Source organism: Glandiceps talaboti, chromosome 12 (genome assembly GCF_964340395.1).
Source record: "Glandiceps talaboti chromosome 12, keGlaTala1.1, whole genome shotgun sequence".
NCBI classification, from domain to species: domain Eukaryota; kingdom Metazoa; phylum Hemichordata; class Enteropneusta; family Spengelidae; genus Glandiceps; species Glandiceps talaboti.
The window spans coordinates 7,197,336-7,341,514 of NC_135560.1; the positions used below are offsets into that span (position 1 = coordinate 7,197,336).

Here is a 144,179-nt window from a genome sequence, read left to right on the forward strand (position 1 = left end):
ACTATACGCAGATAAGTTTCTACTCAATGTCCAGACATTCACATAAAACATTGTCGGAGCTCTGGCACAATCGACGGTCGATGCATGTCGTAGGTCTGCCGCAATCAACGGTCGATGCGTGTCATTCAGTTGTTTTACTTACAGTTACTACCTTTAATATCTCCTGGCATCTTACCAAAATACAGGGTACCGATTTGTTAGTGCACGCTCGTATTTTGAACGTGGAGACACGGTCTAAATCCTGGAGTATATTTTGTTGCGTTGTTTTGCGAGTAACTGTCCTTGGATGTGTTATTCAGGATCCAAAGGGTAGCACTGTGATGGTCATCTTCTTCAAATGTTGAAAATCACAAAAAAATACAACTGATTTTTTTGTGAGTGACTGTGTCATCAGAATTAGGTCACTTTTGCAAGTCATTCAGCAGTTGAAGACACAATTCAACCCAACTGCATCATAACCCGATTTGACCTCACATGACATGACATACAGTCAACACACATACATTCCGACTGTGTTTTTTTTTTCTCTCTCTTTCATCACAAGGACAATATCCAGGAAGATAATTCCAACACTACCTTATTCCTAATCCTCATCCCTGGCTTTTCCACTTGGAATGAAAATCCGGAGCATATTCAACATTGATTCCTTCGCTGTTAGCAGCCTTGATGGCAGCCCGCATTCTGACGGACAGTAGCTCGGGATCCATTAACTTGTAGTTGTAATTAATCAGTATGGTAACCATGCCTTTGGGGTCATAGTCAGAACTCTGGCTAGCAAAGTAGCGACAGCAATCTAATATGCGATATAAGCACCTGTGTGACAAAATAATATAAATATTAACTTGATGACATAACTTGAGTTAGGAGATTTGCCGGGACACCTGTTACGTAAACAGCTACACTGTACAGTCCATAATTTATCAAACATTGCCTCTAGACATCCAGGGTTTGAAATTTACATTTCAGAAAGTTTACCATGAAGACCATCTGTTTTAGTTTGTGCTGGTCCCACAAGTACAAATGAAAACTGACATCGGAGGTCCAAATGAAAATTCAGTGGTCACTGCAGTCAAGATCACGGCTAAATGTAATATTTTTTTCATTTTTCCATAAGTTTCATTCAAAGTGATACTATAAGTTTTGTTTTCCATTTAGACAATAATTATGTTGCTGAAATACTTACTGTCATATAATTTTGGCAATAATTGTATGAAATTCCTAAAAAATTGTTAAACAATTTTTTGGCTTTCTGGACGTTTTAAACACCTGACCATTTCAGCCTTAGAAGTTTCAGCACTACTTTGGATGCTTCGGCACCACAACTCAAGACGTTTTGGCACCACTATCCAAAATGTTTTGGCACCACTACCCAAGACAAATCGGCACTACTAATTAAATGTTGTGGTCTTTCTTTCACAAACTAACCTTAACCCTAACCCTAACCCTAAACCTAACCCTAACCCTAACCATCCTAGGTACAATGCTGAAAATGGTCAGGTGCTGAAATCACCAGTTACCGTTCTTCTAATATCCTGAAAGTTATCATTTCCACAACACAAAGGTGCATGTATTTTTCATCAACATTTACACCTACCAAACTTCTCTTTCTTCTCCTTTGATCTTCTTCCTATCCGTTCCCTTCCCAACTTCATTTTCTTTCTGTGCACGTATATACCTGAAATGAATCATCATTAAAGATAGTAACGTAGATATACAAATGTAGATACAGAAATACACACATACAAATTCTACATACACATCAAACTGAAGAGAATGTCCAATCAGTAATTATTTGCAGAAATCTGGAGAAGTATCAAAACTTGAATAATTTCTTCATCTTACCAATATTCCTGCACTTCAATGTGGCAAGTACATTTCTAGTCTGTTACCATGGTGACACCCCACCTCCACTCCCACATGCACATAAACATGAAATATGATACACATGGACTACTGAATGTTAACTTATCCATATTTAACATTAAAATCCAGGAACCTCCTTTCTCTAATACTGGATGCAATCTAACCGTTCCCAGAGGTGTAACAATGTTGGAGAAAGAATTCAATAATGAAAAGCTTAGAACACATTTGTTCCTCCGTCCTTCCCCTTTCCTTTCCCTCCCTCCCATCTTTCTCTTTTTGTCTCCCCTCCCTCCCCATCAGTTCTCACCCGAATCTCTCATAAACTGACCAACAGACATTCAAGTCAAACACTGCACTCATCGTTAATTTAGTTTTAATTTGTCATAGCCCTACAAACTGACAATTCTAAAGTTATCCCTTCGACTGAGAGTGTAGTGACAACGCAACAGCCTCCTAAATATGTCATCTTCGTCAAACGACATTGTGATTACACAAAATATTATCATCCTGAAATAGATCTATTCAGGTCAAAGAATACCCAGCCTACTGGAGAACATCACTGGTGCCAGCAAAAGCAATCTCTTGAAAGCGAGACGGAGCAAGCAAGGAGAAATGTAACGTACGGAAATTATCGTCTATTGTTTTCAGCAATCTAGAAATGATTCTGTTGGTAGGGCATCATTAGACTAACGAGATTCCGTAATTAGTGATTAGAGTCAAGAAATGAACGGGATGATGTCTAGCATTAATGAATCATTCATGAATTTACGACTGTATAATTTCATCACTGCTGGCATGCCTCATTAAATTCTAGGCATTTCCAATTATCATGACAATCATCTTCATTGTGTCCATCCACTGTGGACTCTTCATTTGCAAGTAATAAAGTAATGCCTGACTCTCGGGGAGAAACACAACTCCCCTTTGCAATGAGATGACTTCAAGCATTAATCAATTGATGAGACAATAATATAATTAATAATAATCGGATATCACCGGACATGTCATACAGGGATGAGATCACTCGGTTGCCTCGGGAATAACAACAATTAGATATGGAAGTGGACAACTCCGCCGGGAATGACTGGATCATTTGGCTTCGTCATCTGACATTAGCCTTCCATAGCATGAACTCTGCCTCTCCCTAAAGAACTTGCTTGCTATAGCTCATTGAGGTTTACAGGCGGTATGGCGTCTGCTGACTTTTAAAATACTGTGTTTAAACCAACAGCACACATGTATATACTTAATACGGTAGTTTTTTTTTCTGTTTTTATAATACTGTCTTTAGGAATGTTTAAAGTTATCAAAACATTTTTTTTAAAATGTATTTGAATAAATCATATGTGTATAGAGAGATTTATAATGCTAAAATTATTCATAAATATGGATGGCGATTACTAATTAATTGTGTTTTTAAATTCTGAAAAATTCACAGTTCTTCGTATTTCAAATGCCTCAGTTTAAGTTGGGGAAGGGGAGGCGGCAATAGTTGACCGAATGCCTGTAATAGTAACAGTACAGAATACATGGTAAAAGTTGTTGCTTAAAATGATACAGTGATCAAGGGCAATACTTGAGAGTTCTGGACGTTTGGATTTTTAAGATCGGACAAATCAAGAGATTTTGGAAAATGGTATCACTACTTATGTCGTCTGAAGCAAAAGATGTATCTCAAGTGACTACTTCTAAACCAATCAAAATCAATCAACTGGTTTGAATATTAAAACTTACCTGTTTCCTTTGTGGAACTCCTTCTCCAAAAACTTGATGGCATCACGGGCACCTTGATTTGCCTTTTTGATATAATCTAAAGTATCAATGACTGTAAAAAAAACAAACAAACAAACCAAGTCTTCAATAAGGACACAGTAGAAACAAGTCTCCAGTGATCACATAGTCCCCTACAGTGGGTATTTTTTAAGGATTAAAATCTGCATGTGAAAATCGGTTTTTTGGCAGAGCTATAAAAAAATGTTGGGCCAATACTAAAGAATGATCCCACGTAATCCTTATTAAGATAACACTAATGTGATGATCAGGGACTGAAACATGGCCCTTTATTAAAAATTTGAAATTTTTAAAATATGTAGAATTTGAGTCAGAAAGTTTATCAACGAGTACTAGACGCTTGTACACTGCTAGTACTAGACACTTGCGCACTAGTCTATATGACATCGATTGTAAATGCATCCTCTGCTGGCACCAATTTGGGGCTAACAAAATACACACCAGTTTTGATATTGAGAGTCAATTGGTGTACAATCGTTAAAAGAGCTTTGACACTTTGACAGCAATCTAGAAACAGCTGTTGGAGATATGACGTGGTGAACTTTGACCCGAGTACCTGGAAATCCTGTTTAAATCCTCGGTACAGCTTAGAAGCACATAGAAGAAAGCAGCTAAGCTTGTTATAAGGACATGATATCTTTTTATCCAGCAGAGCTCTTTGTGCACTGATACATCTATGTAACTTAATCTGAGCATTAAAAACCTTAGGAAAGATGGACCACAAGAAATGTCAGAGCAATTCATAAAGTAGTAATGCAGCAGACAGACTCTATACCCTGCAGTCATGGTTACCATATGTCCCTACATGCAGTATTCAAAAAGCTTGGTAGAAAGCGGTATTGTCCTACAGGGCCATTATCATTTCAGTCACCCCAATGCTATAAATATATTGTTTGGAACTTTTATGCTTCTTGGCAATGTAAGCGGACACTTTTCACCTTTGAATTACTAAAAGAAATGTATGCTTTCAAATTTCAAATTGACTGAAAGTGATTGTAGAAGAAAGATCAACTTTTTTTTTAGAAACAGTCGATTGGTGATCACATGACAACTTCTACGAAGCTCATTCATTTCGTGTTGTTTTGTAGCCAACTTTTCACAAACTTATTTACTCATTCAAAGTGCATTATGGTGGCAAACTACTTATTTAAGCCTCATGTTCTTGAAAGGCATGGCGTCATGACGATCAAATGGTTAACATGGCCGGCTTGGAAGATGCAGGTTGCAGGTTCAAGCCCAATCACTATCATTTGTTTTTCTGAATGGCTAAAGTCCTTGGGCAAGATTAGAACCACGATTGTGCCTCAGTCAACCAAGCTGTATAATTAGGCACCAGGTAGGACAGAGGTTGCAATGTGAATGCTTTAATCCTATGCACTTATAAAGGCTGCAATGGATTGTATGCTCCCCAGGGAGTTGAGGAAGTACAATTGGCAGTTGTGCCACTATAGGTCTGTGTCGGGGGGTAATTACTGTAAAGTACTTTGAGAACTATATGGAAAGTGTTATATGCAGTGATACAACAATCATTATATTGATATGTGTTACTGACCGAGTGAACAGATTTTACGATACTTCTTTCAAGTCCTATTCTTGAAAAACATCAAAAAATGAAAGTACACAGCAAACTTTTTCAAAATACTTCAAACTTTGTTTAATATGCTCCCTATTAAAAACTTGTGAATCTTTTGATCTGTAACTGGTTCCCAGAGATTAAATATACAATTTGAGATTAAAAGTGCATTTATGGAAGCAAGATTCCAGTACATTGTACTATACTGTAATGTAACTACCAAAAATTCACAAAGGAAATGTTTTATCACTATTAGTATTTACTACAGTTTAGAGTATAGGCAATCTTTGAACTTTCTCAGCTAAGGATACATCAATTAAATACTTTATTTGCTGTCCTTAAATTTCCCCAAAACCTACCAGGCAGACGGGGGAAAATATCAAACACAGAAAAAAACTGCAATGCTAGCATGTCATGTAAAATTCACTTTTTCTGTTGATTCATTTTTCTGTTTGTACCTAAATCTACTAGACTGGTGAAATATAAATGTCAAAATCCAAAGTTTGATTATCTTAAACAACTATTTAGACATATGTATAGTTGTTTGGACGATATTTGAAAGGTCTTTCCATTTACAATAGTATAAAATACGGCCATATGTGGGAATTTTGAGCAGAACGATATGTTTTTTTTTCTTCTAAATCTACCAACAAACCTACCCACACACACAGAGACGGCAAACAAAGAATTTAATTGATGACACCCATTAGAAGTATTAGAAAGAAATGCAAAGACAAAACAGGCTGGTTCAGAAAACAAAATAAAAGTAAAAGTCACTTTTTTTGGTTTCAATTACATCTTCAGATTTCAATATATAGACAAAGCTTAACAAGAAAAGAAACTTAAAGTCATGGATTTTGTATCATTTCAATATTTTATCTTCACATTTTGATTCAACGTTGAAACTTACAAGTTTGTCATAGACACATCACCATCCTTATAGAGAGGAAGTCCCTATTTCTAGTAGTGTATCAATTAGCATTAGATTACAAAATCTGTCAAAACATCCTCCCCTCAACCCCCCCCAAAAAAAAAAAAAAAAAAAAAAAAAAAAATTCTAGGACAATCCAAAAGAATGAATACGTATATTGCCTGACTACTATTTTCTTTGCTCTATATCAGATTCTTATGATGCCTGCATATACCAAATTAATACAAACCCGCTAAATGACACAACACTGTAGAGAAAGTATTATTTGGTTTCTGTCAAATTCTAAACTAAAATTACAAAGAGGAAATTGTCCACAAGAAATTCTACATGACCTACCAACTCTTGGTATAATGATGATGAACCTAGCACTGGCAGCCAACTGTCTTATGATGTAGAGATGGTTACTAAGAACTCTAGCATCAGGTACCAAGTAGGGTGACAAGTTAGATTGGTCCTTAGGTTCCAAACTTCCTTCTAGTTGTTTCACCTCCGACTGTAAAGGCGGGAAAAAGAAGCAGACTACAGTACAAGCAGACAATAAACTTAAACCAGAATTATCCAATGTGTTGGTTTCTGTGTGACATGGAGGAGGTGGTGGTGCTTACTGGACACGGTGGAATGTGACAAAAGGGGGCATGTCCCAACTGGGAGCAACTATTTTTAGAGCAGGGTAGACAGGGTATCAATTACCAGTAAAATGGCTTCTCCTTTGATATCTAGAATTGCTGGCATAACATAATCAAAACTGTATTGATTTGATGTGACATCTACTTCGATAGAGGGCTCCATGATGTCAAATTCTCAGATGAATGGTTTCTGACTACCAGCAGAATTTCAACCTGTGCTCACACTCAAGTTTTGCTGTCTTCAAATTAGTAAATCCCAATAATCGGAATGTTTTTATTTAAAATTAAAGCGTGTTTTGTTAAACTTGCAGTTTTTTGTGTACAAACATATATTACCCCTCTGGTAAAAAGAGCATTTTAAGCATTTTCATGCATCTCTCCGTTGTTCGTTTGTGATTGGTTGACAGCAATAATCTGTCTCTCCAAGTTAAAATTACACCTTAGCAAATACTAATGGTGAGACTAGGTGTCTCTGGTGAGGTTAAAGTAAGATAAACAGGTGTAAAAAACAAATTTATGAAGAGTTATCAACTATGGACAAAAGTACACACTGAGCACCAATTACAACTCTTCTCTATGGTATTGGCATATTTAACTGTGTGGATGTGTTTTTATAAAATAATTTACCTGTAGACGCAACTGTGCCATATCTCTCATCAACTGATTTCGACGGGCCTCTTCTTCAGCCTACAAGGTGAGAAAAGAAGATAAAACAAGTTATTCTTTTTTTGTCTCAAAACTATTTCAAATTCTTCAAGTCAATATATATATATATATATATATATATATATATACTCCAATACTAGATTTTCGGAAGTCATTTGTAATGTTGTTCCATTTTCTTTAAAAAAATACATTGGTTCATCACGTGACAAGTATTTCTTTAAATTTTTATTTTTTTTTTGCAAAGTTTCTTCTTTACAAAGTTTCTTTTTTTTTTCATCACTCAAATGGATATAACTGTTTGCTAAAATGACAGAGTAAAATTCCAGATTGTAAAGTTGTTATCACTTGAATATTCTCATTCTTGTGAAATGTGACTGAAGTTTGTATCATTCATCCAGTCACATCATTGTGTGAAATACATGTCAACAAACACCACTAAAAGCGAAAAAAAATGACAAAAGTCACCACTAAAAGGCACAAATTTGATGCACAATCATAAAGTTTCTGGTTTTAAGTCATTGTCACATTTTCCCACTCTACTTCAGACTACAAGTGGAAAAAATGGGGGAAAAAATGAATATTCTTCTCTGGTGTCTACATGGGTGTTAATGTGATAAAACGTCTAGCTGGCTTGAATGTTTCATGAAAACCAAATCCACCGACTAGGATGTCAAATCTAGGAAAAATAAGTCAGTCTTGTTTTTATCTAGGCTATCGCTACTGACTTCAATACTAACTTGTACATTCTAGTTTTATACCTGCACATTGAGAGTAAACTATACGAAGGTCCTTAAATCAGTAACACTGTGAATTGAAGCATTTTATTAGCCATCATTTGATAACAACAATTTCGTAATAGTTGAGGAGGCAAGTCCACAGTGACATCGCAGCAACTTTGATGAGGTGCAATGCCACCCCTGAGACATAGTCAAAAGTGCTCTTTTCCTCAGTGTTTTAATATCGCTCTGTGTACACACTCACGTATACATGTATATGATGAAATGGACCATTCCCAGTACAAGGACATAAACTAAGTTATTGCTAGTGGGAATGAGAGTACAACAACCATGTATAGATTAAGTCGGTGCAATACTTCAAAAGTAGATTGATGTGAAGGTAAAACTAAATTACTTGATGTATACATGCATGGAAGTGATGTATAAACGGTTTGTCATCAAGCACATCTTAATGTATGTATTTACAGTTACACCAAAATCTGTGAGGTGTGAGAAAAGAGAGAGAGAGAGAGAGAGAGAGAGAGAGAGAGAGAGAGAGAGAGAGAGAGTGTGTGTGTGTGTGTGAGTGTGTGTGTCTGCATGCATGCATGTAAGTAGGTGCATGCATATGACAGTACGTATGTACGTATGTACATATGTATGTATGTATGTATGTGCATGCATGTGTGTGTGTGTGTGTGTGTGTGTGTGTGTGAGTGAGTACATACCTCCATAATCCAAATTGCCATTTTTACATTTTGTCATATTTGTCTTGTTATTGTGCAATAAATGTTTTGAAAGATGCAATATTTACAAAGCTTCATTCGTTCAGCCATCGTCATAATCTCCTCATAAAAAAACTCCAGTAATTCTGACCTTATATTCCAGTCTACATTTTAACAAAACTATCTATTTACTTTAGATGGCAATTCCCACAATGCACCTGACTAATATAACTTCATCTCTTCAGACAAACCCCATTACCATGCATCTTCATTATGACCGGTATTAATGAAAATTTAGTGTTTTACAACAAGCTTAGCCTGCGAGCCAAATTTTTATCGGTAATTTAGAAATGCGCGAGGTCAATTCCATCCAACTCTGTTTTGACATGCGACTGAAACTGCGCCAATCTGTCGCATAAAATGATATTGAGAAATTACAGCAATAAACACAACAAATTCGTCTGAATATATCTTATCTATATACTCTAATTTTTTTCCCCTCAATTTTCGCTGTCTCTCAAAAGAGCTATAAAACTGAATAAAACATTTTGGGTATAATTCCCCGCAGGGAAATATAAGTAAGGAGAAAACCGCTTGCATCGTTTGCTATGATTTATATCTTTGTCTTTGTTAGACCGTCTCCATTACTATCGTGGTGATCTCGCCAATTTGGCATGCTTGGCGATCACATTAAGAGTACCTGAAAGGTCCACTGAGCTGAGCATGAATTTTACATCATGGCTAGCGAGGCGGCTTTGCTTTTTGCTTTATAACACTGATACATACAGACTCATTTTAATCTTCACGCATGGCTGCCTGTTTAATGGAGAGATTGTTCTCCATGTTAAACAACGTTGGCAATCTGCACAAGTAGATTCAAAATACTCCTACAGCATCTAACACCATACCTCATCTTTCACCCATAAAAAAAAGAAGCAAACTAATTTCTGACGTTTCGGCAAATCGGTACAGAATTTCAAAGTTCACAACATGAGATAAGAATTAGGTAAAATTAACAAACATGATGTTTTGTCTAGGAAGGGGGGGACTCCACTCGTTCTGAAGATTTCTATCTAGACGTGCCACAGCATGATGTATGCTATGTACTAAGTATACAACATCAAAGTTCTTGTTGTTCTCACAGAAGCTTCTCAATCTAGTCAAACACACACACACATGACATATCGTACAAGGTGAAAGGTTATGACCTCCTGACCTTCGTGAACCACCACTGATTAAATGATTCTACTATCGAAGTTTTTTTTCTTCATCAATTGTCATAGAATTCCTTGCTCCTTTTTCAAATTTATACAAATCCTCTCCAGTGGGTGGTCTCTACATGTCTCCCTCACACTATTGTATCCCTCACAAGATTTTTCTACACACGTCGTCTTGTACGAGAATACATATTCAACTTTTAATCAATGAATATTCATCAAATTTAAGGCAAACTTTTGATGGGTTGTGTTTTGTTTTTAGTTGAAAAATGCATGAAGTCAGGCAAAAGTAGTAAGACTTGCTAACATACACAACATTTAACCCAAAAAACACCTGGTGGTTACTATGACAACATGTCCACATTTTGACTTACTTAATTTTTGAAACTTTACAAAAACTGAAAATCTAACCTCATATTATTGTTTACTTGAATAGTAAGATGTTGACTGTCGTTACATTTTTTAAAGTGGCCATATGGATTAGAATTTAGTATTTATTTTGGAATTTTAATTTATAAAACAACTTTACTAGATTTTTCTACTTGAAAAAACATGTAATAACATATCAACTCCTCATTTGCAATTCAATAAATTGCAAAACATTAAAAAATATGCAAAATGTTTGTTATTATACATACAACAACAACAACAACAACATTTTTACACTTTTTGCATCTTTTGCAATTTATTGAGTTACAAACAAGGACTTAGTATATGTTATTTCAAATTGTTTTTTTTTCAAGTGGAAAAATCTAGTAAAGTTTTTTTATAAATTAAAATTCCAAAATAAATACTCATATGGCCACTTTAAGGTAGGATGTGCCTTGGGGATGAAATTCACTGAAAATCAAATTTCTTGAAATCTCTCTAACTTTGCCCTACGGAAGTTGGCGTCTTTCCTTTTGAAATCCATGTAATACAAGACATTTGGTACTCCATTGTCTTGTTACCAAGCAAATTGACAATCTTTAATATTCCCACAGAGTATTTTAAGCCATATTGGATTCTAAAATACACTAATTTTGACAATTGAATAATTTGACCATATTTGTCAAAAATTGGATATTTGATTCTAAAACGACTAAATTTTAATATCATTTTGACATCGATTTCAAAAATTCATACACAAATTCTTATTTGTTTTCTTAATTTTAACTGAGAATAAGTAGAAATTTCCTTGAACAAAGTAACAGCCAAGGTTGAAATAGTTTATTTCTGAGGCACATTTCAAGTTCAAAGTGATTTATTTCTATGTCAAGTATGATGGATAATAAATACTTAAGACTTTGGATTTACATGAAAATTTAAATAAATGAGAAAAAGTCAGAATCTTAATCCTTATTGAAGTTGTAACAAGTGATTTGTTGAAAAGTTGTCATAAAATATTGAACAGAATTAAAATATCTACCCAAATAATCACAAACATAGAGGTGAACATCACAATATTGAAACATGAACCACAACAATCAGAACGATTACAAACACAATGGTAAACATCTAAACATTAAAAGCCAAGGTTTGAATCCCAGGTTCTCGTATTAGTGTTATCTTATCAGTGGAGACTAAGGTCTAGATCAGATCATTTATTTGCTCACGACAACTTTTCCTACAATCGCTGACATCAGACCGTGGATGAACAGAATCTGCTACAAACAGGGAAAGTAAATAAATGAATTCGATTAATAACACTTGGAACAGCATGTAGGAAGTAGAGAGACTTGTATTACATTCCATCATTTGATAAGAACAGCTGTATGGCCTCTTTACATAATAGTTCACATTCACAAACAAATTTAAAGTTCCCCTGGTAATTCATGTACATGGCAAAGCAGCCATAAAACTGTTCTTATTAAAGCATGAACTGTAATACAAGTGTCTGCTATTCCCCCATGCTGTGCTAAGTATAATTAATCTAAGTCATTAATTTACTTTCCCTGGTTGTAACAGGTTCTGTTCGTACATGGTTTCATGTCAGTGGTTGTAACGGTTTGCCAGGCAACTATTTTCAACACGTGAAATGGTTCTTGAATGAACGCGAAATCAGCATGATTGCGTACATAGCGGTAAACATCAAAACAAAAACACAAACGTTGGCATGATTACATACACCGAAGCAAACATCATATCAATAACAAACACAAAAGTCAGTATCAAATAATCACACACACTAGTCAGCAGCCACATCATAACAAACACAGAGATCAACAGAGATCAAACTGAAGATTGCTGCCGATTCAAAACAATTCGAGTCCTGCAAGGAAAGAACATGCAAAGCGTAACCATTTTCTGCCTGAATTAGTTACCATTTTTATACTCTCAGCGTCTGTATTATAGATGACTTGAGAGTGACAGGAACAGACAGTCACCATCAATAATTGAGCTGAGACTTTCAATTTTTGAACAGATATTGTTAAGCTTATCTTTGCCCTGCTATCGAGAGCTGCTATCACTTACCAAGCGCTGCATTATACATGGAAACAATTCCCAACGCTGGAGATAGCATAAAAAACTAAACTCATTAAAACAAGAAAAGATTTCACTTTCAACTAAGTTATAAGATCGCAATCAATTTTTCATTGATATGATGTTTTGTATATAGAGTTGATGAGTAGAAGAATATCTACCTGAATTCCCCAAATCTTCTTGCACAATATTTAGGTTCATGAATGGGTAAGGTTAGACAGGTTTCACCTTTTGTGAAATTCTAAAACCCGGGGGCATCACTTTTTTTCCAGCAAGAACGAAGAAAGGACGCCTAAACATACCTCAAGAGTTTCTTTTTTTTTTAAATATCTCTGAGATATTAATGTTTAGTTTCCATTTTGATCATCAGGAAAAAATACGAAAAAGACTCATCTTTGACTACTTTCACACATTTCAGTAGGCTTTTTAAAGAAGTTTCCTTTTTTTACGACTCATTTCTGCCAATTCATGACTATCAAGAAAGAACGGCCCCCCTAAAAAAGTGTTTATAAAGCTGACATTTAAAACCTCAATATAATATTGACTAACATAGGTGGTTTCACTAGAGAACCGATATACTACCTAGGGTATTGTAATTTAGTCAGTTTCCCTATGGAGCATCATCAATTGCTAGATTTGTCACGTTCAAAAAATAAACAGTGTCAATGTAAAGTTGACTGTGAATATATTAGCAATGACGCATTGACAGTCTAACAATTCACATACTTCCAACCTTTTAATATGATACATTCCTGCTTACAAAATCTAATATATGTACCAACATCAATTTCAATGTAGGTATTCAATGGTATTTTCCACTCTGTATATTTTGTATAACATGTTTTTGGACTCATTAGAATGATTCAAAAGACCCTGACAACAAACAGCTTTTGTAATAACAGGCTTTTTTATTATTTTTATTTCTAATTTTTTTTTCTATTTTTTTTTTTTTTTTTTTGGGGGGGAGGGGTACATTTGTTCACACAACCTCAGCAGTTGGAAACAAAGTTTGAATATTCTATTAATTCATAAATGAACAATTTCTGACAATGACTGCATACCATTTTCAAACCCTACAGTACTGGCATTCAGAAACAATGACTGAATGAACAGTCACTGAGTCAGTCCAAGAAATCTAAATTTCTACCCACCGAGTCAAAAAATTTCTTGGAAGCAAATCCCCCATTTTCACTGACATCTTGCCAGCATTGTGAAGGGTGTACTACGGACAAGACATCAGCAAAAATTTGGGATTCTCTTCCTGACTCTGTGAGTTGAGTAGAAATTTTCATTACTACGTATGAACCCTGAGTCCATGAACAATCATTCATTCTTTAACATTTTCATATAAGGCTCCCAATCAGCTGTTTAAAATCACCAAAACAAAAACTTTTTAGTACGTTGAGAAATCAAGAGCTAAGTATAGGCAACGCCTATTCAATAGTAAAAATACTGAGAACGAAATCTGAACAACAAATGGGTCAAACATGTTTTCAAACGCTCCGTTAAAACATCACAGGGAAGTCACTTATCGGAAATGATACAATATTTGGCCGAATACATCGTCATAAATCACACCTCTTTTATGGCATCGTCCATGACGTTTGTCATTCGCAGTGTCGCAGAAGAAATAACAGCACTGGTTTGCAAGAATGGGCTGAATATGGCCTCCTTAAAATGAATAATCATCAAACGGACCACATTTCTAACATCAGCTGTATCACATTTATACTTTAGTTATACAGCATCATCATATTTCTAAAACTATCACATCCCCTCTTTTATACACCTGTCTCCCCTCTCCTGAAATTTGGAACAGTCCTTATTATTAATTGTTCATTGGCTATAGCTATTAGTTTATCCAAGCATGCAAATGAATCCCTATGAAAGAGATACAAAGCACTGTCCAATATCCAAATATATAAGAAGCCTCCTCCCCCATTTCACTATCTTAATATTAAACTGGCAGATTACACACTGGATCATTTGTGCATTTTTTCAGCTACCCTGGATTGAGAGAAGGGAAGGTGGACAAATTGCATGTTACAATTCTTCTGTACTGGCCATTAAACGTAATAACAGAAGTCGGCAGCCTTTACCTGACTAATATGAGTTGTTAAGATGTTTATCCAATTCTCAGGGGTAGTCAAGTGTGAAATAGAACTCCTGAAACCATGAAATGCAGTCAGCCATAGCAGCTACAAGCCTTCTCTAATTAGGCAAAGGCCTTCATACAGTCAACCTATAGATGACGCTGCTCAACACAAGTGATCATTGCCTGTAACAGCTAAAGGGGGGGGGGGGGGGGGGGGAGGGGCACTGCCTGCTGTACAGAGGGCAGGTGTTCATTGCCTGGTATATATACTAATGGGGAGGGCCAGTTCCTGTTATATACTGTGGTGGGTGTTGCATGCATAATACTACAATAAATTCAAAATTCTTTATATCTGAAAACCAACAGCATTCAGCAATGGAAATAATTTTCAATACCAAAATATAAATAAGACAACAACATAGAAACCTGTCTCGGCATCTTAAAATAATGGAAACATTGAAGAGTCCATCTATTATGCAAATCAGGTCATTTGCATAATGAATGTACATTAGTCTTAAAACCCATTTACTGTGTTTGCGATAGCATAAACCTACACATAAAACTAAACATTTTGACCTGTTGTCTCCTCATACAAATTACATTATTCCTGGAAAAATTCACTCTCAGTAGAAATTTCCAAGTCGTATCAATAACACATTATGAGCATCTGTTATATGCTGCATTAAAAATTGATAGTGACGGGGGTCGTAAAAAACCACCATCTACATTTATAGCTTTATGGCTTGAAAAAAATGAAAAGTTATTGCTCAAATAACATGCAGGACTTTTAATCTTGCATTTACGATCTTCAATTGGAAATCAAAATTAAATGCCAACTTTCATGAAAATGAAATATGGCCTTTAGTTTTATGTCAGAAAATGGGATAAAAGAGAAAATATTGCACGCAGAAGTAATCTATTTCAATGAACTGATAAACATTAAGCAAGGAAATAACACTTGGAGGAAATCAATGCGACAAAGCCATTTCTGTTTAATAGGTGCAAAGGAATGTAAACAGAAGGAAATGAAGGGAGTATTATATATCTTGTATTCAGAAAGGTGAAATGACAGTGTTGCTTTTATTTTTGACAGGATTGCTAATGAGTAATTACAGTCATATTGTGTTCACCTAGAATATTTTTCTTTACACATCACCTCATCAGAAAGTAACGATTATTCCTGTCAGACTTTTATTACAGTTAGCAAGTGTGTTGTGATGTTTGTCACAGAATTGACACAAATTCCAATTGTCAATTCTAAGTATAGCCTTTTCTTCATTTTCTGATGTTAGTTTAAAATTGTCACCTACGTCCTCTCCAGGGAAATGTCTGTTCTGTTATTTCATACAAAATCTGGGGCAAAACATTGTGGGAAATACAGAGTTTAGGAGCTTCACTTCTTGTGATACACTGGCCAAATAATGCTGAGGTGAGTTGTGAGAACAAAATGCAGCTCGTAACATTGTTATTTTTCTATAATGTTTCACTCCAGTGTACACATAGCCTCTTCAAGTTTGGCAATTTCCGTATGATGCAGGGTTGGTGAAAATGATTCTCGCTCTCCTAAGCATAAAGAAATTCAGCTTAAGTTAAAACCAGCCCTGCCTTTGTTCCCCTTTATACACTGCTTTTACTTTTCAATATTTCTATTATTAAAAGGTCACAATTTCCAGTTTTGTAACTTGAGAGACGATTCAAATAAAATTTACGACTGTATGGCTATTTTTGAAAGGTTTTTAGGTTATTTTCACTATATTTCTGTCTGAACTCTATACTGTAAATTTTAGTCAATTCGGACACAAAATTACCAAAATGATGGCAAAATATTTAGGTATATTTTCGGGCGAACTACATAAAAGTGTTGATATGTACAGCAGAATATGTAATGATGATAATGAAAGTTCATTATTGATCCCAAGAAGTGAAATTATAAAAATGTCAGCACTATACCGAAAATGGTGAAATTTGATAGATTCTACCGGTTTTCCGAGAAAAAAACAAAATGGGCTTAGGAGCAGAAAAACCTGACACAAAAACAAACATCTGACAAATTAACACAGCTTAGGAATTGATAAAGTAGTATCAGATGACCTGAAAAAAAATGGTATAATCATACAGTTTGTAGCATAACCTTACCGTGACGACGGCTAATGATGATAGAAGGGACTGTCATAGCATTTACAAAATCAATAATGTCAGAAGGTGTGTTCATCATGTTTGCACTCTCAAGGGACTAATGTCAACAATTAGCAAAGTGGGACAAAAACCCGAAGTATAAATATTTTAGTTAATTTTCTCTTCACATATTAAAAGGGGTAAAAAATAATGATGGCAAACATGTTCGGCATATAGAAGGCAGTAATTATATGTGAGCTGACTGCAACATGGATACGCTTTGTTAATGTTTGAGTGTGTCAATCATTGTAACAGCAGCACAATAGTACTTGTAAACCGATAGTGTATTACCGTAGTCATTAAAAGCATATACTTGTACAAACACATATCTTGATATAGAGTTTCGTTCCAACCATAATTAGTCATGTCTCAATATACACAATGTGCATCAATTTACAACTAATGCTAACAATACTGACAGCGGAAAATGCATTAAATTTTTTCTTGTGTCAAATATTGATATTATATTTATTTCAGAGGAAGTATACTTTTTCTCTGTACAACTCTGCTAATTGGTGTTCTTTGAAGGTTAAAACAGTCTACAAGTTGGGAGGGTCTTGAAGGTCTTCAAGTTTCTAAGTGATGACTTTGCTTATCAAAACATATACTGCTAGATTTCAAAACTGTTTAGTAGAGTCTAAACATACATCTTCACTGCTATCAGATTTAAATGTTAAAAGTGAACAGTAAACCCGACATTTTGTCATGTTTGTTGATGTTACTAGGACGATAGCAGCACAGACCACACAAATTTAGTCTAAACTTCAGTCTCCCTGTTAGCAGTGAGATCAAAGGTAAACAATTACTAGTAATTTATAGTCAGAACAGAATACATAAAGATACCTTAAATCTGTTTCTCTTTGATTCTAGAGTTTGTGTGGGACTTGTTCAAGAACTTAACAAGTTGACTGTACTCACAAGCATTAGATATCCTCTTTAATCAAACAGAAAGGAAGAGTTTCTTGCATGGAAACGTATAGACAAATTGATATAAACTGAAGATACTTCCTTACTTATAGCAATACCAGTGAGGTACTGATGATACTGAGATATACATACATGCATACATGCATACATACATACATACATACATGCATGCATGCATGCATGCATGCATGCACGCACGCACGCACGCACGCACGCACGCACGCACGCACACACACACACACACACACATACATACATACATAGCCAGTGAGAGACAGACAGACAGACAGACAGACAGAGAGAGACAGATAGACAGACAGACAAACAGACAGACAGACAGACAGACAGACAGACAGACATGACCAGACAGACAGACAGACAGACAGACAGACAGACATGGGTAGGTAGACAGATGGATGGCAGAGTAACACTAACAGACATGGGCGGAAAGACAGACAAACTAGGGCAAGATAGCATATTGGATATTGAATGTATATATGTCTACTGGCAGACTTCAGTGCTTTATTTGTACTAGCTTTGAATGAAATAATTTTTTTTTAAAAGATTGCAGATGGACATTCTGGAATGTATGTGGATAGAATTAGAGCTGCCACCCTGTAGCAAAAATATTCAGCCTCAATTTAGATGGATTACTATTCAATATCTGTAACAATATAGAATCATCTCAATGCATCTTAAGTTCCCATTACATCTACTTTCAAAGATGTTTTCCACATAAATCCTCTAGTATCATCTCATATAATTGAATATCCCATCTTAAATGTCACATGTTGTATTTGGTATTCTACTCATGTACTGTAGCACGTTACCATAGGCAGATTATTCCCCTTAAATATTCTCATTACTTGAGTATATCAAACAGAATCAACCTCTTGCCTAAAGCCTATAACACTGCTGGACTGAGACCACACCCCGTTACAAGGTGGCACATTAAGACGCAAGGTGTCGGGATATTTCTTTTCATTTGTCTAGCATGAATGTTATTTTCCTTTATAGATTACAATAAAAGGAGGAATTGATAAATAATAGCTTTGTGGATGCATATAAAAAATGCCAGATCAGTTGTATGACACTGTCCTGGAGGGAATATCAGCGAGAGAGAAAGAGAGAGAGAGGAATAGCTATCCGTCACATTCTTACAGGTTTAACAGCTCTATTGTTTGTTTTCAGTCAGTTGTTACAGTTACAACACAGAGCTGGGAGATATCCATCACATAGGGAAGCCTAACTGACGGCAAACCAAATGTCATTGAGTTAAGAAATGAAGGCAGGTGGTAGGAGGACTTAATGGTGTATGACCGTCACACAAAACACTGCTGATATGCCGGCGTAAATGAGAAAAGAGATATACACAGGAGTATTTCATGCATGGAATTTTTAAGCCGACAGCCTGGGGAAGCTGATGAGAAAAGATGTGAGGCGCCAACAATTGACAATGACAAAATGAGCTCAAAAAGGACTTGAAATATAATAAAAAAACCTACTGACTAGACTTGGTCATGCGTGTAAGAAAGTAACGACTGCTTGGGCTAATTACGGTGGCTGGTTGTTTTCGTTGCTTTGTGATTGCTCGTCTAAGTGTGACGTGTCACCGTAGAGTGGCTGCTTATAAAGTGATAGTAACATACTACCAAGCCAAAGTGGAGTTCACCTTAAATGCACCCAAAAGGGTTATGCACCAAAACACTCACCAAAACGAGCACTCCCTCCCCCTAAAAAAAAGATAAACAAACAACCGAATTTATCAAAACCCAAATTACAGAATAACTCTTCTAAGTGTACAGAATAGTATGACAGATGAGCTCCACTTAAAAAGGAGCGAAATCTTTGATACATTGTTGTAGTAAACAATAAACCTGTATCCAGTTAACACATCGGGTGAGACACAATATCTATTTTGTTATTTGTGTCTAAATTGCTGTACTCATATCTGATTGGTTGTTTCGGATCACATGTTCGATCAGCCATACTGAATATGATCTAAACATTCACAGTAGACATCAAAGAAGCCAGCTGATTGGCTAGGGCATTTGCATATATAAATATTTTTTACCCAATTCGCCTCGAGAAATAAACCACATCCTACTTTGTATACTGATGAAGACATCTTTATTATACCTACGAGTGAGTGCGTTAAACTTTACGTTTCAAAGAACGCAATCATTCCGGTGCTCTGTCGTCATAATTTTGGTAAATCCTATCCTTTATGTGGCTATTCCCCCCCCCCCCCTCCCTCGATTACATTACACCTATTCTTCAAATATCAACCTCATCAAGGGAAAATCTACAATTTTTATGCACACGATCACAGAAACCATTACAAATCTACCTCGTCAACGCATTTTTTCATGACAGGAATGTTTGCGGCTGATTGTTTAGCTCATATAAACTACTCTCATTGCTTTTTCAGTTCCTTTTACGGCCGACTATAAATCCCAGCCGTTAAAGTGAAACTCATTTAACATTTACACTGAAGATGCACACAAGACAAGAACGGTAAAAAGAGAGATAAGTAACGGTAATAAAAACTTGTTCTACAACAACTCCATTACTCATGCATCTTTTATACACCCCAGGGGCAACACAAAAAAAGGTGGCATTTTTATGGTCATAGTTAAGGAGCTTTGCTGACGGAAGAACAATGAACACAGACGATATCCCCTCTAATAGTGTTGTTCGTCTTTACCTGGATCAAACGAAGCCATAATGCCAGACACCTTCATTCAATTGATAAACAAACAAAAAAGAAATCAGATAGGATTTAGGCTGGGTACACTTCTCTAGTGACAATAAGAATGACTTATGGGATTACGTGCAAGATTTACAGGTATGAATCATTGCAGGACTACAACGGGATTGGAAGAAGATAACAATATTGTCTCAGGGAGGGAATTACTTTGTAAATCTATGAAAGGTACAGCATAATCGTGACTATGGGATCAAACAAGGCGCACCTAAATTGCTTCAAGCTATGGGTTTTTTTGATAAGCACTTTACTTTCATAGTTTTTTTTCCTTTATTTTGTTTGTGTTTTGTTTGTACTGGGTATTTTGCACTTGATTTCCATAGCATTAAGCTATATGTTTGTTATTTTTCTGTGTTTGTGATGGCCACTTTACTTCTGGACACTTTACTTTCAAAGCTGGATGTGTTTCATTGTTCTGTTGTTTTTTTCTTTGTTGTTTTTCTTTGTTTGTGATAGGCACTGTACGTCTATACCTTAAAGCGTTGTTCTTCTTCCTGGGCATTTTACTATCCAAGCTGGGACCTTTTCATTATTTTCTTTTCTGCAGGGTATTTCACTTCCACGGCCTGGGGCTGTGTCTTCCCTAGATGACAAAGTGTTCCTGGCTAGTAAAAGTTCATTTGTTTCACTTCATTATCATGTCATTTTAAAAGTGACTAATGCAAGGGGTATTGTGACATCCTAAGTGCTAGATGAACAAAACAAAAGTGGTTAGTGTTCTCCTGAGACTTCTTTCACAATATTAAGTAAACTTATTGCCCCTGGACCATAGCTGAGTGTTTTAATACCAATTTGCTGAGAAACTGAAGTGGCGTCACGTGTGAAGTTCACTTGTTTCATAGCGAATATTTTGAAACGAACTCAGGAGTCTGTTTCCTAGTGTAATGCAGAACATTCTGACAAACAAAATAAATACTAGCCAAAAAAGTAAATAAATTTACACTCAAGCCAAGAAGTGATATCAAGTATTCAAATAATATATGTAAAGTTCTGTTGTTATTATAAACAAAAAACATCAAGGAGAAAACTTATAATGAGGGCTATAACGTTCCAAAGAATGATTACAAGAGCTATAACGTTCCAAAGAATGATTACATATCACCATACTTGAAAGAATTCCAATCAGTGTGCCCTCTAAGCCAATTTGACGTGCCACTGATGCATACAATTTCTAGTGACGCACCAAAATTTGGTGTTCTCCTATCTCTTACTATGTGGTGACTCACAAGAAATGCCAGTTTTTCTCACTTTGACTCACAACAACAAAATTTGGCTATCATTAATAGGTACACTGATCCCAATGTTCATACATATGGTGAGAAAATATTCACGCTGGGTGTTGACAACATGTATTGGGTGAGAATATATTACATTGTAACACTGCATCTGAACAACGTGTTCTGGGTGAGAAAAAATCAACACTTGGTCTGGACAGCATGCACTGCTTTGTGAAAATATTCAAGCTGGGGCTGGACAACATACACTGCTGTTAGAAAATATTCACGTTGGGTTGGACAATATGTATTGGGTGAGAAAATATTACCACTGGGTCTGGACAGCATGCACAGGAGGGATAAAATAGTCAAGCTCAGGATGAACAACATGTATTGCGGTGAGACAATATTCAAGATAGCTGGGTCTGGACAACATACACGTACACTGCGATGAGAAAATATTACCACTGGGTCTGGACAGCATGCACAGTGGAGAGAAAATAATGAAACCCAGGATGGACAACATGTCAACATGTACTGCGGTGAGAAAATATTCAAGCTGGGACTGGGCAACGGCCGATGTGGTGAGAAAATATTCAAGCTGGGGCTGGACAAAAGGAATTAATAATAGTCTAGCCAACAACCTGCTGTTACTTCTTGACATGGTCTGTGGCTTTTACATTGTAGGGATATAATAGTGGTTCTACCTGACTGCCTGTCCAGCTGTCAGCCTCGATTATTTAGCAACACTGTGACTCACTGTACTTGTGCTTGGTTGCTAATGCATTCCTGTTTCTCTTTTATTACTAATATTTTCCCAATTATTCATTCCATTAATAAAAGTAATATGTTGACAGACAGAACCAGCTGTTGATCATGGCTTCACAGACCTATTTATGTCGCACACCTAGCGCTTGCATGAATATCTGATGAAGTATGAATAAATTATGCAAACACCCTACTTATGCAAATTCTTATTGTTATGCTAAAGTTGTTGATCATGGCTGAACAGACCCATTTCTACCACACATCTAGAGCTTGCATGAATATTTGAAGTATGAATAAATGAATAAATTAGGCTGATATCCTACTGTTATGCAAATTTATTATGCTGTATTTCATGTACATTGATAAAACTTTAGCCTTCCAGGATGAGTGAAGAAATGCATAAATTATGCTAATACCATATTTTATGCAAATTGGTTAATGCATTATGCTCTAATACTTTAATTAGTGCATGATGATATGTGAATATTAAATCATGGGGGGGGGGGGGGGGGTGTTACTCTCCCTTTTTTGTTTGCCAGGAAACTACCCAACTACTCAGCTTCTAAAAAAAAGGTTCTGAAAGGCTAGAAAATAGTCATTATCCAAGTTATTTTATAATGAAAATCAAAGTCACTGATTAATGATTTGAAAGTTTCTTATCATTCCATAACAGCATTGCTCAAACATAGTTTATTCAAATTTGTGATGAATATTTGAATGAATATACCAGTTTTGGTTCAGTTATCATTACACATGCAACAATATTCAGTACATCGTTGGCAATCCTTGTAATATTCATTTAACACAGAGTTGTTCAGTACGATAAAAGTAAAACAAAGAATTGTTCAGTACAATGTAATTAATATGTAGTATATTTCTTAGTTCAGAATTTTTGCTCTCGTTTTTATAATAAAAATGAAATATTCATTTCATTACATATTCTTCCAACCTAAGTTTTTTACGAAGATTAAGTAAAAATTGATGCAAGTAAAAAATGAGAGTTGGGAGAGAGTTATTTTTAGGTGAAATTTCACATGTTGATTATTTTCACAAATAACAATGTTGTAGTATCTTGTTTTAAACTCTTCATAAAATCAGAACATATATATATATATATATATATACATATATACATATATACATACATACATACATACATACATACATACATACATACATACATACATACATACATACATACATATATATACCTGGTAATAATTTTCAAGTTTGTGTTAAATTTAATACACATGAATATATAGCAATCAGCATGTATGTCTCTTTCTATCCTGAAATGCAAAATGTCGGACAACAGATGAGCTGCAAACCTGCGCTAGCACGTCATCAGGTGAGTAAAGAACAAAGAGATTGTGCTAAGCGACGGAGTCCATGGCTAGGTAGAATGTATGTCGTTTCCATTATCTTTTACGACACGAGACAAACCATCAGACGATAATTTACAACCTGTTAGGCAGACCTTTCCAAACCAATCGTAATGTTGTCTCCTCCTTGCTTCATTTGTTTTCTGCCTAAATCAATACAAGGGCATATCATATCACCAATGTCTCCTAATGCATTTCCTTCAAGTCCACCTTTCCACACAATTTACGTTTTTATTAGATCTATTCCCATCCTGAGTTATGTCCAATCACATCCTACGCGTCATCCCTTATAACTGTGATTTATACAATTATCTATACTTGCTATCCCCCTGATATTCCTGGCAGTCTTGACTAATTGCTTGCTCATGATCTTTTCTCCACTCGTCTCAGTTTCCCATTCTCATCGTTGTCACCTTATCTCTTCTCACTTTATCCTTTTAGCGCGATACTTTAAAGTGAGTTTATACGTACGTACATTCACGCTGACTGCTTCCCTAGTATAACTATTTAGTCTTCTTAGTGTTCCCTATCAAGCTTCAGCAATGGAGCTGTGCTGATGTGTAAAACTCACAGAACTGTTCTATACACTAATAGCCCTGAACTGTTCTCTTAGCCCACAGAATTGTCGTGGTCATAATACTTCAAACTATGTTGGTTTGGATGGCTTGAGAAAGCAAGACTATGAAAAGAGTCTGCGCTAATACATTCATTACCTAACTCAACTTTTATAACTCACTTCCAGCACATTTAACTGACTCTCTTCATATGCATGTCACTAACTCACTTCCATTACATTTCACTAACTCTCTTCCTTTCCTCCCTTCCACCTATTAACTCCTACCTCTTCACCTATGATGTGACTTGATCCTTTGCATCGAGCTGGTTAAACAACAATGCCCTCTACCCTACAGCTTGTTTAATTTCAAATCCAACCCTCCATAGAACCTAGAACTTGTCTGACTCAAACTATCACACCCTAACTCCCTCCAAACCATACAGCAACCCAACCCCCCTCATATCACAGCGAAACCCCTCTAAACCATCTCACAGCCAACACCCTCCTAAACCTATCACAGCCAACCCCTTCAATCCATCAAAGCCCTCCCAAAGTATCACAGCCCCCCCCCCCAAAAAAAAAAAACAAACCACAGCCAACCCCCTTCCAACCCTGTCACAGCCCAACCCCTTCCTAAATTTATCAACTCAACCCAAACCTGCTGCTGTCAAACATCCTCCGACCACCCCTCCTCCTGAACCTATCACGTCCAGTCCCCTTCCAACCTTATCATTATCCAAGTCTCCCCCCCCCCCAACTTGCCACAGCCCAACACTTCCATCTAATTCTAAACCTATGAATGACAACACTCTGCCTACTTAATCACAGCCAAACCTCCTCCACACACTATTTCACCCAATTCCAGCCAAAAAAAACCTTCAAAACTCAGTCACAGCGAAATCTCTTTAACTCTTTCAAATTCTAAACACCTCCGAATTTTATAAATTCAAGCCACCATTCAACTTAAAATCCCTTCCCACAAGTACATTTCCCTCCATGAGAAAGAAGTCAATACAGAAACAAGTACATGAGTCTCTTTTTAACACAGCGCAGATACAAGCCAGCCCCTAGCCTCTTTAATCAATCACACAGACTCAAAACTAACATCATGCAGGGCCTGGGCAGACTTTACGAGTCACTGGGGACTAAAATTTACCTGTAAAATCTCATGCTAAGACTGACAGTTACTTGTTAATAAGACGCAACTTCCTTTCTAATCAGCTACACTTTAGATGTAATATATCCTCACTTTGCCAAGGAAGCTTTTACGGCTAGGAAAATGACACCTTTCATTAAACTTTAATGCTTGTTCATTACTTTACTTACTAATGTTCTAGCCAGGTAATATCATGTAAGCCATTGAGAAACACGAACGGAATAAAAATGTGGTTGCTATGAACTCTCCAAGGAATACTGCAAATGGACGCTATTGATCGGATTGTGAAATATCTGATTTGTCAGCGCATAAGATCAGATGAGAAATGCATGGTTGGGTTGACATAAATCATCTTTTTTTTCCCCTTTATTTGGATCTTCTTTTTTTGTCGCCCATGAAATTTATTAGAAGATAGTGTATTAAGATGCGATATGAGATGCCAACACAATGGTGTGAAGTTATATTTTAGGATCAAATTGCTTTTTTTTTGATAAAGTGTTATTCACTACAGTAAGAGGATATTTGCCAGATTTCTGTACAGCAATATTTAGGTTGATCATTCATGGCATGTAAGATGGCTTATTAAAACAAGTCCACAGGGAACTCAAATGCATTTTCTTGGGTTCTGGTTTCTGTTACAATTTACCAATGACCTCAAGCCACATTCTTATGAGTAAGGCATGCAGAATTTTTTTTTTAGCATTTGTCAATATATAAATAGTTCAGTAATCATCAAGAACAATATTGAAGGAACGGTGAAAGAGTATTTTTTGCGGCACTTTTCCATTCTACAAATGATCAACCAATTACAAAGAATAACAGCTTACAGCTACCCTCATTATTAAAATCTTACATTAAACCACTATTTGTCTCTCTAAATGACATGATAATGTCTTTGTTTAGGAAGGATTTTTATTGTCCCCAGGAATGTAGACTATTAAAGAATCTCTATGTTCAATGTCACATCATTGTCTGAACTTCAAACAGATCTCTTGTTCACAGTGACAATAATGGAGCCAGACACTTTTGTGCCGAGGGACTCGATCAATCTCCACGGCATACCAAATTGAACTTTATGGGTGACACTTTCTAAAGGTGGCCAATAATAAAAACCTATCTGCCAATTACACACACACTGTGTACATATTAGTAAGTAGTTTAGGAGCATATAAGGAGCTGGGTTGGATTCTGTACCACTAAAAGGGACCTAATCTGACATGAAAAAAAAAGGGACTTGCCACAACTAATTACTGATTCGGCCGAATTCATGAATGTTGAAAATTTACAACGAGAATGGCTTGTGCTATGCTGTGACTTATTAAATATTGTCCCTATGACAGATTTGGTACTTATGAATTTCTAAGCTAGAGTAACCTCTTTTCTTATCAAATTACAAACAGTACCTGAGTTATCTGATTTTACTACCTTGAAATAATATTTTACTAATGTTGCAAAATTATTTGAATCAAACATAGATAATCTACCACCCGTTGGGGACAATTTCTGCATTTTCCTCATTTGTGAACCATTGATTTGTCTGTGTAGTATTGTTGACGAATACAACCAAAGAAAAAAGAAATTGTTAACTTGGAAACAACATGGCATACCTCAAAGAATTTCTATGTAATTTTCTTTTACGAAAGAAAACCGAAAATTAAGCATCTGAAAGACCTACATGAGTTCCTGTTTTGTTCTCTGTTACTTATACTTTGTATTCCCCTAAGGACAGACGCAGAACTGTAAGTTTAGCTGTAAACTGAGTCGAGTCCAAACAAGAGAGGGCTCCCTACTGTCTAATCAGCCTCAAGTAGTTTTCAACATGCCTCAAGTGAATGTCATTTATCGTGGTGAGGGCAGGCATTCTTCACATCTAGTTCATCCTGACAAGAACACCAGCAGTCATCCAAGCATATTATCTTCCGAAGATTAGTTGTAATTTACGTCCAGTTTTACTATTTGATCTATTGCCAAGAAGGGTCTCTAGTGCTTGTCTGGAATGTATCTGTGTATAATGGGCTTTAGGTCATCGATGGTTCACTTCAATCACCACCGTACCCTTGAGCAGGGCTGGCTTCTTAAATAGCAGCTATTCAATCTATTGTTAAGGAGTTGATTTCCTTCATTGGGTTCCAAGGCCGCTTCAAGTCACAGCTCCATGAACACAAACACTCGGGCAATTACACTGCAACTTCTTTCACTAGTGTGTACTGCTGAGAAGTATTGGAGTTAAAATAAATATTGGCTATGGGCTATTGTATATAGGTAGTTCTGAAACCACTCATTGTGTACAATCGCCTCTCCTATTTAGTCGGGTGAAATTCTAGACTCCTGCAGACATTGCCCTCCATCCGAACAACACCATTTAAGTCTAACCACTTCAATATGTTGATTTAGTACGCTCAGCTAAGCTTGGATGGTTAGCAGGCCCCTTCCTTGAACCAAAAGTAATGGGTCAGCGAGTATCTGCATGTGTGTGCCTTGTAGTATTTTCTGTAAACTGAGCCTCCGACCCGAAACCTTTAAGACATCTTGACCGCTTTCCGCAACGTCCTACTTCTTGTTACTAAAACCACAACTTTCCTCTTATTTTTCTAATTACAAGTATCAGGAACGTGTAAACAAAACATGAGCTAACAATGGACACAATCACAACAACAATTCTTGTGGGATTTCCACAGCCCAACAAAAGACCAAGCACACAGATCAATAGCACCTTTCTAGTCTACTATGTTTCACATCCATCATCAAAAGGGAAATTTGCCAAGATGTTTAACGACCACAGTCTGGACAGGGTAAACAAAGTCTTCTCCCCCTGAAGGCACATCGTAGAATTTACAACCTCTGACATTCCACTCATATCTATTATTGAAATGTAACTCCTACAAAAGAGAACTGGTACTCATGAGTATTGTATTCATAGAATTTTAGATTTCATCAGTGCTTGTTTTACAGCGTGAGACATAAGTTTCAGAAACACTTAGTAGGGGAAAGTGTAACTGACCCGATGTCGATAACTTTATGAGGCATTATAGTTTTACTGACTATTACTCACATACATGACACATTTGGAACATATTTCTGGATTGATAAATATCCTTAGAAGGAACCTCTTTGAGCTTGACTGCATTTGATCCAAGGACTGTTTTACATTTGTTTACATAGCAATCCTGCTTTACTGTAAGAAGATCACCTATTTGCTTAGTAATCAGATCTAGCAATGTGCAACTCCGTGAAATACACTCCCCATGTAGTTTCAAGTGTCTGTCTGAGCCCCCTGCAGGCACGAATGCCAGCCCCATCACGTGGGATGCCAAACGTTCTTCACTCTTCAGCCACTTGGGGAGGAGCATGATCTGAGTCCAGACATGTAGCAGCTGGGCTGTTAATGAGAACAGCTGTAGCTGTAACAGAATACCTGCTCTGTTGTTGTAACTCTGTACACAAACCCTAGAGTAGTATACTGAACTTATAGCTGCTAAAAAGTATCCGATAACAATTAGACATGCTTTAACACAGCCTCCACTGGATGGCTTGTCCACTTGAACTTTGAGGCCACCTCTGTGCCACTCACCAAACACCCCTGCTGGCAATTTCACCTGTCATCAACCTACAAGACATATCACAGTACTTAAAATTCTTTGGTCTACACGATGCTGACCATCAACATTTTATCTTGTCTACTTTTCCAGATGAAACTGAAACAATATATCACCACTTGGACATTTATTAGTATACACTACAGCTATTTCTCACAGACACCTCCTAACTGCAAAAAGCGACCATACATCACTGGCAGTTATTACAATCATGCCAGCAATCCACACAGCTATAAATTTAAACTTTCGCTGCCTGTTGGATCATGTAGCGCCCATACTTCATCTGCTAGGTCAAACAGACAATTGTTTTCTGATTAAGTTTCCATCTGAGTATTCCATATCACAATCTCTGATGGCTGCACAGAACTTAACTTGGGTTAAAGTATTTTTTTTTTAGATAGCAAATCAGTTTTGAAAATACTCATTATAGAAAGAGGAATGTTCATGAACAGAACCGTTCCACTTTACTTATTCTTCATGGAAGTTCCTCATGTCCACTAGGGCATGACTTTACCTGTGGGCAGTGGTAACTAACTACCTTGTCAATCTAGAAACTAAACACCTACCATGTTATTCATGATACTCTAACAAAAAAGCCTGTCACTCAAAGATCATCCATGTTGGCCAATACTTATATGATCTCCAATGTTTCTGTTCCTTTACTCTTCTCTGGTCTAAAAACCATATATTTTCTCTGTATTTAAAGCTCAAGTCACTCACTGTTCATACGTTCGTCAATACTCATGTTCCCTATATGTTCCGGTCACAATTTCGTCATTTTTCTCATGTCAACAGCCATACATAATCTCTGTAAACTAGTGTGACTGCAATCATCGTCGGAATTTTGACCAATCTTTTGTTATGCTAAGCAAGCATTAAGCTCCATCAAAGCATGACATTTCTGTAACAATGATTTTCACATGAACTGAAACCGAGAAAGAGAACCATTCATATGCAGTGACCATGCACACAACACATTCCCTTATATTCAACAGAAAAGTAGGAATAATCAGACCACAAATGGAAACATTTTTTGTTCAAACCACTTTAAAAGCTAAGACCTTGTAAGGAGTTAGTAAAACAAACTGAATGATTTTGATTGTGATAAGCAGTCTTTAATGTCACAGAACAAGGTGTAATTAGCATGACTAATCTAATCTTATCAGTATCTTCACTCGAGTATGATGTAGCGCAGATTTGTCAACTGGAAAATATAAGTTAAAAATGGTAAGCTCTCATTGGATGATTTCAATGCCTAATCCAGACACAACAAATCTGATTAGCTGATGCAAATGAGAGGTTCTGTCATATCAAATCTGGCTGGCTGATGCAAATGAGATGTTTGTCACAACAAATTCGGTTGGCTGATGCAAATGAGAGGTATTGTCATAACAAGTTTGGTTGGTTGATGCAAATGAGATACTATCACAACATATCTGGTTGGGTGATGCAAATGACAAATCATGCCAATCACTAGATTATTCCCAGCACACACGACAATGTAAAAGTTACTAAAAAGTTACAAGTTGCTCTATCCTCCTGCCCTCAAGTGGCTATACACAGTATAAGAAGCTGTAAATAGCGAGTTCAATGGTTATCAGTGAACCTTGACCATCAGGAAAGCAATGAACCATAAAGTGTATCCATTGATCTGAAAGAAGAGTATGTCACTCTGTAAACTGAGAATGGAAAGCCAACAGGAAACCTAGTGTCTAATCTTCAATTTAATCTGAGTCTCTGGACTGCAGGCTATCATGTGAAACTTAAGCAACAGATTTGGTTTTAGCACAAGGTTTACTTGACACCTTTCCTGCTTCATTGAACTTTCTCATAACATTGACTTACACCAGATTCAAAGCCTTTTGACGTCATTCAAAAATAGTATTTTAATGGGTGCGTCTCTTCAACGAAGAAACTTGTCTATATGCAACATTACAGGTGATTTCTTGAGGGATTTCATTTTACGGCATTTGGCATCATTTTGATATTAGGAACTATATCAAACTATATCACAGGTGTACGGATGGGGTTTCATTGTACCATCAGTGGATATTCAAATTCTGACCTTGCAAGATATCTTTTTAAGTTTATGATAACTTCGGGTGAAATAAATCAAAACTGTCCAATGTTCTTAATTTAAAAGTCATTCAGAAAATCTGTTGCAACTTAGTATTATGTTACCACAACAGCGAGAGATTGATATGGCGACTCTGATTTAGTTTATAGCATCGGATTACCAACTGTAAATAACTGACACCAGATTTGTGAGTTGTCACGATGTCTCCCGTTCTGGGCTTTGCATTCTGATCCTCAAAAATATGGAACTACTTAGGTTTTCACCACCAACAACTGCCACTAATCAAAGATGATGATTCATGGCTTGAGAATATAACTGGCCCCACTCAGCGTTACCACAAACACACAGGAATAACATTTGATATATTTGATCAGCCCAAGGGGAAAGTAACTGCTGACCATGCTGAAAGAGTTCTAACAGCTGTTTGTGTAGCGTCTAGCAAAATACCTAGAAAGAGAAACGTTATACCTCCACACCCATCATCTAACTATCCATATTAATTATGTTGACAAACTACAACTTCTAAATCTGTCATCGTTTGAAACAACATGAAATCAATTCTCCGGTGGGCTTGTTACTGATCCCCCTAAGTCTTCATCTACACTCTAATTTCACAGGACTGCCAGCTATAAACAAACTGGGACTGTGCCTGATGAGGGATGTATGACAGCTGTATAGTTTATACAAAAGGCTTGAGACATTGGCACCAACTCTAATACTATGCGGATAAAATCTGTGAAGTTTTCGATACTCCTAAATAACCCGATTTGTGGATCCAAGTCTATGCTAACTATTTAGCAATCAATCATGGTTGTGTACATAATGTCAAAATCTCTCCAAAACAGTTTTACTCGGTGAAACTGTTATGATAGCATTTAACTATTACAAACATTGTGTTATACTTTCGTATGATTTCTGCATTGAGATCTGTCAATTCAAAATGTCACAGAATACTTATCTTCACATGTGCATGGTTGGAATGACATACGAATGACATTTACCCGCTTGGATTCATTCCTCAAAACTTGCGTGATATTGCCAGAGAATTCACTTGAAACAAAATTCTTCAGAATTTACAGTAGTTTTGATATGGATCCTGACTTCACATGACACTCTTGACACTTTCACTTCCTTTGTACCTCCTGTGTGCTTGAAACTAAAGTATCCAGATGGGGTAATGATTGAAACGTTGAAAACAATGTGAGTTGTCAACTCCGAACTAAATGTAGACTGAGTTTAGCCAATCTGATATCCTGCACTATGTGGCAAACACAACCCTATGCAATCACCACACTTTGAATGTATGCCGTCTTGATTGATAGAACACTGAAACAAAGTGACCCAAGCAGAATATGGCTTCTAAGCTAACTAAATGAGCATTTGTTCCCATCAAATGAATGTGCGTGCATGTGATTGTACAAATGTGTGCAAGTACCTACTCGAGTCCACATTTGTGCATGCATACACACATTACAAATATGGGTGAGAGGGATAGCAACAGCTACAGGAACAGAAACAGAGACAGTTGCCATGCTAAATAAAGAAATTAGTATCAATTTTAATATCATTTACCAGATGAACGAAGATGTCTTCTATTGTCAAAGCCATGTGGAGACTAAATATATGTACCACATACAGTTCAAGTAAATTGTAATCACAGAAGGTCAGAACACATATTTGAGGATGGGCACTAGTGGGGCTTCCATGTAACTCTCCATACTGATCACAAGACCACCATCACTGTTTAATCAGAATTGACCACACATCCCTGTTGATGGTAACTTGAGACTTTGATACCCTAATTGCTAATTAATTAATTATCAATTAACACCTCATTTAACTCTGTATGATAAAATGATATGCTAATTGGTCTAATTGGTTTGTGTCTACATACAGTAAAACACAAATGTCTATGTCTCTTCACTCTTTATCACAACATATGTGGGGTATCTATTGATTGCACTTTCATTACATATTTTATCGAACATCAATCATATTTAAATCGTAATTTGATAAGTCAAACAGACATCTATTATGATGATCTATGAAATATTACATTTGCCATAATCCCATTATCAAATAAAAAATAGAAAAAAAGATGAACAGTTATAAAATTCTTCGAGTTTTCAATGTACTGAGATAGACAGAATTATTTTGGTACAATCAAGCTAACAGCACACAGAAAGATACACCCCCATTATACGAGCTATTTCTGTTACACTTTATATGTATTCATATTGTATCGTCAAATTATCAGAAAGGTTATCATTCAAACTATATCAATGAACATATATTGAATTTCAAAGTAAACAAAATCTTGCCAGATACATTGCAAATTATTTGAAGCACAAAAAATGTATTCCAGATTTTGCAATCTGCAGAGGTCAAAAGTCAGGGTCCTAACCAAATACAGTATAATGATCATGATGTGAACACTCCCACCCAATATAAAACAAGGAATTACAAACATAAAAACAATCTTAAGACCATAAGAACATAAACCTTATGTAACAGATTAGCATAATTGTTACTATGGCAACACTGACTGCCAGTTTTTATTTTTTTATTTAAAAAAAAAGAGAACTGAAAACTAAAAAGGTAAATGATTGGCACAAATACAAGCTATTTCTACTTCCCTCACGCTGCCGTCACCGATTCAAGTTTCGCACATACCAGGCTACGGGAGAGAATTTAATAGGAAAGTAAAAAAGAAACACAAACAACTGGACTGATTTAATACCTCCAAAAGCCCTTAGGAGGTGGGTATCTCATAACTGTTTGAGTTTCCAACAGTTCAGTTATTTACACTATCCAAATATTTATTCTCACATGTGCACTGACTGTTTATTTGGGCTAGGGCTGTGTAACATATTATCCTTGCCTAGCAGTTGGTATAAGAGATAAATAAACACATGGCTGCTTTACCTTGGACTGAAACAATGTGAACACTTTTGATGGTTTCAATCTGTGGTTTACTTCAAACAAGTCATTTGGACAGAGAAAAATAAACACTGTTTATGTATTTATGGACTATGTTCTATGAACCTGAATCACATCACCTGTTAGACAAACAAATAAAGTCACTCAGAGGGGTTTTTTTTCTCTTAGTCTTTCAACTGTTTACCAGTTCTTAGATTGACAGATTTGAATGATATTGAGCATTTTTAGCCAGTACACTTTTCATGGTCACTGTCGCTAGCTACTGTTCAAACATGGTTCGATAGCCTGTGGTGTTAACCACAGCAAGTTTCTGGGCTGAACTTGAAATGCATTCTGGGACAGAGAATTTTGAAAGTATTGTTTCTCTAACTTCTGCCTGACTTTGTCTAGTCCCTATACAGTATCGTTATGATTTACACCTCCTTTAGAGACCACATTAGCATCCGGACTATTATGTCTGACCAGGCAGTCTACTGCCTGGTTTGTGACTCTGAAGTGGTTGTTCTTTAATATCAACATCCTAAACCAGATGAGCATGTATACTTTTGCCATCACTGGTTCTCACTACATTTTTATAGTTCCTGTAGTTAAAGAAGTAGCACTGTGTTATAACAAAGTTTACTTCTTTGTGGAAAGTGTTACATGAACTTTGAGTTTTAGGTGAAGAGTGTTAACTTTATAAAGTCCTGGTTTTTAGTGACTCATCAAAACATCTAGGAAGTCTAATGGTTGGATTTGCGACTCTCAAATGGTTAATCCAGAAAGGAAAGCAGATGAATCAATTACGTGAACAGAAATCAGTGGTTTTTCTAGACTGTAAGATATGTCATGTTGCCCATCGTGTGGCACGAATATTGTATCTTACAGACTATGTTTTTTCCGAACTATGGAATAACCTCAAGTATGTTGAAATGCAGACTTTGGATAAGTTCAGAATAAAGCTGTTAGCGATCCGCTAGCTGGCGCCAATCCAGCACCATGGACAGGCTAGTTAACGGATCGCTAACGGCTTTTATCATGAACACACCCTGATATACTTCAGATGTACCACTCTGTATAAATAGAGTTCAGTGGGTTTTTTCAGTGACTCATTGGAGGCGTACCTGACTTATCAACGTACCATGATCTCATATATATTTCATTAATTGGACAATTAAGAGGAACCAGTCCTACTTGGCAGACACCCACCACAAACATTCACAGTGTATAGCCGGAAACCAGGGCAACCAATGAAAATGTACATAAACTGAGGTACAAATTCCATTACCCTATTTTACCCACAATTTAAGTTTATACAATAAAAATTGGCCAAGTGTAGGATGGCTTGAACTCTGGCCTTTGGAGCAAAAGGCAAGCTAATCTAACCATCTACCTTACTAGTAATAAATAATATGTTATGAGCTGACCACTTGACCAACATGTCATGGATCAAAGAACACTACAGCCGATTCAATCGTTGAGGAATTTGACATCTGACAAAAATATTAATGTCCCATAGGTCAAAATGGATTTGACATACAATGCTATCAATAAAACCAACAGATGAGCAACTTTGGCAGCGTTGATTTAGTTATCAGGTTTGCTCTCGGTGATACAAAAACTTCAACTATTCTTATGCAGAACGACCTTACTATACAATTTGTATTCTGGAATCTATTAATATAAAGTAGAGGAAAGTCAAAGTCTTAATCCCTCATTCATAAAAATATGAATTTTAATAAAAATCTGGAACTTTACTTTTTGTTATTCTGACTTGAAAGTTTTGGTCATGTTGGAATGCTTTCATGCACACATAGAGAGCAAAAAAATTTATAATCATTCTGCAATGCAAGAATTTGTAAGATCTAAATTATCACTTTCCAGGCCTGGCCCTCAGTGGCACTGCAAGTATTCGAAAGCGACAATCTAGTGGTCTCACAGGAACAAGCTCCCTCTGGTGGTGCACATGGGAAATGTCATTGAGAATCTTGAGCACTACAGCTATGACAGCAAATTTCGGTTTGAACATATGCATACAGGGGTGAAAAATGATTTAAAAAAAAAAAAATTTTGTAAACTTGATTAAATTCAATTCTAATACCCGAAGATGGCCTTTTATAGTTTTAGAAAAAGGAAAAATAAATTTCATTTCGATATTCTTCCCTCATCATTAGATTTTTAGTTTTTTCTCTGACAATGGCAAGTATGAGAAATGTCAGTGTCTGGCCTCATTCACATTTCAACTACTCAAGAATGCATAATGCTGATCAAGATTTATGACAAGTTAGTGAATAAATGAAATTACTGCACGGCACATAAAGAGATGACAGATATCGAATTCTTACACAACTGGAAACAAAACAAATATTAGATAAAACATCCCCCAGTGATTTGATATCTATGAATATTAAGAAAAATGAGAAAAAATTTTTAAAACATTATTATTCTGGTCAACTTTGTTTTCTGTTTTCATAATGCTTCCCATAAGACCGATCTCTGAGTACTGTGTACCTAATAATGTTCAAACCCCAAAGGGTCAACAATCAATCAACTGAGGAATGTTTTTTTCTGATGTTGTTGAAATATTTTCTATTGTGCGAGACACTAGAGTACTTCAATATGGAAGCTCATTTGCCTGTAGTATTCATTAGTTCTGTAGACAGTTCTGATTAACGTTTGTGTACAAACAAAATTAATTTGACATTAATGTGACAAAGCAACAAAGCAAACCTAATATCTCCTAAATAAATGATTTACTAAAGGTGTCAAATATCTTTTGAAATACTAAAGCCTTTATAGGAATACCTAGCACAACTTGGGAACACCTGTGACAATCATGTGTGCTGAAGAGAAAAAAGCGTGATGTCTGAAAAGGGGGTCAGAATGGGACGGGGTAAAACACTTTACTTTGTGCACAAGGCACGTGATTGATTCTCCGAAATATGTGCAAATACTTGAGCTACGCTGAAATACTACAAAGAGCACTCCATGGAAATTTACTCCTCTCTCAGGTGATATACGAGATAGCAAATACGAAGCCTACTTTTCAACAAGCAGTCTAAATGGTACTCTAGTCTTAACAACACACAGGCATTAAGACGAGGGCCTTCTCAGTGTTATGAGAGCAGACTCAAAGCCTGTGTACAGTTGTTCAGACTGATGTTGATCCTCCTGGCCCAACGATTCAGGAAGCTTTAGTCCCTGCCTTTTAATGCAGGCCATTGTGTACTAAGCCAACACAGGCAACTCTGTTTGACTTGACACAAGAGCTAGACAGCTGGGCCCTTCAGTCAACATGCCCAAAGGCCTTGTACAAATAAGTAAGTGGCTGATTGAGGCTGACAGTTTGTGTAACTTGTCACTAGTTGGTGATTGAAGTGTTTGATGTGTAAATATACTTCTCTCTGTTAGATTAGTGATTACTCATTAAACTGCATTGTGAAGCCCCACCCATTCACACCGAGATAAGTACCTTAGTTGCTAAAACATTTAGATTTCAACTAGCTGGCAAGTGTCCACCTAGCACTTTGAAAGCCCTGTAATTTACAATTAAATTCAAACCGAAAGGTACATCATAAAATACAATGCTATTCCTCATAGCTTTTATTAGCCATCGAATATATCTTATTTAGTAGTCAGTTTCTAGAACCTGGTACAGGTGGAACTGAAACAAGTCTGTTTGTTTGCTTACAAAACATATCTGAAGCTTTTGGCTATGACGTCATGGCTTGTTTTTAAACTGTTTACACATATACCTAGTTATCGGGTGTCTATGAATGGAATCCCTTGTCTCCACCCTGTGAAATATTATATGAATTTATCTGATGTTGAATATAAATAATCTTGCTTTGTCATGTTTGGTTTGTTTAAACCTACTTGGATGTGTGTACTCAACATGTACTAAATCTCTGTGTTTTTGTTGTTTCAATTAATATCAAATTTGGAAGAAATCAAAATATTACATATAGCTAAAATGATGTAGGCTTTGTGTTTCACCCATCGAACATTAAGTTTTTGACACAGAGCAAGATATATTTCAACTCTAGACTAACAATAACAGAGCCACAATGTAAACACAGCAGGATCCTTTGCGGCCCAATCACATTGAACACTGATAAGCATTTCTATTCTTTCACAGTGCAGTAGAAACCTATGTAATTGTTTCTTTTTGCATCAGAAGTTGTCTGAGGGTGTGTATTTAAATGTCATGTCACATGAGTGAAACACCAAGCCTACATCATTTTAGCTGTAACATCTGTCTCACTGATAGCATTCATCTCTGGAATAGCTTTAGTGTCCAACCTATCCTGTTAGGGACCTATGTGACATGTGGTGTATGGTTCAAGACTATCTCTGCAACTACACGCCCAGTATATTTTCTCTCGACCTCAATGTATTTCCTTCCATATCCCCTGACCATAATTTTGGACAAATATTTGATTTCCTTGTCATAACAACTAACCACACAGACCACAATACCTATCCAGGAATCCACAGCATCCTGTTTTAAACATTGAAACTTGACGAGAGTTTTAGAATAAATATAGAATCCACATGATTCCCACCATCTCAGGAAAAACCCAAAGTATTCAAAGGAAATGGTACTGAGAATCAAACAAATTATGTTTTTTTATAGTTTTATTTAACACAGTAAGGTGTTCACATACAGACATAAGACCGTTACTTTAGAGCAAAATGAAAGACAAAGGCAGCATAACAGAGTTGCTAACTTGTGTTAAACTTTGATGGCATTCACGACCTTCTTATATACACAGTATATCCTACTTCATATACATAGATTCCAACCTGATTGGAAATCATAAGTCCTGTCATATATTTTCCTTCAGGCTTGTACATATATATACAATCCTCAAATAACTGTTAGGACTTGTTTTAGCAGTAGCACTCAAACAAGCAATAGCTTTTTGATATAAGTGTACACAGGCTTACTCTCATCCACAGTTCCTTAGCAACCAGGTGATTAGACACTCACAGCATGCCTTGAGTTCCTTGGCAACCGGTGATACCACAATCCTCAGCCTTGTTTGCTGTCCAAACACAGCCTTGTCACTCAAAGCCATTTATGAAATGTGTGTAAATAAACACCTTATCTAGAGATGTGAGAAGAGAGCAAAGTATCCTCTCTGAAAACACCAAAACCATTAAGCCATGTGTGTTAATTTTAGGTGGACTTAGCCATTGGCAAACACTGAACAATGAGATGGCCATCTATCTGCTTGGTCAATATTGATACAAGGTACTCTTCAAGGTGGGCTGACACCCATGCTCCATTGTGTTACCAGGAATTTCATGGCAACTATACACTTTAGGGTAGTTGTGATAAAAATGAGCCCTTATCAGCAGTGTTTATCTTTAATTAAGAACGGATTATCTGCTTGATATCTGTACTTGTCAGGAATGGTCAATGAAAATAGCTGAGTGTATGTACACTGTGACTTGTGGAGTGTTTGAACAGTCTGCATCTACATGTCCAATCTTTCTCACACTGTGTACTTTGCCTGTGTTTACTACTGTTGGTAATTTCATTGGATTGAAGTTTGATAAGGCTGTATTACAGATTGCACCACCTGCTCCTCTTTCAAAGTGAGATAATCAATAGAGCGATGACTAATGCTATTATTCTCCCTTGGCGCCTTTTCCCCTCCCCCTTCCCCTCCCCTCCCCTTACAAATGCCATTCAACGACTTTTTGACACCCCATCCCACAATCCAGAGAAAGTACTAATGCTATTATTTCCCCTTCACCACCTCCCTCCTTCCAATATAATTCAACTTTTTGACAACCCCCTAGGTGTCTAATGCTGCTATCTCCCCTCTTTTTGCTCCTCCTCTCTCCACCTCCCCTTACTAATATCACTGAACTTTTTGACACCCCTCTCAAGACAATCAAGAGAGATAACTAATGCTACAATTCCTCTTCTCTCTTCCACCTTCCCTTACCAATGTCATTCGACTTTTCAACTACCCCTCCCCAGTTACGCACAGCTTTATTTTTAACCATAAACCCTATTCCTACAGCATTTCCATGTTTAAACCCTGATTTCTTTGTATTTTCCTGTAGTTGTGTGGTAGTTGTTATCTCCGACAACAATGTTGGGTGAAGGTTATGTTTTCACTTCTGTTTGTTTGTCCGTTTATAATAGAAGGACACCTTAAATTTTTGAATTAATTTTGATGAAAGTTAGTAGAAAGATTGACTATGAGTCAAGGACCATCTGATTAGATTTGGTAGAGATATTATTCCAACTCTGGATTTTAGAGAGGCGAAGCAATAACATTTCTTAGCATTAGTTATCAAGCACCTAGCCTTGAGGGCACCCTCAGGCATCCATTGTTGATTCAAATTACTCTAGAGGTCAGTTCAGTTCAGACTGAATCAAAACCAGTTTCTGTCCCTACTAATTTCATATTAAACTATGGATTTGAGTCACATACCTATTCTTACATACTCATATTTTGAATTGAGTATCATTATTGATGTGGCGGTAGCTCAGATATGTTAGGGGAAGAGGGAGGGGGGAGGGAGAAAGAGGAGCAACAAGGGAGGAAATGAGCATTGGACATCTCTGTTGATTGTCTCACTGGGGTAGGAAGGGGGAGTTATCAAAAAGTTGAACATGGTAGTTCAGATATAAAGAAGATGTAGGTAGTGGTGGTATGGCCTGTAACCATCATGACAAGTCAGGTGTTTCTACTGGAAGACAGGTGAGCATTTATTTCACGCCAGTAGTGGAGGTGGTGGTGGTGGTGGTGGTGGTGGTAACAGTGGTAGTGGTAATGGCAATAGCTGGGTGGTGGTGATTGTGGTAGCTGTGGAGGTGGTGTCAGAATTTGTGGTGGTAGGTGTTGTGGTGATCATGATGGTGATGATGATGATGACTGTGGTGGTGGCAGCGGTGGTGGTAGGGGTTGTGGTGATGGTTGTGGTGATTGCGGTAGTGTCCACAATTATGGTGGTAGGGGTTGTGGTGGTAGTGATTACAATGATGGTAGTAATGGTGGTGACTGTAGTGATGGTGTTTACAGTAGTGGAGACTGCAATGAATTGAAAGTAGTGGGGATGGTACTACAGGTAGCAGAGGTGGTAGTAGTGCTAGTGGTGTCTGGATAATACTACTACTCAGTAGTAAACTTCCCTTTGAACACCTATGTAACAGCTGTATAAAGTTGAACAGTTCTGCTTTAATCAACTTCTGTGGTATACAACATGACCTGTATCTTTTCTGTTTTCAAATCCACTTGATACAGTTAGCATGTATTATCAGCTAGTAAATCAGCTGATATCACGACTAACTGATTGTATATGTGTAAAACGGCACGTACACTGACCCTAAACACCACACATCACAAGTACGTACACATGGTGAAGTGCTATCAGGTCATTTGTATCTACTAAATGACTCTACCTCGGTCTCAAACTAAACAAAAATTGCTGATTACGAACCCATATCAATTATATGTCCCCCACTATAAAAACAATTCATCTTTACACGAATAGTTTGCATCAGACAATCTATGTGTTGTTTGGTTGGAGTTGTTTTGGTCATATGCATGGTTGTGGCTATTAATTATACCAGGCACGAGCCCAAAATATGGAATATATATATTTTGGTCGTTCTACGTCACAACAACGTGTGTCTACATCACTGGCTCTGCTGTGTTCAAAATGTGAGTCAAAACATTCAATATTGCTATTACTGATATTACTGGCGCTGTTATTTTATTCTCCAATATTTTCCTTAGTCAGTCAGATAATACTCTTGACCTAAGGGGTCTTTGTCACTACTCATCTAGTGACTCGTGACAAATGCCCCTTTAGGTCACTCATATTTTGCTTGCCTGAATGAAGTAAAATATTGGGGAATAACTTCTAATTGCTGTCAACAAATCTAAGTGGTCCTTGTACACGATATCAATAAATTTATCCATACAATGTCTGTCTGATTGTACCTTTTGATGTTCCAAAAGCCCTACACCAAATTACCTTCACAACACTGTCCATACAAATATTGAAATAGTGTTTATTGATTGTCATTTTTACTGTCAAACTTGAATATTCTCTAATATCACACAAATTTATGTTTATGAAATTGTCCACTTCAATAAACAGCTGATTACAATGTTTTCTGTTTTAATAGAAGTCCTAAATTTAGAGGTGATGATGTAGTTGTTGGCAGAAAAGAAAGAAAAGAAAATACTGATTGACTGATTGATTGATTGAATGACTGACTGACTGACTGATTGATTGATTGATTGATTGATAGACTGAATGACTGACTGACTGACTGACTGACTGATCGATTGATTGATTGATTGATTAATTGATCGATTGAATGACTGACTGACTGACTGACTGACTGACTGATTGATTGATTGATTGATTGATTGATTGATAGACTGAATGAATGACTGACTGACCGACTGACTGGTTGATTGATTAATTAATTGATAGATTGAATGACTGATTGATTGATTGATTGATTGACTGACTGACTGATTGATTGATTGACCGACTGACTGGTTGATTGATTAATTAATTGATAGATTGAATGACTGATTGATTGATTTGATTGATTGATTGACTGACTGACTGATTGATTGACTGACTGACTGATTGATTGATTGATTGATTGACTGACTGACTGACTGACTGATCGATTGATTAATTGATTGATTGATTAATTGATCGATTGAATGACTGACTGACTGACTGACTGACTGATTGATTGATTGATTGATTGATAGATTGAATGAATGACTGACTGACTGACTGATTGATTGATTGATTAATTGATAGATTGAATGACTGACTGACTGACTGACTGACTGATTGATTGATTGATTGATTGATTAATTGATAGATTGAATGACTGACTGACTGACTGATTGATTGATTGATTGATTGATAGATTGAATGAATGACTGACTGACTGACTGATTGATTGATTGATTAATTGATAGATTGAATGACTGATTGATTGATTGATTGACCGACTGACTGGTTGATTGATTAATTAATTGATAGATTGAATGACTGATTGATTGATTGATTGATTGACTGACTGACTGATTGATTGACTGACTGACTGACTGATTGATTGATTGATTGATTGATTGACTGACTGACTGACTGACTGACTGATTGATTGATTGATTGAATGACTGACTGACTGACTGACTGACTAACTAACTGATTGACTGGTTGATTGATTAATTGATAGATTGAATGACTGATTGATTGATTGATTGATTGATTGACTGACTGACTGACTAACTGATTGATTGATTAATTGATAGATTGATTGACTGACTGACTGATTGAGTGATTGATATATTGATTGATTGATTGATTGATTTTATGCTTCTCTCTTCCATCCTCTTCACCCTTAAAGTGAACCCATCCTTCTTTCATATATTTACTGATCAATTTCTATTCTGTCTATTCTCAACAATTTTTAACTGTCCAGCACTTCTGAACTTTAACCTCACGCTGAACACGACACTTTATTACTGATTAATTGCTTTTTCATGCACCATCCTTCTTTCACAACTGTTAATAATATTGCTGAATTTCTGATATTTCTATCAAATCTACAAGTCTCTTCAGCAATACTTCCTCCTTCACTCTGTGGATTCTTCCACCATCCCGTGGGAATCCGATCATCTCACTTACACATCTACGATAGTCTCGCATTCTAGGTTGGACAAGTATGCTAAAAGGTTACTAAGGTGAACTGAATTTCTGAGCTAAGTATAACACTGCCTTATCCTTATCTTTCAAATCATTTGTCAAATAATCACACAAAAACTGGGTGTATGCATGTATGTAATGTGTGTCTAGTGGGCCGAGGGCCAAAGCTAGTAGGAGAGAGAACCACTTGTTGAAAGGTGGTGTACCAATGTGACACAAAACAATCATTATATCTTTTGACAGAGCTAAGCCTGACTTCTGACCTATTAAAGCAGGCACTGATACCATAATATCACCCGTTCTGTACATGAGCTCTCCAACTTGTCACCGGGATGACGGATACACACTTCAAGTCAAGTGTTTACAGCACTGTGCAAATCACCTCCGAGGCCACATTGACCAATAATTCTTTCAATGCCTTTTAGTGCATTGAAATGTCATGTTGTGATATTGATAAGAGATATAATGTGCTCTTTAAACTACTTCCCTATACAAAGACCAGGAATCTACTCAGCATTGGTACAAGAGTACAGCTCCACAAGTACCACTCTGTCCTGACATAAAGTACAGCATCACACAAACACCGATCGGTCCTTCTAGAAAGTACAATTCCACAAGTACACACCGACCAATCCTTGTCGCAGCTCCCTGAATACTGAAGTAGTGGTGATGACCAAAAACAACAACAAGAACACATCAGTCCACAATCACAGTATTTTAGTTATTTCAAATCAAATTCACACACACCTTGTGTGTTTACCGACACTTCAAAACGGGAAATACTTGGTTGTGAATTAAACAGGTGTTGGCTCCTTCAGTAAGGACAATCCACAATCAAGTTACTGTTCTCATTCCTACCTACTGTAGATAACAACAAAACTGACTACATACAGCATTTTTACTGTTCTCATTGTTATCTACTATAGATAGCAACAAAACTGACTACATACAGCATTTTTACTGTTCTCATTGTTATCTACTGTAGATGGCAACAAACTGACTACATACAGCATTTTTACTGTTCTCATTGTTATCTACTATAGATAGCAACAAAACTGACTACATACAGCATTTTTACTGTTCTCATTGTTATCTACTATAGATAGCAACAAACTGACTACATACAGCATTTTTACTGTTCTCATTGTTATCTACTATAGATAGCAACAAAACTGACTACATACAGCATTTTTACTGTTCTCATTGTTATCTACTATAGATAGCAACAAAACTGACTACATACAGCATTTTTACTGTTCTCATTGTTATCTACTGTAGATGGCAACAAAACTGGCTACATACAGCATTTTTACTGTTCTCATTGTTATCTACTGTAGATGGCAACAAAACTGACTACATACAGCATTTTTACTGTTCTCATTGTTATCTAGTGTAGATGGCAACAAAACTGACTCCATACAGCATTTTTACTGTTCTCATTGTTATCTACTATAGATAGCAACAAAACTGACTACATACAGCATTTTTACTGTTCTCATTGTTATCTACTGTAGATAGCAACAAACTGACTACATACAGCATTTTTACTGTTCTCATTGTTATCTACTATAGATAGCAACAAAACTGACTCCATACAGCATTTTTACTGTTCTCATTGTTATCTACTATAGATAGCAACAAAACTGACTACATACAGCATTTTTACTGTTCTCATTGTTATCTACTATAGATAGCAACAAACTGACTACATACAGCATTTTTACTGTTCTCATTGTTATCTACTGTAGATAGCAACAAATTGACTACATACAGCATTTTTACTGTTCTCATTGTTATCTACTGTAGATGGCAACAAACTGACTATATACAGCATTTTTACTGTTCTCATTGTTATCTACTATAGATAGCAACAAACTGACTACATACAGCATTTTTACTGTTCTCATTGTTATCTACTATAGATAGCAACAAACTGACTACATACAGCATTTTTTACTGTTCTCCCTGCTATCTACTATAGATTATAGATAGCAACAAACTGGCTACATACAGCATTTTTACTGTTCTCACTATCTACTATAGACAGCAACAAACTGACTACATACAGCATTTTGGCAGATATGAACTGATATGAAACACTACAGTATTTGTGACTTCATCTGATAATCTTAGTCTGGATGCCACCGTGGTATCAAATCATCTCTAACCAAAGACAGATCTTAAGATTTGATGAAGGATAGCACTAAACTACTGATAATTAGATATCATTGCCAAATATTTGTCTTCATTCAGCCAAGGGAACTACAAGTGGACTAACTCAAGTCAAAGACATGAAGTGACAAAACCCTTGGGTCACAAGTATTTTCCAGCTGCATGCAGGAAAATATTGGAGAATAATACAATCATACCCATGCAAGCTTCGTGACTATGACTCAAATTTCAAGCACCACTGAACAAATAAAGTAGACTTGCTTTGGTGTGACGTCGAATAACCCGGGTACAAATCCCATATTCTTAGTTCAACTTGGCTAGCATATGGCAATGGAGTTAGTGATATTGAAATACATACTCTTATAGTAATTGAGAATACAAACAGTTTGAATTTTGACTAGTTTCACATAAAAGTCAAGTGAGTATTTGAAAATAAAAATTTCGAAAGTTTTTCTGTACCAGTTTTGTAATTCTCACAACTTCTAACTGGGTGACCACGACAGGGTAGGATATTCTAATTTGTTGGATATACAACACAATGATTAAAACATCCACATTTCCTTATCATGAATACGACAATGATACGGCTATGACAGTTATTAACGTATTACGATTATATGTTACAATCATGACGTCATGGCAAATACACAATTTGAAATGATATAAGGTCTAACTAGGTAGATAAGATAGGACTTATCAATGCTGTAGGCTGGCCATGGACAATATCAGATAACATTCACACGTTTCGTAACAATGTCATTTTTTTTTTGCTATTTCATCATCTCTGCTGCTGATCGGAACCTTGGCTGAAAGATAAGTTATGTGTAGTAATTTACATCTCACCTTGCATTTCTGTGACAAATAGCAGTAAATGAGACTTACAGATTCTAGCTACACTGTCACACATTCTAGATTTCACTCACATTCTAGGCTAAATTGTCAGATTCTTTGCTACACTGTCACAGATTCTAGCTACACTGTCATACATTCTAGGCTACACTCAGATTCTAGCTACACTGTCGCACATTTTAGGCTACACTGTCACACATTCTAGACTACACTGTCACACATTCTAGACTACACTGTCACATATTCTAGACCACAATAATGCTTCACTGTTGAACCTACTAGGCTCCACTGTCATAGATTCCAAACTACACTGTCACACATTCTAGGCTATACTGTTATGCATTGTACACTCCACTGTCACACATTCTAGGCTACACTGTTATACATTGTATGTTTACACTGTCACACATTCTAGGCTACACTGTCACACATTCTAGGCTACACTGTGACACACTCTAGGCTACACTGTTACAGACTCCAAGCTACACTGTCATACATTCTAGGCTACACTGTCACAGACTCTAGGCTACACTGTTATACATTGTATGTTACACTGTCACACATTCTCTAGGCTACACTGTCACATACTCTAGGCTACACTGTGTTTCGAGTAAATTACAAATAGCAGTAAATTTTCATTCACACATTTGAGTCTATACACAATGTAACACAAATAATATATTTGCTGTATTAAATTACAGTATTAAAGTTTTATGTAATGTACTTGAAGTCACCAAGTTCTAACTATATTTTCATTGCACTGCTACATTAAATGCTTCTTAATTTCAAGGCTGCAAATTTTGCACTCAATTTCCCAAGACACCTTTCGAATATAACCACCACTACTATACAGTTCTTTCACCTTGATAAGTTATACATATTACACACTTTTCACTGCAAACACTAGTACAAACCTAAACATGTACATATTTGTACAAGTGACAGTAAGCACACAATGGAACAGTTGGATGGTTTGTGTAATAGTTACTCTGTTTGCTGACGGCATGTGATTATAGCTAAGTCGTATTTGCAATTAATCATATATGGATAATCGGTGATTGCCTAGGTAATGCCAGGTGAGATAAAAAATGGATAGCTAGGTGGCACACACAATAATCTCTCCATGGTAACTGTGGCGACAATCTGTCACAGATTGCTCTATCATCCCATTTCTGACAAAATAAGGACCAGATTCCATAATCTCCATCCGTCCTACATACTATTACTGAATAAGCCGAAAGGAAAATAGACTTTTTGAGGCTCAAACATTCAAACTAAATTCCATGAACTTTAGACAACCTTTACGATGATGCCTATCTTGATTAATAAATGTTTTGCTGAGATCAAGTCAGATAAGAGTTTCCTTGTATGCATACACTATGCATACAAGGACAGTGCTGATAAAACTAACAATAGTGACAAACTGTGTATGTATGTATGTATGTATGTATGTATGTATGTATGTATGTATGTATGTATGTATGTATGTATGTATGTATGTATGTATGTATGTATGTATGTATGTATGTATGTATGTATGTATGTATGTATGTATGTATGTATGTCAAGTTGTGTCTCACGTGACTGACAAAAAAACACAGTGTATTTAAAACTGCTTTTCAACACCATGGCATGTCTGTGTCGGTCCACAAGAACTGACATGACACCTGTCTTAAAAAACAACATCACAAGTCTATCAAAGGTGACAACTTATGGCAGGTTGCAGATATCTGTTGAAACTGTTGAGTGTTAAATTAACCTGATCATTTTAAAGATAGGCTGAGATGTGTGGTGTCAGCCAAGTCTTGTGACATACAAACAAGTATGACAGAATTGATGTGCGTGTACAGAGGTAATGGAGTGGAACAAACACTCATTATTCAAACATTTTAGTGTGTATCACAAAAATATATGATACCATGCACAAGCTAAGTTGAACAAAAAAATAGGGAATTTATATTCTGGTCGTTCTACGTCGCGACGTGCGTCTATGTCATGACAATGCGAATATACATCACTGGTCCTGCTGTGTTCAAAATATGAGTCAAAACGTTCAAAATTGCCAGTACTTTCCCCGATTTTTCTTTGATATTACTGGTGCTGGTATATTTATGTTATTCTCCAATATTTTTCTTCATTCAGCCGGAAAATACTCCTGACCTTAGGGGGTTTATCACTACTCATCTTGCAATTCGTAGTGACAAAGCCCACTTTGGTCATTCATAGTTTCCTTGGCTGAAGGAAGAAAAATGTCAGGGAATAACATCTAATTGTGTAATATTACACTTACAGGGGATTAAATATGGATTAGCTAAAGGAGGGGCTAACAAGTGTCTTCTGGGAGTAATACTAGTCTTTACAGGGGGGATGTGTGTGTGTGAGTATGTGTGTATGTGCATGTACAACTTTTGAATATACCAAAACTGACATTTTTTGGGCAAGCATAGAACCATGGAGGTGAAAAGGACCTTAGTGGCAGAACTGAATGGAAAATAAGATTATGTGAGGGGTCTAAACTCCATGTATTACCATCCCTGGGCCCAGTGTCCCCAAAGTGTACATTCATATCATATGTTGAAATATGAAATATTTAACCATATCTTTTCTTTGAGTGTATTGTATGGGGGGGGGGGGGGGGGGGGGGGTGTTAGTTGAAAATGTTTACAAAAATTTCATACATAATACTCTACTTGTCAAAACATTTCTCCTTATCTGCCAATAATCCCTTTTCTACCAAAATCACACACTACCTGTGTGTTTTTGAGATGTCTGGCTGGAGGTTATCTTATCAGCAGTATGAACACAATGTTTAGTTTAGTTTCAAATCACTATAAATTCATCTCTTATAAGTTTATCAGTACACAACCCTAAATGACTGATAAAGAGTGCACCAAGGAGGGGTCAAAGGTTACGGCAATACTGCAACTGATATCACCAGGTAGGTATGTACACAAGATAGTAATCATGGACCAAAGCATTTTACCATAGGTGTGTAGTGAAAATGATGGGGAGGGGCGATACAGTTTTTATTTTTTTTCGTACCAAAAAGTGGTTCTTTTAATAAAATGCAAGATCAACTGTACAGTAAGTGATTACTAGCAAAGCACACACCTTTCTGTTATACTGTAATTTGCAGAAAGGTAGAGTAACAAAGTTTTCAGGGGTAAGAGAACCCAGAAAACCAAAGTGGGAATCTGGTTAACTTCGCTATAGACATTGTACTAGTACAGTATTAGTGTAGTGGGAAACCACAGTAAAATACATTATATATGGGGAACAAAGCTAGAATTTAACTACCTACCACCCTTACCAAAAACATTGGTTTTTCAAAATTTGTGTTCAGTTGCCTGGAAATATATCGAAGGTGTGTATGTCCTAGTCTGTGCGGTACGCCGTGACGAGCCGCCCTCAAACATCGGCCAACCCCCAACACGCCGGTGAGGGAGAAACATCATGACGTATCTTACAGTCTATGTATGTCCTAAATTAACCCAGAGACTTGGTCATTTGGTTTGACAATGTCATTCACCAAAACAGTATACTACTACCCACAGTGTTTGAGATGAATGACTTTTCATTCAATTTTGAAACTTTTTCAGTCAGAGAAGCTGCTCAGCTGTTTGAAGATAAAGTAATGTTGATGTACTATGACAGCAATAATATCCCCTCCCCCTCCTCTCCTACCACAGTTGGATATACACTCAACTTACACACAATTTGAACCACATATCACTCGCCTTTCAACTCATGCTATATATCATAAATTCTACACAAATCTTCTGTATACCTGAGACAACTAAAATATCCGCATGAATAAAAATTGATGGCATGGAGACAAATACTCTCAATATCAGCCTGCTGGTCTAATAACCTGCTGCATAGTTACAATACGTATAGTCTGAATGCCAACATGGTCTCTAACTAAACCACTGAGGTGTAAATCGTAATAATACCGTACAGGGACTAGACTACAATGTGTATGAAAATTGCACTTTTTCATGACCCAACCTACTTTATTATAAAAAAAAAGCCTTTGTGTATATTTTTACCCTTTCATATTGCAATCACGATTTTCCTACATGATTGATGTCAATCTACCAATATGTTGCACAAATAAGTAATTTAATACATTATTAAAAATCATCTGGATGTTGCTTTTATTTGCCATACAAGCCCATACTGAGTGTGTGTACTTATAGTATTCACCTGGTACACACTTAGTATGGGCTACTACTGACAAAACATTCATTAGAAAAACAATCTAAATATCACGACTTGAAACACCTGGAATTATGTGTTTCACAAATCTGTAAGATAGAGACATTTTTGTTCCATGCTCAGCCAGCACTCACATGTCTATATTGTTCACTCCGTTGTCAAACTAACAAGATGTGACATCATCTTCTAATCTAGATAAACACTGGCATAACACTCTTCTAGTTAAGCCTTCATGTCGACTGTGCCATGAACTGAGTACAAAATAACCCTATTAGGCTACCCAACCCCCACCTAGCTTTCCACCCTAAACCTTTTTTTTTACATACTCGAGAAAAAAATAATAAAAGCGCAAAAATTGTGAAGTCTCACGAGAAATAGTGGATGCAGAAACTGCTGCTATTGACTTACAAAGACACTCTAAAACTGTTCTTCCAATCTGTAATAGCTTTACATCTGATAGGATGAAATAAACAACACAGAGACCATTTGAAAAACAATGGAAAACCTGACCTAGACACTCACACGTGAAAAAAAATTAATAAAAAAAAAAAAAAAAATCTACCTACCACACCTATTCTAAAATTGAGTATAACCGGAACCACACAATTTTTTTTATTAAGCCTTATGACATTTCCACAATATAAATTTTGATTGTCCATGATCCTAATGTCAACAACAAGAATTTCTAGATATACTCAAACAAATTATGTCACTGAATGTCTATATGCATAAATGCATGTGACAGATATCGTAAATACAAATGACATAAATTTGCATAAGTAATAAAGTAGATATTAGTATAGCCTAGAATCCATTTGTGTAGGGATTTTGGGTTCTTCCCTTTTCCCTACCACCCCTGGCTTTTTCCTGGAATGGTGGTATATTCAAACCTAAAATCAGATTTCACCCCCCCCCCCCCCCCACATTGAATATGGTAATCACGTTTGCATTGTACAACCCTCTGAGTTTGTTCTAATGTGATGCTTTTCCGCAAGTTTGTGAGTTGACAAAGGTGTTCAAATATTTGATGAAAACAGTGTATCATTATAATCTTTCCCCCAGAAGAAATAATTTCGGAGTCAAGAACAACAGGTTGATGATCATGGCTCTGTTGTTGCTTATAGGACGGTAATCGTGACTGAAATTTCTACATCCGACAAGTGGGCAATGAATGTAATAATTATGTTTTTGTCTGTTTATGGACACCCACGCTAGTTGACTCAGCACTTGGTAAAATTACATGATACATACTCATCATTAACAATCGACACTTTGTTCTTTTTCACCTTTGGAATATCAGCCTATTTGCTGTTTTATCTTCCTGTCGAATTATAAAGAAACCTGGCATGTTTTATATTTTAACAATTTGACCCCACCCTCCTTACGTTGGCATATCTGTACATTAGTTCATGTATCTCTGCACGTATGTACTGTACTCTCCTCTGACAAGTCAGGTCACAACAATGGTATCTACTCTACCCACAGGTGTTTGTCACATCATTAGGCAAATAGACTGCTGAGAATACACATCCCTCTACTTTTGTGGAGTGAATAATGGGGTTTGCGATAAGCTTATACTAGTAGTACACGAGTCCTATGACATTGTCTCAACAGTAATCAGGGTGGCCCTCTAGAACGGTTGTCAACCAATGAAATATTGTTCTTAAGTATACAATGCCAGCAACAAGGGTCTTGTGATGAGAATACCTCTGTACACCAACACTAAAGGTATAAACCATATGTACCTCAAGTACCCTGTGTGTGTAAACATCTGTACATTTCTGCGTTGTCTGTTGTTCTTATCGAAAAATGCGATACTATTTCAAAATGCTCGCATCACCCCTCACCTTTTGAATATTACAAAAGTCTCAATCAAAATTCACAAAATATCATCCACGGAGTATTCATATTTTGCTTCCAACCTTCAAAAAACAGTCAATTTTTGTTTACTTGACAGTCTGTTGATTCTATGTCTGAACTAAGAATCTGTGGTCAAGGAAATTCAATATTTGATGAGTGTGTTAGTTTAAACTAGTAATGAACACACACATATCTGCTATACAGAGTCAACCTTATCTTGATACAAACATATGGTCAAATTGTTCAAAGCCTGTACTCTGTTAAGTGTCAATATTTGGACAAGACTTGATGGCAAAGTGAAATAAAAACACAGACATAGCAAATATTTCCCATATTTTTAATCAAATTTGTTATCAGATTTTTAATGGCTGCCTTTTATTTACATGTACGGATGTATGTTCTAACTGTTTTTTTTTTTTGTGTGTGTTATGTGGATTGTTATTCATTTTAGTATATTTGTGACATGCCGATTAATTTTAATATTCTGGGCATTCATCATTATAGTAATGTCCTACATTATACAATTCTGTTGTTTTAAATGTATATCAAACACTTGATCATCGACCACAACATTGATCCTCCTGATGAACATTAATGCTCATGAAGTCATTGCCGACCAGCACTCCATTAAGAGTGGGGGAGGACCCTAGGACACTTCCTTTTATAATATAAACACTGGCAAGGGCAACAGAAATTCAGTGCAAGTTCAGATACTGACTTTTGTGTCTTTGTCAACATTTTTAGCTACACTAACAATCACTAGTCCACAACACCGATACAATGACGCCGAGAGTTCAAAAGCATCAATTTTCAACCAGCTTTTAAATTCCATTCCTATAACATCACCAACAGCCACAGCACTGAGCAATACCTAGTAGTAATATACCCCTGACAATGCTGATGAGATGTCGGCAAAAATTTAGTATTCACTTTCAATTTTTTTTTTAACTCTGCGAGTAGAAATTTTCGTGAGTATTTAAGTATGTACCCAGAGACCATGAACAGTCATCCTCGCAACAAAATTATCATCAAGGAATGGAAATTTCTCCTCAGAGTCAAATTAATAATAGAGCAAACGCAAGCTTTTTGCCTTTATACTTCTTCAATGTAATATTATGTCTGTTGACAGTAAAACAGGATTCATGAAAACAACAATATATATGCAATATCCGAGGCTAAGACTGACACCCATTATCATAAAATTTATCTTACATCCCTGTGTAGGTAAAAGCCATCATTATCTATATTTACATGGCATATATTTGGTTATCGAGATAACAACAGACAAGAGGTAAGATCTTCAGAGCAATAAAATCCATCAGACATTTTTATCTCTGGCCATCAGTTCATCTAGTTTCTATAAAAAGCACCGATGTATGTAACTTATTTGTAGTGATAACACAGTAAGGGTATATTTTATAACTTGCTTTTAATACATGACGCAATTATGCCATAAATAGCACTGTAGTGTACAGGTAGTGTTTTACATGTTGTACACTGTGGTTAGTTTTAAGAATTAGGATAACTAACAGACAAGGAATGACCTGACGATAATAACAGACTCGATTACTTCATGCATGTACTGGTAGGTGAATCCCAGAATAGAACACAAACATGTACAAACCATAACACCAAAGTAAAGCATTTTCTGTGTGTACCACAATTGTTTATAACAGCATCCATATCAAGTGTAAGCGTGTACTGTTTCATTTGCTAATTGACCGCATTACAAAGGCCACATGCTAGGCTTGTAAATAAACCAATTGAAACTGTATACTTTAGCACTTGATATGAATACCATAAAGGAGTGTAGCACATAGAGAAAGAGCTTTACTTCAGTGTTACTCATTGTATACTAGCACTAATATGTTATACTCCATTATATTTCAGTGAAAAAAATATTAGTTTCATAAAGACTGTATCACTTAGAGTCAAAAAGACAATGTACTCAAAGTAGATATACATATATAATTCAAGTGTCACAAATCTAGTGTCTCACTATCTGTGCTAGTCCTTTTATACATGTATGTCCTTCCAGTGCCACAAGTCCCCTCTGTCTGTCTGTCTCATTACCCATGTATGTCCTTGTCTGTCCTACCAGTATCACATGTCCCCTCTGTTGGCATCTCACTATCTGTGTCTGTCTGTCTGTCTGTCTGTCTGTCTGTCTGTCTGTCCTTTCAGTGTCATAAGTCCCCCCTGTCAGTATCTCACCATCTCTGTATGTCCCTATCAATCTTCCTCCATTGTCAAGTCCCTTCTATGTGTCTCACAACCTGTGTATGTTCCTGTGTCTGTCCTTCCAGTGTCAAAAATATTGTCAACGTCTCACAATATCAGTCTGTCTTTCCAATGTCACAAGTGCTCCCTGTCAGTGTCTCACTATCTGTATGTACCTGTCTCTCTATCCTTCCAGTGTCACAAGTCCCCTGTCACTGTCAGTGTGTCACTATCTGTGTATGTCCTTAGTTGTCACTCTTGAGTCACAAGACCCCTCCCCTAACTAATTATGTCATTATATAGCTGTACATGTCTCATTCTGTCTGTCCTTCCAGTGTCACAAGTTCCCACTATCAATATATCAAAGTACAGGTTATCGTATGACCTGCGACACATCCAGCTTAGGTCATGTTAAAAACATCACACCATAGGAGACAGATAACACATAAAAGCAAGTTACAGACTTATTATCATTTTCATTTCCTGTTCAAAATTTATTTTCCAAATCAGAGTTAAAGATCCAAAGTCCCTGCTGGACATAATCAACCAAGACTGAAGAAAAGTGAAAAGTACTGCAAATCAATCCTGGAACTAACCCAAATATAAAAGACTTTTTCTCTGTTCCATTCATATCCAAAATACATTTTAATTTTCTACACTTTCTTGTGAAAATATTTTCAGTTTAATCTAAAAAACATTTTTCACCTGTTATACCAAATACATATATGTATGAAGGCAAACAACAGAGGAACTGATACTGCACATAATTATTTCATGAACAGAAACAAAATAAACTAAATCTTAAAATAGTGTATGAAACAATGGATCGTATTATTCTTTTATTGAGTCATTAATATCTCAACGATAACCCTGTTCTAATAAAACCTGAGAAATTACAAAAAGGAATGATTAATTTATGTATATTTAATTTGTAATTTTCGTTTCTCTAATTTACACGCTACTTCAAAAAATGTGTTTGCTACTATATATCAGAGATGAATTGAGTCCACCGTGGACACTTAAAAATGTCACGGCTAGCTAATACATCGCAGCGCTTTGTTTTATAGCGATATACAGGCCAAATATTTTGAACTCTGTGATAACAACACAATGTGTCTGCTATTTATTGTTATTTAAAGATTGAGAAATATTGATCGAGGGTTAGCGAAATGATTTATTGGCAAGCATGTTGAAACCAGAGTGTGGGTTTTTCGTACTAACAGGTACAAGGTAGAGGCGTAATCCCGATAGATTATTGTTTGATGTTGTGCTTATGACATATGTTAAGCCACTGAAATAAATCCAGGTGAAATGATAGGTTTAGAGAGATTACTTAATCTCAATATTGGAGTCAAACAGAATGAGGTCGACATAAAATGGAAATTGAGACATGTATGTTTCAAAAGAACAGAACTAAAAATAGCTATGGAGGTTACTTTTAGCGTGTTGGCCAACCTGTCCTAGTCTACAGACTTGGCTACCTGACTCGGCATACTGGCTTGACAGGTGAATTGATATTTTTAAAGTCAAATAGCCAAAGTTTCTGGCTTAATCTCTCTGGTATGGTTTTGAAATCAAGCATTGTCCCAGACTAATGTTTGATACGATTCAACTATCTGATAATATCATTTAACAGTCATTCCAAAAAACATCTGATGTAAATAAGAGTAAGTTTTTCCATGTTTATATTTTGTTTACAACATAATGCAATCATGCTATGTTTTCAAAACATGATTTTTTTGGGTGGTGATTAGAGGAAGGATTATCACAAAGTAGAATCCCCAAAAATGATTACAATTTCCCAAATATATGAAAAAAAAGTTAAGGTCAGCAGTGAAATACTAGATGGGGGTCGGGTAACTGGAACCATACAAATTTTTTTCTAGGCCTGAACAATAAATTCTGTGTGAAAATTCATTGTTTCACCTGTTGAATATTATACTTGCTGGACCTTTAATTTTCATTGAAAAGAGAACTTAGCTGTTTAATCTGGACCAACTTTCCACTGATTACAGAGGGTATACATGGTAACTACGAGTACAATGTACTTTCCTAGGGGTTGTATCAGTGAGGTCAAATAAACACAGGCGAAAATTATCAGAATAAATTCCGTGTGAAAATTTATTGTGTGGAATTCTAATTTTCAAGAGATCAACTTTCATCGAAAAAGAGAAATTGGTTATTTTGTCTGTATGTAACTTCCACTGATTATTAAAAGAAGGTATGCCTTGATAACTATGAGTCCTAAGTACTTTCACCAGGTTTTGTTTCTGCGGCAAAATACACACAAGTGAAAACAGTGACCACAAACGAAACCTTAGTATTTCACAATACCTTACAAGTCTAGGTGAAAGGTTTTAATTCTACTCAACACACTGATTTCATCATCACTCCCCATTTTTCAAGTACCAACGATAAATCACTCACTTCACATACTATTCACATCACTCCACAACGTATCTAGACTTTTCAGGAAAACAAAATAACAATGTACTTTATCGCCACAACACCCTGTATGGTCTGCACTCATGGGTCATACATGTTTATTACTGATATAAAAGCTATTGTAAATACAGCAGCACCGATAATTGAAGGACGAAGCACTCCACAGGACAGTGATTGATTCTAGTACATATAATTCTGAAGTATTTCCTATCAAAGCTAACATCAGTAAATAGCAATTAATCATTTAATCTTGATGAGTAATGACTAGTCAATTTCCTCCTAAATGTCACCAGTCCTCTACTTGTAAAGTTATATAATGTTTTCATTTCTGAAACGTGCCATTCTGAAATTAATAACAGTAATAAATAAACCATGTCCGTTTCATATTTGTTGATTATTAATATGTTAATTTCATTCCTCTGTTTTTAAAACGGGTCACCAGTATGTAATTTTAATCAGTGATAAATAGACATTATATACTGTAATTTTATATTTGTTAAATCATGATCATCGGACTTTCACTCCTGGGTTTTAAAACAGGTTCATATACAACTGTGGGCATCAGACCGTGGATGAATGGAACCTGTTACATACTGGGAAACTAAACAACTGAATTGGATTAATAACACTTGACACAGCATGTTGGAAGTACAGCCTTGTATTACATTCCATCATTTGATAAGAGCAGCTGTATGACCACTTTATATAGTAGTTCATGTTCACAAACAAATTTCCAGTTCCTCTGACATTTCATGTACACATAAAGAGGACATAAAATTGTTCTTATCAAACCATGGTGTGTAATACAAGTCTCTGCTGTTCCAATATGGTAGATGTGTCAAACCTTGTAGCATATACATCCAGCGCTAGCTGAGCCAAGTGTTATTAATCCAATTCATTTGTTTACTTTAATATTTGTAACAGGTTCTTTCCATGGTCTGATGTCGTTCATCCACAGTCTGCTGTTGGCAGTTTTATTTTTTACCAACAATAAATAGTCACTGTTGGATCTCATACGTTTGTCATTAACTAGAAAATAACCCCGCGCATATGCCATAACCACAACTCAAATAGAGAGACCGAGTCAAATCACTTCATATAAGTAGAGTTCGACATCATTAACAGCAAAGAACCCCGAAAAATTTCATGTAGAACTCTTTTGTGAACAAAACTTCGCTAATATTTTCTTAATCAACTCAGCTAAATTGGAAAATACCAATGGACAAAACTCTCTCTTAGATGTCAATTTCACCTCTCTGTTCTGAGAACAGGTAGGCTTTAATTCTTAACTGGAAATAGACATATGATTTCATATTTATTGTCATTAATCATCAATTTCACACCAGCTTGTATTAGTAATAGTACTTATAATCTTAATCAGTAATAAATCTATCCTCTTCAGGTATCAGATATTGTTAGAATGTCAATTTCACCCCTATGGTATTATAATCTCTTATTTAAATTTGTAATCAGTATTAAATGGATAATTTCATATTTGTTCATCAGTATTATGTCAGTTTAACCTTATGTTACAGCATTAAATGGATAATTTCATATTTGCTCATCAGTATTATGTCAATCTCACGTTATGTTAATTTTTAATCAGTATTAAATGGATAATTTCATATTGTTTATCAGTATTATGTCAGTTTCACTTTATGTTACAGCATTAAATGGATAATTTCATATTTGTTCATCAGTATTATGTCAGTTTCACCTTATTTAAATTTCTAATCAGCATTAAATGGATAATTTCATATTGTTTATCAGTAATATGTCAATTTCACCCTATGCTAATTTTCAATCAGCATTAAATGTATAATTTCATATTTGTTTATCAGTAATATGTCAGTTTCACCTTATGTATTTTAAACAGGTCTTTGTAATTTTGATATGATTTCATATTTGTTAACTCATCAACGTCAATTTCATACTAGTGTTAATACATCACCACTAAAATGACTAGTCCTTGTAATATTAATCATCAATAAATCTATCATTTTGATATTTTTTTACCATTAAAATGATGTCAATTCATGTAATTTTAATATGATCCATATTTTTTTATCATTAATATCAATTTCATACCACCGATATTATAATAAAATTCGTAATTTTAATGAGAAATGAATCTATAATGTTGATATTTGTTTATCATTAATATCAATTTCATGCCAGTGTTAAAGTGGCCATATGGATGAGGATTGGGTATTTATTTTGAATTTTGAGTTTATAATACAAATTTTATCATGGCTTCTTTCTTGAAAAATCAAAGTGAAACAACATATGCCAGGTCCTTGTTTGTAACTCAATAAATTTGAAAAGGCTGATAAACATGTCTAAATGTTTTGTTACTGTATATAGAAATAACAAACTTTTTACATGTTTTTTTTTTAGCTTTTTGCAATGTAATGAGTTTCAAAAACACACTTTGTCAATGTTGATTCACACTGATTTCAAGTACAAAGCAGCCATGATAAAAAATGTTTCATAAATTCAAAATCCAAAATAAATACCTATATAGCCACTTTAATATATGAATTTTACACCAACCACATTTAGTAAAAGTCAGTGTAATTTTAATCAGCAATAAATATCCCCCAAATATAATATTTATTAATTATTAAAATGTCAATTTCACTCCTCTGTTGTTACAACAGGTCCCTGTAATTTAAATCAGCAATACATAGACATACAAATTCATATTTGTTTATAATTAATGTCAATTTCATACAAATTCATATTTGTTTATAATTAATGTCAATTTCATACCAATCATATTTGTAAAAGTCAATGTAATTTTAATCAGCAGTAAATAAGCCCTATATTTAATATTTGTTGATTATAAAAATGTCAATTTCACTCCTCTGTTTTAAGAAGTCGCTTGCAATATTAATCGCCAATAAATGGACATATAACTATACATTTGTCTATTATTAATGTCAATTTCTTATGTCATATCAAGAAAAATCATTGCAATTTTAATCAGTGATAAATCTATCCTGTTGCTTTTACATTTGTTGATTATTAATATGTCAATTTCTCACACTAGTGATATTTCATTAGCACAGGTTCTTGCAATGTTATCTTATATTAGACAACCGTATAGTAGTTCACTTACTTGATCACTGTAATATTTATGGACTAATATGACAGTTAAGATATAAATTCACACACTTTATATTCCAATAAATTATCTACAAGCACAAAAACTTCAGTGTTTGTGTTATGGGCATCAAGTGGATAAAATTTCCTTGCGGTCTCTAGTCAAAGACTTATTTTTCCAAGGTTTCACACCAACCAGCTTAGTAAAAGTCCTTGTAATTTTAATCAGCAATAAATATGCCCTATATTGAATACCACGGTTCCCTACCAATGTTTTCATTGGGTAATAAGTAAGTAAATATCTACCTAAATTCCCCAGGTATTGATCTCAGATAATACAACGGAATCTTTTCAATGCAATCTTAAAACGTCTCTTTTTAAGCAGAACTACAGGGTGTGAGTTTGTGCAACTTTTAGTCTTTATAATTTTTGTCATTTTAGTCGCATTGTTTCAAGTAATTGTCATTTTTTTTGTTTACTTTGTAATGTTTACCATTTTAGCCATGGAAATTGTTGTAATTATTAATGTCGTTTTAGCTTCATAAACTTTGTAGCATTTCATTTAGCTACTTAAATGGTTGTAATTTTTATTGTCCTTGTCATTGTCATTGTATCCATTATGTACATTTTTAGCAATGTAAAGAGTATTGAGACATAGTATAGTGCACTTTTTAAGAAATCAAATTAATTTTTTTTTTACAGACATCATGATACATGGTACATGTAATGAAATGTATACAAGTGTTCTACATTTCTCCCCTCTCTGTAACTATGGTTCCCAAACATTACAGCAGACATACTAAGGCCCTCTACATTTTTTTTGGGGGGGGGGGGGGTGTGATAAAATAAAAATGACATCAACAAAACTCAATAACATTATGAGAACTTTCCTACACATGTAAAAATATCTTCTCCCTGAAATATTTGGGGGTAACATGAAAAAAGGAAAATGATACCCAACTGATAACATTGACACAGAAAATACCAAAGTATACTGCATATACTGTTACATACTGTCTTACATATGGCATTTTATGGATAGTTAACATATATTGAGCAGATTAATAGCCCTCTCAGACACTGCAGTATTAAACCTGTTTTATGTGGTTATTTATAGGGTGGATTCCTTCAGATTTCATTGATATTGATTGATTTCATTAAAAAATTCATAAAAACACATCATGGCTATCAGCATTACTTGGACAGTTACAAATGACATTAAATAAATAAATAAATAACTGAATTTATAAAGTTAATGATAAATTAATTCAGTTTGTCTACACTCGCTATTATAAATGGGGGGGGGGGGTAATTTGGGAGGGGGTGAAATTTAAGGGGCACAAGTTGAGTTTTTAAGTTTTAGGGAGTGATTTTTCCTGTTTATTTTAAAGGTACTCACAGTATTCTACTTACTGATGTATACTTATCCATCACTTGCAACTGACTGAACCCAAACCTTGTATTAAGATGTAGCTTAGAAATGACCCAATGACATAAATTTATGATACGTATGAAAAAAGTTGAGGAAAATCCATATCGTGAATAAACTATTCTAACAATGCTACAAGACAACTGTAATAATATCATAGAAGGCCTGCATCAACTGTTATTATTACACTAGAACAGTACAATCGAGGTTTTGTGTAAGTATTTTCGCTTGAATTAAAAGGTTATAAACTCAGCTTGTCTTACTTTAAGTAGTGAGAAACTTATTCACATGTGTGACATTTATATTTCCGCACACGATACTTCCATAAATTTGAAGATGTAACTTCAGCCTACCATTGCATGCTTTTGAGTTTTTATTACTGTTTAAAACAGTAAAACTATACACAGAAACTGACCAACGGATATTGTGGTCAAAGTGACGAGTGTTGTTTCATTCACCACTAAAACTCTTCAGAAAACCTGCCAGTGCCACTGTAATCACGCCAGCAGGTCCATAAAGTCTTAACATATTACAGTTTTTCAAGGGTGTGTCCAATAAAACTGAGAAATGATCGACACAGCTGTACTTTGTGCTTTAACAAGCACATAAAAAAGAACTAAATCATCTAATATAAGTGAATACTTGGGGGCTTGGGTTATTTCCCGTGAGATTTCACTGCACATTTACGGAATGATTTGATACTGCAATTGATACTGGTATTTACAACAGAGGTCGGGTGTATTCGGCCATTGCCATTCTGTAATCAAACTCTGTGAATGTACACTATCAATTCCTCTGGGGGCTGGTAATTTGTATGATTAGTTTGCTCAGCTTGGGTTTTTTTTATGGTGGTCTGCTTTCACTTTTATGGCTCGAAGTTTACGGTCTGTAAAGTCTGGAAAGACCGTAACAAAACATACAACAGCAATAATGAGGTATGGTTTATATTGGGTCACAACAGTTTACTAGCTTCATGGCCAGTTTATGGCACTTCCCCTTGAAGGTAACAGAGACTGTCTACTGGTATAGCGCCCTCTACAGGATATTCATATAGGCTGAGGTCAATTATGAGTCTAGAAACTAGGTCATCACAAGAAGTGTTCACTAACGGTCCCACAATATGCTGCCCTCACAGTCACAACAAATATATTCTCTTGTTTGTTACTACAGACTTTAGAATTTTCACTGCAATCACTTATATGGAGTCCGTCCTGATGTAAGAAAGCATGCCTGTTTCTTCTTTCTTCTCTTTAACTTCCCAGCCTGCAGTCAACTTGTCAACTTTCAAACACAAAAGTAGACAAAGTCAACCCAAAAACTGATACAATCCCCACTTCGTAAACGCTACGAAGGAGAAAATTGAACAACTCAAAGAAATCACACATGATGATGTGTCATTTCAGAGGGAGTGCACACAATAAAATTCACACTCACCATTTTCATCTGAGCCATGGCTAGGTCTGCTAAGTTGGCCGATTCTTGCTCTGTCACCACCCCATCCGATGTAGCTTGAGATGGTCCAAGAAAGAGGCTCTTCTCTTGATCATAGCATATGTTGACAGAGGTTAGGTTAGCTAGGTGGTGACCAAACTGACGTAAGCAACACAGACGGATGAGTGTCTGAAGAAGAAATTAAATAAATTTTGGCACCTGGACAAGAAAGACACGGATCATCTAAATATGATAGTTTCTATAACATGAGTAGCAAATACGCTTTTCTATGCAGAGAACATAGCTGATAGAGAGAGATGGAGAGAAATAGAATCAAGTCTTACGAAAATGCAGTTTTTGAGAAAGCAATTCACAGTAATACAAAGAAAGTGCATACTTCATGGCCATACATTCAAGATGGGGGTGGGGGTGGGGTGGGGTGGGGTTGGGGGCTTGCACATTTCCTAAGTACTGGATTGAAGACACTCACCTCATCTTGGTATCCTAGTACAAGCTGTCCACCACTGTTTCTGAGTATCTCTCAGTGGTGGTAGGGGTAGTGTGGGGTGGGTATTTGCATGTTTCCTACTGGAATTGAACACACTCACCTCATCTTGGTATCCTAGTACAACCTGTTCACCATAGTTCAACTCCCAGTGTTTCTGCGTATCTCTCAGTGGTGGTAGGGGTGGTGTGGGGGTGGGTATTTGCATATTTCCTACTGGAATTGAACACACTCACCTCATCTTGGTATCCTAGTACAACCCGTTCACCATAGTTCGACTCCCAGTGTTTCTGAGTATCTCTCAGTGGTGGTAGGGGTGGTGTGGGGGTGGGTATTTGCATATTTCCTACTGGAATTGAACACACTCACCTTATCTTGGTATCCTAGTACAACCTGTTCATCATTGTTTCTAAGTATCTCTCAGTGGTGGTGGGTATTTGCATGTTTCCTGGAATTGAACACACTCACCTCATCTTCGTATCCAAGTACAACCTGTTCACCATAGTTGGACCCCCAGTGTTTCTGAGTATCTCTCAGTGGTGGTAGGGGTGGGGGTTTACACGTTTCCTACTGGAATTGAACACACTCACCTCATCTTCGTATCCAAGTACAACCTGTTCACCATAGTTGGACCCCCAGTGTTTCTGAGTATCTCTCAGTGGTGGTAGGGGTGGGGGTTTACACGTTTCCTACTGGAATTGAACACACTCACCTCATCTTCGTATCCAAGTACAACCTGTTCACCATAGTTGGACCCCCAGTGTTTCTGAGTATCTCTCAGTGGTGGTAGGGGTGGGGGGTGTACACGTTTCCTACTGGAATTTAACACACTCACCTCATCTTCGTATCCGAGTACAACCTGTTCACCATAGTTCGACCCCCAGTGTTTCTGAGTATCTCTCAGTGGTGGTAGGGGTGGGGGTGTACACGTTTCCGACTGGAATTGAACACACTCACCTCATCTTCGTATCCGAGTACAACCTGTTCACCATAGTTGGACCCCCAGTGTTTCTGAGTATCTCTCAGTGGTGGTAGGGGTGGGGGGGTGTACACGTTTCTGACTGGAATTGAACACACTCACCTCATCTTCGTATCCGAGTACAACCTGTTCACCATAGTTGGACCCCCAGTGTTTCTGAGTATCTCTCAGTGGTGGTAGGGGTGGGGGGTGTACACGTTTCCTACTGGAATTGAACACACTCACCTCATCTTCGTATCCAAGTACAACCTGTTCACCATAGTTGGACCCCCAGTGTTTCTGAGTATCTCTCAGTGGTGGTAGGGGTGGGGGGTGTACACGTTTCGTACTGGAATTGAACACACTCACCTCACCTTCGTATCCGAGTACACCCACTTCACCATAGTTCGACCCCCAGTGTTTCTGACTATCTTTCAGTGTTGGTAGGGGTGGGGGGTGTACACGTTTCCTACTGGAATTGAACACACTGACCTCATCTTCGTATCCAAGTACAACCTGTTCACCATAGTTGGACCCCCAGTGTTTCTGAGTATCTCTCAGTGGTGGTAGGGGTGGGGGGTGTACACGTTTCCGACTGGAATTGAACACACTCACCTCATCTTCGTATCCAAGTACAACCTGTTCACCATAGTTGGACCCCCAGTGTTTCTGAGTATCTCTCAGTGGTGGTAGGGGTGGGGGGTGTACACGTTTCCTACTGGAATTGAACACACTCACCTCATCTTCATATCCGAGTACAACCTGTTCACCATAGTTGGACCCCCAGTGTTTCTGAGTATCTCTCAGTGGTGGTAGGGGTGGGGGGTGTACACGTTTCCAACTGGAATTGAACACACTCACCTCATCTTCGTATCCAAGTACAACCTGTTCACCATAGTTGGACCCCCAGTGTTTCTGAGTATCTCTCAGTGGTGGTAGGGGCGGGGGGTGTACACGTTTCCGACTGGAATTGAACACACTCACCTCATCTTCGTATCCAAGTACAACCTGTTCACCATAGTTGGACCCCCAGTGTTTCTGAGTATCTCTCAGTGGTGGTAGTTTGTATAATGCATAGTCCTCTGTCAGTGGTACAGTCTGATGCCAATCATTGTACTGTATAGAGCTGTTGATGATGCTTAGAGCCTCTGAAGAATGACAAATATCTGTGAGGAGTACAGAGAAAGCGTGAAGGTGGTGAAAACGAACCCGACTGTGATGTGAAAGTCAACAAAATCTGTCATTTACAGTATTTTCGGCAACAATCTTCACAGAACGTTGTTCTTATGATTAGCAAGACTGACAACAATTGAGGTGTTTTGTGAGAAGAACATGTTTCCAGCAAATTTAAAACCCTGATGTCCCCCAGACAAGAATAAATCTCTACATGGTATACGATGAAATGTACGCATTTAACCTAAGGCCAAGTGACAAACTCGTATTCAAATATCAAATATTATCATATTGGAGTAAAAACTGTGCAAATAAAGTTGAACATCTTACCATCTTTATTAATCAGTGTCTCTTCAGGCAAATGATTTAGAAACACACACAACCTGGACCAAAGTGACTGTGAACTCTGTACACAAGAATAACAAAGTGTGGCTTTAACTTTAAAGCTGCACTAGCTGTAACTAGAACATTTCTGTTCATTTCTTGTCAGATATAATGACTTACTTGTAATATTATACATCCTGAACAGTATTGAATCACCTGTGGGTAAATATATTTCTGTAGCTGTACACATAATATGGTGCAGTAAATCCAACCAAACAGAATTTGGGTCCACATCGTAAAATCAGCACCCAAATGTGATCACAATGTTAACTTGTTACTGTACTACTTGTGGATAAAACCAACCTCTAATTACCATGTACAATGTCTAATAATTGGTATTTTAACAATTTCAGTGAATATATCTTTGATTGTTTGATCGAAAAAATAATACTCAAGTTATAGCTAGAGCTGCTTTTATAAACTATTCATAACCCTGCTTGACATTTAATGGGCTAAGCCAATCCCTGTCTGTGTAAATATAAACATTTTTTCCATGCTTTTCCCACCTTGAAATCATAATATACACAACAACAGGCTATGATGTGAACCCAATGAATCTATTTCTCCTTATGTCTACTATAAGCACACAAAATATGACTCCCCAATAAGATATGATATGTTTATCAACACTGTCCAAAACAATGAATGAGGAAGAAGAATAGAATACAGTACTAATAATGTTGGTTCTTATATAGCGCTTTCCCACTTTGTGCTGAAAGCACTTTACAATTATTATCCCTGGCACGGATCTTTATCGGCACAACGGCCCTTTATACTTCCTAAACTCCCTAGGGAGCATACAATCCACTGCAGCCTCTGCAAGCACATAGGATAAAAACATTCACATTGCAACCTCTATCCTACCAAGTCCCCCAATTATACAGCAGGGTGGACTGGGGTACAATCATGGTCCAAATCTTGTCCATAGTATTGGAAATGTAATTGTACAATGTACAAATCAACCTATCCGTGATATCCAATAGACATACAACATGTAAGTTTCAATTAGTAAAGGATACACAAGGAGGTACATGAGAGCTGAATTGTATAACCTACTAATACCATGGCTACTTTTGTGGTGATGACTTGATGGTATTCATTATACAACTGCACACCCATCTCTGCTTAACATATACACTCACATACACTCAAAGTTCAAACCTGGTCTAATTGATCAGTTGCCTGGGGCAACATGGTATTAGCAAGAATACACGTCACTACTTCTTACCTGGGCACATGTTTCAATAACGTAAGGGTTAGCCATCAGCCAGTCAGCAAAGACTTTGACCGACAGCATAATACCTTGTTGCGTTAGCACCTCTACTACTCTATACACAGAATCTTGTTTGCCTTCGGTTCCATCCACGCCTTCTTCAGTTTCTGTCTCCTTGTCAGCATCTAGAAACATCACATAAATCAGTCACAACTCCATACTAATAAGTTACAGGTTATGTACAGGTACTTACAGGTTCTCTTCTGATGGTAGGCCTTGTTGGGCCTCTAATGTCAGCTCTATTTGATTCTGTCTAAGAGTAGGTTTATCTCCATAAAAATCATTTCATTTTCTATCATCACTTCTACAGATAATATTCATTAAACCACATTATGCACATCTCAAATTGTATGCATTCGAACAGAAAATACTGGAATTATCATCTGGTTATCACCAAAATGCATGTTAAGTTCTCTGGTCAAAAACGTTCAGGATCACATTATTTTACACACAGTATACTTGCACAAGTTTAACTATATGATTCTCCAATATTTGTCTTCAAATAAATGCATGTTACTGTAACAGGCATACTTGATAGAGTGCAGAACTGACATATTTACCAGAGATTACTTGCACAGATGTGCGCACATCCTATTGGTATTTTCACAGCAGTGTAATACCAAAAACATTATTGCATACCTGCATGCAAATGAGGAAATACTCATTCGTTCTACACAAAATGCGCATGATCGGATAGTGTCATTTTAACAGATATTTGTTGTTTCAGATAAGCATATATAATAATAACAGAACCCAATGCTGTGCGAGTGCAAGTGTCGATACTCAGGGGTATTTGCACTCATGCTAGCAGTGTTTTCTGCTGCACTTTCATGAGCATACTGCCGCAGAGAACACTGCAAGCACTTGTGCAATACCCCCGAATATGGCACACTTGCACTCACATGTTATGGGGTACTGTCATACAGTTAATTCAAAGTGATGAACCATAGGTGACACTACAGTATATTCCTCTATTATATTCATACATCATGTCTATTAGAACATGCCACAGCGTTAGCCAAATTGAATTTATGCAAACAAAAAATACAGAATTTATATCCTGGTCATTCTATATCATGACAATGCATGTCTATGTCATTAGTTGTGCGGTTCTTGAAATGTGATTCATTTTCACTTTCATGTCATTTTCCACATTTTTTTCAGAAATTAAACTTACAACACAGGTATTATTATATTATTCCCCAAGATTTTTCATCAGCTGGCTCAATTAAGGGTTTTGTCACTTCTCATCTTTGATTTGATGTAAAAGGTCCCCTTATATGCCATTTGTATAATTATCGACTAAATGCAAACAAATATTTGGGAACAATATCTAAAATACCATTCATCATGGACAGCCAATGAATCACTTACCATGATTTTCTCTTTCCTGTTGATTTGTGTCTTCACTGATAACTTTACTACTGGCATCTTCCATACTTTCCTCATCACCAGCTTTACTATTCCCATCCCTCTGACGTTCTTCTTGGGCTCTATCCATGGCATAAGCTTCGAAAGTCGGAGCTAGTCTGATATTGCGCCTGAGAAAACTGGAGCTGGGATTCTGAGAAAATAGCTGATTTGACATATCTTTCAAATTGTTTGTTAAAGATGCATTGTTACTGACTTTTCCTCTTTGTGTATCGGTTGATGACTGGGCAGGAGAGGCACCGGATTTCCCACTATCGGAAGTACTAAATCCCGGAGCCAATTCCTGACTTTCCATCAACGAGTCATCTTCACTGTCGGAATCAGACGCAAGAATGCCATCGCTTGATATGTCACTGTCAGAATCACTAAAATCAGAAGGACTGCTAGCAGAGTGTTCACCTTCGCTAAGATCTACGTCGTCTTCACTACCGTTTCCACGTCTACGTCTTCGCAGTTTGTGAACGGCTCTAGTTCTAGTTTTCTTCTTTTTATTATTTCTCCCTCTACTGTTACTAAACGCAGCATCTTGGCTTTGTCCTGGAGTTATCGTTCCAGTGCTCTGGGGTGTCAGGTGTTCTTCCACCTCATTTTCACTTTCTTTATCACTTCCAGACTCATCAGCTTGTGCTAAAAATGATGAAATCAAACAAACAAACAAACAAACAAACAAAAATGTTACAAAATAATACCATGAACAAACACAAATATATACATGCACATTACTTTTTTTTCAAACTGAAGCATGACTTGGACCCTGAAATGTAAAGTTGCTGGCAGTGCACCCTCTGAGCAAATTTGATGCACCACTGACATACAGCAATTTACAGCAATTTGTTGTGATACACAAAAATTTAGTATTATTCCGATATTCCTTACTATGTAGAGACAACACTCATATAAGAAAACACAACTTTCATCATTTTGACTCTTAGGCCTAAAAAAAAATAATAGTTTGGTTCCAGTTACCCGACCCCACCTAGTTTTTCACTGCCGACCCTAAACTTTTATTTACGTATTTGAGAAAAATAAATAAATCACAAAAATTGTGAAGTCTCACAAGAAATAGTGGATGCGGAAACTGACATCAACTTAAAAAGACAATATAAAACTGTTCTTCCAATCTGTAATGGCTGTACATCTGATAGGAAGAAATAAATAACACAGAGACCATTTGGAAAACAATGGAAAACCTGAATTAGACACTCACACATGAAAAGAAAATATAATAAAATAAAATACAAAATCTATCTACCCCACCTATTCTAAAATTGAGTGTAACCGGAACCACATATTTTTTTTTATTAGGCCTTAATATCAGAAACTGCTATCATGTATTAGGAGGTATACTCCCCGCTGTCTGACAGGAAATATTTCAATGAACACTGCTGTAATATATCACAAGACAAAAAAGACAATAAAGTCTTCACACCTGTATCCTGGAACTGGCTCTCAATCACAGAGTTGGGATGGTGTACTTCATAGAGTGCCGTCTCAATGCGGGAATTCAAGTGATTTAGGAGATGAGAAAACAACGCTAGAGTGAAAGCAATGGAGGCAGACACCTGTTCAGAACCTGTCAAAAAGATAATATATGTGTTGTTTGTTAGCAATGAGGAGGAATTTCACTACTGAATGTAAAAAATGTTAAATGGCGGCATTAACACAAGTATTAATATTAATATTAAGAGTATCATGGGATCAATGATTCATGAATTATATTATGAGGTATTGATTCAACAGTATTTCAAAATTTCATAGAGTACATCATATCATGGGAGGTCTGTCTATTCCTGATTCTGTATATATTACCAAGTTGGGACATTTTCAACCAATGCTGATTTCCAATGATGAAGTATTGGATCGACAGGCAACGGTTTGGTTTACGTTTCGGAAACCCAGTGATAAAATGTGAAAATCCTATTTGGTAAATCATGCACAAATTGTACATTATTTTCATTTTGGTGGAAACTACAATAAAATGAGTGGAGATCTCTGGTAGATTTCACCTACTTAATGCTGGGTATGGATATATTGACATTAAATTGTAAGTATCTGAAACTGCATCTTCAAATATAAAACTTGTGGTTATCATTTCCAATCAATGGAAAACTCTAGCATATAACACAAAGCCACTTTTGTAATCAGCAAGTTTTTAGTTAAAGAATAAATTTACTATTTTTATTTCACTTCTGTCATGTGAAATGATTCCTTGGTGTAACACCTCCTTGTGGCTGTGGATTTTTGTGTGTTGAAACATGTAAGAGAAAATGTTTTGAGTACAAATTTCTCTGTAATTATGCATGACAAAGAGAAATAGGACAGATCTCGATATAATGGCACAGTTTTCTACACTGGAATTCCACGGATATGCCACATATTAATATACCCTTTTAATACTCAAAATCATATTTGCACTATATCTGAGATTTTCACTAATATTAATTTCAATATTTTCAAAGATGATTTGACCAATGTGTTTAGTTGTGACGAATATATATGTAACAGCATTGGGACTAGATACAAGTCTTAGAAATAAATTAACTTGATGCGCAGAGTATTATGTATGCAAAACAGAAATGACAATGATCGTTATAGTAAATAATATACACAAAGAAAACAAAGAAACGAAACGAAAATTCACTTATTCATTTCTTTCATAAGATAAATACACAATGAGAGAAACTGTAGACTTTCGTGGAAGACGTGCAAATTTCCTACCAACACTGATTTTATCAATACTTATAGTACATAGAAGTCATAAACCATTTTTGTCATTTGATCACATGGTTATCATATGCTAGGTCACATGGTTTTAAATGCTTGTCACATGATCATCACATGTCTGATCCCACTGCACTTTCTCCTACCTGTTTCTTGCAGTCTATAAATGGTAATCAAACACATGACAACAATCTTGAAGACCATATCATCAGGAATGAACTGATCCTTGTCATCTTCTGCACCCCTCACTGGTGGGAGAATGGGCTGTTCTCCATTGGCGTGGGTGTAATACATACATAGATTGAAATCATGCAACACTCTCTGACATACTTCACCAGTCTCTGTAGTACTTGTTTTAGAGTCTGGTTGTAAGATGTCCAACAGGTACATGAATTCGATCAGGAATTTCTTAATGTCTTTTGGCCTGTCGAAATCAAAAGGTATATGATTATGTATACATGTTTATCACATAAATACGTGCATATCTTCTACTGTGTGACGTCAAACAGGGGTGATTTCAGAGCATATCACCCCTGTTCTACCGAACTATTTTTTCTCCATACTGTTGAAGTGTTCGTGTCAATCCCACGTTTCGATCAAGTTTATCGTAATAATTATGTGCTTTCAAAACGTAAATGCATACATTACGTTAGTAACGTTACATATATCCTTGGATGGCATGAGTTTGATACATAGAAGTCCTTTTATTTGTATTTGATACAATTTATTCTATTTAAAAATCACGTAGATTATCGATGTCACAGCCGGAAAGCTTCCGATTTTCCGTCGAGCTCAGATCTCCGAACTTACACAACCCGAGAAAATATGATTAAAATGACGGCACAAAATTCTACTTACGTTTTAAACTAAATTCGATATTACATGTACATGGCAAGGTTATAACCGATAATTTTGGTTGAGAAACCACACAACAGTATGAGCGATACCGTACAATGGTAAGCTTGACCTCGCGACAGGTCACGCGATTATGTAATTTGCATAGCCGACGGGCGATTTTTTTAAATACGCGATGAAGAGTATAGTGCGATGAAATGATGTAGTATTCGTAAAATACGATTTAAAATTTCAGAAAAATACGGGGAAATACTTAATTATGTGATAAATATATAATTCCATGAAATCAATGTTAGTTTTACGTCATAATGCTCCTCGTATGATTCCGCGGACTACAAATTCTCGCCTACCGGCTCGAATTTGTATTAGTCCGCGGAATCATACTCGGAGCATTATGACGTAAAACTAACATTGATTTCATGGGATTATATATAAATATTGCATACACACATACGTATGGAACATACACATAACTTAACTATCAGCAACACATTGCTTCTTTGGTACGGTTTAGATGTTAATTTTCATTGGCTCTGTTTGATACAACCATATTGAAACCAATATGAAAGTACACATTCTAAACTTTAAAGACAACAAGATCACAATTTCTTGCTACAGTTTGTCTAAATGCAATAAACCATTTAAACATACTGCAACTAGACACAGACACGCGGGCGCCAATGTTTTGATGTCTGCATTTGATGTCTGCATGGTGGTACATTAGTTCATTTCATTTAGACAAAATATCACAAGAAACTATTCATTCAGTCTTGCTACGTTAAAGTGTAGCATGTACAGTTTTCCTTATCAGTTTCTGCATGGTTGTATCAAACAGAGCCAATGAACGGTAACTTGAAGCTGACAATAGCTTGAGATAACAAGTCTCTGGGCTATGGATACCTTTAATCAAGAAAGTATACACTCATACATTGAACATATGTGTCATAACACAGCCCTTCATCAGGAAACACTTAGGCATAGTTTATGTTTGCACTTATACATATTCTACTATAGGGGTGGGGAAATCTTTAGGTCTGGGGATGTGGGGGGGGGGGGGGGCTGTTGGTGGTGGTGGCATTCAGAACAAGAATGTTTTTGCATATGTCCATGTTTTAGTAAGTTTCAGGAACCTTGTTTACAGTAAACAGGTGTAGTGGTGGTGGGTGGCAGGGCTTGAAATTAACAGTAGTCCTGTGTCTACTGACTACCAATTCTCATCATGGGGCTACCATAATTTGCAGCTAGTAGCCTGCTCAGGCTAAAACTGTTTATGAAATGATTTAAAGGATGGGAGATTTATGGACATAAGAATTTTAATATCACACATATTGTTAATAGAGAAACTCTGTTTTCAAGTTCAGGAATATAGGACAACTTGTCTCCATCCTTGGGCTACCACTTTCTGAAATCGGTGGTCCATTAGGACTACCAAAGAAAAAAGTTAAATTTGAGTCCTGGGTGGGGGTTGGCGGGTTCTGGCAAAACTGAGATACTTATATATGATAACTTGGAAACTCACAAAATAATTCAGATTCAGCCATTGATACTTACGTAACTTATTGTCAATTATAGTTAGTCTACTTTTCAAACTCAATTGTACTAAATTATTGTGTGTTCCTATATTTGAATCAAAGTTGTTCTTTCCTTTAAAATTCATTCAAATATCAAGTCTTTCTTTATTCCAATAACAGAACATACATGTACCTCCGTTTATCCCCGGAGGAGAGTTTAGAAATACATGAATAAAGGTCATGTCAGCCAAAAACACAAAACAGTTGAGATATAAAAATATACCGGTATAAAGACTACAATGCAAAACAAAAAGAAAATCAAATACTCTCCCTGATCCTGAAACAATTTATTATCAATTTTGCAGTCGTCACTCCAATAGTTTTATCTATACTTGACACAATGAACTTAGTCGCGTCATCCTTATCCATAAAATCAGAGTAAATAGTGGATATGTTTAAAAGAAACTATGTCTTTGATGACTGTACCTAGTACAATTAAGCAAAATATGAACTTCAAACTCCAGACTTTAAATTTTATTACGTTGAATTTTTATACGTCTTTATACATCTGAATAGAGTTTTCATTTTCTTTTAAACTTGAGTGTGTTTAATGGTACATTCCTATGCTTTAGAGTGAAGTTTTTTTACTTGAGTGTGTTTAATGGTACATTCCTATGCTTTAGAGTGAAGTTTTTTTATTTCATTAATCTTGAGTGTGTTAAATTCTTATACATATTTTTATACCTTTGCATACAATGTGTTGTCATGACTGCCAACGTTAGCATACTCACCTTTGAAGGTCTGGGGGCAAGTCTCTTGGGTCCACTTCTGGTAATTCTTTGTAGCGTTTTCTATTCTTTTCAAAGAGTCTTTTCAGGTTGGCAAGAGCTCCTTCAAATGGGGTCAAGGCCACAAGACTAGAAACGGGGAAAACAGTTACCATGACTTTTGGTAAGATAAATAGTCAAAGCTGATAAAAATTATGCACAACGACAATACTGACATATCCTTTCAATTTTTTAATGTACTTTCAAGTATCTTTCTCTAGGCTACATATTTCATAGCAAGACAACTGCTTGAGTTATGTCATTCTTTGGTTTGCATTCAACAGATGCAACTATACAAACACCCTTTGTGCAGTCAGCTGTTAATCACAGTCACAAAGGGAGGTCAGGAGGGGCAAGGTACACCCCTTTCTCTTGCGACAGAAACTTTTGACATAATATTACACAAACACAATAGAATTGTGGAGTCATGATGGTCGAATGGTTAGAGTGGCCAGCTTGGAAGGTGCAGGTTCCAGGTTCGAGCCCTGTCGCTGTCATTTGTTTCTGAATGGCTAAAGTCCTGGGGCAAGATTTGAACCATGATGGTGCCTTAGTCAAACCAGCTGTACAATTGGGGACCTGGTAGGATAGAGCATAGACCCTCCACTGGAAGGACTATGGATAGAAGTTGCAATGTGAATGCTTTTTAAATCCTATGTACTTATTGAGAAAGTATAAAGGGCTGTTGTGTCACTATAGATCCGTGCCATGGGTAATAAATGTAAAGCACTTTAAAAGCGCTTTGAGCACAGAGTGGGAAAGAGAAATATGAAAACCAACATTAGTGTCATTATTTTTATAATTTCAAGACTCTTTTTCAGTCAAAATCTGCAAATAATAGAGATCAAATCTGACCAATTATGACTGTAATATTAACAAACACTGTGCACAACAGTTTTGTTGACCATAAAAGTAGTAGAATGGACGTAAGTGATATGGAAATGAATCAATAAAAAAATAATTAAAATTATAAATAATTAATAACTTAAAAGCTAAAATAATTAAAATTAATAATTAAATGATTCGTTAATGAATCAACCATTAATCAATTATGGTTAATAATTAATAATTGATTATTAATCAGTAACTAATCATTGATTATTTATTTATTTATTAATTATTAAGTATTGGTCAATTATTGATTAATAATCAATTATTTATCATGAATAATTAATGAATATATATATATATATATATTATTGTCATTATATCATGACATCATCGTACACAAAAAATGGCCAGCTACATGTCTACACATCTACTAGGGGCTTTTTGTTGCTAATTTTAATACAGAATGGTTGTTGGGGTGAACTTAATTTCTAATGTTACAAAAGACATTCTGAATTCTTGAATTCTCTGTTGCTGCTATAGAATTGTACCTCACACTAGAGGGTCAAAATAGAACAAGAACGTTGACTTATTCTCAGGACCTGCAATGACATTTTACCTCATGCTAGAGGGTCAAAATAGAACAAGAAGGTTGACTTATTCTCAGTACCTGCAATAACATTTTACCTCATGCTAGAGGGTCAAAATAGAACAAGAAGGTTGACTTATTCTCAGTACCTGCAATAGCATTTTACCTCATGCTAGATGGCCAAAATAGAACAAGAAGGTTGACTTATTCTCAGGACCTGCAATAACATTTTACCTCATGCTAGAGGGTCAAAATAGAACAAGAAGGTTGACATACTCTCAGTACCTGCAATAACATTTTACCTCATGCTAGAGGGTCAAAATAGAACAAGAAGGTTGATTTATTCGACATGCGCTGTTATAGTTAGGTATTTGCACCACATGGCGCGAAACTTATGGTGGTGACCAAGAATTGACGGATCATTACTTTAGGATGTGCCATGGTGGTCAAAAAATTAGATGAGCAAATTCTATTTCAGGTTAATGATGAGAGAGTAAGTGGTTTACTTTGTTGGGAAAAAATCATTATTAGATTTAAAGGGAACCAACAAAAGACTCTTAAAAACCTGGAGGGGTAAAGAGGTTGATTTTGTTCTAGCTGCTTCAGTTGATGTCGAATGAGTAACTAATTGCACTCTCACAACATTACGTCACATGATTACTATGAATATAAGAGAATAAAATTATTCAAATTAGTCATGAACTGACCTCTATACACTGGGAGAGGGGATTCTGGGTATGGTGCCCGATGACCTATGGTTATGTCACCACCATTGCCCCTTATCTATCAATCTGTTTCTACCTAATTGACATGTAAGGTAGAAACAACAGATACAGAGACTGATGGTCTTGTGACATCAGAATTAAGTAATTCTTGGTATCTGCAATAGCATTTTACCTCAAGCTAGTGGGTCAAAATAGAACGAGAAGGTCAACTTCTTTTCACGCGTGCCTATAGTAATGCATGTGAAGCGCATGGAGCAGAAGTTATGGTGTCGACCAAGAAGACGAATGTTCATTATTTTTATGATACACCTTTGCAGAAATATTATGTTTCAGATACCGAGAATTGGGCACCATATCCAGAATCCCTACCCCAGTGTACAGCAGGTCAGTTCATAGCTAATTCAAATTATTTTATTACTCATGACTTTAGGGAAGCTGCACGATGCAGCAGTTGTGAAAGTGACATTTCATGACTTACTGACATCAACTAAATACAAAGTCAGTCTCACCTTAATTTCCCCTTAAAAGCAAGATGGTTACATTAAAAAAAAAAAACAATTTGGCAGAAATGTCCTACGTCGAGGTAGAAGACTTTCACGTTTTACCTACCATCTCATATAGTGATAAGCCGCATCACAATTCTGATGTCTCGTACCAGACAACGTGCCCAGCTGATTGTGTGGCATGCCAAAATCTGAATTCCATGCAATGGCTTGGTGATAGTAACGCTGAGCTAGAGTTGTACTTCTGTAGCCATCAAGGTCTTGTTGATATCGAGCTACAGGTCACAACATGTATATCATATTATTAAACATGTATCAGTGATTACTTGCATAGGTAAGGTACACACATACTAATGATATTTATACTGCCAACGTTACTGCATACCTCAATTGTTCCATATACACAAAACCATGAGAATACTCAGTTATATTTTTACGAAATTTGTTGTTTCCAATACACTCATATAATAAAACAGAACACCATGCTACATGAGTGCCAGTATTTTTACTCATACTTGCCATGGTTTATGCTGCACTTTCACTCACTTCACTCATAAAATACAAGTACACAGAACACAGCAAGCAATCTTACATAGATATGTATACCCTCTGGAGTATGCCACACTGGAATTCACACACCATGGGGTTCCATTACATTATTTCACCATCACTCAAGATATTAATATGTCACTACACATTACTAGAATTACACAGGCATCACAGAGAGTCATCTACAATTAAGAGACTTGTCTTGCATGGGTCCGATACATTTTTGATGAGTAGAAAGTTATGGAGAGTACAGCAAACTTAGATTTAGTGGTATGTGAAGAGTATCGCAAAACTTACCTAAATCCCCGAGGTATATTAAACAATGATGGCAAGCATTTTCAGCCCATAACCTGGCGTGCTGTTCATACAGTTTCTTTCCGGTCTCCTTCTTGTCTGTAAGCATAAAAAATCATCACATCAATTTTTTAGTCCAATTTGACAAGCCACAAGACAAATATAATCACACTCTCTCTGTTATCATGAAACGAGACACAGATTTGTCAGTGTATCACAGTTTGGCATAATACATCGGATAATTGCATGCTACATATTAATAAATATTTTACCTGAATGTGTTTGGGTGTCAGGCACTGCTATCAAGTCCATGATACCCCTGACGTCCACATCAAACTCTGTCTGTATTCTACTAATGAGATGGTGATAGTAGCCAATTCCTGATGACAAGTGAGTTCGATACGCACACTGTATAGCACTCCCTGGCCTCATATGCTGCACAAAACAAAGACATATATGAAAATTAACAAACCAACCAATACAACATTCTGAAACACACTGAATGAAGCAGTTGATGGTCAGCATATAAATCATAGCAAAAATTATGAGCTTGATGGTAAGACTTCAAGGATACCTCACCTCTGACCTCTGACATTTTATGACATGCATCGAAGTTTCATACCATTAATGAAACAAGCTAAAAACAAACTTTTACCATTCGTTTTAGTTAGGTTGTATGGTTTGGTTTGGTTTGCAAAAAAAGTTTTTCTTGGCAAGAACAAGTGAAGTGTTCAAATAAAGTATTTTCTAATTCCATACTCTACATTTTTTTAGGACAACAGATCAATCTGTATCAGTGGTTTCACAGTGCAGTGTACATTAATCGTGTTACCATATCAGTATGTTTCTCAAGATAACATTACTTTCATAATCATCTATATATCTATCTATAAATATCTTTGTCAATTTCAAATACCTGTTGATTTCCATACCCTATGTTAATTTCACATACAGATCAATTTCAATATTCTTATGTTAATTTCATGTACATATCGATTTCCATTCTTTATATTAATTTTGTATGCACGTATCAATTTCCTTACTTAAATTTATATCAATTTCACATGCATATGTTGATTTCCATACCCTATGTTAATTTCACATACACGTCAATTTCCATATTCTTATGTTAATTTCATGTACATATCAAGCGTGTACATATGCAAGTATCAATTTCCATACTTTAGTTTTATGTTAATTTCACATACATCTGTTGATTCCTTACCTTCATATACATCTATCAATGTCACAGACATCCTTGGATTTCCTTACATTACATTAATTTCATACACACCTTGATTTCATAACGGTCAATTTCACATACATCTGTCAATTTCATAACTTTCACATACCTCTATAAACACCCATGGACTTCCATACATTGTGTTAATTTCATGATACATGTTATCATATCAGTTTCCTAAATTCATCAATTTCACATACATCTGCAGTAATTTCATATAGATGTGTCTATTTGCTTATTTACTCTGTTTTACTTACTTTCTTACTCTGTTTTATGATCTGGATGACATCATAGAACACTTTTCTCCACAGCAGTTCCTCAGCCTTCCTCCCATAGTTCTCTGGGTTCAGAAACATCATTTTCTCACATAGCTCCTTCAACCTGGGTATATCAAAATATACATTTAATTCACTAGGCACAGTTTGTGGAGACAATAACACGAACAACTGTTTCAGTGATAGAAAAAAGAAACCTGAGATCAAAATATGATTAGATGTATAGCTACTTTTTGGGACATGTGGAAGATCTTAAACAGTATGCAGAAATGTACCTTACAAGTCAATCAAGAAGTAATGAAATTAATCAAAATGGTGAAAATATGAAGAAAGTTGACAGTTCCATAAAATATTCATTGGCAAATCCAATTCACTACATCAAATGACATCAAAAAGTAAATTCTCTACATTTATTTTTTTCAATAAAACTCTTCATTGAATATCTGAGGTATATTTTGGGGGTACTTCCTAGTATAAAGATACTTTTGGAAAACATAAAAAACATGCAGAATTAAACTGATGTGTATTATCAATATTTCTGTGTCTTCAAAGGCCAGCCCACTTTGGATTAGGATTGAAATGCTGACGTGTGAAAAACATTTTGTTTTTGTTTTTTGTCAGAGCTGTAGAAAGAGTTGGTCCAGACCAAAAGAATGATACCATGTAATTCAACATAGCCCTTTAAGTAACTGGATAATATCACTGAACAAAAATATTAACATACTATCTGTATTTTCAACTTAATTATGAAAAGACAAAAATACATATTTTTTGTATTTACAATTCACACACTTCAGCTCTTCAGTGTTTTCACTATTATGGTGAGTTAAATCAATCAGTTCCAAATACATTTTACCAGAGTTGCAAACCAATACCCACCAGAAAGTACTGTAGGTAACTACCTGTGGCCACTACAGTAGTGTACATATTCAGGGTTGTCCATCTGTTTTTATGCTAAAGGATATAACAAAACTAAATTCTACTGAACCTCTTATTTTCAACACAAGGACATTCAGGTATATACATGTACATTTGCCAAAACACATGTCAGTCCTCCAAAACACTTCTCAACGTTACATGTTTGAAATATCAACTTCAAGTGCAGTCAATCTCTCTTGCTAGCTAGATGAACAAAGCTCTGTGAACATTGTTGCCAAAAATTATGCCATATATCTCATTTTGTTGACTTTCACTGCGGCTGGGTTTATTTTACCACTGTTACACAGGTCATGTATACGGAACAACCTGGCCATGACACCATTCCATAGTCCAGAAAACCAGGACTGACTTTCAAAGTTATGGGAATCAATGTAAAATTTTACTAATTTTCCCTTCGTTGTTTTGAAAGTTCTAATGTAGCACATTAATAGTGAAAATGCTCGATGTTGTGTGATTATTTACCTGTTTCGAGCGGCAATGATATCTGACTGGAAAACATCTCGATAAGTGATCTTTCCCTTTCCTCCACCTTCAAGCCTTTTTATGGAATCCAAAATAGACCTAAAACAAAATAATATTAACCATCAAACCTCGACAATAACATTTGCAAAAGAAATATCAAAAGTAAATATGTAACAAGCCACCACCCTCTTTTCTTTTGGAGGATTTTTGTTCTATGATTTATAGTCAGTAAAATATCTTTAGAATCAAATCAGAGACAGTTTTGGACTGCTGAAGTCTTCAAGTTCAACTCTTGGAACAAAAGTCTTGGTCAAGGGTAAACTTACAAGTTACATCCTACAAACACAAACGAAGTACTCGTAACTTCAAAGTCAAGGTCAAATACCTTTGTCAACATGGTCTCGTAGGAAATTAGTCCATAAAATAAAACTTGGTGAAGCAATTCATAACTTTTATACACTGAAAATGCATTTACTCGATGTTATATTGTCTTTCAACTGATGATATGTATCACTGACTCCGATGAGCTGTAGTGTATGCGTTGGGAAAATCTCGACGGCTTCGCACCAAAAATCATTCATGTCACCTTTTTTGCCATTGTCACATTTTAGTTCAATGTGCATGTACTAAATATAAAAACAATTCAACAAAAATCGTGGAAATATGACACATATAAATTGATAAGAGAGTGAATTTCATGAAAGAGTTTGAAAGAAAATAGCGGAATTGAACAAAACCATCCGTTTGTTCACCTAGTCGAGTGTCAGACTACACAGTCAACTGGGTCTAAAATGAAAAAAAAAGGTAAACATACCGATAGGTCCGTTTTGTTAGCTGCAATTTCTCCACATCTGCTTTGACAGGTGGCTTCAGTTCACTTTTGCTCATTCTTTGTGTCTTGAGTTTCAAGACTGTCACATTTTGGATTGAATGAAACCGTTGTTTAACGAAACTTATAGTTTCTTCCAATCTCACAACCCCAGCCTTCTAGAATCGGCCGCCATCTTGCTCTGACGGTAGGTCACGCATATTCCATAACAGAGTCTGTGATTGGCTACAAGAAACAGCGTTACCCAATAAAAGCCGAGTTCTCATTGTCGCAGTGATTTATTGACCTCAGTCGAACCGAAAAGAAGAAATAACACGTGTAGCGCCCTCTGGACATAGCACCTAACTTTTTGTAGATGTTGCCAACAAAATTGTATGATCAAACATCAATATAAATATCACACCACATAGATTGAATTAAAAAGGAGCTTTGTGTTTTAAAATTCGCATTTTAACCAATTTTACAGCGTAACTATTCTTTTGAGTGGCGTTATTCTCACCGTATACAATATATATTAAAAGTTTACTGAGTACTTAAGTTTATCGCATAGAGTGAAACATATGTTTTTTTTTTTTGTATTATATTATTTTTATTGATAATTTTGTATAATTATTCGTTTACACATCACTTGGTTTCAGATATAGATATTGTAATCATTTACCCTCTCTATCATTACCAGTCTACTTACTACAGTGTATCCAGAATGAAACATATTTTGGAAAACGGATTCTAAATATCCGATCGCGATAATGTGTTGTCATCAACGAATCTTTATTCACCCATATAGCCTATCATTAGATTTGAACGGCTATAGCTACTATATTCCTCTACCCTAACCATTTAATCATTTATATATTTTGTATTGAGAATGGAGAGAAAATTCAAAAAATCAAAATCATTATTTCAGTTTTGATAGCGGAATAGTTGTAGTAGTGAAAGTGGTTCAAATCGTACAGGTAGCTAGGCTATCACCCATATCGCAAATTTCTGAAGGGTGAGAGGCTAAGAACTAGTTACAATACTAATAGCATGAAAGTATTATGTGACTTGTTGGAATAAACGTCCAATATAATGAAAAACAGACAGACAGACAGACAGACAGACAGACAGACAGACAGACAGACAGACAGACAGACAGACAGACAGACAGACAGACAGACAGACAGACAGACAGACAGACAGACAGACAGACAGACAGACAGAATCTCCCTTAGATACGTTTTACATGCACTTCCCCAGACATCAAGGCCAGAAGCAATGCACGTGCGGTAAAGCGTACATTGTTGATATCATTGTACAGTGCAATGAGCCATACTTCAAAACGTCTTGATATCCAAGGACCCTGTTTAATACTTCCTCCATTTCAATTCCATCCCACTTTACATAGACTGATATACTTGGTAACAGCTGAGACTATTTTCACAATATTTAGTCCTTTTTTTTAAAAAATTCTTTGTCATCTAAATTAAGGTAATGGTAGTCATTTATTGTCACTTTTACCCCAGGCCATCACAGAAATGAGTGACATTTATATCTCTAAATTTGTGAAAGGGAAAATATTGTCAAGGTCAGACAGCCTTACTGTATGAAGTCCTATTGGGGAACACTATTTGTATCATTCTATACATTGTATTGATAACATTCATTTCACTGTCAGCAATATGTAACACCTTCCCTTTTATTGTCTGTGAGCCATCCGCACGTACAATACCAAGACTCGTGATTATCCAATACTAATTATATATCACTTCCTGGATGCGGTGAGAAAGCGAGAGATTGTGTGTTACATACATGTAACAAGGTTTTGAGACCTAGAAGTACAAAATCATTCAATGCACATCATTCTCGCGAACCAGAGCTGTTATTTCGTCCGCAACACAGCACTGCAAAATAACGAACCTTTTCGCGGTGCGTCTAGATCTTGGACGGCGCCGTAAAAGAGGCTGTGGTTTACGACGAGATGGTGCACATCTACTATTGTATTAGGGGTTGAAATGTCTGTCTGTCTGTCTGTCTGTCTGTCTGTCTGTATGTATGTATGTATGTATGTATGTATGTATGTATGTATGTATGTATGTATGTATGTATGTATGTATGTATGTAGAAATGCATATGGAACTTATAAATCAGTCCGTATAAATAGATGTAAAATCCGACGTTTCGAATAAGGTTTGTATGTATGTATTGTATGTATGTATGTATGTATGTATGTATGTATGTATGTATGTATGTATGTATGTATGTATGTATGTATGTGTATGTATGTATGTGTGTATGTATGTATGTGTGTGTGTGTGTGTGGTGTCTCTGTGTCTGTATCACCATTTTCTATAAAACGACTGGCTCAATTCAAAAAAAATTTTGTAGACGTTTTTCGTAGGGTAATGGCAAGAACTGATTAGGTTTTCATAAACATCCCATGACTATTAATGAGTAATTACGTAATTAAAAAGAAAGAAATTGTTTCTGGTCAGGAAATGTTGTCTAAAGTGGTGCGTGCGATGATGCGATTTTTTTTACATTCTCAAGATATGTTACTCAATCTACTATTCATTGCAGTTACTATTCTTTTTATTTAGTACTTTACAGCAAGTGTGTATTTGGGGCAGATGACATAGCTTGTTCCCGATTAGTTCTGCAGTTGTCTTCACTGAAGTGGCAATTAATGTAGGGAGAGTTACTATTGTGTTTTCCCTTTCATCTGCAGACTGAATTGGCCGGACAATCATGAAAAAAAAATTGACATTGGAAGGGGGGGGGGTATTTAAGTGATGCGCGCTGACAAGAAAAGGACAACGCTAACCTGTCTGAAAACACACAAAAATATTCAGGATTTATAGATAATCATTTCCTATGAATTTGAATTGGGCATAAATAATGTGTAGATGGGCATCACTGCTTCAATATGTTGCCGATCAGAATTTTTTTTAATTGACTTGCGCGCGCAAACTATCACCACAAAGTCCCAGGTTGAATGACTTCGGGTTTATCACGGTTGCCATTGATTGGGTTCTTGTATGAGTGCAATTCTTCAATTATGTTTATTTGTTTTGTAACTTTCTAAGTGAGCCGTAGGAAGATGGTCGAAAAAAGAAACACAGTATAAGTTAAAACAAACAAACAAACATACATACATACATACATACATACATACATACATACATACATACATACATACATACATACATGCATACATACATACATACATGCATACATACATACATACATACATACATACATACATACATACATACATACGTACGTACATACATACATACATACATGCATGCATACATACATACATACATACATACATACATACATACATACATACATACATGCATACATACATACATACATACATACATACATACATACATACATACATACATACATACATATAAAAAAAAGTTCTTTATGTAATTTAAAATGTATTTTATGAAACAAAAATACCTATCTTTCATTGTTTTAATAGTTCCAATTCCAAGTCGTCAGAATCATCAATTTCCTAAGATATATTCTTGAAGGATAGTTGCTATTACGCTGCTAAGTTTACGTATAGTACTTTCTTTCAGTGATACTTACACCGACGGTTACTTACACCATTTCAATCGTATATATGTATTTACTGCATGTTATTGCAACTACATATTGCAATATCAATGAAATGTAATACAAATCTAAATGTTAAAACTTTACCTGTTGATTTTCCTCTTCTGAGACTGATTTTCCTGAAGACAAGGCAGGTGATATAATTCCGCTTCTCCAGAACGTTTTGGAAATACCTAATACACTGTTCAGTTTGTTTTTTCTACCAACAAGAAACGTTTAGAAACTGTTCTAGATGCTAATGACATCACCCAAACGAGGAACAATAACAAATCAGTACAGTTTTGTAACGTGATGTAGGTCTGTCTAGTTAGGTGAGTTACTATAATTATGATTACCGTCGGTCATATTGAAATAATTGGACCACACATGTTTGGCAAGTGAGACCTTTCATATTGAATGCAATATAGGCAATTAGTAATTTACTGTCAGTGGAATCACTTCATGACATATGTTCTCATAATATCACCTTCGTTATTATTATAATGATGAGTCATCACAACAGATAGATAGCACAATACAGTGTTGATCTTGTAAACAACGTGTAGAAATTGGGTGCACGGTTTAGGATACAAAGATGGATGGATAAACGGACGTTTGGACGGACGGATGGCAGCATCACCTCGTAAACCACAGCCTCATTTACAGCACTGTCCAAGACGCACATTTCGCAGTATCGCGGAAGAAATAACAGCTAGATAGATAGATAGATAGATAGATAGATAGATAGATAGATAGATAGATAGATAGATAGATAGATAGATAGATAGATAGATAGATAGATAGATAGATAGATAGATAGATAGATAGATAGATAGATAGATAGATAGAGAGAGGCAGGCAGGCAGGCAGGCAGGCAGGCAGGCAGGCAGGCAGACAGACAGACAGACAGACAGACAGACAGACAGACAGACAGACAGACAGACAGACAGACAGACAGACAGACAGACAGACAGACAAACAAACAAACAAAACAAACAGTAACACTGTATAATACGTGAAAATAGCAAACATTACGAAATCAAATATTGATCAAGTGTCATGTCTTTGTAATCTAAGTTGTGATAATGACTTTATATAAGAAAAAATAGCTCTTGAAATGTGGTAGTAGTTTATCGTGAACAAAAATACCAATTTGATAGTCAAACTGTTCGTAGATATGGTGTACACACAGTTTTTTGAATAAAGGAGCAGTGAGTGTAGCAAACTCAAACTTAAGCTTACTACCCGAAATGATTCAAACACTTCTGTTTTCACAAGTAGAATCTCCCTTAGATACGTTTTACATGCACTTCCCCAGACATCAAGGCCAGAAGCAATGCACGTGCGGGAAAGCGTAGTACATTGTTGATATAACCATACTTCAAAACGTCTTGATATCCAAGGACCCTGTTACTTCCTCCATTTCAATTCCATCCCACTTTACATAGACTGATATACTTGGTAACAGCTGAGACTCTTTTCACAATATTTAGTCCTTTTTTTAAAAAAAATTCTTTGTCATCTAAATTAAGGTGATGGTAATCATTTATTGTCACTTTTACCTCAGGCCATCACAGAAATGAGTGACATTTATATCTCTAAACTTGTGAAAGGGAAAATATTGTCGAAGGTCAGACAGCCTTACTGCATCAAGTCCTATTGGGGAACACTATTTGTATCATTGTATTGATAACATTCATTTCACTGTCAGCAATCTGTAACACCTTCCTTTTTATTGTCTGTGAGCCATCCGCACGTACAATACCAAGACTCGTGATTATCCAATACTAATTATATATCACTTCCTGGATGCGGTGAGAAAGCGAGAGATTGTGTGTTATATACATGTAACAAGGTTTTGAGACCGAGAAGTACAAAATCCTTCAATGCACATCATTCTCGCGAACCAGAGCTGTTATTTCGTCCGCGACACTGCACTGCAAAACTTGATAACGAACCTTTTCGCGGTGCGTCTAGATCTTGGACGGCGCCGTAAAAGAGGGTGTGGTTTACGACGAGATGGTGCACATAAAATTTACCTTTCGTAAGGAAGGTATTGTATTAGGGGTTGAAATGTCTGTCTGTCTGTCTGTCTGTCTGTCTGTCTGTCTGTCTGTATGTATGTATGTATGTAGAAATGCACATGGAACTTATAAATCAGTCCGTATAAATAGATGTAAAATCCGACGTTTCGAATAAGGTATGTATGTATGTATGTATGTATGTATGTATGTATGTATGTATGTATGTATGTATGTATGTATGTATGTTTGTTTGTTTTAACTTATACTGTGTTTCTTTTTTCGACCATCTTTTTTTTTTTTTTTTTTTTTTTTTTTTTTTTTTTTTTTTTTTTTTTTTTTTTTAATAAATTTTTGTGCTGGGAATTCCTCCCAGCGATTTTCTGTCATGCAGACAAATACAAACAAACAAACACAAATGCTACAGAGATCCATTCGGGTTTGGGACTACGTGACAGGGCTATACTGCACGCTCTATATCACGTTGCTGTGGAACTGTCAAGGCTTTCCCAGTCAGTCCACAGGCTATCCCAGAGTCACCCAGGCCCGGCAAACATAGCACCTGCGGGCTCCGTGTGAGTAATCGTCCCCGACTTTTCGAGTCATTACTCCAGGAGTCCCCCCAAATTCGCACTCGTCTTGTGAGTGAGACACGGCTGAGTGATACAGCCTACCCATCGAGTCTGTAGAACACTCACCCTGGGTTTGGGTCGGTCACAGAAAATCCCCTGTTTCCAGTGGGATTCGAACCCGTGACCTCCCGACTGCTAATCCTGTGCGCTAACCACTATGCTACAGGGAGCCGGTGTCATCTTCCTACGGCTCACTTAGAAAGTTACAAAACAAATAAACATAATTGAAGAATTGCACTCATACAAGAACCCTATCAATCAGTAGTAGTAGTAGTAGTAGTAGTAGTAGTAGCAGCAGCAGCAGCAGCAGTAGTAGTAGTAGTAGTAGTAGAGGTGGTGGTGGTGGTGGTGGTGGTGGTATGTTTATTAGAGTGACATGTAATCACATAACGTAATAGTAACAAAAACAAGTCAAAACAAGGAATTACCCAGCCCAACGGGCTAATACACAAGACACAACAGTCAGTGTGCAATATATACAGGTAACACTGTTGAAATATGTAATAAATGTACGTCATCTGCTTCGTTTCTGTTGCTTCTATTACAAACTATTTTATTCAAAGGTATGGCTGGGGTCAAAATTTACGGCAGGGGGGCCATGGAGAAATTTGGGGGCATGAAAAAAAATTAAGGGTTCAAAGGGAGGGGGGGGGCATGAAAATTCTGATGGTCTGAAAGGGGGGCGCCCTCGCAATACTCAGTTTGCTCATGATTTGAACCAAATTAAACCTTAGGAGCGGTCATTAAAATATTTCTCGCGGCTTCGGCGCAATAACTCCCAAAACCTATATTCTATTATGAGTTGGGTGACAGCCATACGAATGTATTTGTGTATGCTACCCCCCCCCCCTCTCTCTCTCTCTCTCTCTCTCTCTCTCTCTCTCTCTCTCTCTCTCTCTCTCTCTCTCTCTCTCTCTCTCTCTCTCTCTCTCTCTCTCTCTCTCTCTCTCTCTCTCTCTCTCCCTCCCTCCCTCCCTCTCTCTCTCTCTCTCTCTCTCTCTCTCTCTCTCTCTCTCTCTCTCTCTCTCTCTCTCTCTCTCTCTCTCTCTCTCTCTCTCTCTCTCTCTCTCTCTCTCTGGCCAAAAAACACGGTTTTGTTAGAGACATTTACGAATGATCTACTAGTTAAAGTAGAAAATACTCTTCAGGAAATCTGTTTGTTTTTATTTCGTTTGTTATTATCAAAGACTGTATTTTAATCAAGTGACAAACTCTGTTACTATGACAACAAACCACAATATTTCCTGTATATTATGATAAGCAATGAGTGGCATTTTCGAATGTTCAGTGAAAAACATGTCAATTTAGACAAACTATTCACAGTCAATGTTTTCAGTTTCTTTGGAGACCAACTTTAGGCCTAAAAAAATAAATTGTTTCATTCCGGTTACCCGACCCCACCTAGTTTTTCACTGCCGACCCTAAACTTTTTTTTACGAATTCGAGGAAAAAAATAGTAAAATCGCGAAAATTGCAATGTATCGCAAGAAATAGTGGATGCGGAAACTGACATCAGTTTAAAAAGACAATATAAAACTGTTCTTCCAATCTGTAATGGTTGTACATTCTACATGTAAAATTGAGCGTAATCGGAACCACACATTTTTTTTGTTAGGCCTCAGCCTCACTAGGGTATCGCACTCTTTTGGCATGCGCGCGTTAATGTAATTATTCATCATTCATTTTCGAACTATGTCAAATTATTCTAATAAGGTATCTGTAATAAACTATATGGAAGAATTAGCGATCGGACTGGAGTGGCTCTTGACATGAACTAGTTTTGAACTTTATTTATAGGATGGAACTAATGGAAACTGCCAAAAACTATAGTCTAAGGCCTGAGCGTATTCGTTTCAATGGACCCGGAAACCGCCGCCAGTTCCATGTAATGTAGATGCCCAGTTAAAATCACCGTTCCAACGCAGGAGGGCGCATACTGTATCGCTTATCAGAAAAGCGGTACCGAGCAGTATGCCAATAACTGACATTTCATGTGTGAAGACACTGCATGTAGTAGTGCAATTAACTGCAAAGACTTTTTTCATAAATATACTCTTTTATCGTTTGTAAGCATTTTCAAATCCTGATTTTTTTCTCAATCAGACAACTAAACTATTAGCTTAGTTACTGAAAATTGTGACAATAACAATAATTTGACATCATACATGTTAATTTGGGGGTCGATTTTATCCAGTAGTAGTACATTAAGAGATTAAAATCGTGATCACAATTCGAAGCTAATTTTTGGGTGCGGACCTAAAAATCAATATGATTTTATTTATTTACCACGTTGTGTGTACAGCTTCACAAATACATTAACCCAGGGGTGACTCAATACTATTCAGGGTGTACGATATTACAAGTAGAAGTCATTATATCTTACAAAATATTTTCAAAATAGTTTTTCTATTTCCAATATATGTCAGGGAATGAATTCTGGAAGTTGCACTTTCTAAACTTGTTGAATAGAGATATGTACAGAAATTAGCGGTGATTGTGATCAAACTGATAATGAATCTTTACAAAGGGAAAAGCGATTGAAATGAGAGAGAGAGAGAGAGAGAGAGAGAGAGAGAGAGAGAGAGAAAGAGAGAGAGAGATAGAATGACATGCATGTACAGACAGACAGACAGACACACACACACACACAAACAAACAAACAAACAGACAGACAGACAGACAGACAGAGACAGAGAGTAAGTCAGACAAATAAACCAACCAACAAACAAATTAACAAACAGTTTATCAAGCGTTTAAATTAAAGAAACACTTATAAGTTACGTAACAATACTTTGAAATGTTTTGTGTTCCCCGTGAAGAGCATGATGTATAGCCCATCTATCGAAAAGTCACATTTTCAGATCGAGTACCAGGTGTTTGAGCTTGAAGATGCATCTTAACTATCATATGTCTTCTAGAACTTCAAGCAGCAAAACGTGCGCCACAATCTAAGTGGAATAAGCTTTGATTGAGTAGGTGTTGGTGTCAAGAGTCCTTCGATTTCAGATGAGACACCTTGAAGATAATGGTCATATCACTGGTTGTTACTTCTAAAAAGTACCTCGGGTACATAATGTCTTCGACAGGGGATGACGAATTAGATATGCGGAGTCAGCTCAAGTCGTTTTATGCTAGGGCAAATTTTATTGTTCGTAAATTTAGTCATTGCTCCAAGAAGGTGAAATGTACACTTTTTAGAAGTTTTTTATACAATGTATATTGTTTAAATGTTTGGTGTAACTATAGTACTAGGATGATGCATACTTTAAAAGTGGCATATAATAACACAATGCGATTAGTATTTGACCTAAGAGGTGCAGTCAGCATTAGTAATATCTGTGTATCCAGTGATATTTTGAATTTTTCATCGCTCCACCGAAAGTTGCTGTATACGTTTAACAGACGTATTGTTGAGAGCCACAATACTTTAATTCGAATCTGCATAGACTCTGATGCATACTTTCATTCAAACTTTTGGAGAAAGTATAGGATTGTCATGTATAGTACAAGATAGTTGCTAGTTTAACATTATTTCATCTGTCTCTTTCTTGGTGTCTGTATGTTTTTTATATTTTTTATGGGACATCTTGGTGGCCTGAATTAATGAAATAATAATAATATGTAAGAATTAGCCCGGAAGGTTACAGAAATCAGCCTACTTTCAAAGTCGAACACACTGAGAATGCACATATCACCTTCTTTCCTTCCTTTTGTAGCTTGTTCAGCTATGTGAAATTTCTTGTCTATGACTTCTTTTAAGTTTACCATTATAACGTGAGAGCGAGCGAGCGAGCGAGCGAGCGAGCGAGAGAGAGAGAGAGAGAGAGAGAGAGAGAGAGAGAGAGAGAGAGAGAGAGAGAGAGAGAGAGAGAGAGAGAGAGAGAGAGAGAGAGAGAGAGAGAGGAGCGAGCGAGCTAGAGAAAAAGGAGAGAAAGAAAGAGCGAGAGAGCGAGAGAAGAGAAAATATAAAAATTTGATGACGCGAGATTTCAATCATCACCAAGTAATAAATAAATCAAAATCACGACTTTACCAGTCTAAATCACATGTACACTCACATATAAAAAACACACACGTTTAAATATTTAGTTGTTTTAATGAACCCATTCGTTTTTATTTTTACATATCTGGAGATTTTTACGGTCCATCACGACCGCCATATAAACTCCGGGACTTCATACTCGAGATGGATGTATTGTCTATGTAATTCCGAATCGGTACAGTTTAGTATTCGTCGCCTTCTTCCTCTTCCCCTTGGTCTATCGAATCAACGCCAACTTCTTCGTAATCTTTCTCCAAAGCTGCCAAATCTTCACGAGCCTCGGAGAACTCGCCTTCTTCCATACCTTCACCGACATACCAATGGACGAAAGCACGCTTGGCATACATCAAGTCGAACTTGTGGTCAAGACGAGCCCAGGCCTCAGCTATGGCAGTGGTGTTGCTCAACATGCAGACAGCGCGCTGTACTTTAGCCAAGTCACCGCCTGGTACAGCGGTTGGTGGTTGGTAGTTGATACCGACCTTGAAACCGGTTGGACACCAGTCGACGAACTGGATGGTACGTTTGGTCTTGATGGTGGCAATTGAAGCGTTGACGTCTTTGGGTACAACGTCACCACGGTACAGCATACAACAGGCCATATACTTGCCGTGACGTGGGTCACATTTTACCATCTGGTTGGCTGGCTCAAAGCAGGCATTGGTGATTTCAGCAACTGTAAGTTGTTCGTGATAGGCTTTCTCGGCAGAGATGATTGGTGCATATGTAGCCAAGGGGAAATGAATACGTGGGTATGGTACCAAGTTGGTCTGGAACTCGGTCAAGTCGACGTTCAGGGCACCATCGAAACGCAGGGATGCAGTGATGGAGGAGACGATCTGGCCAATCAGACGGTTCAAGTTGGTGTAAGTTGGACGTTCAATGTCGAGGTTACGGCGACAGATATCGTAGATAGCTTCGTTGTCAACCATGAAAGCACAGTCTGAGTGTTCCAGTGTGGTATGGGTGGTCAAGATGGAGTTGTATGGTTCGACTACAGCGGTGGAGACCTGAGGAGCTGGATAGATGGCGAATTCGAGTTTGGACTTTTTACCATAGTCAACAGACAGACGTTCCATCAAGAGGGAAGTGAAACCAGAACCAGTACCACCGCCGAAGCTATGGAAGATGAGGAAACCTTGGAGACCAGTACATTGATCAGCCAGTTTACGGATTCTGTCCAACACCATGTCGATAAGTTCTTTGCCCACGGTGTAGTGACCACGTGCGTAGTTGTTGGCGGCATCTTCCTTACCAGTGATCAACTGCTCTGGGTGAAATAGTTGACGGTAGGTACCGGTACGGACTTCGTCTGTTTTTGATGACAAAAGTAAGTTCATTAGTAAAAGGGAGATGGAAATATATTTTACATTTAAGTGTAATATTATTAGCTTACATATCACGTGTTTAGAGAACTTTGAAAGTCATTATACATTCAATATCAGGATTATTCGAGAGTCGGGGTCGAACAGAGTCAAAAAACACACGCACCGTATTTCCGTAGCAGTTCCAGGTTGTTAATTACCATAAATTGGAGATGATAATTCTGAACTCAAGAATGAGCTAAATATTTCACAATTGTCGTTGAATTGTGTACTCGGACGTTAACTCCTTGTATTCAGGCAAATCTCCCCCGGTGTAGTTTTTTTAAAAACATTTTAAAATTATTTATCGAGTTTCTGAATGCCCATTTTCATTTGACTTTACTACTGTGAACTTGAGACAAAAACTTAACACATACCGACTACAGTTGGTTCCAAATCTACAAACACGGCACGTGGTACGTGTTTGCCAGCTCCAGTCTCACTGAAGAAGGTGTTGAAGGAATCGTCACCACCACCAATGGTCTTGTCACTTGGCATCTGACCATCAGGCTGGATACCGTGCTCCAAACAGTACAACTCCCAACAGGCATTGCCCATTTGGACACCAGCCTGACCCACATGGATTGATATACATTCACGCTGTGAAAAGACATCAAAGAAAAATGGTGAACTGTATGGCGCATGGTGCATTTGATCATATACATATAATTTTGTTTATATAAACACAAATATATATCTAGGACCAGCATTTCATCTAATTGGACAAATGTTGCAAGTTCATCGTGCAAAAGTATCTTAAGTTGCCCCCCACCCCACCCCCCACCCCCACACACATATACACATATACACGTATTGGTATTGTAATAACACGATATACATTTTCGACAATTGTCTCGGTATGCATTTCCTTTGATTTCTCATTTTAAAGTGGTCTGTTTGGGTGATAGCGATAAGGAGTATCTTTTAATTTCACTCTATTATCCTTCACAACATCATCAACAAAATCGAATTGTCACTTTCTATTGCTGTCTGTAGAGTTGTCTGTAGGGTTGTGTTTTAATTAGTACAATACGGTCAAACGTTCTTATAGCTGCAACAATTGTAGCGTTTGTCGTGATTGTGAGGGCTTTTTGTGCCATTTTTTCGTTCCGACGTTTAATCCGAATCAAACGCTACAATTCCTGTAACGCAAACGCAAATAGACGAGATCACGTTGAAAACGTGAGGGAGATGTCAGCGTACTGCTGGTTTGAAAATGTTGCATGCATTGCATGCTTTATTTGCCGATTTTGACGATATTGGGATACCTCTGACCACTTCTTGGGTTTTGAAGGCTCCGTAATTAACGTTGGCGTATAACGTAATTGATGTTGGCGTTTCCTAATAGGAAATGTCCGATTTTTGCCAGGTAAGGCGTAATTTAGCAGAAAAATCCGCCCAACTTTGCGATTCAGATCTGAATCGGTTCCGTCTATTTACGTTGGAGGAATAGTAGCGTTTGATTTGGGCTAAACGTCAGAACGAAAAAGGGCACAAAACAGACGAAAAAGCCCACAAAATCACATTAAACAATTATTGCAGCTAACGTTCTTAAATTTCAACGAAATAGGTTCACATTATAAAATCACGAACGCCAGAAACACTCGAACAGCATCGCTAGCTTTAATGGCAAATAGACAAAAACAATTCGAAATGTACATAAATGTACATATTTCAGTCGTGTTAGGGAGTTAGGACCCAGCATGGATAGGAATATTCAAAATTTGATTCGTTAGTGGTCTGAAGATCCTCTAATATAAACTTTTTACCCACGAGTGGAGACGGAACTTATCCCCCCCCCCCTCCGACAAATATACGGAAGACCCCCGATATAGTGAATGATTTCGAGAAAATGTTAACAGAAATGAGAACATTCCAGAACATATGTATTGGATCATACAGCTATGTCATGTCGTTCGGATATGGAGAAGTGTGTGGACATTCAAAATACGCGTAATACATGAAGGTAGCACTGTGCGGGGGGGGGGGGGGGTTCGTGGTCAAGCGAGGGTGACTTTGATATTAAACGAAGAACAGACAGAGTTCATACTATCGTACAAACATGACTCCATCTCCTCATGACACACATTCTCATTGTTACCTGAACTACTTTCTCAACAGTTTCAATGGCATCTGTAGTTTTTAACTGTGTATAGAAATTTGCATATTTGCCTTTGTTATTTAAAGTTTTAGGAGATTGGTCGTACAACACGATTATATGCGATGCGGGATGGAAAGTACGGATAATGGTGTGCGAGGCGGAAAGGAATGTGACAAACAAGAACATGGTCCATGGGTATGTCGCAAAAAGTAGTTTTTTTGCGCGCCACGTGGGTAAAATTGCAAAGCGGACAAATCTTAACGTTTTTCTTATGGCGTTTGGCTTGAAAACAAGCACATCATGATGTCTTGACCCAATTTTACAGGACTTTACCACGAGCTGAACCTTTCACCAACATATTTTAAGTGTAATTCGAGAAAAGGTCACTCCCTTTTCTTTAAAATTCTTTCATAAAATGAAGAACGTTTGAAGACAATGGGATTCAAAACATAGAGCTCAATCCAACCAGGAAAATTCTGGTATAAAGACTAGCCCCAATGTATATATGTTATGTACCATAGCTTGTTATAGAAGTCAGATAACTAAGATGTTACCACGTGTCATTTTAGAGGTCAGAACAAAATGAAGACATTTAGGGTTAGAGTAGCTCTGGATTTATACGTCTTACAAGACGTGTCGAAACCCCGCAGCGTATAAATCCAGAGCTAGGGTTAGAGATGTTAGAATACAGGATATAAAGTTGATAAAATATACGAAGTTGGCGGTCAAAGACAGTTGTATACTTGACTAATGTAAACATGGTACTTACCATTGTCGATGATTTGTGGAATGGGCAAATACAAAATTAGTGGTCTCACAAAGACTGTAACGGGTCTCTGGTGAGAATGGCGCATTTTGAGATGGAATCCTGTTTATATAGCCACTGACATCTGCATCACCATACAAATGGCTCGTTCCACTTTGAAAACGGGTGAACCCAAGTGTCGGTAGTTATCAGGGTGTTCTCGTCTATAATTTGATGTACCAGGAGACCCTATGAAAAGTCTTTTGTAGTTGAATCTGTGCAAGTGAAAGTTGCTTTCGGACGATAAAATTCACCCTCACACGAATTTTACAACCTTTTAGATCTGCGTGATTACAGGCATCCCCTCGAAGAGCATCTCTCTAGAACCAAGTTACCCACCCTCTGTTGAGTTACAGTACAATATGACCGTACCACGCTACAGGTGCCATCTTTTGGAGAACTTTTCTCGATCGGTCGAAAAAAAACCCTCTTGTCTTCTATTAAGTATTGTGTTGCGTGTTTATCATCGCATCACCCTAACCACGAAATAACTTAATGTAAGGTCACGAAACCATAATTTATTTTGAACAAGTGTCCCGATATATGCATGTCTGTTGGGCCATAGACGTATCACTGATACTTCCATAGTTCCAACCACAACAAAGTCTTGATATTAAAGATGTACACATCACATTCACTTATGAATACTTGTTTCCGGCACAGTTACAGCGGGCCTGTAGCAGGTCTAAGGGACGATCTTATTCTGAACGTTCTAAAATAATACACATATACATAATGTATTTCGTACAACGTCCAAAGTAGCTAATTATGCAATAGCTCATTACGCAAATTAGATTACGTCATCGCTCTGTTACACAGATTTACCATGGCAGTAAATTTTATACTGTTTCATCTGTCAATGACCTGATTTCGACCCGATTTCCAAATGAAAGTTTTCTTTATTTCTATACCTATACAAATTGTCGCTGGGAACATTTATGTTATTCCGTGTTAATTCTACTTTCAATTTCTAGACAAACGTGTGTTTGGCACGCATATATCCGGTTTTAGCTAACCCATAGACAGTCTAGTACACTTGGTACACTCATCAATTAGGCTAAACTTTGGCTTCTCAAGTATTGTACCGAGACTGCCATCAAAAGTTGTGTTTGAAATACCAGGTTTTGGAGCACATGAACCATTCGCTGTCGTACGTGACGGTCGAGGTCATGTAAACTGTCAGATATGATATTGTGCATCGCGATGAAAGTTTATGAGAGTGGGAATTGGAGCAATTTATATAAGAATAATAAGTTGTACTGAAGGGTATCCCCCTCCCGTACCCTCCCCCATCCGCTTTTTCAACAAATTGTGCACAAATACACTGCTCAGAGAGTTGTATTTGATTCTGCACATTTTTGTTACATCGTGTTATACTGCAGTGTATACAAACAGGTATCTGTACCATAGGTAGCATTGGTAGACAACTACCCCTGGAGTTAATCTGGTTCAAATCATGAGCAAAACATTTCGTGACCCCCTTTCAGACCAACAGAATTTTTAAGCCCCCCCCCCTCCCCTTTCGCACTCCCCTTTTCTCCTCAGGCCCTCCTGCCGTAAATTTTACTCTTTCCCTTAGCCCTACCCACTCAATATGGCCAATGGCGGACCCCCTCCCTCCCCCGATATACTTTATAGTCCTTTTAATAGTACCGTAATTCCCCCTTTTTACAGTGCCCACTTGTTAGCATGGTGTTATTCATGTTTTCACAATGGAGTATGTCATTCACTCGAGTTCTATCTAATACGAATACTATAATACAAAGCTGGAAGCTATCATTTTGCTTTCTATGGCGTATAAATCACTTATGTCGTAGCGTAGAGGTTGTAATTCCACTCATAAGCACAGTACTGGACTCCATTCCTGAGTTATTGTTATAGCATCCAGGATGAGATTTCACTGATCTCAGCCCATGTCATGTCGCATTCAACAGGACACAGATTTCTGGCCAATTGAATTGAATTGAATTGACCTTTATTTCACCAGAAAATGAAAACATAACATAAAATCTAAAGTGTAATTCTGAAATTTTATTCACAGAATAAAACTAGTTCATAGCACCTTTATCAGTGTATCGCATGGTTCACATTTAGTGCCATCGTGATATAAAATATTCAACGTGGATAAAACAAAAAATAGAATTAAAAAAAGATGGTTATACCCTGTTTGTTTGAGAAAATGACTTACTTTAATAACTAGGAAAAACAGAGACTCAAATTAGAATAATGTTAATATTCTTCTTTTTCAATGCAAAATAACACATTTCCGATTAGTTAATTTCTAAATTAAGATCATTGCCGTTATTAAGTTCCCTGTTCAACATTTACAATTTTCATCCCTCACGTGGCCAATTGAAACCTTGTCGGCTAGCATACACGATAACATTACGACTGTATTTCATTTCGAAGGCCTTCATTTCTTAGAATGAGCTTCAATGAAAGTGGAATACAGTTTGAAACGAGTTTTGGAACTATTACGTAGACACGGATTGTGGTGACGTGGACATTGTTTGTCGTGACGTAGAACGATCAGGATCTACATGTTCTGATCATATACAATAACGTGAGTTTTGCATGGTATAGTAAACCATAACCTACATATAGTAAACAATAATCTACACACACACACACACACACACACACACACACACACACACACACACACACTACAACATTGAACTTGTCAGCAACTATAAGCAATATTGATAGAATTTCGGTATTCCGTAAATGCTGCTATGTACAATATACAGTCCGTTGCAAGTTACCGATCATCGATTCTGTTTGATACAACCATGCAGAAACTATTATGTGAAACTGCACATGCTATACTTTAAGATAGCAAGATTGAATGAACAGTTTCTTGCTACATTTTGTTTTAGACATCAAATGCAGACATCAAAACATTTGGTGCCCACGTGTCTGCATCTGGTTGCACGACGTTAATAGACGAAATGTTGCAAGAAATTGCGATCTCGCTATCTTAGTTTAAAATTTGCAGTTTCTTATTGGTTTCTGCCTGGCTGTGGCAAACCGAGCCGGTGAACGATAACTTGAAATGGGTTGTATATTGCATTGCATTGCATTGCATTGCGTTGCGTTGTGTTGTGTTGTGTTGTGTTGTGTTGTGTTGTGTTGTGTTGTGTTGTATTGTATTGTATTGTATTGTATTGTATGTATTGTATTGTATTGTATTGTATTGTATTGTATTGTATTGTATTGTATGGTTTGCCTCTGTATATCGAGTATCAGCCATGTGACAGTCACATAAAAGAAATTTCATAAAAAATTCTAAGGCACTTTTTGTTGCCAGAAACTCTCCAATAATGAAGGATAACACATATCTTACAGTGAGATAACAGAAATTTAGCATGTTGAGTGATGTGTCTAAAATTGATTGTTTCTAATGTCTAACCTCGTGACTTCCAGGGGAAAAAATCAACATTTTCCAATTCCAAGATTTTGGGAATACACTACAGCTGTGGCAATCCTTCGACAGCTGTTTAGTTTCAGGTATTGACGACAATTATTGATATTATTCCCGCGTAAAATAAATTTAAAAATTGTTAAATCTTCTGATTTGTTGTTATGTATACATGGCTACGTAAGTTAAAATCAAGAAATAAACCATGGGTCGCCATGGTAATCTTTGATTAAGAGGTACAAATGATCTGAAAGAAGTCAACCCATATTAGAATCTAAAATGGCCGCCGAATACTATTTTAACTCCACACAGGAGTAAGGTAAAATATTACTGATTTTCTTGAAAACAAGACGATAAACACCTAGAAATTCTTTGATTATTTCAAAGTTTGAAAAAATATCAATAACTTAGATTTCCTGACAAATTGACAAAATTCCATTTTAAGGCACATTCTAATAGTTTCTACTGTACAAGTACAAAATAATTACTATATTGATAACCTAATTTGAAATATTTGTATGGTCTCGGACAAAAAAAATCATTTATTAACTTTCCAAATCTCTTCTCACCATTCATAATTTGTACTTTTAACGACAGATATATTTTCCTGAGGATATGCACCGATGATAGTACACATACAAAATATTTGGATTTGATATTTAACCATGAGAGCTGAACATCATAATAACCAGATGCAGTGGTGTAAAAAAGACTATTTCTTGTGAATGAGACATTTTTTGTAAATCCAACAACGTTGAACTAGATGCAAAATGTCTCTAAAAGATCAAATGTATAAATTGAACATGAATGTGGCGTAATCAACGAGTTCCTTTAGACTTCATCTTGGCGAACGCACAATTGTTCAATAATGTCTTATGGCTTCATTGTCATTTGCCCATTCAATAAGCTTTCTGCTATACCCTTCCTAGGAGATCGGTATTTCCTGTTTTGGCGCCTCGTCCTTCATCGCCTAGAAACGAAGCAGATATACTAGTACACAGATATAGTGAATTGAAAAAGTAAGTGACACGTGTATTTTTGTCTAGGTGGTATCCGCTTGTTTTGAACCTGAAGCTCTCGCCACTGACGTCTAGTCAAATGGACCTAATCAAGCAAAAATCTAGCTTGGCCACATACTCACTAAAGTGAAAACTGTACAATCCAGTAGTCATCTCTTGACAGGCACTTCCATGATCAAGAAAAAAAAACATCCTGATATGCAAATTATGTTTACAACATAAAACTACTTTTAAATTTGAATGAAAATCCCATACATATGTGGATGTAATAAAGTCATCAGGCTCCCAGCTTCGTTGGTGGTAATTTAAAATTTAACATGGAATGTTATTCTACATACATCCATTTGACTAGACGTGAGTGATAAGATCTTCACATTGAAACCAAACGGATAACATCTAGACTACACCTACCCGTGTAATTGTAAGCCAAAAACGAAAGTTGTGATTCTAGACTTCTCCCTTCTTCCATGATGAATACTACTTTGCTTAGACCCAGGAAAGTACACAAATGCTCCAATGAGTAAATGAGTAAATAATTTAGCAGTATAAGTTCAATATCGACATGTACATGATAAATTTAAGGAAAAAAATAGCAGCTAATTTAAAGGGAGTCGTTTACGGTGCTTTAAAATTTTAGCAGTTTTAGTATATAGCTGTTAGCTGTGGAAATGTGTAACACAGTTCTAGCATATCGTAAGCTTAGTCGCCGGCATTGGTATGTCCCTTCGGACTCTGAATCATTGTCGGTTGAAAGATTACCGCGGAAATCCAGCGTTCAATTAAAATATATATCTATATATATTTGGAACTCTTCGCAAAACTATTGCGCTCTGCCACTGCGGTATAGAGCACTGTCTTAGCAGATTGATACTCACCGAGTTATATATATCTTATCTTGTAACACCTCGAATTTGTCTTCTTGTTCTTGTTCATCATCATCATCATCATCATCATTATCATCATCATCATCTTCTTCTTCTTCTTCTTCTTCTTCTTCTTCTTCCTCTTCTTCTTCTTTACTACTGGGTTCACAAATGACACAAAACGCAATCCCGCAAAAAATTATCAACGCGAGAATAACACACGGAAATACATCAATGTATCCTTTCAATGAACTTAAGAGGTGATTGGACTCCACGGCTCCATTATCGGCTAATATCGGCGTTGGCGTCGACGTCGTGTTTGACGTGTAGTTGTCAGTCACCGGTAACGTTGATATAGCTTTGTACAAAACAGTCGAAGTGATGTTCACAAGCTTGTAGTCTCTAAAAGTGAACATGTTGCTGATGTAAAACTTATCACTTTGTTACGCTTTTAGAACAAAAAAATTTAACGTCAGGAAGATAGCGAACGTAAATTCGTAAGTTCTTTTTTTGCCTGCTGTAAGTGTCACGTTTTTGTTCCCTGAGCACAGCGATTTCGTTATGATCATAAGCAGGAAGACCTGATGTAAGAAGGAAGAGTTGGGGTCCTGAAGGTCACATGACGTTCCATATAAGGAATGACAATAACCTCAAGGTAATCAGTTAGTTTGTGAGGATTGGTCGATATTGGCATTAATAACGTCTGTAAGAGATCCACTACTTGTATGTCACACGTCCAACTTTAATTCAACTTGCCAACATTACTTTTTCGTGTCCCCTGTAGATAGTGATGGCTTTATACCTTTTTTTCAAAGACATTTCTAAAGAAATCATGAATCAACAGGTGACTCAATATATGTTTATAACTTTCGTACATGGGTGTAAGCTTCAATACATATTGATATAAGGTAACAGTTTCTAATTATTTGAGTCAAGATAACTGTTGGCTAAGTTTGTATTCAGACCATTATAATGGTGAATACGGTCACTGCAACCAACTATCAATTATGCAGACCACCCCCGTAACCTGTCTGTCTGTCTGTCTGTCTGTCTGTCTGTCTGTCTGTCTGTCTGTCTGTCTGTCTGTCTGTCTGTCTGTCTGTCTGTCTATCTATCTATCTATCTATCTATCTATCTATCTATCTATCTAGCTGTTATTTCTTCCGCGATACTGCGAAATGTGCGTCTTGGACAGTGCTGTAAATGAGGCTGTGGTTTACGAGGTGATGCTGCCATCCGTCCGTCCAAACGTCCGTTTATCCATCCATCTTTGTATCCTAAACCGTGCACCCAATTTCTACACATTGTTTACAAGATCAACACTGTATTGTGCTATCTATCTATTGTGATGACTCATCATTATAATAATAACGAAGGTGATATTATGAGAACATATGTCATGAAGTGATTCCACTGACAGTAAATTACTAATTGCCTATATTGCATTCAACGTGAAAGGTCTCACTGGCCAAACATGTGTGGTCCAATTATTTCAATATGACCGACGGTAATCATAATTATAGTAACTCACCTAACTAGACAGACCTACATCACGTTACAAAACTGTACTGATTTAAATTTGTTATTGTTCCTCGTTTGGGTGATGTCATTAGCATCTAGAACAGTTTCGTGTTAGTAGAAAAACAAACTGAACAGTGTATTAGGTATTTCCAAAACGTTCTGGAGAAGCGGAATTTATCACCCGCCTTGTCTTCAGGAAAATCAGTCTCAGAAGAGGAAAATCAACAGGTAAAGTTTTAACATTTAGATTTGTATTACATTTCATTGATATTGCAAAACGTAGTTGCAATAACATGCAGTAAATACATTTATACGTCACCTGTCACCAATCTCGCATTCTGATTGGTCGAGAGCCCTGCAGATACACAGGCGTATTTTTCACCAACAGTCGTATTTTTGCTTGTTGTATCACGTGATCACTGCACGTCCCCTTGTAAACAAATCTAGCAGACAACTAGAGATCGAGCTATAACCAGCATTTCCAATGCCAAATTTGTTGTCAATCGAACAAAATATCACCGTTGTATACATTGTAACAAGTCTTTGAACTGTACTTTTCATGTCACAGGGAAATAGTCAAAAATTCCACACACAACCGTGAAAGTCCAGTGACGGCGAACGCACGGTCATCACGCGATCGTAAACTGTTTAACATGAATTCCTAAATTTATGAAGGATATGAAAATTACCACCACAGAGGGTGTAATTTTTGCTTAACTAGAACAACAAAATATATCACGAACATTTATGTACATTTAATGGAATACAGTACGCAAAACAAAGACGCACTCATTTTTCAGCTGATGGTTATAAGTTTCAATATATCGCTGAGTGATATGCAAATAGTAAACATTACGTCATACTACTGAGCAAACGCGCACTCTGATTGGACGATAAAGTTAAGGCTGATATGTAAACAACCGCATTGCAGTTATCAGAGAGGTGCATGATACTACGCTCAACAGTATAACGCGGAAGTGATTTTATTTTAACATGAAACAGCATTTATAGACATTCAAAAAGGTGACGTATAAGTATGTTATTTGCCAAATACTGTTCCACATCTTGCTGCTCGAGGTAATTTTTCTGGTATAACGGCTCGCCTCCGGCTCTCCGTTATACCAGAAAAAATTACCTCTTGCAGCAAGATATGGAACGGTATTTGGCAAATAACATATACATATACGATTGAAATGGTGTAAGTAACCGTCGGTGTAAGTATCACTGAAAGAAAGTACTATACGTAAACTTAGCAGCGTAATAGCAACTATCCTTCAAGTTCAAGAATATATCTTAGGAAATTGATGATTCTGACGACTTGGAATTGGAACAATTAAAACAATGAAAGATAGGTATTTTTGTTTCATAAAATACATTTTAAATTACATAAAGAACTTTTTAAAAATATTTATGTATGTATGTATGTATGTATGTATGTATGTATGTATGTATGTATGTATGTATGTATGTATGTTTTAACTTATACTGTGTTTCTTTTTTCGACCTTCTTCCTACGGCTCACTTAGAAAGTTACAAAACAAATATACATAATTGAAGAATCGCACTCATACAAGAACCCAATCAATGGCAACCGTGATAAACCCGAAGTCATTCAACCTGGGACTTTGTGGTGAATAGTTTGCGCGCGCAAGTCAATTTAAAAAAATTCTGATCGGCAACATATTGAAGCAGTGATGCCCATCTACACATTATTTATGCCCAATTCAAATTCATAGGAAATGATTATCTATAAATCCTGAATATTTTTGTGTGTTTTCAGGCAGGTTAGCGTTGTCCTTTTCTTGTCAGCGCGCATCACTTAAATACCCCCCCCCCCTTCCAATGTCAATTTTTTTCATGATTGTCCGGCCAATTCAGTCTGCAGATGAAAGGGAAAACACAATAGTAACTCTCCCTACACTTCAGTGAAGACAACTGCAGAACTAATCATGAACAAGCTATGTCATCTGCCCCAAATACACACTTGCTGTAAAGTACTAAATAAAAAGAACAGTAACTGCAATGAATAGTAGATTGAGTAACATATCTTGAGAATGTAAAAAAAAAATCGCACCATCGCACCACATTACACAACATTTTCTGACCAGAAACAATTTTTTCTTTTTAATTACGTAATTACTCTTAATAATCATGGGATGTTTATGAAAACCTAATCAGTTCTTGCCATTACCCTACGAAAAACGTCTACAAAATTTCGTTTGAATTGAGCCAGTTGTTTTTTAGAAAATGGTGATACAGACACAGAGACACCACACATACATACATACATACATACATACATACATACATACATACATACATACATACATACATACATACATACCTTATTCGAAACGTCGCATTTTACATCTATTTATACGGACTGATTTATAAGTTCCATATGCATTTCTACATACATACATACATACATACATACATACATGCATACATACATACATACATACATACATACATACAAACCTTATTCGAAACGTCGCATTTTACATCTATTTATACGGACTGATTTATAAGTTCCATATGCATTTCTACATACATACATACATACATACATACATACATACATACATACATACATACATACATATCAAATTCTTTTATTTCCAACTTACATGAAAATAGCATGTACAGGTAAAGTATTTACATAATTCCTTTACAGAATACACACACAATACCTTGCAGGAAATCATACTGACTAGTGAACGAGTTTCTCTTGGTCACTTATGACAAACGTTCACGTGATATCTGGTTGTTATAGTACCTACATCTCAATCTCCAAATTTTGTAAGAACCTATTATTGAGCTTACACTCCAATATTTGGTGATGGATTTTGAATTCCTTCTATTTAAACCAGCTTTGATCAAACCACTTGTGACTTTATGATGTACATTTCCGAGACTTCCAATGACAATAACTATTATTTCTGAACGAAAGCCTGTAGTGTTTATTTCTAGTGAGAGTGGAAAATATTTGTCGAACTTCTTCTGAAAACACAATGAAATATGTGCATCAAAGGGTACGGACACTTCAACTAATATTGCATGTTTGTTATGTTTATCGATGATAGTAATGTCTGGTCGTATATGCTGATGTTCAAAAGTTCTCATAAGGGCATCAAACATTTCAGGTTTTAAAACCGTGTCTTTAAATGTCTCCTTGCCAGGATTACTGTTCGCGATTTTACCGAAGATTAAATCAACTATTCTATTGTGTCTTTGTTGGTATAGTTTCTGGAATTTCGTACAGCCATTCAAAATGTGTGATACTGTTTCAGTGGGATGATTGCATATTTTACATGATTTAGTGTACGACTATGGATAGTACAGGGTCATGAGACTTTCGCACTGCAGGAGCTGTAAACGACCTCTCGCGACAAATGATCTCAAATTATCGTCAATCTTGTGATTGTTGAGGTAAGTGGACGATACACCATGGTTTACTTTCCCTGCCTCTCGAGTCACTCTTCCCTGTGAAGATTTCGCCTTAAACTCGGATTGATATTGCTGCAGCAGCTGCTGTTTAAATGTTGTGTAGAATTTGTCTGGCGAATCGAAGGTTATTGACACTTCATCGTCTACTGCCATTTCGTATAGGTATTTATCGTCTCCTTTAATCAAGGAGATATGCTGACGCTTGCACATTTCATGCAGATTTACCCAAATTGACTTTGGCCAGTTAACTTTAGACTGCTTTGCTATGTTACCGGTATTGTTGATAACATATCCTGCAAAATTCGGACAATCCTCGTCGTGTACAGGTATAGCTTTCCGTTTCTCCATATGTAACTTGAGTGAATATCGTGCTGCCTGTCGTACATTTCGATCGTCGTTATTCAAAACAGACAAATAAAATGAAAGGCGTTTCGCATAATACATAACGCGAGGACTAATTACCCCTAATCCTCCTGCAGATTTTGGAGTGAAAAAGAATGACCTTTTAGAAGACGAGTTCAAGTTGAACCAATGCCTTACATGTCCGACGATTTCATTTTCAATTTCCATTAGGTTCTTCTCTGTGAAGATTAGATTTGGATAGTAAAAATTCAGCTTTGACATGCACATTACGTTGACAGCCGAAAGTTTTGCAGAAGTTGGTAACAGGGATGCGTCTGTCTTTGTCATGGTTTCTTTAAATTCCGATATAAGTATATTAACTTGTTCATTGTTGCAAGAGTTTTCAATATTCATTTGGTAGCCGAGATATGTATACGCTTGTTTACGCTCATACATTGGTATATGGGCATTTTGAATTGATACTTGTGTATCTCCGGTCTTTTCATTCTTTTTCCAGTTGTTTCCAGTTCGCTGACCATGCAATATCCCACATTTGCGATGTTTAATTTGCATACCGCTAGCTACCATGAATGAATCTGTTTTTGTAGTCATAGTGTTTAATTCTTGTTCAGAGTTAGCGATGAAATCTAGATCGTCAACATAGCCTTGCACTGGATTTGGTGTATGAACTCTACCATAAGGACACTCAATCCAACGTAACCATTTGTCAATGCCTTGCTCGAAAACAATCACTGACTACGGACACCCCTGGATAATGCCTTTATTGCGTTGGATGGGTTGTGTAATTGCACTTGCTGTTTTCACCTGGAATGTGGAACCGCTATAGATGTCTCTGGTTATATCAAGATATAGGTCTGGGTATCCTGCTTCTTTCAATTCCCTGATCATGAAATCATGATCTATGCTGCCAAAAGCGTCTTTGATATCAATGAAACTAACATATAGTTTTGAGCTTGTGTGAAGGAAATCACTAACTGCAGACTTTAAACAGAATACATGTTCTTGCAGCCCATTTCTGGGTATAGACCCTTTCTGACGGGTGGATAGGCGTTGAGTGTTCACAATCCATTCGATGTGACGTTTCTGTATGAGCTTCATGAATAATTTGGATAAACGGACGTTTGGACGGACGGATGGCAGCATCACCTCGTAAACCACAGCCTCATTTACAGCACTGTCCAAGACGCACATTTCGCAGTATCGCGGAAGAAATAACAGCTAGATAGATAGATAGATAGATAGACAGACAGACAGACAGACAGACAGACAGACAGACAGACAGACAGACAGACAGACAGACAGACAGGTTACGGGGTGGTCTGCATAATTGATAGTTGGTTGCAGTGACCGTATTCACCATTATAATGGTCTGAATACAAACTTAGCCAACAGTTATCTTGACTCAAATAATTAGAAACTGTTACCTTATATCAATATGTATTGAAGCTTACACCCATGTACGAAAGTTGTTATTTTCAAACATATATTGAGTCACCTGTTGATTCATGATTTCTTTAGAAATGTCTTTGAAAAAAAGGTATAAAGCCATCACTATCTACAGGGGACACGAAAAAGTAATGTTGGCAAGTTGATATCATTGAATTAAAGTTGGACGTGTGACATACAAGTAGTGGATCTCTTACAGACGTTATTAATGCCAATATCGACCAATCCTCACAAACTAACTGATTACCTTGAGGTTATTGTCATTCCTTATATGGAACGTCATGTGACCTTCAGGACCCCAACTCTTCCTTCTTACATCAGGTCTTCCTGCTTATGATCATAACGAAATCGCTGTGCTCAGGGAACAAAAACGTGACACTTACAGCAGACAAAAAAAGAACTTACGAATTTACGTTCGCTATCTTCCTGACGTTAATTTTTTTATTCTAAAAGCGTAACAAAGTGATAAGTTTTACATCAGCAACATGTTCACTTTTAGAGACTACAAGCTTGTGAACATCACTTCGACTGTTTTGTACAAAGCTATATCAACGGTACCGGTGACTGACAACTACACGTCAAACACGACGTCGACGCCAACGCTGATATTAGCCGATAATGGAGCCGTGGAGTCCAATCACCTCTTAAGTTCATTGAAAGGATACATTGATGTATTTCCGTGTGTTATTCTCGTGTTGATAATTTTTTGCGGGATTGCATTTTGTGTCATTTGTGAACCCAGTAGTAAAGAAGAAGAAGAGGAAGAAGAAGAAGAAGAAGATGAACAAGAAGAAGAAGAAGATGATGATGATGATGATGATGATGATGATGATGATGATGATGATGATGATGATGAACAAGAACAAGAAGAAAAATTCGAGGTGTTACAAGATAAGAGTGTGGTAAGTTATCAGATACAAGCGTGTGACGTAGATACGACTGTGGAAAGCATGCTTTCAGCTAACTAATGTAGACGATAGACACTAACTAAAACTGTGTATATTTTTGCTTATAGTTTAAAATGTAATAATTGTAATTCAGTTCTTGTCGTGCCAGACGATAACATGTGGAAATATTAATTAGATTTTTGTCAAGCCAGACGAGAAGATTTACAACATCAAAGAGAGAAGGGAGAAGTCTAGAATCACAACTATCGTTTTTGGCTTACAATTACACGGGTAGGTGTAGTCTAGATGCTATTCGTTTGGTTTCAGTGTGAAGATCTTATCACTCACGTCTAGTCAAATGGATGTATGTAGAATAACATTCCATGCTAAATTTTAAATTACCACCAACGAAGCTGGGAGCCTGATGACTTTATTACATCCACATGTATGGGATTTTCATTCAAATTTAAAAGTAGTTTTATGTTGTAAACATAATTTGCATATCAGGATGGTTTTTTTTTTCTTGATCATGGAAGTGCCTGCCAAGAGATGACTACTGGATTGTACTGTTTTCACTTTAGTGAGTATGTGGCCAAGCTAGATTTTTGCTTGATTAGGTCCATTTGACTAGACGTCAGTGGCGAGAGCTTCAGGTTCAAAACAAGCGGATACCACCTAGACAAAAATACACGTGTCACTTACTTTTTCAATTCACTATATCTGTGTACTAGTATATCTGCTTCGTTTCTAGGCGATGAAGGACGCGGCGCCAAAACAGGAAATGCCGATCTCCTAGGAAGGGTATAGCAGAAACCTATTGAATGGGCAAATGACAATAAAACCAGAAGACATTATTGAACAACTGTACGTTCGCCAAGATGAAGTCTAAAGGAACTCGTTGAGTACGCCACATTCATGTTCAATTTATAAATCTGATCTTTTAGAGACATTTTGCATCTAGTTCAACGTTGTTGGATTTACAAAAAATGTCTCATTCACAAAAAAATAGTCTTTTTTACACCACTGCATCTGGTTATTATGATGTTCAGCTGTCATGGTTAAATATCAAATCCAAATATTTTGTATGTGTACTATCATCGGTGCATATCCTCAGGAAAATATATCTGTCGTTAAACGTACAAAATATGAATGGTGGGAAGAGATTTGGAAAGTTAGAAAATGAGTTTTTTTTGTCCGAGACCATACAAATATTTCAAATTAGGTTATCAATATAGTAATTATTTTGTACTTGTACAGTAGAAACTATTAGAATGTGCCTTAAAATGGAATTTTGTCAATTTGTCAGGAAATCTAAGTTTAACTTATTGATATTTTTTCAAACTTTGAAATAATCAAAGAATTTCTAGGTGTTCATCGTCTTGTTTTCAAGAAAATCAGTAATATTTTACCTTACTCCTGTGTGGAGTTAAAATAGTATTCGGCGGCCATTTTAGATTCTAATATGGGTTGACTTCTTTCAGATCATTTGTACCTCTTAATCAAAGATTACCATGGCGACCCATGGTTTATTTCTTGGTTTTAACTTACGTAGCCACGTATACGTAACAACAAATTTCAGAAGATTTAACGATTTTTAAATTTATACGCGGGAATAATATCAATAATTGTCGTCAATACCTGAAACTAAACAGCTGTCGAAGGATTGCCACAGTAGTGTATTTCCAAAATCTTGGAATTGGAAAATGTTGATTTTTTCCCCTGGAAGTCACGAGGTTAGACATTAGAAACAATCAATTTTAGACACATCACTCACCATGCTAAATTTCTGTTATCTCACTGTAAGATATGTGTTATCCTTCATTATTGGAGAGTTTCTGGCAACAAAAAGTGCCTTAGATTTTTTATGAAATTTCTTTTATGTGACTGTCACATGGCTGATACTCGATATACAGAGGCAAACCATACAATACAATACCGTACAATACAATACAATACAATACAATACAATACAATACAATACAATACAATACAATACAATACAATACAATACAACACAACACAACACAACACAACACAATACAATACAATACAATACAATACAACGCAATACAATACAATACAATACAATACAATACAATACAATACAATACAATACAATACAATACAATACAATACAATACAATACAATACAAGTTATCGTTCACCGGTTTGCCACAGCCAGGCAGAAACCAATAAGAAACTGCAAATTTTAAACTAAGATAGCGAGATCGCAATTTCTTGCGACATTTCGTCTATTAACGTCGTGCAACCAGATGCAGACACGTGGGCACCAAATGTTTTGATGTCTGCATTTGATGTCTAAAACAAAATGTAGCAAGAAACTGTTCATTCAATCTTGCTATCTTAAAGTATAGCATGTGCAGTTTCACATAATAGTTTCTGCATGGTTGTATCAAACAGAATTGATGATCGGTAACTTACAACGGACTGTATATTGTACATAGCAACATTTACGGAATACCGAAATTCTATCAATATTGCTTATAATTGCTGACAAGTTCAATGTTGTAGTGTGTGTATGTGTGTGTGTGTGTGTGTGTGTGTGTGTGTGTGTAGAATATTGTTTACTATATACATTTGTATGTAGGTTATGGTTTACTATACCATGCAAAACTCACGTTATTGTATATGATCAGAACATGTAGATCCTGATCGTTCTACGTCACGACAAACAATGTCCACGTCACCACAACCCGTGTATACGTAATAGTTCCAAAACTCAAAACGTTTCAAACTGTATTCCACTAACATTGAAGCTCATTCTAAGAAATGAAGGCCTTCGAAATGAAATACATGTACAGTTGTAATATTATTGTGTCTGCTAGCCGACAAGGTTTCAATTGGCCACGTGAGGGATGAAAATTGTAAATGTTGAACAGGGAACTTAATAACGGCAATGATCTTAATTTAGAAATTAAATCGGAAATGTGTTATTTTGCATTGAAAAAGAAGAAGATTAACATTATTCTAATTTGAGTCTCTGTTTTTCCTAGTTATTAAAGAAAGTCATTTTCTCAAACAAACAGGGTATAACCATCTTTTTTTAATTCTATTTTTTGTTTTATCCACGTTGAATATTTTATATCACGATGGCACTAAATGTGAACCATGCGATACACTGATAAAGGTGCTATGAACTAGTTTTATTCCGTGAATAAAATTTCAGAATTACACTTTAGATTTTATTATGTTTTCATTTTCTGGTGAAATAAAGGTCAATTCAATTCAATTCAATGGCCAGAAATCTGTGTCCTGTTGAATGCGACATGACATGGGCTGAGATCAGTGAAATCTCATCCTGGATGCTATAACAATAACTCAGGAATGGAGTCCAGTACTGTGCTTATGAGTGGAATTACAACCTCTACTCTACGCTACGACATAAGTGATGTATACGCCATAGAAAGCAGAATGATAGCTTCCAGCTTTGTATTATAGTATTCGTATTAGATAGAACTCGAGGGAATGACATACTCCATTGTGAAAACATGAATGACACAATGCTAACAAGTGAGCACTGTAAAAAGGGGGAATTACGGTACTAATAAAAGGACTATAAAGTATTTCGGGGGAGGGAGGGGGTCCGCCATTGGCCATATCGACTGGGTAGGGCTAAGCGAACGAGTAGAATTTACGACAGGAGGGCCTGAGGAGAAAAGGGGAGTGTGAAAGGGGAGGGGGGGGGGCTTAAAAATTCTGTTGATCTGAAAGGGGTCACGAAATGTTTTGCTTATGATTTGAACCAGATTAACTCCAGGGGTAGTTGTCTATGAAGTACGTTTGCAAAATATCTTGCAGCTTTGCCGCAATAAGCTCTTAGGAGCTGGGCATTTTAACCGACTGGGTGGGGGGCGGTGTTTTGGAGTTGAACATGGGATTTCTCAGACTGACCCCCCCCCCCCCATGACCAAAGCCAAATTGACCAAGCAAAAACCACATTTTCCGAAATGATACCCCCACCCCCACCCCCTACACATACACACACTTGTATACTTTAACATCATTTTATAGGTCTATGGGATGTTACTATAACACCATATGAAAATAATGGAATATTTCTATTTATTAAGAGAACTTGAACACTGAACACATTAGTTTTGTTGACTTTTTATATGTTTATCTAGAATTTATGGAACATGTAATTTCGTCAGGGTATCTCAGTACACAGCATAAATCCATGGGAGACTATATAAATAATAATTACTTACAGTTGATACAACTCTATACATTAAACTAATCTTTTACAAATATAACAATTTTAATGTAACAAATGTTGATAGAAAGCAACATAGACTAATTTCTAATAATGCTACCTATGGTACAGATACCTGTTTGTATACACTGCAGTATAACACGATGTAATAAAAATGTGCAGAATCAAATATAACTCTCTGAGCAGTGTATTTGTGCACAATTTGTGGAAAAAGCGGATGAGGAGGGGGGTACGGGAGGGGGATATCCTTCAGTACAACTTATTATTCTTATATAAATCGCTCCAATTCCCATTCTATTAAACTTTCATCGCGATGCGCAATATCATATCTGACAGTTTACGATGACCTCGACCGTCACGTACGACAGAAAATGGTTCGTGTGCTCCAAAACCTGGTATTTCAAACACAACTTTTGAAGGTAGTCTCGGTACAATACTTGAGAAGCCAAAGTTTAGCCTAATTGATGAGTGCGCCAAGTGTACTAGACTGTCTATGGGTTAGCTAAAACCGGATATATGCGTATCAAACACACGTTTGTCTAGAAATTGAAAGTAGAATTAACACGGAATAACATAAATGTTCCCAGCGACAAGTTGTATGGGTATAGAAATAAAGAAAACTTTCATTTGGAAATCGGGTCGAAATCGGGTCATTGACAGATGAAACAGTATAAAATTTACTGCCATGGTAAATCTGTGTCACAGAGCGATGACGTAACTAATTTGCGTAATGAGCTATAATTGCATAATTAGCTACTTTGGACGTTGTACGAAATACATGTATACAGAAATATAGGTGTATTATTTTAGAACGTTCAGAATAAGATCGTCCCTTAGACCTGCTACAGGCCTGTAACTGTGCCGGAAACAAGTATTCATAAGTGAATGTGATGTGTACATCTTTAATATCAAGACTTTGTTGTGGTTGGAACTATGGAAGTATCAGTGATACGTCTATGGCCCAACAGACATGCATATATCGGGACACTTGTTCAAAATAAATTATGGTTTCGTGACCTTACATTAAGTTATTTCGTGGTTAGGGTGATGCGATGATAAACACGCAACACAATACTTAATAGAAGACAAGAGGGTTTTTTTTCGACCGATCGAGAAAAGTTCTCCAAAAGATGGCACCTGTAGCGTGGTACGGTCATATTGTACTGTAACTCAACAGAGGGTGGGTAACTTGGTTCTAGAGAGATGCTCTTCGAGGGGATGCATGATCACGCAGATCTAAAAGGTTGTAAAATTCGTGTGAGGGTGAATTTTATCGTCCGAAAGCAACTTTCACTTGCACAGACTACAAAAGACTTTTCATAGGGTCTCCTGGTACATCAAATTATAGACGAGAACACCCTGATAACTACCGAGACTTGGGTTCACCCGTTTTCAAAGTGGAACGAGCTATTTGTATGGTGATGCAGATGTCAGTGGCTACATAAACAGGATTCCATCTCAAAATGCGCCATTCTCACCAGAGACCCGTTACAGTCGTTGTGAGACCACTAATTTTGTATTTGCCCATTCCACAAATCATCGACAATGGTAGGTACCATGTTTACATTAGTCAAGTATACAACTGTCTTTGACCGCCAACTTCGTATATTTTATCAACTTTATATCCTGTATTCTAACATCTCTAACCCTAGCTCTGGATTTATACGCTGCGGGGTTTCGACAAGTCTTGTAAGACGTATAAATCCAGAGCTACTCTAACCCTAAATGTCTTCATTTTATCTGACCTCTAAAATGACACGTGGTAACATCTTAGTTATCTGACTTCTATAACAAGCTATGGTACATAACATATATACATTGGGGCTAGTCTATATACCAGAATTTTCCTGCTTGGATTGAGCTCTATGTTTTGAATCCCATTGTCTTCAAACGTTCTTCATTTTACCTTTTCGCGAATTACACTTAAAATATGTTGGTGAAAGGTTCAGCTCGTGGCAAAGTCCTGTAAAATTGGGTCAAGACATCATGATGTGCTTGTTTTCAAGCCAAACGCCACAAGAAAATCGTTAAGATTTGCCCGCTTTGCAATTTTACCCACGTGGCGCGCAAAAAAACTACTTTTTGCGACACACCCATGAACCATGTTTTTGTTTGTCACATTCCTTTCCGCCTCGCACACCATTATCCGTACTTTCCATCCCGCATCGCATATAATCGTGTTGTACGACCAATCTCCTAAAACTTTAAATAACAAAGGCAAAAATGCAAATTCCTATACAAAGTTAAAAACTACAGATGCCATTGCAACTGTTGAGAAAGTAGTTCAGGTAACAATGAGAAGGTGTGTCACGAGGAGATGGAGTCATGTTTGTACGATAGTATGAACTCTGTCCTTTCTTCGTTTGATATCAAAGTCATCCTCGCTTGACCACGAACCCCCCCCCCCCCCGCACAGTGCTACCTTCATACGCGTATTTTGAACGTCCACACACTTCTCCACATCCGAACAACATAGCTGTATGATTCAATACCGAAAGTTAATTGGTTACTTAAAATATGTTCTGGAATGTTCTCATTTCTGTAACATTTTCTCGAAATCATTCACTATATCAGGGGTCTTCCGTATATTTGTCGGAGGGGGGGGGGGGTAAGTTCCGTCTCCACTCGTGGGAAACAACAATACCAGGTAAAAAGTTTATATTAGAGGATCTTCAGACCACTAACGAATCAAATTTCGAATATTCCTATCCATGCTGGGTCCTAACTCCCTAACACGACTGAAATATGTATATTTATGTACATTTCGAATTGTTTTTGTCTATTTGCCATTAAAGCTAGCGATGCTGTTCGAGTGATTCTGACGTTCGTGATTTTATAATGTGAACCTATTTCGTTGAAATTTAAGAACGTTAGCTGCAATAATTGTTTAATGTGATTTTCTGGGCTTTTTCGTCTGTTTTGTTCCCTTTTTCGTTCTGACGTTTAGCCCAAATCAAACGCTACTATTCCTCCAACGTAAATAGACGGAACCGATTCAAATCTGAATCGCAAAGTTGGGCTGATTTTTCTGCTAAATTACGCCTTACCTGGCAAAAATCGGACATTTCCTATTAGGAAACGCCAACATCAATTACGTTATACGCCAACGTTAATTACGGAGCCTTCAAAACCCAAGAAGTGGTCAGAGGTATCCCAATATCGTCAAAATCGGCAAATAAAGCATGCAATGCATGCAACATTTTCAAACCAGCAGTACGCTGACATCTCCCTCACGTTTTCAACGTGATCTCGTCTATTTGCGTTTGCGTTACAGGAATTGTAGCGTTTGATTCGGATTAAACGTCGGAACGAAAAAAGGCACAAAAAGCCCTCAAAATCACGACAAACGCTACAATTGTTGCAGCTATAAGAACGTTTGACCGTATTGTACTAATTAAAACACAACCCTACAGACAACTCTACAGACAGCAATAGAAAGTGACAATTCGATTTTGTTGATGATGTTGTGAAGGATAATAGAGTGAAATTAAAAGATACTCCTTATCGCTATCACCCAAACAGACCACTTTGAAATGAGAAATCAAAGGAAATGCATACCGAGACAATTGTCGAAAATGTTTATCGTGTTATTACAATACCAATACGTGTATATGTGTGTGGGGGTGGGGGGGGGGGCAACTTAAGATACTTTTGCACGATGAACTTGCAACATTTGTCCAATTAGATGAAATGCTGGTCCAAGATATATATTATTACATGTGTTTATATAAACAAAATTATATGTATATGATCAAATGCACCATGCGCCATACAGTTCACCATTTTTCTTTGATGTCTTTTCACAGCGTGAATGTATATCAGTCCATGTGGGTCAGGCTGGTGTCCAAATGGGCAATGCCTGTTGGGAGTTGTACTGTTTGGAGCACGGTATCCAGCCTGATGGCCAGATGCCAAGTGACAAGACCATTGGTGGTGGTGACGATTCCTTCAACACCTTCTTCAGTGAGACTGGAGCTGGCAAACATGTACCACGTGCCGTGTTTGTAGATTTGGAACCAACTGTAGTCGGTATGTGTTAAGTTTTTGTCTCAAGTTCACAGTAAAGTCAAATGAAAATGGGCATTCAGAAACTCGATAAATAATTTTAAAATGTTTAAAAAAACAAAAAAAAACTACACCGGGGGAGATTTGCCTGAATACAAGGAGTTAACGTCCGAGTACACAATTCAACGACAATTGTGAAATATTTAGCTCATTCTTGAGTTCAGAATTATCATCTCCAATTTATGGTAATTAACTAACAACCTGGAACTGCTACGGAAATTAGGTGCGTGTGTTTTTTGACTCTGTTCGACCCCGACTCCCGAATAATCCTGATATTGAATGTATAATGACTTTCAAAGTTCTCTAAACACGTGATATGTGTAAGCTAATAATATTACACTTAAATTTAAAATATATTTTCATCTCCCTTTTACTAATGAACTTACTTTTGTCATCAAAAACAGACGAAGTCCGTACCGGTACCTACCGTCAACTATTTCACCCAGAGCAGTTGATCACTGGTAAGGAAGATGCCGCCAACAACTACGCACGTGGTCACTACACCGTCGGCAAAGAACTTATCGACATGGTGTTGGACAGAATCCGTAAACTGGCTGATCAATGTACTGGTCTCCAAGGTTTCCTCATCTTCCATAGCTTCGGCGGTGGTACTGGTTCTGGTTTCACTTCCCTCTTGATGGAACGTCTGTCTGTTGACTATGGTAAGAAGTCCAAACTCGAATTCGCCATCTATCCAGCTCCTCAGGTCTCCACCGCTGTAGTCGAACCATACAACTCCATTTTGACCACCCATACCACACTGGAGCACTCCGACTGTGCTTTCATGGTTGACAACGAAGCTATCTACGATATCTGTCGCCGTAACCTCGACATTGAACGTCCAACTTACACCAACTTGAACCGTCTGATTGGCCAGATCGTCTCCTCCATCACTGCATCCCTGCGTTTCGATGGTGCCCTGAACGTCGATTTGACTGAGTTCCAGACCAACTTGGTACCCTACCCACGTATTCATTTCCCCTTGGCTACATATGCACCAATCATCTCTGCCGAGAAAGCCTATCACGAACAACTCACAGTTGCTGAAATCACCAATGCCTGCTTTGAGCCAGCCAACCAGATGGTAAAATGTGACCCACGTCACGGCAAGTATATGGCCTGTTGTATGCTGTACCGTGGTGATGTTGTACCCAAAGACGTCAACGCTTCAATTGCCACCATCAAGACCAAACGTACCATCCAGTTCGTCGACTGGTGTCCAACCGGTTTCAAGGTCGGTATCAACTACCAACCACCAACCGTTGTACCGGGCGGTGACTTGGCTAAAGTACAGCGCGCCGTCTGCATGTTGAGCAACACCACTGCCATTGCTGAGGCCTGGGCTCGTCTTGACCACAAGTTCGACTTGATGTATGCCAAGCGTGCTTTCTAGTCCAGTCAATCTAGCGGAAAAAATGGCCGAACCCAAACATAATTGCAACAGAAATAATTTTTAGTGCATCTTGCTCAGAATTTTATGCTGAATAACATATTAAAAGTCTAGAAAAATCTAAGTGGTGGAACATGGTCAAAAATGATGTTTTTTAATTAGCATAATTAGTGAAAAAATAATATTCATGAGATATCATTTGTTCAAAAAACCTATGCAAGTAACATGTCTATGGGTAGGTCTGAAGGTGAGTAATTACTTTGGAGTCACTGTACGATCGTGCAACCATTCCCATAGAATTAATATGTGTATTTTTAATTACTTTAATTAAGGACACTGATTACTTGTAACGTACAATAACTATACATTTTTTTGAACGCCCCTGTTCGTTGTATGTCTCTCATTAGGTATTGGAGTATTTGAATCCCTTACTCTCATTATTAAATTACTCCTCCCTTGTTAGATAAACATGCATGCTAAACAAGTGTTAATTAGTGTAATTAACATGTAAAACAATACATTAGTAAGCATAAGTGATATTTTTTGTTCAATAGTTATTGACACTTGATTTTGAGTGAACATAACTTTTCAATCATCAAACCACTCCAAGGTAAGCTAAAGAATAGTTAAAGTTTCCTAATTAATTGATTAATTAATTACTTAATTAATTAATTAATGTAATTATCGTCAAGATGTTGAGAAGTTTTTTCGATTTAAAGTATGCAAGTAATATGTCTTTCGATAGGTCTTGACCTTAAAAGTGAGATAAACATCATTATCAAATTGTCAAACCTGAGCCGGAGTACCATTCATGGGTTGTTGGTTTTATAAATACATGTATTCAACCTATTAGACACTGTGTAAGGAGAAGATTCTGTTTTCATTATGTGATTTTATATCACCGTGTGTCCAGATGAGCGTTCAAAAATGATGTAGCTACACCATAATTATACAACCTCGACGCTGGCAGTATCTGAGATGCTGTACTCCTAGACCTTTTTGTCTTCTTCCCGATAGTTTTGATATCTCTCAGAGAAAGAAATGCCCCTTGATTCTATCAATATTCCGTCACTGTTTGTTTACATAGCATCGTCTGCATATCTATAAATATGTCTTCTTTGGGTGGGTTTACCAGTGCTGCCCCTTGTCTTTCAATTAAGGCAGCACTGATTGACTTGTTTCTAGATCCTGTTTTACCACATACATGGTATTATTAGTGGTACCGGTTGAGGAATAAGTTGTGATTATCTGCTTATCACAATTGTGTATTTTTGTAGTTTTCTTTATTTTCAGTCATTCTAAATAAACATACTATATTTAAAAAGTACAATTTGTGTAGTATCAGTGTTTGTTATTTCTTGCGTTGTTGATACCTTTTGGTCTTTATGTTCAATTTGTTTAAAAGTGAAAAAAACATGTTCATATTCTGTTCTGTCTCAAAACCTGCCAGTTGAAACTTTAATTTCTAACTATGAACTATGACAACCTATTGCATTACATTTTACAATAAAGTTTGGCTTTACTAGTTACTTGGCATGTTCTACCCTTTATATTTCGTTTAAAGCTCGATTACTGACAACATGATCTTCAGTTTGTACATTGAACTGTACCTTGTTTTTAATAAAAGATATCTTTTCATATCTAGATATAAATTAGCTTAAACTTGAATCTTTTGAATTCCGCGCTATGTAACACGGACACATATTACTTCTACAGACAAGTATTCGGATGAGTATTATACATTTGTAGATTTTGTTACATCCCTCTGTGAATTGTTTGAATTCAGCTTTTTTTTTTTTTTCAATGTTACAAAAATATAGATATCATCTTTGAAATGACATGAAAGGCAGTATTATAGGTCCATTTTTTTGCACATTACATGTATTATTACCACTGTACGAAACATAAGACGATTTTAGGTGATACAGGACATTAATAATTTCTTTGGATGGGACCCTTCCTCTATTATCTTCTTTGTTTTATTTCTGTACCATTACCAGTCATCTCACAGTTACGTATCATTTTGAGTGCAAATCTCACTTCATCTTTAAAATTAATTTATTTAATATTTGAATATGTTACGACCACAAACTAACTTTATCTTTGACCTGGAAAAGTCATTTTTACTAATTCTGCATACTGCGACATCTCAAATATAGTTAATAAAAAATTGGCAAATTTGGCTCAGAAGATGCCTTCTGTACAATGAGACAAGGAATTCTTGGAAACAAACAAACTTTGGAGCTCCAAATCTATTTACGGATGATCGCACGATGTCACAAAAGCTCAATAAAGTATAACTTCGTTTGTTTGGGAGGGGCGGGTCTGGCATCAATGCGATTGCTGAACTTCATTCTTGCACTTCTAACCAAAGTTTGAAAACTTTCACAATCACGCCTTCAATGATAACTTCTATATTTATACTAAGATGTTCATAAGTTTATTAAAATTTACTTCTTATGTGATATACAACTGCTAGATTTCCAATATAGTATTTAATGTGTTGTCCTAAATGGACAAAGTTCATGTATTGAGCTTGTGGGATATGTTATGCGATTGTCCCTTAATCCTTGCACAAACAATGCTGATGATATCGTTTCAACAGATTTTTAACTCCTATTTTGTGTTTGAAAATGACCTCTTCCATTAAGTTCTAAGCTTTCCACGATTGTATAACTCTAAAAGGGGTCATGTGATGCAGAATACTATAGGCGAAACGTAGACCAAAGCTAATTGTAAGCAAAATAAAATATAGCTACAATAAATCGCCTTTGTAATATTAATAGTCTGGCTGATAATGACTATTATAATTATTTCATTTTTCTTTTATTAGTTTTATCATCTAACTTTATTCATATTTTCTGTGTTTGTGTTTACATTGTTACACAATCATCACATCCTTTGTTCGAATTCCAGATGACAATGCTAATTCTTACGACATGATATTTAAAATTATCAATACTTTTGTTTGGATATCAGGGGCAGGTAAATGTTGCGAAGTACTTTAGCTTCCCTCATTTTGTTTTCAATTTCTACAAAAAATATATGGTATATTTGTTTAGATTTCATTTGATTAATTTTTATTCAATTTTGATTCCATTTTGTGAGGGTGATTTAATCATTTTTATTTTTATAATTTCTTATTCCCCGTAAAACAGGTGCACAAGAACTAAGCATTTATCAACCATGCAGTGCCTGTTTTTTAAATGAAAATTATTTGGTTTCCATAGAATCAGTGAGAATTTAAATCCTTTTAAAGTTTTGCCATTCAATTTTATGACAGGATTTTAAAAATGAAACAAATGAATTTGATAGCCTTCTTGACATGTCATTTGTTTCGAACAGAATTTTTACCGTATGTAATTCCTGTAATATCAGGCTAACCATTAAGTTTGACTAATTATTTGAGTCACTACATAAATGATTGCGGGCTAGATTGAATTGGAAGGCGATTGTCATGTCATTGTGGTAAATTGACACAAACAAGTGACTGATGATGTTACTTTCAAATTATATCAGTGTTGAAAGGGGTGTTTAATTAATTTATCTTTCTGCACTGTTAATAATAATATTTATAGAATTGAATAAAAAAGTTTGAAGATGGAAATATGTTAAAAAAGAACAATATGATAAGAAAGAGATTGGCTGTTTAGTTTAGTGATGAGAATGATGAGGGGAATGGACATCCCATAATACTTGCATGTCCTTGTCGACTCTCAGTATAAGTACATCTTAATCTTGTGTTCCTCCTAAGTTAACAACTTGATATCAGTGCGGTATGCGAGAACAATACGTACACATTAGTATACAGCGATACATTGGTATAAGAAGTACACAATGATCCAGTGATATAAGTAGTAACTTTTGCAACATTGTTGGTTAGATGCCTAAAGATCATTATACCTATACTATTGGGTGGAAGTTTCAGGCAAGATGCAATTGTTAACATTTATTGCCTTGATTTCTCTGTTGCATAACTACAAAACAAAAATATGAGTTATCAGACTGTCTTTGATGATATTAAAAGGTCCATTGTAGCCTATGTAATTTGTCATTCCAAGACCTTCCCAAAGACATATTACTTGCATGGGAGATTGATAAACCGTGTATATGCTAATTATGCTAATTACTAATTAATTAAGAATCTTTGATACATTTTACATGAAAAGTGTTTGATGATGACAAGCACGCTAAATTTATTTCCCACTGTACTGCAAATCAAATGATATATAACCTGCAAACATTTGTGTTAGGAAAATGTTATCAAATTTGAATATGTTGATTATAATTTTTCATAATTTACATATTAATTATGCTGATGAGATGTTGAATCATCATATGATGGTCCTAGTATGCTTTTTCACCCTTAGACCTATCCATAGAATGTTACTTGCCAGGTTCTATTGCGAAAACAGCATTTTAAGAATATAATACTCTCGCTAATTATGCTAATTAATAAAAACGTTATTTTCACCATGTTCCACCACTTAGATTTTTCTAGACTTTTGATATGTTGTTCAGCACAAAATTCTGAACAAGATGCACTAAAAATTATTTCTGTTGCAATTATGTTTGGGTCAAACCTTATTTTGACTGGACTATTCGTCCATTGGTATGTCGGTGAAGGTATGGAAGAAGGCGAGTTCTCCGAGGCTCGTGAAGATTTGGCAGCTTTGGAGAAAGATTACGAAGAAGTTGGCGTTGATTCGGTAGACCAAGGGGAAGAGGAAGAAGGCGACGAATACTAAACTGTACCGATTCGGAATTACATAGACAATACATTCATCTCGAGTATGAAGTCCCGGAGTTTATATGGCGGTCGTGATGGACCGTAAAAATCTCCAGATATGTAAAAATAAAAACGAATGGGTTCATTAAAACAACTAAATATTTAAACGTGCGTGTTTTTTATATGTGAGTGTACATGCGATTTAGACTGGTAAAGTCGTGATTTTGATTTATTTATTACTTTGTGATGATTGAAATCTCGCGTCACCAAACTCTCTTTTTTTTCGCTCGCTCGCTCTCTCTCTCTCTCTCTCTCTCTCTCTCTCTCTCTCTCTCTCTCTCTCTCTCTCTCTCTCTCTCTCTCTCTCTCTCTCTTCCCCCCCCCCAACACCTACTCGATCGAAGCTTATTCCACTTAGATTGTAGCGCACGTTTTGCTGCTTGAAGTGCTGGAGGACATATGATAGTTAAGATGCATCTTCAAGCTCGAACACCTGGTACTCGATCTGAAAATGTGACTTTTCGATAGATGGTCTATACATCATGCTCTTCACGGGATCGAGCGAACACAAAACATTTCAAAGTAGTGTTACGTAACTTATGAGTTTCTTTAATTTAAACGCTTGATAAACAGCGTTTGTTAATTTGTTTGTTTGTTTGTTTGTTTGTTGGTTGGTTGGTTTATTTGTCTGACTAACTGTCTGTGTGTGTGTGTGTGTCTGTCTGTCTGTCTGTACATGCATGTCATTCCATATCTCTCTCTCTCTCTCTCTCTCTCTCTCTCATTTCAATCGCTTTTCCCTTTGTAAAGATTCATTATCAGTTTGATCACAATCACCGCTAATTTCTGTACATACATATATCTCTATTCAACAAGTTTAGAAAGTGCAACTTCCCGAATTCATTCCCTGACATATATTGGAAATAGAAAAACTATTTTGAAAATATTTTGTAAGATATAATGACTTCTACTTGTAATATCGTACACCCTGAATAGTATTGAGTCACCCCTGGGTTAATGTGTTTGTGAAGCTGTACACACAGCGTGGTAAGTAATAACATATTGATTTTTAGGTCCGCACCAAAAATTAGCTTCGAAATGTGATCACGATTTCAATCTCTTAATGTACTACTACTGGATAAAATCGACCCCCAAATTAACATGTATGATGTCAAATTATTGTTATTGTCACAATTTTCAGTAACTAAGCTAATAGTTTAGTTGTCTGATTGAAAAAAAAATCAGGATTTGAAAATGCTTATAACGATAAAAGAGTATATTTATGAAAAAAGTCTTTGCAGTTAATTGCACTACTGCATGCAGTGTCTTCACACATGAAATGTCAGTTATTGGGTACCGCCTTTCTGATAAGCGATACAGTATTGCGCCCTCCTGCGTTGGAAGGTGATTTTATGGGTATCTACATTACATGGAACTGGCGGCGGTTGCCGGGTCCATTGAAACGAATACGCTCAGGCCTTAGACTATAGTTTTTGGCAGTTTCCATTAGTTCCATCCTATAAATAAAGTTCAAAACTAGTTCATGTCAAGAGCCACTGCAGTCCGATCGCTAATTCTTCCATATACACAGATGCCTTATTAGAATAATTTGACATAGTTCGAAAATGAATGATGAATAATTCCATCTTAACGCGCGCATGCCAAAAGAGTGCGATACCCTAGTGAGGCCTAACAAAAAAAATGTGTGGTTCCGATTACGCTCAATTTTACATGTAGAATGTACAACCATTACATATTGGAAGAACAGCTTTATATTGTCTTTTTAAACTGATGTCAGTTTCCGCATCCACTATTTCTTGCGATACATTGCAATTTCGCGATTTTACTATTTTTTTCTCGAATTCGTAAAAAAAGTTTAGGGTCGGCAGTGAAAAACTAGGTGGTGTGGGGTAACCGGAATGAACAATTTATTTTTTTAGGCCTAAGTTGGTCTCCAAAGAAATTGAAAACAGTGACTGTGAATAGTTTGTCTAAATTGACATGTTTTTCACTGAACATTCGAAAATGCCACGTATTGCTTATCATAATATACAGGAAATATTGTGGTTTGTTGTCATAGTAACAGCGTTTGTCACTTGATTAAAATACAGTCTTTGATAATAACAAACGAAATAAAAAAAATCAGATTTCCTGAAGAGTATTTCCTACTTTAACTAGTAGATCATTCGTAAATGTCTCTAACAAAACCGTGTTTTTTGGCCAGAGAGAGAGAGAGAGAGAGAGAGAGAGAGAGAGAGGGGGGGGGGGGGGGGGAATAGCATACATAAATACATTCGTATGGCTGTCACCCAACTCATCATAGAATATAGGTTTTAGGAGTTATTGCGCCGAAGTCGCGAGAAATATTTTAATGACAGCTCCTAAGGTTTAATTTGGTTCAAATCATGAGCAAACTGAGTATTGCGAGGGCGCCCCCCCTTTCAGACCATCAGAATTTCCATGCCCCCCTCCCTTTGAACCCTTATTTTTTTTTCATGCCCCCAAATTTCTCCATGGCCCCCTGCCGTAAATTTTGACCCAGCCATACCTTTGAATAAAATAGTTTGTAATAGAAGCAACAGAAACGAAGTAGATGACGTACATTTATTACATATTTCAACAGTGTTACCTGTATATATTGTACACTGACTGTTGTGTCTTGTGTATTAGCCCGTTGGGGTGGGTAATTCCTTGTTTTGACTTGTTTTTGTTACTATTACGTTGTGTGATTACATGTCACTCTAATAAACATACCACCACCACCACCACCACCACCACCACCACCACCACCACCACCACCACCACTACTACTACTACTACTACTACTACTACTACTACTACCACTACTACTACTACTACTACTTACTACTACTTACTACTACTACTACTACTACTACCACCACCACCACTACTACTACTACTACTACTACCACCACCACCACCACCACCACCACCACTACCACTACTCATTACAACAACAACTACTACTACTACTGCTACTACTACTACTACTACCACTACTACTACTATTACTACTACTACTACTACACTATCGCAAAAATATCATGAAAAGTTTTTGAAAAGCTAATGGAGTACGGTTATTTAGATCTAGTTATATTTTAAAGACAGTTACGATGAGTTGTTATGTGTGCCGAGAAGAATCAGAATTGACACTGTCGCGTTGAGCCTCAGTTGCGCCTCTGTTAACTCCATTGCGCCCCCACGCGGAAACGTACGAAATTACGATAGCCCGTAGATGGTGTCTTTCAATTTACACAATGCCAGTACATACTTGTCATGGGAATCTCGTCCCATGCCCTAGTTTCCGGGTTACATGACGGGAAGTAGGGCGGCTAACGGAACAGCGCCTCAACACATATAAAGCTGAGGTGACTGGATGCTGCTTACAATTACGCGGGAGTCTCCCTACGGCGAACACCTACACAGAAAGAAAGGAATTGCCCATCACGCTTCTGGAGAAGCCGAAGATAAAAGATGCTGGGCACATTAATCGCAAATGTGACGCTGCCGCCACCGTTTGACCCTTACCTGAATCACTTGCTAGAGTATTATCCGAAACGTTCGTTGCTGCAGCCAGTATGGGATTTTACACTGAATTATACCAACCACGACCATCTTCGATCTCCTCTCTTCCCGATTGTGTTAAACGTGGTCTTTTATTTCACAGCTATTCTCCCTTTTATGATTGCCGATCTGTATGGCAAGAATTGGAATTGGATACAAAAGTACAAGTTGCAGCCAAAACAGGACGTCACATGGTCGCAGGTGATTGATACGATGTCCCTTACATTCTGGAACCAGATCGTCTTCATCTTACCAGTAAGTTTCGGTCAGTGGTTGTACACCCCTCCGACTCCACTCCCTCCTGAGGCACCGGGTCTGTGGGAATTCAGTTGGCACATTGTGGCCTGTCTCCTTATTTTCGATCTGGAATATTTCATCTGGCATTTTGTCCACCACAAGAACCGCTGGCTCTACAAGCACGTTCACAGCGTCCATCACCGTTATCACTCTCCGTTCAGCTGGGTCACACAATATCTTCATCCCTGGGAACTCATCAGTGTCGGCATCTTCGTCACAACAACTCCATGGATTTTCGATTGTCACCCTTTCACTGCGTGGTGGTTTATGATGGTTAGCATTATTATAAGCGTAGAGGCCCACATTGGTTTCGACTTCCCATGGGCACTAAACAACTGGTGTCCATTCGGACTATGGGGAGGAGCTCCGAAACACGACATGCATCACTTGAAACCCCTTTCCAACTTCCAACCTTTCTTCACCCACTGGGACAGGCTTTTCGGCACCGAGTGTCCTGGCTGGCATGCAGGTGGCATCACCGCGGAGCAGTGGGCAAACATGAAAGCGGAGGAGAAGAAGATAAAATAAAGCTCAATTAGACAGAAGTACAGGACAAAGAAATGTAACTATGAAGTGTTTGCTTATTACGAACAGACATAACGCTTGACGGAGTTGTTCGCTACCGGTACCTTGCACGAAAAGACATCACGAAACGCTAACTGTGCCAATTACGTACCCATTATAGATTTATGGACATACCGGTAAACTTTTAAAACATTTGTGAACAAAAATATTAATGATTACTTGATAACGTAATCGTCCAGGTTCGTATAAATGTAACTTGCTCAGAAAAAATTGATTTAATGAATTGTCGATAACATTCGAGAATACGATAATTACAAGATGACTTTTCGAAGCGTACTAACATCCTCAAATGTCGTGAATATTCAATGTTCAAAGTCAGATACCCTTTATTTCACCTCTCAATGACTGTTTTCAAACAAGAACAACATCACATGACTTTTCTTTTAGTGGCGTTACCCGTGACCGTGTGCGTCACTTTCTTTTGTTCTAATGACATAATATGTACCGTTGACATAATTTGCATATATACTTTTTAATGTATCATGTGTGACAGTGTAGACATTCCTGCCAAAAGCAAACCGTTTCCGTTGCGCACTCATATCATGTCAACAGAGCACGTGTTTAAACCAGCCAACATAATTTTATCTACCAGGCTTTATTCTTTGTTATATGATTGTTTGCATATTCGGATACAGATTACCCCATCTGTCATGACTATCGACAGCCCGATTGTGACGTTTCAAAACACCAAACCCAAAAAAAGGTCAAAGTTCGTCGAGCTGTGCTGGTCACCATATATCGGTCATCTTTGCTTTTGTTCAGACAGCAACCTCCTTCAACGTCAAAAATACTTCTTTGAGAGATTTTATATAATCCTGTTATTTTAAAACAAGTTTAGCGTAATTATACTTTTACATTTTTTATTAATTGAATTCTCGGGAAAATGAATTTCTGACAGAATCATCGTGAAGGCACTACATTTGCACATTTTACTTTTCCCAGGACTTCGCCTCTAATCACGGCGAAGAGATGGTAAAAATTTGTATTATTTTGTGTTATTTTTTATTGAAAATAGCGATGTAATTCAAAATATTTCATTTGACGGTTAACTATTGTGACACTGAATTTTGAACTAACTTTTGGCGGGAACATGCACCCGAAAAATCAGTCCAAGAACAATGCAATATACTCGTATTTACAGCGAGTTCCTACCACCCTTTAGGAAAATGCCGAATATGTGTTAGTTTTCTCTATTTAGGATTATTTACTTTCAATAATGGGCTGGTCCCGAATTTTACAGGAAAGAGAGTCATATCTATAAATTAATGTTATATACTAGTATTATTGAACCCAACGGAAACCGTTTCTAAATATGGGTATCTCAAGGACTTTGGGCTTGTTTTCAAGGTTATCACGTAACATGCTCGCTGAGACCGTCATATTGGTCTCAGCTGCTCTAGAAGTGGTTAAATTTATTAATCACGTTATGTTTCAGAAATTTCCCCAGCTAGCTCTGTGTCATTTATAGGCAACGCCACCGACACCATCCTCGTTCGCATAATATTTGTCTTCCTTTAATGAACATTGATAAAATCTGCTTGATCAATTGGTGAACTGTCGAAATGTACGTGAATGACTTTAATTTACAACCATGAGACGAAATAACTGCTTGCTTAAATCAATACAACATTCAACATTATGGTACCAAATTTTGTACTGAACTGTAGTGTAGTGTAGTGATCGATGTAATGAATAACGTCTATCATATACGAAAAATGTCTTATGACGAGTCGGTTCGAAACCGTCTGTGTTACTGCAGATGGGAGTGGATGCAGTTAGTAGTTCACTAACGGTCACATTGCATGAACGATAAACAATCTTATTTGTGAAGTTTTCTTGAGAAAAAAAATAACTACTTACAGCCTTCTTTCGCAAGCACGTAAACTCAACATTGCACAATGTCAGGACTCTTGACTACCATTAGACAAAAATGTACCAATTCATGAATCGACGTGTTCTTGAACCTTTCGAGTAATTTCTGTAGTAGGAGCCTGAGAGTTCTGCCAGTTTGTAGTAATGACTGCGCGTGCGTCAGTTGAAATCACGAAAGAAGCGATTGCAAAAAATACTGAAATATTCCAGAGATTTATAGTATGAAAGACTGTGCAACATCAATAATTATACTCGTGTTGTACACTTCAGCACACTCCCCTTAGCAGTACTTGATGGTTGAGAAATATGAATATAATATTGTGATCTCATTATCACACCGGCTTTGAAGGACAATTTCATTTCCAAAGATAGTCTGATTCAGAAATAAAACAGTGCAATATTGCCGAAATATCGCATCTTCGTATCGTGTGTGCATGTGTGTGTTTCTCGGGATAGTTGCTGTACCAGCTATTGCCACAATGACAAACGCAATACAATGCCAGACGTGACAACAACAGTCCATGTTTATTCCAACAAAGAAGTAACGATAAAACTAAATTATCAATTATGCAAAGATGCTGTTCGATATCCATATATAAGAACACGTCTACACAATAACAGCGAAATCTTTGACTAGTTATTTGGATTACGTGAAATGGCATCGAAGTGCGTGAATAATGATAACCAATGAAAGTATTATATAATAATAATAATTAATAGTAGTAGTAGTAGTAGTAGTAGTAGTAGTAGTAGTAGTAGTAGTAATAATTTATTTCGAGTACCAGCTCATATATGTATACAGGCTAGCTGAGTTAATGTGTGGCAATGGATGTGATACGGCTATAGCGAGCCTTCTATACAGATATTAATTTATTGATTATGTAGAAGTAACTGCAAAGAATGTGACTATAGCATCAAGTCTGTAGTTCAGATCTCATTTTTGACGAATGTCTGTACAAAATGAAAATATACACAAGCTTGGAGGGGGGAGAGAGAGAGACAGAGAGAGGGGGGCGTCAGACAGGGAGAGACAGACAGAGATAAGTGTATAGAGCTGGACACAGACAGACAGATGGAGAGATACAGACAGATGGAGAGATACAGACAGACATGACTAACATTTGCACAAAAGGCTTTGAAACCGAGTGTCATATTATCGAATTTGTGCTCACCCGCAAAATATATGATGATGTTAAATATTAATTTCTGATGAGGGGTACCAATTGTTGGTAAGTATATTTGAATATGACACAAATATTGTAATCATCAACATTCATAAAGTTGCAGACTGTCTATTTGAATTACAAAAGTCAATGTGATAAAGACGTTACGCATTAAATTTACATAATTAAAATCTATCAATTATTTGTTAAGGTATACATACGATAATTATTCCTGTTTTCCTATAGATCCTGGAGTAAACCCAATGGTATTAGTGATTCGCCCATGAAATTAATACATTTTGGTCATTTTATTTGATTTGTGGAAGCCAAAAGTATTAATTTATTCTAAAATAATGGTTAAATATATACACAGGTCTGTACGTTTTGTGGGTACCACTATAATTATATAGAATCCAGTGATGTTGATTTTCTAAGATTAATTGCGAGGGGGATTTATAATGGCCCAAAAGACTAACCCCCAACAAATTCGCATGCGAAAACGTTTGAATTTGAAGTGAATGTCTAGTGGCATATACTATTATTTAGATAAAGGGTATATGTAGGGTGTAGATGAACATAGGGTGTAGATGTCAGGTGTAGAATGATGTAGGGTGTAGATGTATTATCATCAGACATATTACACCTAGTAATGGTGTGTTACATACACCAGTAATAGTTTATTGCCAACGTCCTTAAAGTAGTTTGTTGAGAAAAAAATAGCACTTTGGAGTGTTCGAAAGAAATTAAAACATTTTAATGAAAACATACGTGTACAACATAAACTTATTGACAGTCACGTCTTTTGTGTTGCTATTTAGCTTGCTTCCTTAAAATATTTGGAATTCAAAAATTTTGATACTAAAGTTCTAACAATGTTGATGTACGGATTGAAATTTGGGGTTCCGTCTATGGGAACACGTTGAAATTATGCAGAATAATTTTTGTCGCTCTATTTTGAGAAAATTATTATGTAATTCTCCAAAATATTGTAATCATTGAACTTGGTTGGTTTACTACTTCTAGACTAAATTTTCAGAGTATTGTGATGTTTTGGCTTCGTGTGTATCATTACACTAGGATAGCTTTAATTGTATAAGAAATCAGTTTGATAGTTTTCCTTTTTATTTTCATTCACTGATCTCAGTTCGAAATAATTCTATTTGAGTATCTCTTATTTAAAACGATATTTTGGGCATAGATTTTCTTTTTTCCCCCCTGCCCCCGATTCTCCTACGCCCTATAACAGGTGGGAACTTACTTGCAGACTTTCCTGGTGTTGTCTTGCCTACGTCTTGCTCAAAAATACTACCTTTCGTTTCTGGATAACGGCTATTGGAAGTGAATACTGGATAACGGTACGGTAATGACATAGGCATGATAGGAGCTACGTCTCAAGGTCGTTCAGTAGAGAGTCGGTGCCCTAATTTTCTCCTCCATTAAGCACAATTTTAACACAACAAAGACACACTCTAGGGGTTGTTATACTGCATAGCATTATTTATAACATAATATAAAATAACATTTAATATTATACATAACACACTGAACATGCTACAAAGGTTTGTATTGGTGTCTCACACTTACACGTGTACACATGAAGTTAATACGAATACCATAGTAATGATGGTGAAGCTACTTTCTAAAATCGGAGCACTCAACCGTTTTCAGTGTGTGCATGCACATGTTCTCTCTTTGAATGCAGCCAATGTATTGCCAGTAGAACGCGATACAAACCAAAAGTCTCTTCACGTATGTAGTTAGTTTCTTGCAACAGCGAGGTTTGATGATTTAAAGTTAGTATAGTTAGAAATTATCTCCATCAAGCAACATCTCCTTACAGGATAATTCGTCCTGTTTCCTAAACGTTTGGGATATGATTATGCAATATCAAAGGAACATTGTGAGTGTTGTCACGTGACATGGGTACATTATTGTGAATTGATTGATGGAGGCGACGTCTCGATCTGGAGAGCATGTACTAAATACGTGCTTGAAATAATGAAATGTTTTACGAGTAGACCTTCATTTTACCTTGTTAAAACGATAAATGAAATGAAATTAACTTATGACTTAGTCCCTTTTCAAATCATACATTGCCTATGCGCCTTTCCATAACAACCCCCCCCCCCCCACACACACACACACACACAAATACATGCCCGGGATTACATGCCCCAAGAACGTACACACACAAATACATACACACAAAAGAACTTAGTATACAGTTGAATATAAAGGGTGTTTGTGTTTGTGTGAGTGTGTGTGTTAAATCTGAAATTGACAAAAAATTATTTTGCTCAAAGTGGTATTAATTATCAACCATAAATTGATAAATTCGTAAAAAAATGCTGTGTGAGTGTCGGGCAGATTTTTTTTTATTTCCACATAATATTACACCTGTGTTGACAACAAGTGTTTTAAAGCTACGGAAATACATGAATTGCACGACATTATAGATTGTGCCACCGATACTGCTACATGTTCAGATGCAGACAGGTTGTATGGACGTCATCACTTCTGCGCAGACACTTTCAAGTACCCCGTATGTACTTATACACACTCAGCATGAGAATGCCGCCGGTAAGGTCAAGCTGATTAGTACTATAAAAGGTTGTTCAACTCTGGTTCAACCATGCGACGAAGTGAAAGTGTGTCGATAACCCGTATGTCCAGAGGTCATTGAACTCTCAATACACCAACGGCATATTTCTGAGGGCTCTGAAAAATAAACAAATAAAATAAATAATGATGTCACTACATGAGTTATTTCAAGAATACTTGTAGTAGTTGTCACTTTTTGAATGTTGTAGTTTGAGTAATGAGCAGACGACAGACATGCTCCATAGACAGCGAAACAGGAGTACGAGAGAACAGCGTTCAATGGATGAGGATTTGGTTTTTATTTTGGATTTTTAATTTATAAAACTATTTTATCATGGTGTCCTAATTGAAAAAATCAATGTGAAATGACATAGACCAAGTCTGTGTTTGTAACTCAATACATTGCAAAAAAGGTAAAAATGTGTTGTTGTTTTTAAAAAAGTTTGTGATTGTACGTACAATAATAAACATTTTATTGACCTTTTGCAATTTATTGAGTTACAAACAAGGACTGGGCAGATGTTGTTTCACATTGATTTTTTTTAAAGTAGGAAGCCATGATAAAATTGTTTTATAATCAAAAGTCCAAAATAGTTATCCAATCTTCATCCACATGGCCACATTAAGGTACAACCACTTGGACGAATTTCACTGAAAATCAAAGTTTTGGAAGTATTTCCAAGTTTTGCCATATCAAAGCTTGCTTCTAATTCTTTTGAAGTAATGATAATTTTTTTTTTTTTTTTTTTTTTTTGGGGGGGGGGGTTCCACCGTTTTGTTTTCAAGCACTCGGCACTCTTTTATTTTCCCCATAGTAATTCCATTCGATAGTACAATCGGTGGCCATATTGGATTCTTATTAAAGTGATAATATAGATGAGGATAGACTATTTATTTTTGATCATTTTTTAATTCAGAAAACAATTTTATCATGGCTTCCTACCTACTTGAAAATCAATGTGAAACAACATCTGCCAAGTCCCTGTTTGTAACTCAGTAAATTGCAAATGATTGATAACTGTAAAATGTTTGTTATCGTATGTACAATAACAAACTCCTTTACACATTTTTAAATAGCTTTTTGTAATGTAATGACTTACAAACACAGACTTGGTGTATGTGGTTTCACATTGATTTTTCAAATAGGATGTCATGATAACATTGTTTGATAAATTAAAAAAAAATACCCAATCCTCATCCACATGACCACTTTAAATTACTTAATTTTTACATTTTCACATCTATTTGCAAAGTTTGTGTGGTAACCTCTGATTTTTGTTCTTGATTTTATCTGAAGTTGGATTGAAATTTTCATGAACAAAATAACAACAACAGTTTAAAAGGTTTATTTCCGAGTCACATTTTACTTGACTTTGATTGCATCTTGAAGATTTCATTCACAGATAAGAGGAAAGAAATGGCAAACTGTTTATTGGAACTACGTGATTTGTAAACAAACTTGGTAAACACAAGTAATCACTTTTAATCTCGAGAAGACACAAACAATCAAACTATTTATGTATGGTGATGTTTTAATATATGGGGAAGCAACAGACTGGCCGGATGTGACGTAGTGATTACTTGTATTTTCAAGTCCCAGTTTGTTTACAAAACACTTCCTGTACGTACAATAACACAAGGACTTGGTATGTTACTTAAACTTTTTTTGAAGTAGAAAACACGGCTGTTTTATTCCTGAAAAAATTCCATGAAATGAATACTCATTTCTCTCACACGTGGTCTAATTATGATGTTCGCGTTCGGTCTGCACAATATCAACATAACATCTTAACATAACTGTTGGCTTTGATAGAGAAATTACTGGTATATGACATACGGATTAAAAGTTATTTGATGAAGACGTTCAAATATAAAGAACAAACTTCGAATAGCAAGACCAGGATCTTGTGTGCTTAACTTTTCGCGAAAATACATTTTAAAAGCACTAATTTTCTTTCGAAATCTAAAAGAATAAAAATGGAAGTCGAGATTTTACACAAAACACTGTGCTATATATACCATACGACTACGAGACGCATTGAAAGACAGTTTATAACACAAGAATACAAATTTACACTATCTTGAAGTTAGGTTTGTCACGTATTTTTGTCGACTGCAGTCAGTTTGTTGGGCTAACAGATTGGAGAGACACAGTAACTAAAATAAAATCAAAATATCAACGATAAACATGATGTTAAACTATTGTCCCTAATTTGTTTGAACAATTTAGTATACTAAACTTATCACTGGCCGAGACAAGATGACTCATGGGAAACAAAGCACGAGTGGTTATGAGTAACACTAATTTGTCAATACGTACAAATTCATAGCAAGGACACCTAAATAATGTAAACATGTATTTACGTTGACAGGATAAATCAGTTTATGAAGAATGTAATATGTCCTTATTACAAGGAGGTACCGGCTGACTCAGGGGAAGCAACGCACGTGTCCTTGGCAGTAATACGAGCATTTGTCAACATGTTTGAACTCATTATAGGGTCACTTCAAACAGAATATGTTTATTGAATGAGACTAACGTTTATTTATTGGCTTAGATAAATGATTCATTGTGTGCGAGCCATGTACTTGAATTCACCAGAATCATAGCTAAACCCCAAACCATAAATCCATCAGTCGTGAGACGTGTTTCATCCCAAACAGTCTTTTCCGGCGACCAGCATTTTTACATACATACGTGTAATCCCACATTTAGTAAATCATTCATAATTGTTTTCGCATTAGAGGAATGCGTGTCCAGTTTTGTTGAAGTTTGTGAGTAGTAAACAGAAGTTTGATTAGAGTTTATTTCCCGTGCTTTTCACAACGATTTCTCTAGTGATGTGATGTCTGTGCAGTACACTTATAAAATTCACACCATTGTTAGTAAAATAAAGCAATACAGCACAAAATATGCCAATAACATCTTTTACATTCTATCATGTGTGGAGGTGAGAGTAATTTATAGGCACTAACCGCTTTTTCTATGTACGTGCATTATATGTGTCAAGAGGGGTATAGTTTTCAGTCTGAAATTTGAACCATAAAATGCTGGAGCCACGCACTGTATATCCATCGGTTATCAAATATGGCCCTTTCGGTGAGTATAAAGGGAAATTTTAAATAGTGTCTAATACTCTAGGCACGAACCGTCATTGGGTACACAGTCAGCATGCTTAGCAACGCACCGCGCAAATATGCTGGTACTATCACCATGGTTACGCGTTCAGTCTAGTTTTGTAGTTGAATTTGATCTAGAGAGTTCACTATGTATAGACCCTAAACGTGTATGGTCTATTCCCAGTCTAACAAGGCTTATTTTATATTTCAGGCGTGTTCTATTGGGTTCTATTTGGTGCGTGCGAATATTAGAACTTTTCACACGTATAACCGTAAATCACTCGCGGTTGTCGTTCTGTTCCATAACATTCAGATATATTCAGGTGTTTACCTATTATGTCTTGCCTTAAATACCTTGAAAAAGAATTTTATTCGAAATGTCCGATTACATATATTTATTCGGATTGTCACACGAGTTTCTTATGCATTTATATGTATGTATGTATGTATGTATGTATGTATGTATGTATGTATGTATATGTATGTATATGTATGTATGTATGTATGTATGTATGTATGTATGTATGTATGCATGCATGCATGTTTACTTGTTTGCTCTTGCGTTTGTAATCATAGGAATATACAAGGGGTGAAATTTGGTTAAAAGAATGTCCGTTATAAAAAAAAACATCCTCCGTGAAGAGGTTTTAAAATGAAAAAAAAAATGATTTACGTGAGAAAGCTTAAGGCAGACATGGACAGAATGATGCAGAGTCGATTCTGAAGAGAAAGGTATAAAGCTGACTTCACTACACATTTCGTGTGTCAAACATTTAGTCTTTCCATCACGTGAACGTGGACGAAGCTCTCACACTATTACGTAAATGAATATTGCGGCTCCTATTGTGGTCTCAAATGAGATGCATGTCACGGTGATGTGAAAATTATCACAATATAAATCATTTTCATAACTGCTTTGTATAAAATCCATATCAATTGACGATCTACTAAAGTGTCTTTATTCATGTACAAAAGCGAGATGCAATTTCTAATCCATCAGCAACAACGGCACCCCTCTTAGCTAAATCGTCACCTTTGTTTTACAAAATGAAGTTACGTGCATTAAATGACGTCACAAACAAACATCTCTCAGTAAAGTGAGACTTTCACTTTTAAATACTTGGCAGACATGCCAAGACAACAATCTCGTCTACAAAGGACATACACCTGAGTACTAATCCCAATGTAGTGTACACAATCGATATGCCCTGGAATGAAATCCCATGGTCTCTGTAAGATTTGTAAAGGTTAACAAACTTTTAACTTTTCTAAAAGTTTGTTTACCTTTGTCAATGATCTCGTTCAACGGTGATTAGAGCAACCCGTCTGCACCTATGATTTCGTCCTTCGTCAGTAGGATGACCGATTTACTCTGAATAACACTTTCTCTCGATATCTCACTGACTTCGCGTTCAACATCTTAACCTTAATTTGATAATACGTCAGGATCGACAAGTTGAAAGAACGGTATATTACATGTAGCTTCTGAAGACCAACAAACAGACAAATCAATCGAAGCACGAAACTTGGTGTGGAGGGGAGATTGGAGTATATAGGGTGGGATAGGGGGATTTCAAGTCCACAGTGAAGGTGTAACTATTTTTGGGGTCCACATGTACTGGTGTTCGTCACCTGTGTGGACTATCTGACTTTTATAAAAGTAACTATAACTATAATAAAGTAATTTAATATACACACAGAGAACATTAGGGAAATATTAAATGCCTTTTTTTAAATTGATTTTAATGAAAAGTCCCCCGTGATAAGCTCAGAGTAAAAAGTAAACTTCTTTTTCATTTAGCGCTATTTTTACGTATCTTGTATCATTTACTGTAGATTATACTTTCATAGGCATGTCTCGAATCACTTTCTCGTATTTCTTTTAATTTGAAATAATATATTTGTTTATTAGCATGGCATATGTTCTACAGTGCTTTCATTTTATTTATTTAAATTGTATATTCTGTTGTGTTTATTTCGCACTTGGCTAATCTTAAGATAGAGTTCATGGTATATGTGCTACTGTGATTGCATTTCTTTTTGTTTATGTTTTTATTATGTATCTTTTTGTTTGTTTATATATCGCACCTCACACGACTTGGTTTATCTTGCAATCTGTTTAGCTAGATTCAAGTGATTATGTATGAAATGACTTTATACCAAACTGAGGCAGATGTGTCTGTCTACCTACAAAACACAGATGCACTTCAAAATACTTGGAACATTTTTATATGTAATAGATAAGGGAGTTCTCGGTCTGAAATGAATGTTAACTATTTTGTAAGAAGGGTTAGGCTGCTTTCACACAAAAAAAAACTTGTTAGGGGGTTGTCGGGAGATTTTGAAAGTGTTAGGGGGTACCTGAAAAATAAATTGACTCCTCATAAGCTTACATGAGAAAACACCAAAGTTGTAAATGTACCATTGAATGTGGGTTGTATGACTACAAACACACAGCTCCTAGTCTCATCATATGGAAAGTTATGCTTCCTTGCTTACAGCTGGTATCTTTTTTTTTTTAAATCGGACACAGACATGCTAAATTGCTAGTCATACAGCTAAATTGCTTTCATTCTGGTAGTTTATTTCACTGAATCAGCAATGTTGTGAAATTCTAGACATAAGACTCAACTATCACAGGAGACAACACTGGCAAAGGTGAAGTTCGAGATCAAGGGCAACATATGTTATTTGATTGTTTTTCAACAATGAATAAGGTTTACACTATCCCTGTTCAATTCTGCCATTAATTGTTTTTGGTTATGTAAGAGTGAGAATGAGATTTTGGTGTGACAAGATGTTTTTCACTTTGAGGGTCTATGGTTACACTCCTGATGTTGGTTCAAACACAGTCTGTGTTCCAAAAGAGTTCTGCTAGACTAGCTGTCACTTGATTGTCGTGTGTTCTTTAGTGTTTTGGGAAGACCATTTCATACACTATCAAAGTATGCCCAGCAATCTTTCTATCACCTTTTGTTCTATTACGATGCACCACTAAAGTTGACCCATTATCATGGTAAGTGCACCTCCAATTCCCATTACAGTGTGTCAACTTATAGTGGTGTATTGTAATAGAACAAAAGGTGATAGCATGGATGTGGGAAGATTGCTGGACAATCATGAATAAAGTGTGAACTTCCCAAAATACTAAAGCACATACAAATCAAACGGCAGCTAAATGATGTAGGATGTAGATCGTGATGGTGGTGGTGGTGGTGGTGGTGGTGTGAATGATGATCATGATAATGATGTTAATGATGATGATGATGATGATGATGATGAGTGTTACATGTATTTTGTGTTTTGAAAGAAATATTTGTCTTTAGTTTATCTTGATATGATTCATTTTGTCTATCTAAAATGTTAATAAATTAGTTCAGCATGCACAATTTTTTTTGATAGAAGAATTCATTATATTTTCAAGTACCCCCCTCCTCCTAGTCACAATTTTTTTCGGGTACCCCCCCCCTCACTTATGCTAGACCTCCTCCCTCGATGTTTGTGAATGACGCCCAGTCGTATTATGTGGTTATACATAGTATCACATTTCGACATGCATAAAATCGAATCAGCTCGATCTTGACTTTTAGGATGTCATAATTTCGAAAATTGGCAAACCCCCCCCCCCATGTAAACATAAATTGGGATTGGAAGCTGACTTCAATTCAATGACCAGTACAGTTCTGTTTGTCATTTGTTCGTTATATATGACATATATAATGTATATAGGATGTCATATATTTGGGGTTTTAACTGAACGCACAAATGGAATCACGAGACACACAGAGAAAAGACATAACCATTTTCTTCTGGGTGTACAGTTTCGATCTTTTCAAATTATGGTACATTCACAATACCTTAAAAATCTGCAAACAAGTTACAAATCTTAAATTTCTGTCATTCTTTCTCATCTTCTCACGGTTGGCTTTGAATGACTTCCGAACGCATTATACCCGGATGTTGAAACCAAACTACAAACGGCTTATTTCTGACGTGCGACTAACACAAAACAGTAAAATGATACTCTTGGATATATGACGGTGTTCTCTCAGAAAGAACGTGTTCACGATACTAGTATATTCAAAAGCTTAACAGCAAAGAAAGTTTCTATTACACAGTGAAACAAATCTAACAATCAGCTTGTAAATGAGCTTATGTCTGCCATGAGCAAATGCCACGGTAAAGAGCAGTAAACTGGAACAGAAATTTCTCTCCATTGCCCATCATTCTCCTCCTCCTCCTCCTCCTCCTCACAACGACCACCACCACAACCACCACCACAATCATCATCATCATTATCATCATCATCATCATCGTCGTCGTCGTCGTCGTCGTCGTCGTCATCATCATCATCATCATCATCATCATCATCGTTGTCGTCGTCGTCGTCGTCGTCGTAGTCATCGTCACCACCACCATCCCAACCATCCCAACCACCTTCACCATTCTCTACCAATTCCCACCAAGTTTTTCGACTCACTTTAGTATTTTTTCGACACTACATTGAAGATGGCAAACACTTATATAACACCATGTATTGCACACCCGTAAATCACTAAGTGACCATACATATTTTCATAGCCGGGGCAGGCATACGCGTAATTCCAACACAACACTTACTTACATTTTTATATTGAGTACGTGCGCTTTCATTCATTAAAGGTTATCTTCAGTCAAAATTATGAATGCATCATGCATTCGGAATTTTGAACGCTCACCTTAGACAACGCTTTGTCACTAACCTAGGCTAGACTCGGTTTGACTATTGTCGTAAGTCAAGTTGCGTGTTGTAGAAATGAACAAATGGACAAACAATAGATAAACAAATAGATCGATCTAGTCAGGGGTGTAAAACATTGCAATAATTCATCTCGTACACTACTTTGTGTTATGGTAAACATTGTTATGCATTGCATCATGTTTAGTTTACGACAGAGTTGACCCTGTCTTGTCATCAGCATTTCCTTTACATGTCATGTTGTCATGTCTTGCTTTGAAGTTGCAAACAACTGATGCAATGACGCAATCTCATTCTGGTGAAATGTACTTAGTTTCGCATGATAAAAAAACTATCTATCTATCTATCTGCGTGTCAAAGGTGATAATGTACAATTTCCCCTTGTGCTTGTTGAGTTACGTGCCATAGGTAACGAACGCAAAACAATGTCTCAATCTTATCAGACTAGTCGTTAAACTGTGAAGATGGTACTATGTGTGTGAGTGGAACTGTACACGCATCTGTCTAATATTAACTTATGGATGACGTATGTACAAATCTTCACAGTACCCTGTAGAGTGGTGTGATGACGAAGGTCAACAAACTATGCTTCTGAACGTAAAGTTTGTTCACCTTTACAAATCATACAGATACCATGGGCAGCTGCGGGTACGGGTATCAAAAAGATTCTTTTGTTTACGCAAAAACACTCTCCATGCTTAGGGAACTTTTACATACATTTGAATTGTAGATTTTTTAAGTAAAAGCGAAAACACAAACTTTTGTAATAATGTACTTATGTGATGTATGATATTCACGTTTTAAAGAAAGAAACATAAGGCTTACACATAAAGGAAATAGCAGTATACGCCGTTTCTAAATTATAGATGAAATCGTCAGAAATGTCAATACTGAGTCTAACCCTATATCTTCATTCCCATTAATGTATCCATAAACTTTTTTTGTTTTAGTTTTTACTTTCTACAAACTTGTGTGCATAGGTTTAGATACACCGACAATCTAGGTTGTGACTTTGTCACATACTTTTTCATGTTATCTGGATGGAGGTGTTGATTCATGTGTTTGTACCCTTTACATTGATATTTTGGTAGATTATATGGGTTGATTTATAAATGGGTGGCCCACTGGATGGATGGATCGATTGATAGGTGGATGGGTGAGTCGCAGGATGGATGGATGGATGGATGGATTGAAGAATAGATGGATGAATGACTAGATGGGTGGATTGTTGGAAAATTGGATTGAAGGCGGGATGAGGGGGGATGAGTGGGTGGATGGATGGATGGAGTGATGGCTGGTTCAGGTTGGGTGGATGAATGAATGAATGAGTAAATGAATGAATGAATGAATGAATGAATGAGTGTTTGAAAGGACGGATGGATGAACGGACGGACGGATGGATGGGTGGGTGGATGGACAGATGGACAGTTTGATGTATTTATGTATCGATGGATCTATAGTATATAATGTAAAGCCTGTCCTGCAGCCTATGCCGACTATTAGTTGGTAAGCTGCCTGTCAGCTAAATGCGTGTTTGTCGTTTTGTTGAATGGATCTCAATAAAATCTTGAAGACTTACAAAGGAATTCAACCGTATTCTGAATCAGTTCATGATGAAGTAAAATTTTAAAAACAACGGTCTCATAATACCTGATGAGTACTGACAGCAGTATGTTACAATGTTATTATTTGTTTTACTTTAAGTAAATTAACAACACAAACAATGGGCCATGTCCTCGTGACAGGGAAAGTAACAC

The 144,179-nt window shown here is 36.5% G+C and overlaps 4 protein-coding genes across 4 annotated transcripts; 2 read left to right on the top strand and 2 right to left on the bottom strand.

Moving 5' to 3' along the window:
- Positions 1–324: 324 nt before the first annotated feature.
- LOC144443317 (nonsense-mediated mRNA decay factor SMG5-like) lies at positions 325–82,697 on the bottom strand. The gene is made up of 19 exons (XM_078132768.1): positions 82,503–82,697; positions 81,689–81,787; positions 80,270–80,393; positions 79,042–79,204; positions 78,773–78,868; positions 78,033–78,201; positions 75,246–75,371; positions 72,235–72,512; positions 70,797–70,940; positions 69,311–69,994; positions 67,892–68,061; positions 66,610–66,685; positions 66,091–66,272; positions 63,647–63,832; positions 7,412–7,471; positions 6,495–6,651; positions 3,598–3,688; positions 1,595–1,675; positions 325–813 (listed from the first exon to the last, which is right to left on the bottom strand). Exons 1-19 carry the CDS (start codon positions 82,574–82,576, stop codon positions 591–593), a joined length of 3,183 nt encoding a protein of 1,060 aa, XP_077988894.1. The 5' UTR covers positions 82,577–82,697; the 3' UTR covers positions 325–590.
- A 10,288-nt stretch (positions 82,698–92,985) lies between these two features.
- On the bottom strand, positions 92,986–97,105 carry LOC144443390 (tubulin alpha-1 chain-like). The gene is made up of 3 exons (XM_078132856.1): positions 97,038–97,105; positions 94,545–94,767; positions 92,986–94,115 (listed from the first exon to the last, which is right to left on the bottom strand). The coding sequence occupies exons 1-3, from the start codon at positions 97,038–97,040 to the stop codon at positions 92,986–92,988; spliced, it is 1,356 nt and encodes a 451-aa protein (XP_077988982.1). The 5' UTR covers positions 97,041–97,105.
- Positions 97,106–115,735: 18,630 nt separating this feature from the next.
- Positions 115,736–124,480, top strand: LOC144443354 (tubulin alpha-1 chain). Its single transcript, XM_078132814.1, has 4 exons — positions 115,736–115,825; positions 118,084–118,306; positions 118,747–119,728; positions 124,333–124,480. The coding sequence occupies exons 1-4, from the start codon at positions 115,823–115,825 to the stop codon at positions 124,478–124,480; spliced, it is 1,356 nt and encodes a 451-aa protein (XP_077988940.1). The 5' UTR covers positions 115,736–115,822.
- A 3,406-nt stretch (positions 124,481–127,886) lies between these two features.
- Positions 127,887–131,201, top strand: LOC144443467 (cholesterol 25-hydroxylase-like protein 1, member 2). Its single transcript, XM_078132953.1, has one exon. The coding sequence runs from the start codon at positions 127,957–127,959 to the stop codon at positions 128,869–128,871; it is 915 nt and encodes a 304-aa protein (XP_077989079.1). The 5' UTR covers positions 127,887–127,956; the 3' UTR covers positions 128,872–131,201.
- Positions 131,202–144,179: the final 12,978 nt, after the last annotated feature.

Bases quoted from the DNA above. Each gene is read 5' to 3' on its own strand.
- LOC144443317 (XM_078132768.1), bottom strand. From the start codon at position 82,576: ATGAGCAAAAGTGAACTGAAGCCACCTGTCAAAGCAGATGTGGAGAAA. The intron at 80,394-81,688 runs GTAAATAATCAC...TGATATACCCAG, and splicing joins ATCATTGCCGCTCGAAACAG to GTTGAAGGAGCTATGTGAGA. The intron at 814-1,594 runs GTAGGTGTAAAT...TTTGTCACACAG, and splicing joins GGAGAAGAAAGAGAAGTTTG to GTGCTTATATCGCATATTAG.
- LOC144443390 (XM_078132856.1), bottom strand. The intron at 94,116-94,544 runs GTATGTGTTAAG...CATCAAAAACAG, and splicing joins TTTGGAACCAACTGTAGTCG to ACGAAGTCCGTACCGGTACC.
- LOC144443354 (XM_078132814.1), top strand. The intron at 118,307-118,746 runs GTATGTGTTAAG...CATCAAAAACAG, and splicing joins TTTGGAACCAACTGTAGTCG to ACGAAGTCCGTACCGGTACC. The intron at 119,729-124,332 runs TTTCTAGTCCAG...TTTGACTGGACT, and splicing joins TTGATGTATGCCAAGCGTGC to ATTCGTCCATTGGTATGTCG.
- LOC144443467 (XM_078132953.1), top strand. From the start codon at position 127,957: ATGCTGGGCACATTAATCGCAAATGTGACGCTGCCGCCACCGTTTGAC.